General features: G+C 38.8%; 1 protein-coding gene across 2 annotated transcripts; it reads left to right on the top strand.

Moving 5' to 3' along the window:
- Nucleotides 1-26,695: 26,695 nt before the first annotated feature.
- KCNN2 (potassium calcium-activated channel subfamily N member 2) lies at nt 26,696-95,005 on the top strand. Of its 2 annotated transcripts, none has more exons than XM_088524602.1 (8): nt 26,696-27,801; nt 28,158-28,253; nt 45,101-45,519; nt 70,849-70,990; nt 84,462-84,572; nt 87,332-87,449; nt 92,397-92,485; nt 94,380-95,005. In XM_088524602.1, exons 1-8 carry the CDS (start codon nt 26,707-26,709, stop codon nt 94,665-94,667), a joined length of 2,358 nt encoding a protein of 785 aa, XP_088380728.1. In that variant the 5' UTR covers nt 26,696-26,706; the 3' UTR covers nt 94,668-95,005. The 2 variants fall into 2 exon arrangements, with proteins under 2 accessions (XP_088380728.1, XP_088380735.1); XM_088524609.1 differs by having other exon boundaries at nt 87,332-87,459; nt 92,416-92,485.
- Nucleotides 95,006-144,179: the final 49,174 nt, after the last annotated feature.

The following is a 144,179-nucleotide window of genomic DNA, read 5'->3' as shown; positions in this document are numbered from 1 at the left end:
TCTTAAATCTCTGCAGGTATTTCTTCAGTCACTAGAAGAAATAGCCCAAGGGGAAGTACCTGAAGAAATAGCCCAAGGGGAAGTACTTGGTGGAAGTATATGAAGAAAAGCTGAAAGAAGTAGTTGTTCTCATATCAGTTTCGATAAATTAGGAAGTGATTTCGGGGTCTACAAGCTTAAATTTGACTACATATGCAATAACAACAAAAAAGAATTCAGTGCTTGGAATAATCCTTTTGTTGTTGTTGTTGAACAAAACATTAGCAGCTTACTTTTTTGATGTAAAGAAAATACAAAAAAAAAAACACTTTAAGACAGAACAGAAATAAAGAGGGGTTTGAGTAAGACTCACTGTCAGCCAAGCTCTTGCCAAATCTAGCTGTTAACTTCTCTCCCAAGGTGGCTCATCTGCTTTGAGAAATGTTTTTGTTGAGGGGACTGTGGCGGGAGGTGATTTTTTGCAACAGTAGTAAAGATGAAGCAAGTAGTTCTCATGCAGCAAAGCTGTAAATTTTAATTGTTTTTATATGGAATTCCTTTCATAAGATATGAAGATATATTAGATTTTTAATTTTTACTGCTGACTGATGCATGCAGATAACTAACTAAAATATCCCACTGATTGAAATGAAAATATGATAGGAAAAAAAAAGAAAAAAGTAATAAGAAACAAAGCAAAGAGGAATTCTTCCTGACAAAGAGGAAGAATTTTCAAGGGATGTGGGAAATAAGTGAAGAAAACAACTTTGGGCAGGGAGATATCAATTCTTTAACTATTCAAATGAGACATCAGTATACAGAAGCCCCAACTGTGAGCAAAATTAATGCTTCACAGCCGTACAAATCTTAAATATGCATAGAAGGATAACAACATGATAACTTAAAAGTAGTTTAGTTACCATGGATTGAAATGTTGCCAGAGACTGTTGGATCAACAACAATGTAAAAATTAGATATTGTGCATCCTGTAGTGATAATGAATCTATTAAAAGTAGTACATATTTCTGTGTGCCAATATGCTTGTAGACTATGCAGCTCGCACTAGAGTTGCAGTGGGCTTTGAACGCTGGTCTGTTCAAGGTTTGGTTCTGAATTACTGGCAAGCATTTGCCCAGAGTCTCGATCTGTATCACAAACTTTATAAAGCAACTATCACCTAGACAATACCCTAGGGGCAGGATTTACAGGTCAAGAGTGACTGCTGATTTGCAAACAGCTTTTTTCTTTTCTTGTACAGAACAACTTATGTGATGGAGATTTGCTTAGAACATGTTTTTTTTTTGTCTCCTTCCTTGGTTCTAGTGAGGAAAACTTGAGAGAAAATTCTGCAATGGGGCAAGATTAAACTGAGCTCTTCTAGAAATTCAATACATAAAGACTACAATAAATACAATAATACAATTGTCTTTATGTAAGACAATACATAAAGAAATGCATTTACTTCTGATTGTCACTTATGGAGAGGACATTTCTGGAGTAGCAGTGTCTGAAAACCTGCGATGAAAACAAACCATGAATCTTGGAGCCTCACAAGGCTTTGACAAGACTGGTTGGATTTTAGCAGGTCACAATATAACCAAAGTGTTTCTCTAATTCTCTTTACTTTTACCTTTAAATATTTATCATAAACAAGCCTTATGCATCTTATATCTATCCTTTCTGGATGTGGAAGATGCTTAAATAAAGTACTGCAGCAGTTTCTCTTCCAGAACTGGTAATTTCTATTTAGTTGGAGATATAAAATGGCAATTGTGCTATTAGTATCACCTCATCATCTAGATTTAGTGACCATAAAGTTTCATGTCTCCTTGACAAGCGAAGTGAATTTCAGATGCACAGGAAGGATTATGTTACAGTTTGTTTTTTGAGGGTCTGATGTGGGTTACCTTAGGCCTGTCTGGCATCTCCATGCTGAAGGCTGATTTTGAATGTTTAAATTTAGCTTCTATTACATTTTTCTGAAGAAGTGAGTGTGAGGATGTGGTGATGATAGGGCAGTAACTAGAGAATTTTCTGTACCTATGATTACTATGAAATTGAGAGTAGATTATGAGTTTGAGACTTGAAATAAGTTTATGGGGGTGGACGCTGTTCTTCCCTGGCCTTCAGTCAAAGTATGGATCATTTTTTGCAATTAGAAGTAAAGCCTGCTCTCCGCAGTGTTATGTTATTTCCTGAAGAAAAAAAAAAAAAAAAGTTTTACTGGAGATGGTTCTGTGGTGATTTAAAAGAGATAGCAGGGAGAGGGGAGAATTTAAATATGTTTTTTCATCAAGTGATATATTATCTATACCTGATTTAAAGCTTTTATGCAGCAATAGCAAGAAAGGATGAATAGACAACTTTGTTTGCTATGGATGTCAGTCCAACTTTATTAGCAGAACTATAATTGAAAGAAAACAAAACTTGTCACTCTAAATTAGCAACATAAGAAAAAATCTGTTGCTGTTCTGGTACCTTTGACTCAAGGGATTTTTGCCATCAGCCTGCAGGAGACAAAAGCTGACACTTGGCATTGCATAGTGTAGTGTGTTGTGCTCCAAGAGACACCCTAATTAAATGGAGCTCATGTTAGCACCACATGACACCAGCATAGCACCAGAGTCTCAAAAAAATGAGTTAGGAGAATTCTTTCTCTTTGTATACTGACAGATGGAACTTCATATTGTGTCACTACAGTCAAACTGCTGATGAAAAAAAAAATAATGACTGGAACACTTCAAAAGAAAACTTTACGAATAGCAAAACAGTTCTGGATTTGGTGTGGGAATCTGCCCTCCAGCAATGTGTCATGGAGACAAACATAAGATAGGCATGGAAACATAGGCTTTCAGCTGTGGTGCTGGAGAGTTCAGGGAAAAACAGCAGCACTGACAGTGGTAAGAATCATATGAACTGTGCAGGTGATGTCTGCTAAAAGAAAGTAATGATCTAAGATGGTGAGCCATTGCATATGTTGTGCCAAGAATATGTCGTGACTTTTGTAAAGCCAGGTGAGAGAATAGGAGTTGAATGCTCATTCTTGCAGATGGCATAAGAGATAATATGACTAGGAGGAACCTTTTAAGATTAGTTCATCCCCAATCACAGGGACTCTATCCGAAAGTTTCCTCACAACAGGAGTTCTAGCTTGCTTTTAAAAAGTAAATGCTAGGAAGGAGATGTTATAACCTTTTCTAGGTAATCAATTCTTGTCTTTAACCAACTGTGGTGCTTAGAGCAGCATACTCCATTAGTAAGGCTGTTTACTCATGTGGGTTACTTAATGTGCCTTAACTTTTGACACTCCTATTAGCACACAATAGTCTTCCCTTTTGTAAAATAATGAATTGTAAAGTCTCTTTGGTTTGTGGTTAATTCCATCCCCAGTTCCTTTCCTGCAAAGATGTTCCGTGGATGCCCTTTGTGTTGAATTTCCATTGTTTAATATGTGCACAGATGATCTCCTTGATTTGTCAAGATCATTTTAAATGCTGCCTGTCTGCCAAAGTGAGTGCAGTCTTTTCCACTTCATGTGCATACATCATCTTAATGAGTGCACTGTTTACCCAAAGACTGGATCATTAATGTGGAACCCTGTTTGAAATATATTTACTGTTTGGCGGTGAGCTGTTATAAGCTGCTCTGAGTATGGCTTTCCTTAATCACTTTTGTATCTTTATATCTCATTTTAGTTTCCTCCGAGACTGTTTTTCTCAAGCACACTTACAGCAAGGTCATCAGAGACCGACAACAACTTTCCTAAAGTAAGACATATTGCACATCCTGTCTCTTCTCCATCTACAATGGTTATTACTCCGTCATAGAAGGAAATTAGTTTGATGTGACATTATTTGTCTCAAAAAATCCTTGTTGACAGTTATTTATTTCATGTCACACCTGCACTGGTCTTAGCAGAGCTAAATTATAGCAGCTGAGACAGAGAGCATGCATTTTATGGGAATTTTGGGTCAGTTTTATTACTATCATCTACTTCTCTTTCCTCAATATTCATATTCAACATCTCTTTCACGTGGGTGATAAATAGAAGCTGAAAGTTCTAAGAATGGCTTCTAGGCACCAATGCTACTTAAGTTTCCCAGAGTACACCTTAGTATCTAAGATGTATTTACCTCACTATTATGCACATGTGTGTTCCTCCTTAACCTTGTGTGTCTTGCTGCATATGGGAAGGGATTCAAAAACTAAGAAGCATGCATTATGTTTATATAGAGCCCTAAGTTTTTATGGTCTCAGAAAATTGCATGTCTGGTCCCAGACTTGAAGAAATACATGGAGCATTGAGTGAGAGTCCAGCAGAAAAAACTGAAATCAATAAGAAGTTTAAAACATTTTATCTGTGAGATTGTCTAGAGAAGATTGAAGAAACATGAGAAGTCTTCAGATACATAAAAAGTAGCTACAAGGAAGTAGCCACAAAGTTTACTTTCCCAGTACTCTGAAACCATAAAAGTAATGGGCTAAAACTGCAGCAGGAATCATGTATATTGTTTATGTTGTGTATTAGGAACACCCTTCCAACAGTAAGAATTCTTTAATATTGGGGAAAATTGTCTTGGAAGGCAGTGGATTTTTTCTCACTTCTAATTTTAAGGTTAAATAAACTTGTCAGGAATTCTAGAAGGAAAATGGTTAAGGAAATTGGCTGGATGGCCTCTTGAGGCCTATTGCATCCCTGTTTTCTGTGATACAAAGCCAAAGCTGGCTAAATTATTCTTTGTCACTCTGCTAGTTTTATGTGAGGCTACAGAGATTTATCATGTAAAACTCAATTATATGTGCTCCACAAAAAAGCTGTAAGGAACTGATATACTGATATATTAGTGAGAAGAATCTTCTGGGAAATGGGAAGGGTTTATTTATTTCAGGAATATCTCTCATTCTTAGGTAAAGATTGATCCCAATCTTAATGGAATCTCTGCCTTTCCATGTTCTCAGTTGGAGATTTTGTGCTCCACAAATGGGCCTAACTTGTCAGTGTTTACTGGAGTTTCTTAGTTTCCCTTTTGCTTTTCTGTCCTTTTGTATTTGCAAATTCACCAACCAGTTTCAAGTGCTTTGACACAGGAGTTTTGAACCCCATGTAGATTAAACTGGACTCCCTGGAGATACCAGAGTTTACTTGTGTACCCTTGATTCAGTCTGGGGTCTGATAGAGGGTTTATGTCTGCCTTTGTCCTCACAGAGTTGAGGTGTGATACAATTCTGCACCTAATCTCAGAATGTGCAGAAAGAGTGGTCTGTGAGCTGTGAGAAAGACCTAAATATAATTTCAGGTTCATTGCCAAAGAAGTCTTCAGTGTTCCTGAGAAAAAGGAGTGCTTCCTCTTAAGATCTTTTTAGTAGTAAAAAACACACATCATAAAACCTTCTGGTCCTTCTGTATGATGCTAAACTAATTGCAGAACGAACCTGTTCATATGAAAGGATTGCTGTTTTTTTTTGCTTCTCACTGGACACAGACCGATTTTGCTGAATGGAAAGTGAATGACCATTGCAGAGCCACCATGTTGTCTATTTGGAAATATTTATTCTTTTCACTTGGTTATCATATTAACTTCCAAACCATTTCATTTTCCTTTGTAGAGAAGGACACCAAAGAGCCACTGAGGGGCAAGAGTGTTCTATTTTCATCGCTTCAAAATGATTTAGGGGAATGATAGACCACAGTTGCAAATTACCTCTTTAAACATTTATCTATCTTGGGGCAGCATGGATGATGCTCAGCTTAATCTATTTACAATCGATTTTGTTTTTAGAGGCAAACATTTAGTCAAATCTTGCCTTAGTCATGCAATGCTCAGGACTCAATAGCTTGAATCAGTGAGAACTATGAATACTTATTATATCAAGATGTTATGAGTTATGCCTGCAGATGTTTAGTCTTTCTAAAAGTTTATCTCATAATGTGATCAGTCACATAGGTATGACAGGAAGGATTTCAACCACAGTATCTGTCTAGCATGTCTAGGTATCTGTTATTCCAGTGTCCATAATGCAGATGTGGAAGAGGAGTGGACTGCCTGCATACCAGAGTAGTGCTTTCCAATGTGGTAAGCCTCAGTATTACACTGGAAACAAGTCTTCCAAACCATGAGACCTGAGCAACGTAACTGCACTGCTTTCACTGCCTGCAAACTTACCATGTTACTGGAACATGCATTAGGAGCTGGCCCACAGCTGGAAAGATCTTGGGCTGTGGTAAGGTAGCCAAAAGAAAAATGGAAATTACAGTACATTTAAAACATAATGTAAAAACACTTCAGTTTTTGTAAATCTTGGGGAAACACAGTTGAAAAGAAAAGAACATTTCTATGTGAATGCCAAGTGAGCACACGTGGCAAATATCTCATTTTTTCTAGCTTCATCCTAGACAAGTGCTTGACTAAGAGGTGCTAGGAGTGGAGGGTAGTGATGAGCAATCCCAGGCTAAGGAAATACATGAAAGCATAAGGGAAAAATGACAGTAACTGTTCTGAATAAATGTGATTTTTCCCTTTGAGTTTTAGTATGCTTTTCTGAAAAGGAAAAAAAGAAGAAGAAAATGCATAAAATTGTGCCTTCCTTATTACACAGTCAACACTCATGTCTCACATGTTATCAAATTAACCTTTGAAGATGGGAGTATTTGATATGGCTTTAATGCCTTTCTATAGAGCAGGTTGGAAATTCAAAAGGTATAAAGAGAGACATACAAAATTTCTCTTACTCAATCAAAGATCTATACAATAGAAGAGAAATTTCATCTCATCAATGCCGGTTCTAATGTTTAACAAAACTTAATTTGCTGAATCAGTTTGTAGACTCCAGAAGTTTCTGGTGTAACAACTGTTACCCAAACATCTTCGGTGCATTTCTAGCCTTTCTTATGCAACTGTTATTGCCAGCATCACCGAGGTTTCTTGCAGAGAACTACATAAAGACAAGATCCAGCTAATGCTCTAGCTTTTTACATACATCTGTCTGTTTGTTTATTTAAGTAAATAGTTTCTGTGGCTTCCATATGGTTATATTTACAAATATCTGCTTGTGACTACACAGTAAGTCACAGTAAGTCATGAAAACTATACAGAAAAGGAAACTGAAAACATACACTATTCCTAATTGGTTTGGTAGTAACGATTAGGTTAAAATCCTGTATTGAAGGAAAGAAGTCAGTGATTTTTACAGATGATAATATATTGTTTGTGTACAATCAGCTACTGTTAGTAGTTGTTAATATGTATATTGGAGATGAGACTCTTCATTTATTGTAAACTTTAAATGCATTTAATGTAATTACCTTTAAAAGAAGAAGAAAATAGATTAAAAATATATATATTCTTGTCCAGTGGATCTTGCTTTCTTTATACATAGTGGCCCTGCTGCAGCAGGAAATCCTGTAGATACCATTTGCTCCAAGACAAGCCTAGTATGTGGTGATGGGCTGTCACTCTTGTGGTTTGAATCACCTTAATCAGAGGAGGCATTAGTCCAAGTCTTGGGAAAATGCATATTTAAGACTATTCTGGTTGGCCTTATAAAGAAAGGGGGGGGTGGACAGGGAGAGAGGAAAAGAGAAGCTCCTAACTCAGAAAGACAATCCCAGACCATGAATTGGGAGTGAATGGAAGAGCCTCCTTGATTAAAGAAACTTGGGAGAGAGCTGAATTGTTAGGACATTGATCATGTTAATGTCATCAGATTTGCAGTGTTCACCTTGAGGCCAAGCCGAAATACAGGAACAAGGGTGTGGAAGCTACCTAAGCTAGCTGTATAAGCAATTTGTACTTCCTAGCTCAAGGTAATGTGCTTTGAACAATTTAGCTTATTCAGTTTCTGTCTATATCCTTAACAACTCTGCAACTCATATAGAAGGGCGGAAGGTAGTTACTCAATGCAGTTAGAAGGATGAATATAGGCAAATACACATAATTCTTTACCATTCAGCTCTGTGGAGATATTACATCATCAAAGACAGAATCATTGATGCTGTTTGTCATCTCATTTGAATTCAGCAAGTATATTCTTACAAACCCTAAAGCTTTTGCTGATAAGTTATGAGTAAGAGAATTCAAATGAACCACTGATATTTTATCTTTTATTTGTTATTAAGGATTAGTCACATGGGAGATAAAGGTAGATTCTGACAGAGAAGATGCTTCTGGACTTATACAGGATAAATACCAATATATCTAACTGAATGCTGTACACAGTCAGTAGGCTGGACAGTTGTGCTCGTTTCCTCCTTCATTAGATACTTTTTTCAATACCATGGCAGAAGTGAGAGAAAGAAATAGTAAAATACTAGTTTGAGAGATCTTCCACAAAATAGGAGATGAGTTTTTGCCTTCTTTTTTTTTTTTTTTTTTTTTTTTATGGAATGTATGTCTGTGTTCAAGAGTGATTTCAGGCTTAGAATCCGAATTGCGGAGATATTGCAGATGTGATACTTACTAATATGAGAGATGGGCCACAAATGAGGTACCTTTGTATGCTTGTGTTTTCCTACTAGCTAGGTCTTGCGGATCCTCTTGGAAATCTGTCTTTCTCTTGCACAGGGAGCCTAGGTGGCTGGATTCTACTGTCCTCAAGCTAGATTTTTGCAATGCTCAGCACTGTGATGGCAAGTTGTTTTATGATAAAATATGCTAAATGTAGCAGTTACAGAGAAGGTACAGCAGCTAATATTACTATAAATAGATGTCTGACTCAGCAGCCATTGAAATTAATATTTTTCGTTTACTCCAGTAGGCACTTGATCCTGCTGAATATTTGATTTTTGAGGTGAGGAATTTGACATGTATTCTTCAGAAAACAGAAGGCTAAATGGTAGACTTAAACATAATTCTGATAGGGAATTTTAATAAGAGAAAGGTATTACAACTGCAATTTCACTGCAACAACATGTCCCTTACATGGGACAAGGGAAGTAAAACAAGAGTTTTATAAGCCTGCATAGATTTTGGAAACCCTGCTTTTAGAGTGTTCAAACATGTAAAGGGCCTAATATTTGAGACTAGATTCTCAGCACTTTCAGAATTTCAGGCCTTTTTAAAGAGGCAAGCCAGAAAATAAGGCAGCCAAATTTTAAAGCAATTTCTGAAAAAAAGAAAAAAGATGCAGAAAGATTGGGTTCTTTAGGTAAAGCTTCTGTATAGATGAATGCTACATATGTCAAGATGTAGACTAATGAATTGAGCAATGAACATAAGGTACGGTTATACATATATAATGGATCAGAAAACATACTGTCAATGCAGTTCTTGTGGTGAAGAGATCTAGGATTATCTAGTTCTCTCATGCTTCAGTAACTTCCCGTTTCTCCCTCCAAATTAAAATCAAAGCTTTTGTACAGAATTTATCTGCAAAGTACAAATATTATGTAGAATAATACTGAAGTAGAAAGCTGTCATTTCAGCAATATTGAGTGCTGCAAAAGCTATAACTAAAACTAAAATAGATCCGTTTTTTTTTTTTTTTGGTCTTTGGCTTAGCCACGGGAGGGAGTAGAATAAAACAAAGGGAGTATGAACCAATGTCCTATATATTTATAGACTGGATATAAATAATCCAACTGCAAATGCTGGTGAAGCTCACTTTCTTCATATTTTCCTTGTTTGCCTTAGACTTGCATGGCTACAAGTTAGGTACAATTATTTTTGTGTAGATTGCTACTGCTGTCTCTGTTAGATGAAAGGAGAAATTAATATATAAAGTGGATTTGGCTTATCTTTCATTAACCAAATATCTCCACTACAGAGGTGCTTCTCTTTTAGTATGATCAGCGTTTCTCAGCACTGTTTCATTTTTTGCTCTTTCTCTTTCAATAATCCCACTCTTATCTTTCCCGTTCATATAATTGAAATCAGTACTGTGGACTAAAGCTTCCTCTCAAATCCACTTTACTGAGGAAATGAAGGAGTGCCATGGAAAAGGAAAAAAAATCCTAAAATCTGAAATTTCCTTCCTCCTCCTTGCCCCCCTTTCCTCCCCTCCTGCCAATTACAAACAAATGTTGGGGTAAGAGTCTTTTTGGAAAGATGAAGGAAAATGTTGCATGACAAGTATTGACGAGCTATCAATGGAAAACTGACTCAAGGACCATATTTCCATTTTTTAAAAATTCAGTCAGACTGCAATTGCGTATAGATTAGTAAGTATAAAACCCAAGCTATTGCTGCCATATGCACATAGGACAGCAGAGAAACTATCCCTTTTAAAAAAGGCCTGTATAGTTTCCACTTTAAAATCTTCTTGCTCTGTTAATTCAGGTATGTGAATAATCTTCCTCTAAAGTCAGAGTCAAAAAAAGCTCTTTTCCAGGATTAATTTAAGTCTCCTGAAGAGTTTGTTGTCTCTTCGTCCCCTGACTGAACTTGATTGCTGTGATTGTGCAGCTACATTTCCACCTTTGAACAGGTACTCCTGCTATGGAATTCACACTCTTACTCTCCAAATTGGCAAAATTAAGGTACATTGCATTTTATTGCAAAGTTTACTCATATTCAGCTACTATTTTCCTTTATTTCATTTACTTCCACTGGCCTTTGTGGAAGAGCATATAACATTACCAGTGCTGCTATGCATCATCTTAGGACTTACAAACATATTCTTACAGCTCATATGCTAAGGGAAGAAAATTAAATATCCTATTAGAAATGGGGAGTTTGATAAAGTAAGTCTCATGCAGTACCAAAAAACAAAATGATTTAATATATTTCAGTGCCGTGATCTTGCTACATAATAGTCTATTTTAGACCTTAAGAAAAATCATACGGTACAACGGAGAAAAAAAAAGTAATGATTTACTGCAAATAGAACTTGATTTCAGGGTCATAGTTAAACGTCTTTTTAGAATCCAAGTAAAATGTATCAAATGATTCTCACTTGTTAAAATACTTGCGTTGATTTCTTCAAGGAAATCCATCACACTTTTAAATATGGCCCCTCCTCAAAGGGAAGAAAAAAAAGATGTTCATTATTCCCCAAAATTATGATCATCCATGTGTGTGTTCCTTCTTATTTTACTGTAGTTTTTACTCATTTTCACAGTTCAGAGATCAGGTTTACTGATCCATAGTATCACAAATCTTTCCCAAATCTTGGCCATTTTCCAGTTTTCTGATGTTGATGCAGTTTTAAATAAGAGGTTATATATTCTGGAACTAGCAATTTGTCTGGTTCACCTTGCATCACAAAATGCCTGGGTAAATCCTGATTTATTTGTTTTATTTGCCCTGTCTTTATTTGTTTGTCCTTTATTCTTCTTTACTGATAAATCAATATGAGATAAGTATTCGAAAAGTCAGTTTGGATCCCTTCTTTATTGTGGAATTTTAAGAAAATACAAGGTTGGGATTTGAGGCTTCAAATCTTCCATCACATCTACTACTTGATCATGCAGATGCTCTTTCTTCTAGCAGTTTTGTCCTTGAGGGACTTCATTTTGGGGATACCTAGGACTTAAATCTCGCATATGTTAAGCAGTTAAGTACCCAGTTTATGTCAGTGTCTGCTCAAAACAAAGCAATTGATTCTGAATATTCCTTGAATATCTCTCACCATCCCGAGCCCACTCCAGTAGGCATCTTTGTAGCTCACTAACTGTATCATTGCTCTTCTTCACTCGCTCTTCAAAATAGAGGTGCTTCTACCTGTTCCCTCAGGTTCACTTGTTAAATAAGGTTTTTAGCCTGTGCTTTGGCGTGGCTGTAAGACCATGCTCTGGGTATCGTCAATAGGATAAAATCTTAATTCTGCCTCTCCTCCCTCTGAGCTGAATTCTGTAATTCCTAGAATATAGGTAAGGTTTTCCGAATCACTCTTGCTGGTAGACTGAATATTTAAAGAGCCACTGCAAAGCTTTACAGACGAATGGCTGAAGGAATCACTAGGGACTTGGGCATCTGTATTTCAGCCTCTATTCTTAATGAGTGCTTAAGAGCCCCAGTTCAAAAAACCCTCTAGGTGACTGACTAGAACTTTCAGCTAAAAGATGCACATTGAAACTCCTCAAGAAAAGGAATATGCTAAACCTAATTGTTCTGCATCTTGGAAGTGTGTGTTGACTCAGCAAACCTGGCATAGGCCTTGCTGTGTCCTCCCTTTCCCATCCCAACTATGTATGGAGAGGAGTGGGAATACTTCTTGTGTCCAGGCAGAGGTGCAAAGTTGTCTACGTCCTGTTAACTGGCTGGTGGCATTTACTTCTATAAAATGCTGTAGTTCCTCCAAATGCAGTTGTCTGCTGGCTAGATGAGGTCCCCATGTAGTGTTGTTGTTACTGTAATTTCCCAGATAGATGACTAACGCTACCCATGTATTCTAGTTGTAACCCCCTAGCTGAAGGTTAGATATTACATTAAGTGGCTAGATGATAGCCAAAAACTGTTACAGTGCTGAGCAGTAACACATTTAATTCTATTGCTGATGTGGGATAGAGTTTTTAAACCTAGTTCTTGCCTCAGAGGTTAAGTCATGCTCCATGGAGCTGAGCAAGTAGTTAACAATGAGAAATTTCCCTGGATAAACATTTTAAAGGCAAAACATTTATGTTCCAGTTTAATAGAATTTACTGCATAAATGTACTCAGCTTAGAGATAATTAATGTAAATCATGATTAAGAAATCTTTCTACTACTGGCAGATAGCAGATCATTAATTTATTCTATGCAAGCTAGTAGGCAGCTATTAAAAACAGACAAATCTTGAAACGAGAGAGGGTGTTGTGGGATTGGACAGGGATGTGCCTGGAGTGCTATCAGGGATGGCTACTTGAGTAAACAGGCCAGGTGGGGGAATTGCTCTTTATGTGAGAGAGCAACTGGAATGTGGAATTGGTCTTTGCCCAGGGTGGGTGAAACAATGAGTGGAGAGCTTAGGGGTAACAGTTAAAGGACAGGCTAACATGGAGGACACATTTGCAGGTGTTTACTGTAGGCCATCTGGTCAGGAAGAGGAAGGCCATGAGGCCACCTACAGACAGCTGGAAGTAGCTTCACAATCTGCATCTCATGGAGACTTTAACCACCCTGGTATCTGCAGGAAAGACAACACAGCTAGGCAAGGACAGTCCTGGAGGTTCCTGGAGAGCACTGGTAACTTTTTGACACAGGTGGTGGAGGAGCCAGTGAGGAGAGGTGCACTGCTGAACCTAGTACTAACAAATAAGGAAGGGGTGGCTGGAGATGTGGAGGTTGAGATAGCCTTGGCTGCAGTGATCATGAGATGGTGGAGCTCAGGATCCAGTGAGGGGAAAGCAGGGCAATAAGATGGATTGCAACCCTGGACTTCAGGAAGGCAAAGTTTGGTCTCTTCAGGAGGAATCCCATGGACTAGATGCCCTAGAAGGAAGGTGCATCAAGAGAGCTGGTTAGTATTCAAGCATCACTTCCTCCAAGCTCAAGACTGGTGCATCCCTATGAGTAAAAAGTCAGACAAAGAGGGCAGGAGACTGCATGGATGAGCAAGGAGCTCCTGGCAAAACTCAGAAAAAGGAAGTAGGTAGAATGTGGAAAAGAGGACAGGCTCCTTGGGACAGGCTTCTGAGCACCCTCTCAGCGAGTTTGCTGACAATACAAAGCTGGGAGGAGTGCCCAACAGGCCAGAAGGCTGTACTGCCATTCAGAGGGCTGGACAGGCTGGAGAGTTGGGCAGAGAGGAGCCTTATAAAGTTCAACAAGGACAAGTGCAGAGCCCTGCATTTAGGGAGCAATAACCTCATATGCCAGTACAGCCTGCTGGTGACCTGCTAGAGAGCCACTCTATGTAAAAGGATCTGGGTGTCCTGGCAGAAACCAAGTTCACCATGAGGCAGCAGTGTGTCCTCATGGCCAAGAAGGCCAATGGGATCCTGGCCTGCACCAGGAGGAGCGTTACCAGCGGGTCAAAGGAGGGGATCCTGCCCCTCTGCTCAGCCCTGGTGAGGCCACATCTGGAGTATTGGGTGCAGTTCTGGGCTCCCCAGAACAAGAGGGACGTGGAGCTTGTAGAGAAGCTCCAGTGTAGAACTACAGAGATGACCAGAAGACTGGAGCATCTGTCCTATAAGGAGAGGCTGAGGGAGCTGGGCCTGTTCAGTCTAAAGAAGAGAAGGCCAAGAGGAGATAGTATCAATGTGTAAAAATACCTCAGGGGAGAATGTCAGGGAGGGCAATGAGGGGAGAATCACAGGAATTTCTGCTTGAATTTGAGGAAAACTTCTTCACTGTGAGGGTGACGCAGCCTTGGAACAGGCTGCCTGGAGAGATTGTGGAGTCTCCTTCTCTGGAGATCTTCCAAACCCACCTGGATGCCGCCCTGTGCCACATGCTGTAGGTAACCCAGCTTGTGATGATGATTTCCAAACGTTTCTTCCAACCTCAGTCATTCTGTAATTCTGTGGGATATATAACATGTATTTTTTCTACCCTAAATGAGCACCTTTTCAAACTAATTTCTAATCCTGGGTAAATGCAGATCCAAAGATAGGACTGTGAGGTATTGTCGAGGCCCTAATCTGGAATCTTTTTTAGCAATTTCTTCCCCTGCCAGTGGAGCTTAGTGCTTCACTGATCATTTACCATTCCATAAGTGCCAGGTCTCTAACATGTCTTTAATTCAGCTCAGACACACACCTAGTGTTAAACTGACTTACTGAAAGAAGCTGTTAGGAGACCAGCAATCTGGGGACCAAAAATGACCCCCAGATAGGTTCCTTGAGAGAGGCAAAGAGACGGTAGATATTCAGAGGATTTTGTAACAGAAGTTACAGTGATACACTTCTTGCCCATGAAGAATACCTAGTTTATTGTAAAAAGGAGAAGTTTACAACTATGATAGACTGGAAATGGCACTGCTGAAAATATGTCTGTATACAGAAGCTGGGGAAAAGAGAACTTAACAGTCAATTTCTGTTTGCTGTAGTTTTTAATTTACTTGTATTTATGCAGAGTCAAATGATGAATTTACAATTCACCAGTGACTTTATTCTTTCATTGTGCTTTCATTAGATAAAATGAGAGGGATTCTCTTTGGTGAAATAGATAGAAGGAGAAAACTGCCTAGCATGGACAATTTTTGGAATTGCATAAAATCACTATCAAATACTTTCGAAGTGCCTAATAGGCTACACTGTGCCAGACAGCTATATAAACCTAAATGACAGGGATGCTTTCTGTGAAAAGTATATATAGCCTTTTATCTTTTTTCGGTCAGCTTGCATGCTTCATTCCTGAAAAGAGTATTCCTTCATATATAACTAAGAGCATGCTCAAGCATGTGTTCATGCAATAAAAACATATTTATGCAGAAATTTAAGAGGGGTGCAGTAGTTGTTTAAAAATAAGAACATTGTGCACAGTTCTTAACTTGCAGATGTAAATCTCTTGGGTCTCTTGGGCTTCTCCTGAAAAGCTCTTGTTTACCATGTCTCATTTGTGTCCAGCCTCATAATGTTATTGAGAAAATGCTTTCCAATTCTCCTGAAGCTCTGACTTCAGGCATTTATTGAGTCTTTTCATGTATTCCCCTCCTTCCTGAATTATCATAATTCCAGTAATCTATTTTTGATGTAATGCTTATATTCATGTAATACTTTTGCTTACTTTAATATAACAAGAGAATAAACACCATCAAAAATAGCAGTTCAAAATCAAAACTGCTGATCAAAGCTACTGAGATTTTCTTACTCAAAATCTTTGTTAGTATTGTAGTAATGCTCTTAGTTTTCAGAGCTGCTGAGCACCCAAACATTCAATTGTCAGTTTGATAGAATAAATATACTAGGCAGTTCCAAAAAAAATTGGCTTATGGCCTGTAAGAGTTTGATACAACTCAGAGAGTTCCTAAGCCACATTTTTCACAGATATAACAGAAAAGCATCTTTCCCCATGATGGCACTGGTCTGTTATGCATACATTAAGACAAAATGAACATTCAAAAGCCTCCTGAAAAGTAGCCTAGGTTAATCTTCGCACATGCCTTAACAGGATAAACTATGTTACTCTGAGCTGTTAACTGCTTATTATGAGTTCTTTGCTTGGACATTCTAGATAAGCTTGGCTTTAAAAAAATGATTACAGAGAAAAGCTGTGAATCCTGAAGAAATTACTCGTTTAATATAGCAATAAATGAATATTTTTTTAATCTCTCACAAACTGACCTGAGATGGAAATATTACCTGTGACTGCAGCTAGCTCAGTGGAAAGTTTCAGGATGTGGTTAAAGCCAAAAATGCATAACTAATAGGATGAATAATAACAAGGGGATAGTTTTATACATTTTTAATTGAAGACAATGGCATAGCCTCTTTGAAGTGCTGCACTGGACATTTCATTTTAAGAAGGGTATTATGGCACTAAAGGAAGCTGTGAAGGGAATAATTTGCATCAGAAAACATAGAAATTACTTGTGAAAAAGATACTAACTTCTCGGGTTTTTAGACTAGACTTCTAAATATTTGCATCTCACAGTGTTATTAGAATAGTCATTTAAATAAAAGGGACTAAAAAATAAAAAAACATGTTCCCCAAAAATATGAAGAGAACCTGTGTCTTCTCTCTACTGCCAGAAAAGTTAGTGGCAAAAAAATGAAATTTTAGAAATTAGAACACTGAAAGTTTATAATGGAGCTCTGTTTCATAAAATGAGAACCTTTGCAAATTATTGCCTTTATAAGCCTGAGAGGTTAAAAGGAGACTCATATAAAAGGAGAGTGATATCTATCAGTTTAGATTTATAGCTGGCATTTCAAATAAGAAACTTTACAAGGGAGATCAAACCTTCTATCTCATATCCACTGCTGTCAAAAACATGAGGGAGTGGAGCTAAGCTGGGCTGGCGTGTCCTTGCTGCTGGGTGAGGGTAGGAGAAAGGTCTTCACGGAGCCTCCACCGTGGCGGAGCTTTGCTCCTTGTAGCTCCACATTGGCTCATCTTTCTGTGCTGACCAACAGGCTGTTGTTATCCTGGGCACGTAAAGTGTCCGCATTATCCTGCCATCACTGTCTAAATGCCAAGGGGGACAGGTTGTGCCCGCAGCTGCCCAGTGCTTGCAGAAATGCTGCTTGAAGGCTGGATACCAGGGACTTTGCGGATATGGATCAAGCCTGTGGAAGGACAAGCTTGCGGTAGGATTGTTCTCTGCAAGAGGATGTGTCTTGCATCAGCAAGGCAACTTTTGTTATTCAGGACTTACGCCAAAAATTATATTCATGTTCTACATGAATAGATTTTTTTCCAATTTCTCGTTGTCATTTAATAAGTGATATTCTTGCTTTTTAAGAAATTTAGTGCTGGTGGCACATCAAGTTCAGACAATTGCTTTTATATGCATGTTGTATTTCTGGTCAAAACATCATCTCTCATTCTTGTAATTATACTTTTCAGTTCCCCTGTCTCCAACTTTTTTAAATGTCTGCTGTCACATCTATTTTGGAATTGCAGCTTTTCTTAATCCCTCATTATCATTCTTTCCACCTCACATAGTTCAACTCTATAGTTCCAGTATTCTTTCACAGTGACTGCTGTCTTGTTTTCCTTTCCAGCTCCACTGTCATGTATTACTTTTGTATTGCAGGTCAGAGACTCCTGAGCATACTGATCCACATGAGTGGCTTTTATCCACTTACAAAGAAATTGTTTATAAGTATATGAGGGAGCATTTTCAGAAAAGGTCAGGCTGTGCCTCAGGACAAGCATGTGTGTCCCTTGCACACCCCCATGCAGTATAAAAAATGCCTATTCATTTTTAGTGTGTTGGTAACTCTAAATCTCAGTCTGCTTGAAGTTCTGCATCAGTTCAGGTGCAAGTGCAGTCACAAATGTCTTGGCAGAGCTTGTGCCTACCATACAGCAACCACCTTTCTGCAAACGTTAGCCATTGCATTTCACTGGAAAACAACACTGAATTGTTAAGCCTTTTTATTACTGGTTCACATATTTCACTTGCTGTAGATTTATGATCCTAACCTAGATTCTGCATCTGCCACTGTCTTTTAAGGATGGTTTTTGAAAGCAAATATTCAAGCCGTGTCTACAAATTACATGTTCTCATCTGCAAAGAGATACTTGTGTAAAAAGACATGAACGGTTTTCCTGCAAGAAATACATTTGGTCTGTGTAAATAATTGCCTGTAGAAATGAAAGCTTTACATTCGAAATAGAGTGAAGCAAAGTTGGAAGGAGTAAAAATGTGTGAATAACTTATTTTTTGTCAGGAGAATTAGGAGGTTTAGGTTCAGATTCAACCAGATTTAAGAGTTCATTTTAATCTATCATTAAACTGGAAGCCCTCGACCTATAATGGTATTTAATATTTATAAAGTTTTTAGCTGTCATAATAAAAGCAAAACATGTGAGCAAATAACTTAATAGTAGGTGGCATTACTGTGTCCCTTACTCACTAGTTATATGAGGAACTGTGAAGCCCGAGTCTCTGCCCTGCTCTGCCAGGGGCCATCGAGCCCAGCAGCACATCATAAAATCACAAGATGTTCTGAGCAGAGACGATCTTGCACCCTTTCCATATTGCTGTGCCAGGTACTCCCTGGTCATAGCTCCCGGCGTAGAGAGGCGTGACTGTGCTTGGGGACTTTTTGTTTAACGCTGAATGTAACAGCCTCAGGTGGAGGAACTGCAACACTCCGGCAATAATCCCTCGTGTGCCTCCTGTAGCCTGGGAAGTGTCTCAACTGGGATCACTGAATAATGGCTGATTATTTGAAAAATGAGTGCTGGGATTTATTTATTTATTTATTCCAACACAGTCTGACATAATTTATCTCTGTCATGGAACAGCTTGGGAACAGCCTGTGATTTTGTGAAAAATGTAGTCTGTCATGAAAAAAGTAAAAACAACAACAAAAAAGACACCCAACATGGCCGTTCATCTTTGGGGAAACTGTGGAATTTGAAAATGTAACTATTTCTTCTAATTTGCACTGCAAACATATTTGGCAATGTTACTTTTAGTGCTTCTTATAGCTCTGTCCAAGCTTTATGAAATTGCCACAAGATACAGTTTTACAGCCTTGCCTGCTTTAGTTTTTGTAATACCACTGATTAGTCTACGAGGCCAGAAGTGTACCTGAAGTGCAGTTTCTGCAAAGTCATACCGTTTAATCGTAAAAACAGCTGTCCTATCCATATTTATGGCTATGAAAAAATAAAGCAGAACCAAATTTCTAACTTTTGTGCAATGGTCTTCTGGATATAGAAGATAAGAAAAATCGGCCACATATGTGATATTTCATTTTTGCACTGTGGAATACTGATCTGGGAATTCTGTTCGGTAAATTTCTGGTAGATCAGAAAAAAAAAATAGTCTAGGCTTTTTTTATATATATAAATAAACCATTTACTTTACTAAATTCACTTTTTTTTTTTTTCATTAGTGCCACACTTTATATACATTTACTTTTTTATGGTGCCACACTATACATACATCATTTATAAACACTATAAATAAAATTATTTATGTATTTTATTTCAAATAGCATTTTTCCCTTTTGCGCATTATGCAAAACATTATTTTAAAGCACAATAGTAGAAAAGCTTGATAAAGGTGAAAAAGTACTTGCCAAGGCTCAATGGAGCTGGGCACTGTTCATGGAGAGGGGTCTGTGACTGGCTCTCCTCTTCTTAGAATCACAGAATCACAGAATGCTGAAGGTTGGAAGGGACCTCATCCTGTTGGAGTTCCTATTCGAGTTCCTGTTCAAGTCCTACTCTGAAGAGTGCAGCAGGTTTTTGACTAGGTTTGTGTTATACCATGTGTACTCTCACTCTTTCTGACCCAGCAAATTTGTCACATATTTCATGGTTACATAACTGTAAGGGGTGGGATTGGCTGCCCTTCCTCCAGCGACATTGCAGCTTGATTTTTAGGTCCTGCTCTCTGAGATGCAGTAGGTGCCTAAGCTGCTCCAAGTGGGAAGGAAGGAAAACCACATTTGCTTCCCTATTGCGTTTAGGTGGAGCAGAAATACCCACATGTTTGTAGCCACACATCTTGCATTTGAAGAGAAGAACACAGTTGTGGATTGCTTTTAAAACAAAATGCTTAGGCACCTACGCTGTCAGGAGGCAATTCAAGGCTGTGAAAGCTGAAGAGTCATTGGTTAAGTGTTGGTGTTGAGCAAACAACTCTATCCTTGGTCCGTATTCGTGATTAGCTCAAGCTTTGCACGTGGCTTCTGTAACCCCTCTAGTTTATGGGCTTGAGTTCTGCAGTCGAGGTCAGGTGCCCAGAAGCAAGGTGTGCAGAGGCAAGTGCAGGCGTTGCCATCTTCCTCCGCCTGCGAGTGCTGGCCCTAACTGCTTGCGAATGCCACCATGAATAACTGTGCATCACTGAGTGGCAAATGACATTTCGACAACTTGTCGCTCTCAGCATTCGCTAACATCTGTATTACAGTTTCCAAGGTTGTACAGGGAGCTATCTTATCTATTTATCCCATTTTTCTGTGATAACAATCATGAAGGGGAGAATGGTTCCCACTATGCGGGTGGGTGGCCTTCCTAATCAGAGGATATATATAGTTTTATATATATATATATATATATATATATATATATATATTTATATATATATAAATATATAAATCTAATATATATATATATAAAAATCTATATATATAAATCTATAAATATATATATAAATCTAATATATATATATAAATATATAAATCTAATATATATATTATAATATATATATAAATCTAAGTCTCTGTGAGACAGACAAACTAGTTTTATTCAGACCAACTTGTATGTCACGGATACATTTTTAATATCAAGAAAATTAGTCTGAGAAGGAACTTCTAGGCCATTCTTTACACCAAAGACTTCATAATTAAAGTCAGAAAACCTTTTCCATTTTAAACTTGATTTTGTCCTTCCAAAGATGACAAAATGCTGTCAGAAGTGAGGAAAACATGCTTTCCACGTATTTCTTGTTTCTGCATCAGACTTCTCTAAAGTAGTACCTCTAGCAGAGTATGGATTTTGAATGTGTGAAGATGTAGGCAGAATTAAAAAAAAGTGGTAGTTCTTTCTTTTGAGGAATGGTCTGGTCCTCCAACATTTTTAAAAGCAGTCTGCAGTGTTATATGTATTTTAAAATGTCACTTTGTAAGTACAAGAGCTACCAGTCTGTTGTATTGTGTTTCAGAGACGATTTTTACCCAGCTGGAATGTGGGAGATTTAGCTCTATGGCTGTGTTTCCTGAGCAGGTTAAGATTTTATGGGCTATGTGGCAAATGTTAATCCTCTTCTCTTTAAACGTAGCTTTTGCAATTAAAAGCATCTAGTCTTTTTCTCAAAAGAACAGTTAATTTTTGGTTGAGTCATATGGAAGCATAGACTATAAAGGAGAAAAGTAGGAAGAATTATACTTCAGGGAACACAAATTTCCATAAAATCTTTTGGCATGTACAGTTCCTCCTCCTGGTCTCTCAAATGCAATTAAAACCTACAGGAATATGTACTTATTTCAGAAGGGGCTGGATGAAATTTATAGTCATCATCTGGTGGATGGTATAGCAGGAAAGATGGACAGCTTGGTCCCATTTCTTCTGTATCCTTTCTTACACAGAAGCTACCAAGAGATCAGCTACAGCCTTCGGAGACTTCCCTCTCTTCCTTAACATAACTGTAAGTCTAGCCAAATCACTTGAGGGGAAATTTCCCCCCGTATTTGTCTTACTTGCCCACTTTATATCTGTTAGTAACTTAAAAAAAGGAAAGTCATCTCAAATAGTTATTGGATTGCCATCCCAAAGTATAGATGTCTTTAATACTGGCCTACCTTGACAACAGTTCAAGAGCAGCATAATTCTTCCCTGCCTTGCGTCATTTTAGCTGGAGGTGCTATCACTCATCATAAAATAAATGTCCTATTACCTCTTTAATAGGGAGGAGCGTGAAGAAGCTCCTGTCTTGGGCAGGACAGCTGAAAGAGGTAAGGTGGAGGACAGCATAAAGGAGGAGGTGATACAGACCTGCCTAGCTGGAAGGGAGAAGTGAGATAATCTTCTCTCATTCCCTGAGTCAGCCATCTGCAAAATTAAAAATCCAGCCACACAAATACAATTAAGTCTGTATCAGGTAGACTGTGGTTCTGCAGATGGCACAAAAGTGGACATGGACTTTCTTCCTGTTCTATTTATTCTGCAACTGTATTAATTTTGCAAACTCGTGGGAGATACAATTTCTACAAAGGGAACCACAACATATAATGTCATTTGTGTATAATATGAATGCATTTACAAGGCTGTAGGTATGATTTGGTCACAAGGTCACAATAACAAGCTGTTGGAGTCTTGTAACTTGAGATTTGACCCGCTAGATTTGACTCTCTAGAAGTCTTGGAGTCTCTCAGGGCATTAAAACTGCAGGAAGAAATAAAACAGCAACCAAAGAATCATCTTAGTCTTCCCATGCATTTTGAATTGTGATGGCTACTGACTGTAGATACAAAAAACTCTTATACCTAGATATAAGATAGATATAGTGAATTTAAGATTCCAAATCAGCTATACACACCATTTGTCTTCCGATAAAAGCAAAAGTCTCTTCCTCATGTCTTACAGCTTAATAAGGTATCATGCTGTTAAGTGTGCTAGTATGAATTTTCCAACCCAAATGAAGAACAAATCCTCAATAACTATGTTTTAAGGTAAATGAAAGTACTGATGATAGCGTATCAATGGAAAAAAAGTATTTGTTTTCCACGTATGGACAAATGACACCTTATTACTTGGAATCAATTCCTATGTGACTCAGACATATGATATGTTTTGTGGAGATGACGAGTTCTGATAAGATATTCAACTTGTATACTGCCAACTTTAGCTGATAAAGCACTATATTTAAATGTAAACACTGTCTCACTGCACTTATATGGTCAAAATTCTTTAAATAGTGCATTTTGTAATGTGAAAAATAGGGACACACACTTGATAACCCTCACCCCAAGTCCCTCCCTGCTTTGGCATAGTCTGCAATAGAAATACTAAATGATATTATGACATCAGTGATTGCCCTGTGTTAAAGTTCAAAAAAAACCAACCCCAAACTGTCAGATAATAATAATAAAAGGTTAGTTAAATTAAAAATAATGTAGTAGGCACCTCCTGAGCACTTTCAGAGGCTATACAGAATAGTATTAAAGCTGATGCAATTAGCTAGATAAGAAAATCCAATGCACCAAATACTATCCAGAAAGGGTGGATAATTGAATTAAGGGAAGAAATGTTTTTCCCATCTGATTTGCAAATTCCCATCCAGTATTTTAAATTTGCTTAATAGTAATAAAGTATTATTAGCAGAAAAACAAAACAAAAACTTCTAAAAGGGCCTATTTCCTGGAGGAAAGGCGTGCAGCATTTCTGAATCTTGTTATTATTTCCTAGGCTGCATCCCCACTTTTGAAAAATTTTCATTAGGATGTTAAAGCTGCCCATCCAGGGCCTTGTCTTGTGCTTATTCCCAACGTCCCCTTTCACATGTGCTGGTTTAGATCTAGAACGAGCCTGCATTTTCACTGGTGATACACTGGGAGCAGAGGAATGTGCAGAGCAGTGGAAGAGATGGAAATCCAAAGCAGAAATTGTAAAGCATGCCGCCTCCTCTTCCTTCTCCTCCTCACACAACCTTGTGCTCCCTGCATGGAGTGGTTATTTGGTGTTTCCTCTCCTTTCCACCACAAAGGAGACAGGGTTTCATAAGCCCTGGAAGCGAGCGCAGGGCCAGCGGGGCTGGGTTTCCTGCTGGAGCACATAAATAAGTGACAGGAGTTGCCGGGGTGGCTGTCAGGGCCATCTGGTGGGTGAAGCCCTACCAGATGGTCCGCGAAAGGTGGCGTGCACATGTGGCTCGCACCGCTGCTGTCATCTCGCAGTGCTGGCAGCCGCTCTGCAGACGTTTTGGTGGCGTTCCTACTGCTGCGTGGATGCCCCGAGCAGCCCTCTGATACCACATTGCTGCCTGCGTTAGCGCCGGTCTCCTTACGTGGCTCTGCTTTCACCGAGGGCCTTCCTCCCGTGTATGTGCTCTGCTGTGCACCTGCCAGCTCTTCTTTCCATGTGGTCAAGACTGCTCTTCCTTCAGTGTTTTCCCAGGCCTTGTGCAGGACATGCCTTCTATGCAGGCCAAAAGGCTGTTATAGAATTTCCTGTTCTATCTTTTTTTCTATTTCATTTCCTTTTTCTAATTCTATTTTTTCATATTTATTTGAACACTTTTGCAAGCACAAAAGCCTCAGTGACAGGAGCCTGGCATGTTATAAGGACAACAGGATAAAAGCCAAAATATCTTTCTGATAGCCTTTACTGTATCCTGTAGGTGTAGTACCTTCTTTGGATGTTTTTATGCAAGATTCAAAAATAACTAGCCATTAACTGTCACTTCACATTTCATAGTGGGCTTTTTTGCTCTCGGAAATCTAATTTTTCCCATGTCTGTTGAGCTTCCTGTCCACTTCTGGTACATTTTTGCTTTACAGTATCTATCTTGTTCTTGCAATTAGTTGGTTTGGGAAAAAAAAAAAAAAAGAGGAAAAATAAAGGGAAAAAAAAAGTTTTTTTCCAACCATCTCCCATAAAAATCGTTATCAATGAGACCTGCAGTGATTGTCTCTCACACACTTTTTTTTTTTTTTTTTTTACAAATGAGCATATACATATGTGTAAGAACACATATGCAAAGCAGCAGCAGGATCTATGATGATCAGTTACAGTATTTTCAACCAGTGCATAATGAAAAGGTACTAAAAATAAAATGCTCACGAACTCAAAGAGATCATATTTGTTGTGTAGGGGTTCCCTGTTCCCATCACAGTCAGTCTTAGCAGTTCTAAGCTGCTCATGCTAATTTTGATGTATGTGGCGATATAAAAGAATACAGAAATTCAACTGACATCCACACTTCTGAAATGAAATACACTTTAAAAGTGAGCTATAACAATATTTTTAAAAGATGCCTGTTAGATTACCTGGCAAAGTGCTTATTCATTACTGTCACAGAGAGGAAGGTTTGCCTCTACCTGTGGAGAAGGAAAATGTCACCAGTTCCTACTTGAGACCTTGAAACTGTGGTAAGATTTCAGAAGCGGAACTGAAATAAAACTCTGTTTTAACATGATGTGTGATTAGTATGACCTCTTGTGTTAAACACAGGAACATTCCTTTGTTTTTTGGCATAATGAAACTATCAAGCAAGTAATGAAATATCCAGAAGCTAGTAGCAGCAAAGTCCTTGCCCAGTTCTACAATCCAGCAATAGGTATGTCAAAATAGGAATTTGTAGCTGTTATTTGTGAATTAGAAAAAGAAACACAATCATTTCCCCATTTAAACACAACAGCCATCTACTAAGAATTTTAGAAGTTTTTTTTTTCACAATTCTAACAAAAATCTTACACAATCAGAATGAATGAAATTCCATGACATATCCTTGTTGACTTCCGAATAAAATATTCAGATTTACAAATCTGTTGAAGTCTTTCATGCTAAACTGGAGCCTGAGGACTTTATCTTCTGTTAAAAAGAACACTTAAAAGACAGTATATTTAAGAAAACATTAGGGACATGTCATGTACAGAGAAGAAAGGATGGAAGCTAAGCATATCTAAATCTTTAATCACTTCACAAAGCATATATTTTGACAGGACATTTGTGCAGAACTTTTATTTACACCACGCTGGAAACATTTTCTGATTCATGTGTTTGAAATCACATGCAAAAAAGGACCACTGAGACAGAATAGAACAGTGCTTTTTTAGAAACAGGCAGTGGAAGATGTGAAGCTATGTTAAATGGCTTCATTACTGAAAGCTTCCTCTTTTTTTGGTCTTAGATGCTTGAGAGAACTGTGAGTGCTTTTTCAAAATGGACTATATGGTGTAAATGTACTTAAAGATTTTGGTTGGTGGTGGCTTTCAGAAGAACCCACCTGCATATTTGAACCATAGTGTTGACTGCATTAGCGGCGGCTGCTTGATAGTGCACTTGCAATTTATGCTTGCTTTAAAGGGCATGTTTTGGCTCAGAATTAAGTAGTAGAAAATTTATAGCATATTTTAAAACTTAGCGATAAAACTTCACCCAAATGACTTAAAATTCAATCCATAAGAGCGTGCAGAGGAGAAAGGGATGTAGTGTGAGATGCAGAAATTGAACAGGTGCAAGCTTTTGCCCCAAGAAGGCTTTGTGAGTTTTGTGCTTAACGTGACAGAGACATTGGCCATGTAACGAGATCTTCAAAAGTGCAATTTTACAGTTGCAAACCTGGCTACTTGCAAAGACAGCAATTCCTGAGTGAGTATAACAAAACAAACAGTAAAACAAAACAAAACAAATCAAGAAGCGGGAGTCCCCGGCGGGCGGGCGGCGGGCGGGCGCGGCCCCGGTGAGGCAGCTCTTACCTCCTCCAGCCGGCGGCGGGCCGGGCCGCTGAGGGCGCGGCCGTGTCTTGCAGGGCGGCGCTGGACAGCTCCGGAGCGGCGGCGCGGGAGGGCGCACGTCCCGCAGGCGGCGCAGATGTGAGCGGGGCCGGCCGCGGCGGCGGGGCCGGGGCCGGGGCAGGGGCGGCGCGGCCCGGGGCAGAAGGAGCCCGGGGCCCCGCGCGGCGGCGGCGGCGGCGGCGGCGGCGGGGGGATCCCCGCGGGCGGGGGGCGGAGGGGGCGGGGAGCCCTTGGCCCCGCCCCGCTCACGTCGCGGCCGGTGCCCCCCCCCCCGCAGGTGACGTGATGCCCGTTGTTTTGGTGCGCGCGGCCAATGGGAGGCGGCGCCTGGATTCTACGGGAGCCGGGATGGGCCCGCGGTGGCGGCGGCGGGACTCTCCGCTGCGCACCATAACGCATTGCGCAGCGCGCGGCGCCGCCCGGCCCTCCTGCGGCTTTAACGGCGCGGGCATGGAGGCAGCGCGGCAGTTGGCGCCGGGCTTCTGCGCCGAGCAGCAGCGCCCGCCGCCGCAGTGCCCGCCGCCGCACGGCCACGACAAGCAGAGCCTCCCGCAGCAGCAGCAGCAGCAGCAGAGCCCATGTCTCCAGTGCAACAACTGCGCCTACTACGGGGCCGCGGCGGCGGCGGATAACCTGCCCCTGCTGCTCCGCGCCTCCTCGCCCCTCTCGGCCGCCTTCCGCGCGCACTCGTCGCCGCTCTCCTCGGCCGCCTCGTCCCGGCAGGGCAGCCAGCTGAACGTCAGCGAGCTGACCCCCTCCAGCCATGCCGGCTCGGGCAGGCAGCCCCACCAGTACGCCCAGTACCACCAGTGCCATAGCCTGCAGCAGCAGCAGGCAGCCAGCCCCAGCAGCAGTGTCAGCAGCGGCAGCGCTCATCACCACCACCACCACCACCACCACCATCATCACCACCTCCACCAGCAGCAGCAGCGCCGCGAGAGCAACCCCTTCACCGAAATAGCCATGAGCAGCTGCAGGTACAACGGCGGCGTCATGCGGCCGCTCAGCAACCTGAGCGCGTCCCGCAGGAACCTGCACGAGCTGGACTCCGAGGCGCAGCCGCTGCAGCCGCCGCTCGCCAGTCCCAGCGCCGCCGGCGCCGCGCCGGAGATCGTCGTGTCCAAGCCCGAGCACAACAACTCCAACAACCTGGCGCTCTATGGCCCCGCCGGACCCGGACCGGGCCCCGGTGCCGCCAACAACGGCGGCAGCGGCAAGTCCAGCAAGAAGAAGAACCAGAACATCGGCTACAAGCTGGGCCACCGCCGCGCGCTCTTCGAGAAGCGCAAGCGCCTCAGCGACTACGCGCTCATCTTCGGCATGTTCGGCATCGTGGTCATGGTCATCGAGACCGAGCTGTCCTGGGGTGCCTACACAAAGGTACCGCCCGCTGCGAGAGGACACCCCGGCCCGGCACAGCCCTGAGGCGAGCGGACCCTCCTGCCCCGCAGCCGTTAGGCGGGGGGACCCCGTTCCCGCCGCGGCGCCGGCGGCCGCGAGGCGGGAGGACCCCGTTCCCGCCCGGCGCCGGCGGCCGCGAGGCGGGGAGAGCCGCTTCTTGCCCAGCGCCGGCAGCCGTTAGACAAGCCGCCCTGCCCCGTGCGCGGCAGCCGTTAGGGGAGGTGACCCCCGCCCCGTGCGGGGCAGCCCTTGCTCACGGTGACCCCCGGTGCGTCGCGCTGTCGCATTTAGGTGCGTGTGGGTCCCTGAGCGCCACCCGTGTCTTCCCGTTGCAGGAGTCGCTGTATTCCCTGGCTCTGAAATGCCTTATTAGCCTCTCTACGATCATCCTGCTTGGCCTCATCATCGTGTACCACGCCAGGGAAATCCAGGTAAGGCTTCTCTTTGCAAATTAACTGTGGGCTGTCACAGCAGCAGCGGTCACCAAGTTGTTTTTTCGAAAGGTATTGCTGCGGTAAGTACTTTGCACTTCCTGTAGGTCCAGAAAGCAAAAACACTCACTTAGCGTTTGTTTCCCAGTGTTCAGTGAACATACTTCAGTGCTGGAGAGAAATACTATAGGCTACATGACATACACGTGCCAGGAAACTTTGCTTGCTGGAGACTGTTATCTGCAATTGTGCTGTAGGATCAATTCTTCCCGAGGTTGTAACATGCTTTCTTTGAAACATACCTTTTGTCTTCTGTGTAGAACAGCGCTCTTTTATTTCCCAGTAACTAAATTTAAGATTGTGCATTTCCTTTGGATGGCAGGCTTAATTGTCAGGGAAAAGGCTTCTCAAACTTCTAGGTACGTAATCTTCATTGTGCTATCTGAGAAACTAGTGTACACTAAGGAATATAAAGAGATCAGGAATGTTTGTGTTGGACTTGTCTTACTTAATGCAACAGAAATTGAAGCCACCAGGGAATGTGACGGAGCAAAACTTTCAAGACAGGTAGGACTAAAGGTAGGAAGAGCGTAATGATCAAAGCCATAAAAAAAGTCTAACAGATGTTGTGCCATCTTCTACTTTACTGAGCTCTGATCATTTTAGATCAAGAGATGAAAATTGTGGATTTCAGTTAAATTGAAACATAGAACAGTTTTCAAAGTTCTGAAGTGAAAAATATGTGTAGATATATTGATGCTTTTGCTAATTGGAGAGACCTTGGAGAGACTAGCTGGAATGGCAGTTTTCAAGAGCAAAGAAGGCTTTTTTTGGTTGTGCCAATTAAGAAAAAAAAATAAGAATTGTATAGTTCCTTTCTTTAAAATGGCTATTGTAGTAGTTCTTATGTGAAAGAGTACCCTAGTCTTTTACACAAACTAATATTAAAGGAAGTATTGTGTTACTGAATGAACTGTTTGCAAAAAAATGCAGTCTTTATGCATGCTAAACTTCTGTTTCTGGCACAAAAATCATTTTCTTAGTGTCAAAGATGGACAAGTGCTTGACCTTACTGTATTCGGTAAATAAAAGTTACTATAAGAAAATATCACTAGAGACTTTTGGAATGCTAATGAAAAGGTTTCTGTGTTTATGGAAAAATAAATGAATTAGCTACCACATTGTGAGAGCCTTCCAGTTTGGTGTACCTTGAGTTGCTCGTAGGACAAAGCTGAAAAAACTGTGTAAGGTTTTTAAAAACTGTGTAAGGATTTTTTTTCTTTTTGCATTTTCCAGAGTTTTTTTTTTTTTTTTTCCCCTGAGAGATACTGTGCACTGCAACGATTGTGGTAGGGCCTGGACTAACTTGCGGCTCCAAGGGAGATGAAGGAAATGAGATTGTACCACAGCTAGCTGTTAGGTATCTGATAACTTTTTCACTTAGGCGTGGTGTGTTTCCACACATTGACTTCTTAGAACATAACATGAAAACATGCAGAGCAACATTTAAATGTGTCAGTGGTGATAAATTTATGCTACAGTTGATATCTGAAAACAACAGATACATTTAAAATACTTAATGGCTTAGAAATGTAAAATGTACAGAACCTACCTTTTTTTAAAAAAAAAAAAAGTTTATAAACCCATAATGCCATATAAACCCAATTATAAACCAAAGCTTGTTTTTTAAACAAGCTTAAAGCTGCTCATTTTCTGAATAGGTTCTTTTAAGGTGAGTTTTTCTAGGCTTTAATTCGGACAAATACCCTCTAAGTGCAGTCTTAGCGTCTTCCATGAATGAGATCTGTGGAATCGTGTGCACAGATGGTTGGTTGTGTCCTGCAGGACTGTTTGTACCAGCTATTTGTTAATGCTGTTCAAATTTCATTATTTCTTTCCATTTTTCTCTGAAAAGTACTTAGGCTCTGTCAGTAAGTATAGAATAAATTAGCAGGAATTCACTGGAAGAACACTCTCTTGTGTTTGTGTGTGTTGAAGAGCAGAACATCAACACACTATGCTTGCAGTGCATCTGCCAAACCTACTAAAAGAAAGTCAGTTTCTTCTGTGAAACATGAATCAAAATATGCTGGTGAATAAGGTGAAAGTTTAGCAGTTACTGCCACTTCCAGATTTAATATTTAGAACTATCTGACAACCTGAAATATCTACCGAATGAAATGGGCTTCTTTTTTTTTTTTTTTTTTTTTTCAGTAGTCTGTTCCCTTGATTTCTTAGTAGGAAAGCTGAAGAGTCACACTGCAAGCAAACCTATTTAGTGCCCAGTGGCAGAGAAGGTGACTGTAATCAGTCCGTTTAAATGACCTTGCCAGTGCGTTGTGCTTTGGCAGCAAATAGTTAAACTGGGCCAGAAGTTTGCCTGTCGCAGACCTGCCTAAGGTCCTGCTTTGGAGACGAGATTTTGTAAGACTTGCAGAGCTTCTTCTCAAGAGCATTGCGTGGCTGTGAAACAAACGCTTTCACGGTGTTTATTTCCTTTATTGCCGTGCTTTGGTTAGGCCGTAGTTGGTAAGCAGTGGAGGAGGCGGGTTCACCTTGTCCCCCAGGTGCGCGGGGCTTTCCCGCCGCCTCCCCGTTCAGCACCGCAGACAGCTCCGCGCGCCGGCCGCCCCGCCGGGCTCCCGCACCGGCCCCCGCCGCCCCCGGCTCCCTGGCTCCCCGGCGCGCAGCCGGGATGCGCTCCCGCCGCCATCCCGCACCCAGCCTTTCGCACAGTAACACGTCATCATCATCACTAATTCTTGGTCCTGCAACAAGCCTGAACACTGTTTGACAGATCAAAGTCTCCACAGTGGTGTTACTGTCACACTTAGACCAGAATCCTTGCCTAGTTCTGTGAAAAATTTGAAATGTGAAAATATTTTCTTCAAATAGGCTTTCAGTGATTGCAGTTGATTCATTTAACTCCATGAGTAAAGCACAAACTGTTATTCTATTTGTTAATGTGCGTTAATGTTAAGATTGCAATAAAAATGAATGAAACTAAGTGGTTTTAAATTAGAATTCTTAGCTTACAATATCATTTACATAAAAGAGGGAAGAAAAAAACACAAGCAATACTTCTTTCACCTCCACCTCAAAAAAAAAATCAAGTAAACAACAATAATTATGTTGGAGTTGAGTATGGTGACAAGCCCGAGTTTGTGCATTCAGTTCATTGTTGTTACGCTTGTGATAGTGTTAAAAACACCACACTTTGAACAGTATTCATTATTCTTTCTCTTTTCTCTTTTTTGATTTGATTCTTTTAAGAAAGGGTCCTTTGTTTGAAAGGCCACTAGGAAAAATGTAACTCATTATTATCCCAGCCTGAAATAGGTATTTCTCTATTACTACAGTTGAGAAATACTCATTTGAGCAGGTGGAGGAAGGAAGACTATCTAAGAAGATAGCTTCATCCAATTATGATAATAATGTACAATGTTTAAATTACACACTTCATGCATAAACCGTTTGTTATTTCATAATATTTTACCTAATTAAAGCAGTACTATACAATATGATTAAAATTGTTATAGACAATTGATTGTTCCATTCTACCTTTCTCTAATGGAATTTGCTGTTAATAATCAGGTGGAAGTTAAGAAACTTCTGGATAAGCATTCATATGGTAAAGCTACAGTTTTACTACTTCTACTGGGACGGTAGACCTTGTGCGCGCTCTCTCTCTCTCTCCCTCTCTTGCTTTCTCTCTCCCTCTCTCTCTCTCATACTGCTGGAGATCACACAGAATCCCAGAATGGCTGAGGTTGGAAGGGACCTCTAGAGATCATCTAGCCCAACCCCCCTGCTCCAGCAGATGGAAATGCGTTTTAAATTGACATTCTGAATTTTTACTGATACTTTTTTTTTTATGTTACTCAGAACAAAGAATTAACCCTCAGATTTCTCATGTGATCCCCTTAATCCTTTTTCTAGGGTGTTCTGTCACAGCCCGGTATTTATTCAGATGATTGCAACTGGGTAGGACCGTGCCCACTGGGAAATCTGTGCTTTGATGCTGGAATACTTGGCTTATCTGTTCTGTAAATAAACATTGCTCTTCTCTTGCCCTTTGTAAATAATGGTAACCTGTGTTCCCCTGAATTGAATCTGAACCTCTTCTCTCTCTTCTTATTTTTTTTTTCCCACTGACACAGGTGTTCTTAGTCATGCAGAAAAATGAAAAATGTAGATATTTGGCAGAAATTAATAGAAATCTTCAGTTCCTTGTATGTGTACTGAAATTTTAAAATACTTATAAATTGGTCTGTCTGTGCTCAGGCAGAACTCTAATGGAAAGTCATGCAAACTTCTAAGATAAGGTTAAGCCTTTGCTCTCACAGCAAAGTTCATTTTTAGAATTCAATCCATCACTTTCCAGGACTCCAGGGAAAAGTACCTTCAGTGCCTACTGTTCTGAAGTGATGGAAAATCATGTGGTGCTGATTTGGACTTTCAGTCTCCATTTGCTTTATGGAATATTATCACTGATGTGAGCCCAAACACCTTGCTGAAGATTAAAGAATCTTTTCTCCTTTTCCCTGTCTCCTGAAAAATGAAGAAAAGGAGCAGGCAATACTAAAAAACAGTGGTGGATATTAATAAATACACTTCATGATTTACTGGTTAAATTAATTTCACAATGCTTGATTATAAGAAAAATTATTTATGGAACTTTAGTCATCTTATTGACATCAATAAAGGTTCTTCAGTACAAATCCTTCGCTTACTAACAAGTAAGAAGTTAAACTCTTATGGTTTCTTATCATAAGCAATGATGAGTATTCTGCTGGCCAATTATTTATGTGTTTATATCTGAGTAATCCTTTTGCTTTCACCATGATGATACATGTTTACGTCATTGTCAGTCATGATAGAAGTCTGTTGACTTTGCGCGAAAAGAAATGGAATCTAGCTTGCTTTTACTTAGGTTCGTTGAATCATCAGGACTAACAAACACAGACATTAAATCTCAATGGTGCTGTGAAAACAAATGAGGTAGATTAAAAGTTAGTATAGAAAGCAAGTCTGTTAAGTGACAGCTGAAATAAAATAATAAACTTTCAGTAGTAATTTTATTCTAATATAAACCTTATGGAGAATTACTGAAATTTTTCTGTGTATTGAAACAAACCTTGGATTAGATGATAGCAGAGTTTGCCATGTGGCAGTTTGGTCCAGGATGTGGTGGCTTCACATATAAGTAATATAGAAAGACTGTATCCTGACAAATTAACACTTTAGACTATTCATGTGCTATTTTCTTTTAGTTCCATTCAATGCATTTTTGAATAGATTATTTCTGTACAACCTATTGACCTAGGAAAAGTTACAGATGCCATGTGTCTCTGAACATAGAAGAGATGTTAGAGAGATGAACATATAAGGCATAGAAGGCAGCAAAGGGATCCCTTAGCAAATGGAAGAATCTGAGGCCTTTTTATTTAAATGAAAAGCAGAAGATGCTTAATTCCAACAGACCCATTTGGACACATTGAGAGGTTGTTTCTCATGGTCAGACTGCTGAATGATTCACTTGACAGTAGCTAGTATTGGCTATTCAAATGCACTGTTGTTCTCAGTGCTCTTTAATGTTGCTGTTCAAAGTTCTTCAAGTCATAGTAATACATAATAAAGTGTGTAAAGGAATGTTACATAGACTGGTAAGAGAACATTTGTAACTAGAGACCAGATCCATGAATTTGGAAATCAACAGAGAAGCTATGGTGTACTAGTTCAGAGGCATTTTGCATGCACATCTTAATCTAAAAGCATTGTATACCTTAGGTCTTTCACTACTGAAATTTATCTCATTTACTTTCCTGTATCTCTGGTTTACATAAATTTAAGTGAAAGGAGTACCAAGCTTTACATAGGTAGATAAACATTCTTAAGATTCTTTTTATATGTAACACAACAAATACACAGAATTTTAGCCTTTGATTTTGTTTTGAAACATATTTATGATCCATTTTGAATAGAGATCAACACAGCAGCAGCTGCTGTGTAGAAATTTGGAGTGTCTGTGAAGCAATGTGGAAGTTTTTGTACAAGTTCAACTGGCTTTTTTCATCCTTGATTTTTATCAAAAAAATCTCTGTCACATTCCCTCACTAAAGGATATATTACTGCTTTGAGCCTGTGTAGCTCCTTTTAAGACATAAATTACCCTGAAGAGAGGAGGCTGTAATTGATCTTTTAACTGGCTTTCAGGTAAGCTAAATACATTGGTCATTGTAGAACATTTATTTTATTAACTGAAAATCAACTGTAATGCAAGCAGAAAGACAAGTAATTTTGTGTGGAAACTCTGCTCTGTTGAAAGGGAAAAAGTTATGACAACACGAAGAAAAAGTGTTTAATTTTTTTTTTTAATGTATAAGCTATATTGCACTGAAAAGGTGAATGGAAACCTTCCACTTAAAAAAAAGTGATATGTAAAATATCTAGCAATTTTATTTCTAAGGGCCATGTATCTTTTACTGACGCAAAAAAAACCCCAGAATTTAGTCCAGTTTAATCTTGAAAGGTGCATTAAGTAATTTCTTATACTTGTCACAGTCTGAGAAGAGATTGTCATGGCAGCATATTCTACAGCCATAGACAGAACACTTTCTCTAAAGTAAGCAGTAAAAATAAGCATTTTTCTCTTTAAACTGATATATCTAAACTTAGAGTTTTGCAACCAAAAACGTTCACTTTATGTCATACATCTATACTTTATAGAATACTGTGTAAATATAATGACTAGAAATCACATATTTGTACCATATTGGTTCATTAAATATCTTTTCTTGAACTGTCACAGCAACTGCTGTCATTCACCTGTGTGATAATAGTCCTTAAAAATTAGTTTTGTACTGACATTTAGAAAAAAAAAAAAAAGGAATGAAGGCTGAATTCTAAAGTGGAATATACGCATCTTTTAGGATACTCCTGTATTGCACTAATTTAGTGGGGTGTGCAGGACCTTATAGAAATAGTCCCTTTTGGAGAAGTAGTAAACCCTTTCATGATATATAAGATATATGAGCTCCATATTAAAACAAAGCAAACAAAAATCCTCAGAATGTTTAGACCTTAAATACTTAGCGTATTTAGATTAAAATAGACTTAAATGGTATTTATATCTTAATATTGCTACCCTTGCTTTTTAAGGCGTATTTCATTGTATTTTGCTTTTTTTTTTCTCTAAATGAGCATATTTATTTAAAGAACATCTACTCTGTCACAATGTTGACTTTGATTCCTGTTAATACTGTAGGATTATTCTAATGAAAAGAGTGGAATTAGGTTCTGTGTTACATTCTTGGCCAACAGAATTGTTTATTGATTTCTAATTGAACATGTATGCCAAAGTTATTAGGCAATAGGTGCTGTGAGAGTCATAAACAGGAAATTAAAAGGCTGTACACATGTACACTTGTAACTCAAAATATAATCTGTCCTGGAAAAGTTTTTTTTTTTTTTTTTTTTTTGTAATAGGTACCTACTGCTAAGACCCTACTAGTAGGACCAGGATGCTTGATCCTGAGTCTGAGTATTCAGAAGTGGATATCGGAATATTTTTGCTTGTAAAAGAGCAAACTGGAATACGTATTTTGCTTGTAAGAGAGCATCCTGGAAATAAAAATGATTGAGAAATAGATTTACATAGCCACATATTCATACATTGCAGTGACATCTATAGATGGTATAGATAGGTATATAGAGCTTCCTGAGCTTTCTTGCCTGTAGTGTGCTAAGTATGGTTGCTTGCAGTATATGATGCGTAGCAGTGTGTCTTCCATAAAATTATACATCAGTTAGGTGCTTTGATGGGTAGATCTAAGTCAGTCTGTAGAAAAGTAAAAGCATATATAACAAGCTCTTATATTGCATTTATCATTGTCACTGGAAATTAACTGGAAGCATCACATTTTTTTTTCTGCCAGTTAAGAGATGGTTTTACAAAGGGAAGACTGAAACTAAGAGTTCAAGTGCTTTGGAAATGATGTGGGATTGGCTTCAGCTCTGCATTTGAAGCTGAAGCTTGCCTAACTCATAGTCTTATGATGAGACCAGTGACTTCTCATGTAAATAAAATGCTGTCAACCAGCTCGGCCTATAATTTTCAAGAATAGGGTGCTGTGGATGATGTTGCCGGATGGTGAGTGCTGTGCTCTGCAATATCCTAATCAGGTACTGTTGTGGATCTTTATGAAGTATTTTGTTTCTGTAACAATTGTTTTTTGCAGCTTTCCACTGCAACATTTGTTAAGTAACATTACTACAGGTGTATCCAGTCTTTTCCATACCCTGACCTATGACAGTAAGGTCTTTCAGTAGAATAATATGTTGTGAACTTCCGCTTAAATCTCTTAAAAAACACAGAATTTCACCCTAGTCTGTGAGCATTATTTCTTGCTTTGAGACAAATCACTGTGCTTCTAAGAATAAGATCTTTTGCAGCCAGGGAATGAGGCATGTCTTAAGTAAAATCAACAAAAATATTGCATAGTAGCTTTGATTCAGCCTGTAACTTTGCACCCGTAAGTCCTGCATGCAAAGAACTTTGTTTACCACCTTGGAATGTTCATATGTGCCTAGATACAATATAGTAAGTTGTTTCCCTGCTGAAACAAATAGCAAATATGATTTATAATAGCTGTCAGTGATGATTCACTGATACCATGCAGGTTATTACTGAAGTTTTAATCAAAAGTATTATCAATGAATTTCTACATACCATTAACTGCTATTTTTTTTACATGAGCCATGCACATTTGAAATGTCTTTTGACAAAACATGACTTGAGAGAATAATTCTTGTTTGTGAAAAAGTTAAAATTTGAAGGATTTTTAGAGCACTCTAATTCAAAGAATCTTCATGATATTTTAGGGGTTTGTTCCATCAAGCTCCCTCACATCAAATTTTGTTACTAATAAAACTTCTTTTCAAAGAGATTCAAAAATTCTTGACTGGATATGGATATATTAAAAGCTAAGAGGCTTGTTACCTATTCCTTCTTTCTCCAGGGAGCTGCTTGCTTGTGTAACTTGTGTAGTTTAGCTACTAGAGCCAGTTGTGGCTGCATCTATTCCTTTGATTGTAGGATATTGCCCAAGTATTGTTCTTAGACAGTGCATAGGAATGAGCTGATTTAGGAGAAGTTTTTGTCCGTCCAATCTGAAAAGATATTCCATGACTTCTACTACAAGATATGATCTGATTGGCGTTCTGGGGTAAGGAGGATTCACAGTGAGCTCTCTGGTTTTGTTCTCTTTCAGTTTTGGGTTGTATGGTACAGAACAGTCATTTCCATTCTGTTGTGATTTCTGCAATGCAGTGACTTAAAATAGTTACATCCTTACACAGTAGCATAGATCTGTGCTTTCTGTGCTTGACCAGAAGTATTCCCAGTTCAGTTTCCAAATATTTTTAAGATAGTCTAATAGCAAGATGTGAAAAAAGTTTTTTTTTTTTTTTTTTTTTTTTTTTTTTTAAGATGATTACCTATGGCTAGTCTACATTCCAGATCTGTTTGTGAGACAGGAGGATGTTTGATTATCCATCTTCATTTGCAGCCATGTATGAATAGACATTTGTCTGCCTCCCAGCAACAGAACAGGGTGCAACAAAGCCAGATGAGAAATCTAGCAGTGTGGTTGGCAGTTGGCAGGACATTCTTTTCTCCTGCCATTTGGCACTTACAAGGAAAATTAAAAAACATGAATAGTTCTCTGGATCTGGCCTCTCATCACAGATGTCAGTTAGCTCACCCAAAATTAATAGTTATTATGTTTCACTTGTGAATTCTGTGGATGTGTTGTGGTTAGTGTAGTGATGTTCACTGCTGGACATGAGGCTTTTGCTGACCTGAACTGCCCCATTTGACATGCTTGTGAAAGCAAAACTTTCTAAAACATTTTTGAAAGCAATTTTTATCTTTAAGTCATGGAATATGGTGGAGCTGACAGCACCCAGTGCAAATATTTTGTTCATTTGGTTTGCAGGCTTAAAAAAAAAAGAAAAAAGTATCTTTGAGGGTAGACAGAGCATCTTTTACTTGAAAGAATTCCTGCAAACCAAACAGGTTTGATGATGCTGTAAATTCAGATAGTAAGAGGGCAGCCTCAAGAAGAGTGTATGCCAGGGGAGGTGTTTGATGGAAAATGCTTTTGTTTTTATTTTTTTATGCATGAAAATACTCTGGTGAACCCAGACAAGTTAAGCTACTTGTGCTTCAGCTGTACCTGGTTGTCATCAAGTGAAGCTCTTCACCTCTAAGAAACGTATCACTTGTATCCATGCTTATTCAAGCTGATACTGAAAGTTACCTCTTCTGAAGATATTTTAACTTAATCTGTGAAAAAGTATGAGGACTCTTTTATCCACTATATGGTTTAGCCAGAAGCCCACCTTAGGCCTCAAGGAGATAACAGATACTAAATGGTTGCTTTGTTGCCTTTCCAGCATTGCCTGACAGCATGTGTTACAGAGGCAGTGCTTACGGGACTGCTGCAACACAGTCAGGGTCAAAGCATGATGTTGTTTATATAGATTTTTAAATATGAAAATATGCCTAACTCTAGTTCTCTGGCTGCCCAAGACATTTACTTTATTTAAATAGTGCTGCTTTAGGATGGTGCTCATATGCTTAGGTTTTGCAGTTCTGTAATTAGACTTATTTTAAATATAATCTTAAATTAAGTTCTAGATTTAAGTGTGTTTGTAAGATGATAGACACATCGCAGGGACTTAATAATTCATATGGTACTGATGTGTATCACCCATTACCAGTTAAATAAATCCATTAAAAAAAAGAAAACATGCAAATTGCCCCAAATAAGTCATACATAAGCACTAAAGGAAGATCTTGGAAGAAAGTTTCTCATGTATGTGCTGTGTTGATATCATTATTAGTCTCTTTTTCTTTAGCAAAAATTCATAGATCTAGAGTAATAGGGGTATTCCTTTGGCAAATAAAATGAATTCATTTTATCTAGTTTTAGATTCAGCGTTATGTCCTTTAACTTGTGCTTCACCTATGCCTTCGCAAAAAATATTGCCAATTCCTTCAGTACACATATATATATTTTAAACTGGTTCCAGTTTTCCCAGTAGTAATGAAGCTGATCTTCCCTGAAGAGAGTGAGGCTTCTCTTATGTTGGGAACAGTAGCAGATGGCAGCTGTTCTGGGAGATGGCAGTTTTCATGCAGCGATCTGTAGAACAAATTACTTTTAGTAATGAATGAAAAAAGCAAATCAAATGAAAAAGTGTGAAGAGAGTATTTAAAAATAACACGCAAAAATATTGACTAGTAAATGATTCTTAACAACTTTTGTTTCTACAAGATTATAGAATCAAAGTTATTTTATGTCTGAGATACTTGCAAGGGGGAAGAAGTATGACAAAGAACACTAGTTTTATTACAGAGTCCATGCTAAATCTCAGTTTTGTAAAATAGTGCTGTTATTGTGGGAAGATGCATCCTTCAGGCACAAAGTTTTGGAATTCTGCTTCAGTGAAAATGAAATTCACCTCTAGCTCTGGAATCTGATCAATGCTCCTGTAACAGTATTGCCAAGGTTAGCCTAACAGTTACAGAAGACCACCAAAAAGCCTAGCAAATGTTTTTAAAGAGATACTTTGCTTTGAAACAATTTTCTTTGTTTAAATTTGTTCAGTGTGGTCATTTGATGTTTATATTTGTGAAAGAGCAAATTCAGTATTTGTTTGCAGCTTTTGCTTTCAAGGTTAGTAAAACTGACATAGTTAATGTCCTTCTATATCTCTTGTCTTAGTGATGGAAATGAGCAAGAACAGGCCAGGAAGGAGTAGGGAGTTGTGTGGAGTGGCAGTAAGTGAGAGTTGGGTTTTGCACAAGTTGTATTTATGCAGCATGATTGTTGAAATGGTTCCTAAAAGTTTGCTCCAGGCAAGTAACCTGATCTGTCTTTATTCACCTTTGAACAGATAATTTTAAAGCTACATATAATTTTCAGTTCACCTCTGTAAGTTGTGTGGAGTGATTACTCTGGATTGCTCTGAGTCGTCAGTACCTTTGCTAGTAAACATGCTTTTTTAACATAGACTACTTTTTTCTTTCTTTTTTATTTTGTTCTTATGTTTTAAATTACAGAACAAAATATAGCGTAAAACAAGAACAATACTTTTTTAGTTCACTGGTCCCATTTCCTCCTGTTCTGCATTTTTGTGCAAAAGAAAAAAGCAGGACACCTACCCAAACCAACCGCTCTTGCAATATTATTCTTTCTGCACTTATGCAAGATACCATATTCAGAGCTGTAAGTCATGCTCCTTCTTCATCAGCTTGTGGGACAATTTTGACTGTCAAATCCAAGCACAAGGGCTTTTGGGAACTGTTTATCCTGAAGGCAAACTTTCCAAATGTTGTAATTTAAAGAACTTACTCTCATTGTGTTTATAACTGTTAAATGAAGAATATTATTAAAATGAAAAAAAATGCCTGTAGCAGATACTGAGTTTGAAATAGCTCTTTATTCAGTATGTTTACTTCAGTGTCTCAAATGAATATGGTGACCCTGAGCAGTGGATTTTTATTTCTAGAACTCTGATTTGGTTCAAAGGTTCATAAAAGTTTGTATAACTAAATTTCTCCCAAAGTTATAAATATGAAGAGACTCAAGTGATGATTGTTCCAGCAAGAGTCTGAACTAAGTTAAATTAAGAATTTGCCATATGGAATACCTTTTTCAATAATGAAGATGTAAATCTTTTTTGTTTCGGACTGTATTGCATTTTTGGTAGAAGGCAGTCCTTTCTATTAACAACAAGCTTATTATCAAATTCTTTGGATCATGTTATAAATTTATAAGCTTTTGAGGATTTCTTAGTACATTATATAATTATGTTTTCCTCAGGGGTTTCTTCTTCTGCACTGTGGAAGAAATATGGATATCTAAAAACATCCTTTTTTTTGTTTTGGAGTCCTTGCATTTCACTTCTTGACACCATGTCCTGCATAAAGTGTTACTGAATAGAAAGGATTATAGTTTTAGGAGAATCTTACACTTTGTGTCCCTGAAGCACAAACATAGGGGGAGAACTACAGGCATGGATTATCTACATGTCCCAGCAACTGCTGAGTGCCATCCTTCAGCATTGTAAGCTCTGAAGGTTTTAGCTATTTCATAGTTAGTCTGAGACGAATGATAAAGCTGAAAATGTGGTCTGTAGCATTTAAAAATACTGAGCAGTGCTTCTTTTATATTTCTGTGTCAACATATCCTCACAGTCTCACAGCAAATTAGTGATATTGTTTACACTTTTTTTTTCTTTTTTTTTTTTTGACCTCTATTATAAAGGCATTCTTAAAAACTGGTTAGTTTACTTTGCTCTGCACTCCCCAGTGTCCTCTGATAGTCTGATGTGAATTTGTTTTGATACATAAATCATTTACAAAATTAACTTCCCTACTCCTGTTTCAAAGAACTTCAGGGAGTCTGTGATCTAAATTGTCACTGTGTGCAATTTATCTACTCTGAATTTGTTTCTCTTTTTTCATGTAGTGTGTTGTGAATTTAGCACTGTGTTATGTAAATATACACCCACCTCTTTAAACATCTATGATATGACATTTATACAGTGTGGCAATAGAAACATCAGACTTATTTGTTGTTTAAGGTTGATGCTTGTCTAACTTTTATATGTTGCTCCACATGTTGGGAATGCATTATTTAATTTCAATGAAAATAACTTTTCTTAATTTGCCTTGGACAGTGCAGATTTAGTAAAAGTATGCAATAATCCTCTATTAAAAGAAGCTCTGAAAAATGCTGACATTAAACAGTAAATTATTAGTGTAACACTGAGCTTTAATATGAGAAATTTGAAAGCTGTAAACAGGCATAACGTATTTGACCTTGAATGGAGTTTGGCCTCCTGTGTAGACCATAGGATTGAGTTTTGTAGCAAAAAGCTTGTTCTTTCTTTTTTGCTAGCATCATTCAGCCTTGCAGTGGGAAGTAGTAACTTGAACATGATTATTATAACAGAGGGTATATGTATATCTGTATATACAGCAGCAGCAGCAAAAGGTATATGTGTGTGCTTTATATTTTGCTATTTAGTTGTTGTCTCCTCTGATTTTCCTTTCCTGCTCTCTGAATAGTAAATATACATAGCCAAACAAGCAAGCATTCACAAATATCACAATATTTTCAAATTTAAAAATGAACAATCACATATTTTAGGTTGCATAATTCCAGGTGTACAAAATGTACATGAATTCCTTAATTCTTATGTATTTTCAGAACATTCTATTTTAATTGTTATTCACAGCCTAATTTGTAAAACCATATTTGTTCCAGAATGCTTGGTATTCACATATTTCACTGTTTGATTATGGAGACACAGAACTGTTTGGAAATTAACTCTTAAATGTGATTTGAAATGTTAATATTTTTAGGAAATAGAAATGTTTGTACTGGATCTGTGGTCCTGTGCAGCTTTTGATGGTTTCTACCTTCCATTAAGGAGTTTTCACCTCCTAAATCTCATATATGACAGCTGAAGGTGTTACCACTTCCAAATATTATTTTTCTTAAAAACAATTGGCATCACTGAGATCAAGGGAAGTTGATAGGGATTTTCCATATCTGCAGACATCACACATTCCACTTAACATTACCAAGAAACTTATTTCTCTGTAGCATATTAAGATTTTTTTCTGCTGACAAGTGAATATGTTCTCAAGTATATATTGCATAATGACATCTTAAAGTTAAAACATGCAAGGTGATTAAATAATATTTTCTTCTATGAAAATTGTAAGATCAAATTTTAATGTCTAACTTAACATTCTTCTCTTCTCATTTTTTAAAAACTGAATCAGTACTTAAAGCATCATTTTTCTTCAATTGCCTTTCTGCATGTAGTATTCTTATGGAAATCTATGAGGGTGATAGGTAAAAAACAAAAAAAAGACAGAAGTGTTGCTTTTTCAGTAGTTGTGCAGCTTCAAAAGATACTATAAAACACTGTTGGCTTAATGTATATTTGGAATATATCTGGTAACTGAAATGTTCGGCTGTGTTTTCGACATACTGTTTTCTTCAGAAAGCTGCATAGCATTTGTGGGATTTGATATTAGGTATCTCTTCTCCACTTAAGCTGTTTACTATTCATCTGTATCATAAGTGCTCTAATACCTGGGTCTCTTTATAGCTCTTTGATTGTTTTCATGATTTGACTGTCAGCATTTACAGGCTATTCATAAGAATCAGATGCACTTGAGCCTCATTGTGTGTGTTTCTTTTTCTTATTTCAAAACCATTTGTGTTTCTGTAATACTATTGCATTGGAGGTAAGAACTACACCTGGGGTAGATATAAAGCACAATGGAGTTAAAAATGGGTCCACAAATGCTAGAATTTTGCCTTGGTTTTGTTTTGTATTGTGGTTAACCTTTCTTTCTTTTAGGCTAATAGGGCCAGCTGAACTAGAAAAACCATTAGCTTATGGTCATTGCTTTCTTAACAACAGACTGGAGCATATTTCTGAGAAACAAACTTAATATATTGGCAGGAAGTTGTAGAGTGTGTTTTCTGTCTCTAAAGCACATATACAAAGGGTTCAGACTTTTGTTTATAAACTTTAAAAAGATGAAGAGGCAAAAAGAGCAATGCAAATGAGGATTTTTTTGGCTCTTTATATGCTGTATAGCATATTGGAAATACTTTCCTAACCTTGAGGAGGACACTCTTTGGATATTTCTCCTTCTCAGTCCTTCAATTGCTATTGGATTTTGAGTAATCTACTACTGTGTACTGAACAGCTACATGTAAATTCAGATCACAGCTCTAATACTGGGTCAGTCCCCTCTCACTCCTGAGTTTGTGTGCTCTTTGAATTATGGTTTTTTTTTTTTTTCTTTCTTCCCTGGCATTATCTTATTTCCTGCTTCTTGCACACCCCTGCTCCCTACTAGGGACTAATATTATTTATTTAGTAAGGATTCTGGAAAAATATTTACTAAACAGTGTGAAACGTTTGGTTACTTTTGATCTTGGATGGTAAGCTGAAGCCCCTTGATCATGCAAGGACTTACATGTGTACTTAATTTTCAGCAAATAATAGGCTTCACCTGGCTGTCTGGAAATATCCTGGTGTTTGTAGGCTGCTACTTTTTACTTTTTGAAAGTGTGGCTGAGCATTTAAACATGCTCAGCCTATCTATATAGCAGCTAGTTCAGGTATTGCTAGCAGTACAATTGCAGTTGAACTAATTTTCAACAATTTAGATAATTTTTTGAATGGTTTTGTAGCCAGCATTGATCTATATTAGTACCTAAAGTTACAGTTTGGAGGAAAGATTGGATATTTCTACTGAAGCTATAATCTTGTCCTAGCTGGAGCAGGGGTATGCTTAAAATAAAACTAAGCGTTGTGCCTTAAAAAATAGTTTTAAGTTTGTAATGTAAATTTCCATCCTGAAAACAGTTTCTTTTTTTCCCCCTCAATTTTATTAACTCTGAATAATTAATTGATCTTGAAGGGAAAAGGCTTAATTGGTAGAAAGTCTTTTTTATATATATATAAGAAATACACAGGAATAAATATCTTAGTAAATAATATGTGAAAATTCAGTTTTGTATGCAGTTTTTAAAAAATAGATGAAGAAAATCTTTTTGGCTTGTCCAAAATTATATTTCACTTCATAGTGGCTTGTGGAGTCCTTTGCTTAAATGGCATATATCTTTTATTTTTAGTGGCTATTAGCAGCTCTGAAAGCAAGACTTTTTTTTCTTTTAATGGAATTTTAACAAGTTTTGTTAATGACATACTAAAGTTAACTTTATATTTTATTATTTCAGTTGTTCATGGTGGACAATGGAGCAGATGACTGGAGAATAGCCATGACTTATGAGCGTATTTTCTTTATCTGCTTGGAAATACTGGTGTGTGCTATACATCCCATACCTGGGAACTATACATTCACATGGACAGCCCGGCTCGCCTTTTCTTACGCTCCATCCACAACAACAGCTGATGTGGATATTATTTTATCTATACCAATGTTCTTAAGACTATATCTCATTGCCAGAGTTATGCTGTTGCATAGCAAACTTTTCACTGATGCCTCATCTAGAAGCATTGGAGCATTAAATAAGATAAACTTCAATACACGTTTTGTTATGAAGACTTTAATGACAATATGTCCAGGAACTGTACTGTTGGTTTTTAGTATCTCATTATGGATAATTGCTGCATGGACTGTCCGAGCTTGTGAAAGGTAAGGTTTTTCTGTTTGGTTGGTTCCTTTTCCTTCTATTTGTCTCTCTTATTTTCTGTTTTGGTTTTATCTTCAGGAGGACCCAAATGTTTACTGGAAAGGTGTTTGCAGGCCCTTGATGTGTGAAATGTTAGGTGCATTGCCCTGATTGTCAGGAGTGCTTTGTCTTTTAATCTGAAGAACTTTTGTAGAAAACATTGTACCACAATGTTTACTGTAGCATTGCAATTTGATTTTGATGTTTTGATCAAACTTATATACATATTTGCTATAATAGGGACAAATGCTATAAAATGTCTTTAACGGTACTTGTTGATGTTCTACATTAATATCAGCTTTCATTTGTGTTGTTTGTGAGCCAAAGACCTTCTTCAACATGTTTAGGAGATTCAGCTGTTGGTTGTTATCATTTTCTTTTTCCATTTCTTTTCCTTGCGCTTTTTAGAAAAAGTTCAGAGGAGTTATTTGTGACTGTTAGTTGATTTAGGCCAGCACTTAGAATTCAAGCCAACTATTATGGTCAGGTTACTTCTTGAAGTTATCAGTTGCCTTACCTCTCTAGTTGTTACAAATTAAAATAGTTGACCTTATAAACTGATTAAGGATATCATCTTGACCTTGCTACTTTTAATTTCCCCCAAGTTGTGAAATATGGTTTATTATAGTAAATGTCTTGTATCAGTGTAGTTGCCTTGTGCAGTTCCATTATGGCAAGGCCGTTTGATTTCTAAACATACCACATTAACATATTTCACTTTCAAAATACTGCCTGCCCATTGTTGGGGCAGGCGGAACATTTCAGATGTTAAATTACTCTAATAGTGCTAAAGCTGTTCTCTTTGTCTCATATTTTTGACTGCTGTTCTCACCAGTTTTCTTTCAACAACATGGAGCTGTGTAGGAATTTCCCAAGTTGTCACTTTTTAAGTAGTTCTGTGGTAGTTCAGCATCCACTGTCATCACTACACATCCTTGGGAGGAAGCTTAGTTGTGCAGTCAGGTACACTGAACTGTGAATTATGATCAGGACTGACCTTTGCTGAACTACTGGCAGATACTGCACATTTCAAATTGCAATAGCTGCTCTTGAAGTGACTGTAAGGTTTGGGATGACAAGCTGGATAACCACTGACTTTTAAAAACAAAATTAAACTAAAAATAAGTTAAAAACAGACTTGAGTGCTGGATTAATGTATCCCAAGTATAATTACCTTCTTCAGTGGAGTTCAGTCGAAGATCATGCACCTTAACATTTAACAGATGAATTTTGCATTTCAAAAACACTAAAAGGAGTAGTTGCTCTCTTTGAGAGTTAATTGGACACCCAGTTTTATGCATATTTTGCCTCAGCTTTTCCCTAGAGGGAATATATAAATATTCTGCTGAGTGGAAGATTTTGGTTCTAGCTCCTATTTACTAATTAGTCTACTGAAAACTTTTACCCCGCAAAGAAGTACATGTAACATTCCTCTTCACACACATATGCACAAAACCCCATGCCCTTGTGCAATTCAAGGCTTTTGTCATTCTGCACTTTGAAGTGCTCTAAATAAATACCCCATTTTATATTGGGATAGATAGATATAATGGCCATTTTTTCACGGAAAAGGCCTTGATTCTGAGCTGTGTAGGACAGAGTGCTCAGTCTCTTGGGATCTTAAGGGATTTGTTTTGCTCTAGTTCACAGAAATTAAATATATTTCTTTCATTTGTGCTTAAAGTGATTTTATTTTTAATTTTAAATAGAGGAAATGTTTATTTGATGGAATAGGCCATTTTATATACACAAAATAATTTTTTAAAAAGTTACCTTTAGAAAGAGTTCTACCTAACAGTATACATACATGAAATCCTAAGGTATTTTGCTACATTTGGCAGAAATTAGGATTTAGTCAGCAGCTTGGAGACTTTTTTGATGAGTAGGAATTTACATGAATGAAACTTAATGGTCTTAAATCCAAGCAGTTTTTATAATCATTCTAGCACCAAGCTCATTAAGAAGAATCATATAGAGGTCTTACACAGGGCTTTGCATTAGTGTTTTTTAGTATTAGTGCTTGTTATTAAAACAGTTTGCTAGCTATCCGAATTAGAAGGAAATGATGGAGATAAGATTTAATAGATTAAAATATTATAATTATGGAACGGGGAAACTGTGGATTCTCAGCAAAGGCCATTGCTGATCTTTACAGTTGCTGCTCAGGCTGCTGAGACAGCCTGACTTTGAAAACTGTTGGGCTATTTGAAGTCAGGAGGTGTTCCACTAAAATCACCCTGCTGTTGTGTGAATGGAAAGAGCTTTGGAAGTGTAGTCTTTGTAGAGAACAAAGTGATGCAAAGAAGCATCGTTATGCATTTCTCCTCAGCAAGCTGTGCAGAAACAGGCTATGTTGGCAGAGCAGGTCACTCCCGTGTTGTGCTGAATGCAGCCTTGCTGAATGTACACTGAACTAAGGCAGGACATGCGTCTTTCTCAGTGCCTTAATGGCTTTATTGTTAGCTCCCAGAAAGCTAATTATAGCGCGTGACACTTTATGTTGGTGAGCAGGGTATTTTCCAGGACTGCAGTTTAAGGTCATCTGTGAGAGTAGACTGGTGCGGACACTGGCAGCCAGCGTACGCAGAGTACAGGCAGGTTGTTAAGGCTTGACAGCCGCTTGGCCAAGGGAGCTTGCAAGGAAAAGGTGGAGAAAGCACTGAAGGGTTTCTGTATACACAGTGCCAGAACCTCTTGGTTTTTTAATATTGTGGCTTTTATGTCTATTTTGAGGGAAGATTACATAGGTTTGAATAGCAGCCTTTTAACTGCCAGACTCAGTATATTGCTGTCAATCATATATGGGCTTCATATTGAAAGTAAATTTTTTATTAGGCCTAACTCAATAGAAGTTTGCCTTCGTAACATCTCTGAGGGACATGATTAAGAACAGGTGTGAATATGTTTCTTCTGTGCATGAATCATGAGCCTTCTAAGTGGATTCCTTATTGTGGTCTCTCATAATGATCTTGTTGCTGAAATAGCTCTGTGCATGGCAATTTATAGGTTTTTAGCAGATAAAATAGAAACTACTTCCAAAAAAAGTTCACACAATGTGCATAGTATTATGTCATTTAAAAGCCTGACAGACTTGTCTCAGCAGTGAGGAGTAGTATGCCTTCCCAGATTGTATAGGGGAGAGGTGTTTTCTTCCTTTTTCTAAGCAAAGGAAAAAAAACCTAGCATTCTGGATGCAAACATGGGCCTCATACACGGGGTATCAGGTCAACATGAGCCACATTTGCCCACACTATGCTGTAGTGTGTCCAGAACAGCTCACATCACATGCCTGGATTTACTGTGGATTTACAGAAGCAGAACTGAGAACAGAGCTGGATTTTTTGCTTCCCCAGAGATCACATTTTTGGCACCAGTTTTAGTTCTGTTTGTACTTCTGTCTAGCTTTTGGCAGTGAAGTCTGTTCAGATTGAGCAGTTTGTTTAGTCAGCGTTTTTTGTCCATTCAGTTTCTGCCCTGTATTTTTCCTTAATTTAAAGAACAAACAAACAAAAAAACAACCTCTGTGTGTGAAGGTGAAATCCTTCAATGCTCAGTGTTCGCTTGTGTTTTCTACAAATAAATTTATCGTAACTTTTAGAAATATAATGCCATCTCAAAGCTTTCAATAAGCAGCTCACAGATGACAGCTGCTAGGCAAATGCTAAGGATTCATTTGATAAAAGCAGATGGATGCAGCAAGATTCTCAGTTGTAACTCATGCAGGAAAAAAAAAAAAAAAAAAAAAAAAAACCTTTCCCTAGCTATCTAATTTCCTCATGTTAATGTGTTTGGCTTCTTTGATTGACTTGAGGATCTTGTCTGAAATTGTTAAACTGCATGAAAATTCCCACAGTGAAAAGTGTCTTCAGTCTCTGCAATGCCAGTTTGGAGATTTATAGTAGCGGTTTTAGAAAGCCAAGTTTAGATATTTAATTTTAAGCCTATTTTAGCCCACAAATCTTCCTTTTCTAGCTGTTACAGACAAAATAATGTTTGTGTATGGACAATACTGCACACTTCTCACCATTCTTTAATTTTGCTTGGTGTGACTGAAACCAAAATCTCCTACTTGCAGTCAGATTTCTCCAGTGGTTGTAAAGGTTGTAACTGCCAAATGTCCAACACCACAGTGATCAAATATGCCCTAATGTCGCCTTGGCTTGAACCTGTGCTACAAATGATCAAACACCTCTTTGCTTTCCAGTTTCCTTACAGTTCTTGATTTTGCAAAGTCAATGTAGATTAACTGTAAATATTATGTCATTCTTTTATAATATGTATACCACAAAACAATTAATAAATAAAGTCAGATGTAACTGTTTGAATTTATCCTTTTTGACTGAAAATTTACCAATAGACATCTGGTATTTTATGAAATAATAAAAGCAGCAAGGGAGTCCATTGCAGAAGTATGTCGGTATATATAAGATATATCGACAGACTGAAGAGGTTAGTGGATCCACATAAAAAAATTGGCTTCCATGGTAGATCCTGAAGCAGCAATAGTCAAATGGTATATTCTCCTACAGCTGCTTGAGGACAGAGAAGAGTTTATGTAGATTTAATAGAGAACACAGGGGAACACCTTTCCTAAGGCTTATAGATTTTGATTGTCATTCTTTTGGATTCACATATTCCTTCAGCACACTGCTAGTAGTAAGATTTGTTAAGGATTTGAGGAATAAAAGCCGGAATGCTTTTGCACTTTGCATTATATTCTTCAGGGTTTCTTTTTGGATTTACAGATTTAGCCTTTTAACTGTGGAAAGTGAAAATAACTGGAGCAGTAAGTCAGTGGGCATAGTCATCCTTTAACTGAAATGAATCAATACAAGATAGTTCAGCATTTCTGTAGTCTAAAAATAACAGACCAAGCTTAGAGGAGGGCAGTGTGAAAGGTAAAGGGAAAAACAAAACAAAACAAAAACACAGTGGCAAGCCAAACAAACCACAAGCCCCCATGATGTAGGCAGCAGTTATATGAGATTAGAAAGAAGTAGAAAATTTTATACGTACTTCCAAGGCCTCATGGTAACAGTAAGGTAAAAAATGTTTGTTTTTTTTTTCACTAACCACAGAAGGCTGGAACAGAATAAAAATACCTATAAAAGTAGTATTTGTCTGCTCTTGAGGACAAAATGTATTTTTTTATTATTATGGAATGTGTAAAACACTGAATAGAGGCTGTCCTTTCTTCTGTTTCCTTTCTTGTGTTTGGCAAAAATGGTGGTCATGTTCCCACTCCACATCTTTTTCAGAGAGCAATTTATGGACATCTCTCCATCATCACTCCATCACTGGGCCAGGCATGCATGCTCTGGCCCTTACATTCAAATTTTAAATGCAATAGTTCATCTTTTTAACCATTTTTAATACCTGTTTTAACCAGCAGCTGAACTAATTCAGGATATTTTTCTTCAAAAAGAGTCAAAACAATTCACAAAATTACTTTGAAAGCAGTCCATGGAAAATATAATCACTCTGAAGCAAAAGCCAGTTTATTATCAACTCAGAATTTATAGCTCCAGTAAGCTAATATATTTGGAAAATACAAACTGAATTTATTTATTTATTTATAGATATTATAACAATTCAGCCATTAAAAAGTCATATCTATAAGGTAATTTACAGTGGATAACTTCTGTGGGAGGAACTGCACAATTGAAAGAGACCAATGATCGTATGGAGGGAAACATCAGAAGGTGCTGTTCAAATATCTTTACATGTTCTTTGATTTCCTTTTCTGTGTTCTCCACCTTCCCTTCTTTTATTTGTTGTTTTGTGTTGCTTTGGTGATTTTTTTTTGTATGTTTGGATTGGGATTTTCACCTTGAAAAGTTCAAAATCAGTTATAGGTTTTGTTAAAGTTTGTATACCTGTTCTTGAGACTGCATTTGAATAGCAAATTTGTAACTCATAGTGCATGCAGAGACATCACACTAGCAATTTATGCCTGTAGTGACCTAAACAGCTGTGGAAAGATACTATATGAAAAGTCCCCATACTCTTCATCTGTGTGGATAGAGTAGCTCTGCAGACAGGTCTGTACCACAGACAGGGCCTGTCGTGTTGTATTTTTACAAATTACTTCACTTGGGAATGTAATACCAATACTGTCTTGTTTACACTCAGCTCTAATTGCCTTTTATTAAGACTCTTCATTTAAAAGATACCCAATCCCATTTACTTCAATACAACTCTAGTATCAACCCTTAGCAAATTCTAAATCCCTTTGGAAACATTTGATATTTAACTCTGTAGCAAAGTTTCAGAGAAATTACAAAGAGCAGAATTTGTGTTAGACTGTGAAATATTATTGAGAAAGCTGTGGTTGTATCAAGAGAGAGGTTAGAAAGGGCATTTTTCTTCCCCTGCTGACAGTGGTAAAGGGCAGAGCTCTGCCTGCATGGCTTTAAGAAATCACTGGGTTTAAGAAATTAGTTAATTCTGGAGGAAATAGGTTCTGCCAAATGAGAATGAGGGGTGCAGCAGGTACTGGGGTGAAGTCCCTTGACCTGACACCCACTGGTCAGCCTATGAGAGAGGCTGCTGCAAGCAGGCAGGTCTCCCTGCAAGTCAGCCAGAATCCTACAATGACAGAATGGTTAAGGTTGGCAGGGACCTCTAGAGATCAACTAGTCCAACCCCCCTGCTCCAGCAGGGACACCCAGAGCACGTGGCACAGGGTGGCATCCAGGCAGGTTTGGAAGATCTCCAGAGAAGGAGACTACACAGCCTCTCTGGGCAGCCTGTTCCAGGGCTCTGTCACCCTCACAGGAAAGAAGCTCTTCCTCACATGGAGGGGGAACTTCCTGTGTTTCAACTTGCACCCATTACCCCTCGTCCTGTCACTGGCCACCCCGAGAAGAGCCTGGCCCCGTCCTCCCTACATTCTCCCCTCAGGTACTTGAACGTCTTGATCAGATCCCCTCTCAGTCTTGTCCTCTCTAGACTAAGTAGGCCCAGCTCCCTTAGTCTTTCCTCATACATATGATACATGCTCCAGTCCCTTCATCATCTTAGTTGTTCTGTTTGTATTACTACAATCTAATTAGTATCCACTATGGAAGCATTCTCCAAAATGCTAGCAATTTCTGTGCCATCAGCTTCCAAGGCATTTTCCTTAGTATTTATTTTTTTAATATGGTGGGCGGGTCAAAGGAGAACAAAGTAGTAGAAGAAAGTGTATTTTTCCCTGTAGATTCATTGCCAGTGATGAAGCTGTTTAGCATTTTGGTCCAAAACACAGAAATTGCCATATCCTCTTCCTAGTACTTCTCTGAAGCTTTAGTTGTATTTCTTTATTGAAATCCAGAAATCTTTTGAACATTGCTTATATTGAGTTATTTTTGATGTTTATAAAATACCATATGCTTCAACAAGTGTAACATGTTTTACATATTTGTATTTATCTGAGTAAAAGGAATGTATTATGATTTTTAAAAGGTGTTTTTTGTTTTGTTTTGTATCCCCATTTCTCTTCCATTGCCAGCAGGACTTGTATATGTTCTCAGAATCTCAGGATTCACAGATACCCAGTGCTTACTAACACTGAATTTAGAGTTAGGGCTATGTAAAATATTTTTTCTTTAATATTTTATCAAATGCTTATACAAATAACATATACAAATGTTTTATGAGTCACCTACACATACCTTTTAGATTCCAAAAACAGTGATGTTAAACTAGATGTAGGCTGATCAGTCAAAATCATTCCTGAGTTAGAAAATGGAACATGAAACTACTTGAATTTTTTTCTCTGTCAAACACAGGAGTTATCATAGTGATATGTAATATTTGTTTGTAAGCCTTGTTCTGTGTTAAATGAAATCCATTGGCAAAATTTTGATGGGCCTCCACAAGAGAAATTCACTGAATCCAGGTATGTTAATGAAAAACGGAAGCTACTTGTGCAATGTAAATCATCGGGGATACCTACCAATTTAAGTTGCAGCTTTTGGGGCGGAGGCTGTATTTTTGTGCACTGCTCAGCACAGTGATACCTGTGAATAACTTCCATTATGCTATTGGAGCACTAATAAGCATAGTAAATTTTAATCAGGAAGAAAGAGAGGTAAGTGCTGCTGAAAGCTACTTCTGGTATTTAGATGCAGACAGATGCCTGCATATACTATACAGGAGTTTAATACAAACTGTTGAGGTTCAACTTATGGCAGCTCTGCTGCCGGCTTGTGCCGCACACGCTGCCCTGGCAGGAGAGATCCTGGGCTGATCGACTCCTGTTCCTCTTGGAGCTTTGTGGTCTGCCATGCCAAAGGCTGAGTCAAGAGTCTCAGTAGTCCTCGTTCACCTACAAATGGGAAGCTGTGTTCATGTCAGCAGACTGGGCGCTCCTTGCAAACTGTGTCCAGCTCGGTGCCACAGGCATGTGTCAGGTTGAGCTGTAGCAGACTAACCACATGGGTATGATATAGCGATTTCTTGGAGTCTTAGCGTCTTGGATTACCATCTTCCTGAGGTGGATAAGAGTAGAAACAGAAATAAAATAAAGCCCAGTCATGGGACTCCAGCAAGGCTTGGGATCTGATGGATGAAAAAATGAGTGTATTCAATGTGTAATCTTGCAATGAGATTGAGACAAGCCTTAGATATAAACTTAGGTATCAGCTGTAGGGAATCAAATTTTAATTGTCCAAAATATGCTTTGTATTGTGAGGAAGTTGAAATTACTGGCATTGGCATAAATGAAAACCCATGTTATAATCACCTGGTGTGTGTGTAGGCCTGAGACATAGGAAGGAATAAAAAGTAGAGTATCTGGCAATTACTGTGAAATAACATTTATTGAAGGCACTAAATATTTACAATTTGACTTGCAAGACTATTTACAAAGCAAATATCAGTAGCATATGCTGTCTTTGAAGCAGTACAATATACATGAAGATGACATGATACAATGACTAAAGGTAAAAAAGTGAGACAGAAGATAATGAATTAATGTTAATATAGTTTCCCCTTATGACCACCTAAAAGTGAAAAGAAATGATTCTTTTTATATAAATTGGGTGAAATTTATATGAATAAGTATTGTGGATGTCCCAAGACTGAAAGATTATACCCCAGTTTGTGAAGTGTAATAAATGTATTGTTCAAACTGGATGTATTTTGTTATGATGGCATAATAAAGCAGGTAGTGATCATGTTAGGAAATATTCCTAATAACCCTAAATTTGAGGATAAATTTATAGATATGACTGTAGTCATGGTCACATAACATGTCGTCTTACCTGACAAGTTGCATTGAAAATATTTTGAGTTGTATGTGGCTTTGGAGTACAAAGCAAGGTTATGAAGACCTATATTTTCTGTATGGGCCAAACACACAAATGTATTCTTTCAAAGATGAGGATTTTATATAAGGAGATTAGGATTTAGTTTGCTCTAAATTAAATTTGCTAAATTTTGTTTGTGCAGTCCAGTGATTAACTAATAATATTAAGTACACCTTTAATTTCCTTACCTGTAGTGCTCTGCTCTGACCTTCTTTGGGTCAGAGTGTTTGGTCAGGACTGAAGGTTTTTCCTTCAGTCGCGTTAAAAGGAAACTTATGGGTAGGGTATGCAGGACTGAGAAGCATAAAGCAGTCCTACACTTGGTAACACCCAGGAGGTATAGCTAGGATTTTGTACTGTTCGTATGAGCTTTGGCATGCTCAGCACCCCAATAAGACCCCCGAGAGGCTTTGCTGAGCTGGTGGGGAAGGGTGGCCTTGGTGGCTGCCAGGTGGAAGGCAGGTAGCCTCAGTGCTGCTGTGGTGCCGTACAGCATCTCCACACTGGTGGCTGGGCAGTGCCTCACCAGCCCCAGGTGGACAAGCCATCCTGACTAGCTGTTTTTTCCTCTACGTGTTATACTTTTCCAGGCTGGTGCTTTTTTCTCTCGAGTCCTTGAGCTAGTAGCCACTCCATTGCAAAAGTCTTGCCTCTGTCTGTAATTTCAACCCTTTTTTTTTTTTTTTTTTTTTTGTCTCTACAGACTTTCTCACAGTTCTTTTTGGGAGCTGGGGCCAAAGTGGTGATTTAGGCTATACTGAGGAGGGGGGAAGTCCACAGCAGGAGCTGCAGAGAGAGAGCTGCAATAAAAAGGAGATAATTTTCTCTCTCTTCAAACCCTTAATGCTTATAAAGCACTAAGAGTTTTTCAGTTGAATAATCTTAAGTGACAGTGAAAGTGCTTTAATTTTTAAATTGCCTATTGGGAGACTATGCCTTGTTAAACTTGATGAAATTAGTGAAAAACTCTTACAAAACATGTTTAATTTAAGCAAAAGAAATTCCAAAATGGCAGGTTCTAACAGCTGTTTGATTTTAATGAAGTACCTTTTTATAGCCAATGTGTTGTTGTTGGTATTGCTGTTGGGATTTTGATGATCCTGTGTTGCCAGGTCCTCTGAAAAACAAGAATCTGCGTGTAAGTGAAACTCATCCTTGTCTGATTCATTTTACCTCAATGATGTCTCCAATACATTTTTAGGCAAATTACTCTTTAGTTTATGTAGAGTGTTATTTGTTTAAACTCACAAAAGTATTTGTGCTAACATTTTTAATCAAATAGGTGATTGCATTTTTAATTGCTGTTATCATAGGAAGAGAGGGGGTATATTTATAGTTCCTTCTATTTAGAGGAAAATTTAGTGATTGTGACCCCAGGCAGTGTCAGCTTATGCATATCCATTTTCAAACATGTTCTTAATTGTAGAGTATTAAACATATGCATCTTGCTGTTTGAGCAGAGTAGCTACACATCCATTTTTAATTCATGCTCATATCTCTGATTGAGTGCTTCATTTCTTCGCATAAATAGCAGAACAGCAAAGCTGTAAAGTTTCAAAGTAATGTGCTTTAGATAGTCACACAACACAGCAAACACCCAAGAAGTGCTGTGACTTTAAAAATTTAAAAAGCTTTTAAAAATTTGTGGGTGTTAGCTGTGTGAGTCCAACCTGTGACCTCATAAATTAAGGCAGCCTGAGCCATGAAAATGCAGGGTACGGAATGGATCTGATGTAATACATGATTGTGCTCAGTCATCTTGGAATTAATAATTCTACAGTGTGGAAGTGTCATGTTTGAATAAGACTCTCGCTGATGCTGGACTGTTTTCTTTAAAAGCCATGATCTTTTTCACAAATGTGGGTACTATTATCTCAAAAAAAAAAAAAAGTCTTTGTTTACAAAAAGCACTCTAAATTAGTAGTCCATTTATGTCCTTAACTTGCCATTTCATGCTGTCAGGATGTTATTGAAACTAAACAAAACAACAGAGAGTCAAATGAGATTATTTCCTTTGTTGACTGTGCAAGTGCTAAACAAAAGGATTTGATCTCACTGAAAGCAATTTTTCTCTTAGCTGTGTTTCAGAAAACACAGCCACTGTTCCAATACCTTGAGTTAATGGTGATCTTGTATGTTATCCTGTATTTTGAAGAATGCAGTAGATAACAGCCTGAAAATATTTCCATAATCCAAAATGGTAGAGATTCCACGTTATCTGAAATTGAACAGGGAGATTTCAGATCAAATATACATGCCCAAGTGTCTTTTTCTTTTGACTTTGTTTTTCATAAAATCATCATCTCCTAAGAAAATCATCATATACCTTCAGACTTATGAACTTCTGAAATTATATTCCTTCCTGTTTAAACTTCGGTGTAAAAGTGGAGTCCTTTGCAGTAGATCTTTCCAAGGCATTCAAAACCAAATGATAGATTACATTTAGTTAATTTAGCGTTAAAGAGCCTTGTCAGCTCTCAGTAATACTTACAACATTAAGTTTCCTCCTTTTCAAACCATACCAATGTTTAACAAAAGCTGTGCTTGATTATTTTTGATAATACTGCATTTAGAGTGGCAACTTGTTCTAATAGTTGCATCATCTTGCAAGCAGATCACATCAGCTGCCTTCCCTGTTCTTTCTGTGCTGGTAGGTAGATGACCTGCTGACACAATCAGAGCACCGTGGCAGGACACTGTTGTCCTTAAGTGATTGCATTTCTCATGGTAACGAATTTGATTTTTCTTGATTTTGCAAAATGAGGTTTGGCACAGACAATCAGTCCAAAAGCATGGTGGCCTGATGTTCAGTGTCCATGGGAGACAAGACACTGCAATCTGCACCACAAATAGAACAGCAGACCAGTTAATTTCCATTTTTTTTTCCAAAGGAAAATAAACATTCAAATTCAAAGAGTTTTAGTGTGATTTTGATAAGATCAGCCGTAATACTTGGCTATCATTCAAGTGGCAGGGTCTAATTCAGATAGTAAAGAATATTGAAGTTAAGGTTGTAGTAGTATACCAACAAAAGTATGTTGAATCACAGAATCCCAGAATGGCTGGGATTGGAGGGGACTTTTGGAGATCATTTAGGCCAACCCCCCTGCTCAAGCAGGGACACCTGCAGCCTGTGGCAAATGTATAGAAATCATTTATAAATTCATATATATATATATATATATATATATACACATATAAAAGTAAAGGGTCAGTGGAAAATGTAGCTATTTAAATATATAGATGATGTTCTGTTTGTTAAAAGCACGGGGTGGAGACCGTACCTTATAGATCTGTTGAGAGCTTAGACAAAGTCACTTAAGCTCTGTGTGTTTGTTCCATGCAGGTAATAAATATAGATATAGATATATCTATAAATAGATAGATCTTTGCTTTTTGGCATCGTATCTTTATATGGAATCACAAAGCATTTTGAACTTACCAGCAAGAAGTGCTATGAAAGTATGAATACAGTGGTAAAGCTTTCATGTCAGTTAAAATCACCATACAGGTAGAGAGATGCAATCTAGTGGTATATATTCTGAGCAGGATATATATTCTGTATATATTCTGTGCCTTACAGGAAACCTGTGGGAAGTCATGCTCCAAGATTTTTTTTCCATCCATTTTGCTTAGTTTATAGCTATTGAGCCATTTGAAGGGCTATTTTCCTGCTCCTATTTTGCTAAGACATGCCAGTATTTGGGGTCCAGTGAAGAATTACATTGTTAAGCAAGTTCTGGATGTCTGATGTAAAAAACAGAGATTCTCGGGTTTAGAGCTAACTTGCATTATGGAGAACATTTAATTAATTGTTTTGTTGTAACTTTGAACATTCACAAGTTTGGCAAACTAGATTTCGAAATACAGAGTTTTAACCTCAGAATTTGAAGACCACCAGAATAAGCATGAGCTCTTATAAATATGGTTAATGTCATGCATATAATCTATCACAAAAGCTATAAAAAGTCAAAACCTAGATTTTTGTTTCAGAAAAATGAGCCAGAAAAAATATGTATAGAGTATTTGTTTTGCTACTTTTCCTTCCTGGTGCTGAGCTGTCCTCAAGGACAGGACTAAATGTGTGTGTATCTTTGTGAAGGATAAAAAGTAGTATAAAGTGATGGAATTAGACTGCATTATAATACTTGAGCCCAAATAGTATGAATTATGATTGCTTATTGCAGCTTATTTACTGCTTGGACAGCCAAAAATGACTATTAGAATCTCAGTTAGCCTCTTGAGAGCTGTATAGAGGATGTACAGTTCCTCTGTGCAGTCTGGACATGTACAGGGGCTAGGAAGTGAGAATTCAGTCTCTAGCCTTTAGGACAATTCTGTGGAATGTACAAGAACTAGTTTTATTTTTCTCAGAGACTCAGGATGACACCAAATGTAAGTGAATTTCAACAAAGCTGGCAAGAATCCTTGAGCCTGCATTGTAGCTAAGGAAGCTAGATCTGTCTGGAAAAAAAAGGTCAGAATGGAATAAAGTGCATGGGTGTAAATAATTAACATTGTGCAAAATTCTGCACAATGGATAATTACTAAAAGTTTTCTGAAATTGAAAGAATCATTCATGTAACTGTAACAATAGCTGTTGCTTGTAGTCCTAACTCTAGTTTTTGAGAGTGAGAAAGGGGCATTCTCACCGGCTCTGCTATTTCTCATGTGTGTTTTTTGATTAATGTGAGTTTTTGATTAGAATATTGAGAAACAGTGAGACTGATTTCTTTTCCTCTGCTGCTGATTTCCATTCCTGTAGTGAAGGAACAATTTTAACATTTTTGTTTGATCTTGTACTTACAATGAGACCAGTGGCGCACAAGTATGTGAGTGACCTGTGAGAGAGAGGCCGTTCCATTAGTTATTTGAACAATGGATACAAAGAATATACTGAGATTTTATTTTGAAACTTTGGGTATTTTATGGCTGTCATTATTTTTTTCCTCTTTGAGATAGTTCATCTATGATTGCTTAGTGTTACTGTAAGGAAAAAGAAATCTAAGGCAAATAATCTCGATGAAGAATTTAACTAATCTGAAGCTTTGAGTGATAGGCAGTTGTCAGGTCTTGTGACAGGTGTCCAAGAAGACCTCTTGGAACTTACTGCTCCCTTATTGATTAGCCATCCTGCTAGGAAGGAGATCTCTGGGACATGGCAAGTTTTGAAAATGCATGTTTCTTGTCCTGAAACAAATTTTCTGATTTCCAAAGCCATTTCCATGCTGGGTTGTGCCTGTATGCTGCATGAGATCCACCATGCCCCTGATTTCCTTCCAGGCTTTCTGTTTGCCCATGAGGTTGGCAGCACCAGCTGAGCTTTTGCTCTCCTGTGGATTGCGATGTGTTGTGTGGGCTTATACCAAGCAATAGGCCTACCCTGGTTATTCCTGCTTGCTTATTTCACCTTCTCGTCTCATAGCTTAAAAGTGTTCATGCCTCTTGGGCTCTCCGTGTGCAGTGGATTTTAATGATGAGGCTTGGCGTGCTGTTGCCCTGCCATGCATTATCGTTTTGAAAGTAATTCCTTCCACAGATACAGGTTTATATCGTTCTTTTTTTCTGCTTTAAATCAAATACAAATTGCCAAGAGATTACTAGATCTGTCATCACTGCCTATAGGCAAAACTTCTTAATCCCTGACACTTAATATTTACCTTATGCTATGAAACATCAAGATTAATATCTTTATACATTATACATTTTTATCTGGAGATATATATATATATATTCATATATACATGTATATAAAAAACCTGGGCTGTTCTTGTTATACCTATCAGACAGTTCAATTTTGAATCCTCCTACAATCTAGTTCTCCAGTGATACCTAGTGTCAAGAAATACTTTACATTTAATAATAGTACTTGCTTTATCCATGTTTAACTTGTTTCTTTCCTTTTTCATTGAATCAAATGCAGTGTGTATGAGTTCTGCTACCAAACGATATACAGTTTTGTGAAAAAGATCGTATTAACAGCCTGGATCAAAGACAAAAATGACTAGAATCTTTGAAATCTTGATGTTGTTTCTATTGCTATATAACTTTTTCGTTACCAAAGTAGTTTATCTTTAAACAATGCTTTCTTCTCCTGTTCTCCAGGATTACTAATTGTGAGAGAAGTTGGATAGCTGAGTATGCAATAATATACAGTCTCTATACTGTAACAGAGTTGTGGCTCGAGGCAGAAGACATGAAAAAATACACATCTTTTTTTCGTGACTTGTTCTTTTGTTTTAATAACTGCACTGTGTCATCTTCATTCACTGTAGAATTCAGCCTATAGAAAATGTACTTTACGATGTTATCATTCACAGGCAGATTCTTCTTTTCTTCCATGTTTCTCTAAAAATTTCTTTTATGAAATTGCTTGTGGGAGATAAACCAAATCTTAGTCCTAGGCAAATGTTTAACCAGAGTATTGTTTATTCTGAGCCTATGTTTAGCAACAGTGTTAGTGACTCCAACCTACACTTTTCTGAGGGACTGAAACCCAGATTTTTCCATTATTATGGTTTTGTGGGTTCAGTTCAGGAGAGAGTTTAGAACTGGTAAACCCAAGTATCTCACTCTCTTCAGAGTATCTCACAGTTACATGATTAATCCCCTGGAAGCCAGACCCTCAGTGCTGGTATTTCCTACTGAATATTATCAAGTAATATTAACTTTTGTCATCTACAATTACATAATATTTACATATTGTTTTACCACTGCTTTCTATAAGAGTTTGTAATCTTACAGAGTGTCTATATATTAAAATTTCTGAACAAAATCTTGTAACTGACATACGATTTCCACAGAAGTTCCTGTTAAAAGGACTGAGTTGATGTAATAGCTTCATGTCTAGTAAACTCTATCATTATATTGCAATCATTCTAGGCTACATGCCAAATTGAGTATGTTTATAACTATCGTTAGTAAGGGGTTTTTAATGAACAAACTACAATGTTCTTTCAAAACAAACACAGTTATAGCTGTTGCATTAAAGCAGTAAGCAGAAATGGGCAGATGAACTGGGAATATGAAAAAGAAATTAATGACACACGCTGCTTGGGTGGAGATTGTAACTTCTATATACCAACGACGGAGCTTAAGAAAAAGAGGTTGAGACTATACTTTCTAAGATGAGGATTGCTAAAGCTTTAGGAAAATACTCAGTAATACAGCCAAGAAGAAAAAAATCTGATGATAATTCTTGGTTCTTTTTAATATTATTCAGGGCGTCATCTGTAACCAACACTGAAGGAATAACGTGTATGAGGGTGAAAAGAGAAGGTAGCTCCTAATAGGTTGTGGTCAGTACAGCGGTACTGGCCTCAATGGGAGAAATCTTGCTGCTCATACAGGGGCATGGCTGCATCTCTTCAGCTAGTATTTCTTGGCTCCATATCCCTGTGCTGCAGCCTCATATTTGTAGGACAGGTGATTGCAGAAACAGTTACAAAGGAGCAGAAACAAGGTCTACCAAAATAAGCACTTGTTTCTCAAAATGGTCATGGCAGGTTTTTAGAAGAACAGGCAGATGGTAGCCTAGTAGAGCATAGTCTGGTCTCTAAGGGGTAATACTGACAGGGTGTTGTCTAAGACATAGAGTATGGCTTTCCAGGATCTTTACTATTATTCTTTGTAATATTGGATCACAACAAACATACTGGAAATAAACATATATATAACGGCTAAGTTTAAGTTCCCAGATCACAGAATCACAGAATGGTTGAGGTTGGAAGGGATAATGTTTCGTATCATTTTACACTTCTAAATGTTGGTGAGAAGTATGTTTTTATTTTTTCTTTTCAGTTTAATTAGGTATTTTGTTAGAAAGTTTCTTGACATATGAAACTACATTCAGTAATGAAGTTTTTTTGGCTTCCAAGCTATGAGGTAAAAACAAAGTAAGAATTCTGAAGTGTGTTTGTGGAAACATTTTAAAGGATGATCAGCTGAAATTATATTAAAAAAAAGAGAACAGAAATCCTGGTCCCACTGAAGCCAAAATGAATGTTTTGTTGACCTCTATAGACGTAAGATTTGATTTCTGGTATGACACCGCAGGAGCAAAATAGCTTGAAATTCCTGGAAAGAACATAAAGAGGATGAGAATATGATTACCTTGGAGGGTAAGCCAGAAAAATAGGTGTTTTAGGGGCATTTTGTCAGGGGAAAGTGGCTGACACACCACTCAAGAAGGCCAGAAAAATCCTCTTTGAACAAAACAATTTTAAAGACCTTAGAATTTTCGTATAATCTAAGGCCTTTGGAAACTACGGCACTGTTCATATAAATTGGGAAAATATGAGGAAAACTGTGTTTTTCCTTGATGTGAGTCTTGTACATTCATGGCAAAGGGGTGCTGGAAAAGCACCTCCTGTTCTTGCTTCTGTCCTCTGTTTCAAAAGAAATCTGGCCATACTTCTTACCCATCACAGACAAAAGTTCTTTTGGAGACGTAGTATAGATAAATACACTGGGATATAGTATAGATAAATACACTGGGATATAGTATAGATGAATTACAGACATATTGATTTTGGAATACATAAAGAATATTGAGGATGGATTTTACTGGGTGGAACCTTTTGGTGTGATTTATCTGTGGGTAACTTGTTAGAATAAATATTATCTGCGGGCAACTTGTTAGAATAAATATTATCTGCTTATGCAAAATTAATGCACAGGTCAACAGTGGCATGTAACCTAGAATTTGCTTCACTAAAAATCAAATTTGAAATAATTCCTATATGATTTTCTTTGAGAAATGAGTTCTTCTTCTTGCTAATCAAATAATGCATGGGCTCTTAGGATAAATTAAAAAGTTCTAATAAAACCTTGAGAAACAGTTCATGTATATCTGAAATATACACAGGTAGAAAAGATCTGTGAAATTTCAGAAAATCGGAAATATCGGTAGTAAGAAGTGGGTCTTTTAAAAGGTTTGAAAAAAAGATTACTTTTTAGGATGTTGTAGTTGTGTCAGGTATTGCGCATTTGGGCATCAGTTGCTGGAAGAAGCTTGTGAAAAAATCCTTAAATTTTGTCATTGGCTTTAATATAACACAGCTACAATTGACTAGTAAAATGGACACAGCTACAGTTGATTAGTAAAATCCATGGTCTGATGGAAATCATAGAATCATTAAGGTTGGAAGGGACTTCCAGAGATCATCTGGTCCATCTGAAGGTCCTCCTGCACATGCAGGGTCACCTAGAGCAACCTGTTCCAATATGTGCATTTCATTTTTGCATGTGTCCAGGAATAGATGAACAACTAACGCATGTCTTTGCTGTTCAAAGAGAATTTTAAGATAGAGAATAAACTTTTTCAGACAATATGTGCTTATTAGCTAAAAAAATTACGTGTTTGGATTGCCCCAAAAGCAATGATTGTTTTAATATTTCATTTTAATTTGATTTTTTTTAAGAAGTTCACTTTTATGTCATTTTTAAGCCAGGGAAGTACATATAATGGGAACATAACATTCTAAACTGATTTAAAAGAAGATAAATGTGTCAAACTTAATCTAGTTATAATTGTTTATTCAAATCCACAGTAGGAAGAAAATAATAATAATAGTTCCTGTGATTGCAATTCCTGTAAAATTTCATTCTTAACAATCATCTTAACAATAATAGAAATCAGAAATAGGAAATTTCAGTCTCAGCTACTGCTGGTATAGTTAAGCCTTACAAAATATCATAGGAAGATCATAACTTGTTACGAGTTATCATAGCTCCATTTCATTCTAGGAAATATTTTGTCCAGTCTCAGATGTGTTTTATTCTGTGCTTTTATTTACTGGGGAGAAAAAAAATAGAGAGAAAAAAAAATAGTCTCACTGCATTAGAGAATAAAGATTTGGTGTATTTCTTGAAATTACTTTCAGGGATAAGTTGATAAACATGATTAGTCTGCCTCTTTCCAGAGGGACCCCTTAGGATCACAAATAATTTGTATTCTTCCAGAAAAGAAAATTAAATGGAATCTTAGTGGATTGCAGTCTCTGACAATATTAGAAGGTTCCCAATCATGCTACGTGTAAAATTGATCCAGCAAAGTCTGTATTCCAGGCAAATGAAAATGTGTTTGATAATAACAGAACGGAGATGGTGCAAGTCCTCTGGAGAGGAATGTGTATAATATACATTTCGGGCAATGCTAGAACCTTCCATATCAACATCCAGGATTTTGCCCAGTCCTCAGATGAACTGCAGCCATTTTTTGCTATATCCTAATTATGCTTGTGGCCAAGTGTCATTTCCGAGCTGATGGGAATCTCCATCTCCCAAGATTACACACAGGTTTACTGATTTAGTGGAATATTATCTCTCTACATCTTCAAGATCTCAAGCAGTTGAGGCTGAATAGAAGTTTGGAACACTATGGCAAAGTAATAGCAATCAGTCTTTATTCCAGTATTAGCAATAGAGCAGTAAAGCAGGTTCCCCTTTGCCCAGGCATCATGAGATAAGTCTTTGAAAGCACCTAGAAGTTTTAATTCTTTTCTGTCCTCTTCCTTGTGTTTAAACTGCAATTTATATTCAAGCATAATGATGCTTCTTTAAAACATGCCATCTTACCCTTCAATTTCTGTGTTTATTTCTCTCTACCTCCTTTGTCATTCTTTCTGATTATTCTTTCTATGCATTTTAGTTAACATAAGTGCTAGTTATATAACTGTATTTGACATTCCTCTGTTGGACTTACTAATTTTCCATTACTCCACAAATAATAAAGAGAAAAATAACTAACATTTTAACCCCTGCAGAAGCACTTTAAGATGTTGACTTTCACCCTCTTTCTTGGGTTGGGTTTAGAATTATTGCGGTTGTGAATTGATGTAAAATCCAGAGATTTGGCTTAGGCAGCTTGCACTTCATGAAGCCTATTTCTGTGACAAGAACATTTTGTCTGCTGCTTGTAAGTATTTGGGGGATGCCAGGAGATGTGTTAGAAAAAAGCGTGACATCCACTTTTCAACCACCGTCTTGGTGACCCTCAACCCTCAGAGGTAGTCAAAATTTCTTATATTGACTTTATTAGCTTCACAGTGAGGGCCTTTGATTTTTTTTTCTTTCTTTTTAAATAGGAGAAAGTGAGAAGGAATAAAAGGACTTGTCTGTGATTGTCACTATATTTAAAGAAAAAATTCTGCGAGTGTCTACTGTATTACTAAGAGTAAAAAGGCACTTAGTAACAGAAAAGCCTCATGCTACGAGTGAACTCTAATAGCTAGTTAGCTCAACTGGACTCTAAACTGACAAGAATCTTATCTAGTGGGCCGAATCTATTTCCTCATATTATTAAAGTTGAACAAGAGCACTATACATTGGCGTTGTATTGCTACCTGGAAATTTCTGTGTAATTACTATACAAGCAGTTTGTTTTCTTTGCTACAGAAAGAGTGATCTTTTCAACTTATTTTTCAGTTCTTTCCTTGAGTTGTCCTGGCAAGGAAAACTTAAGAGTGCAGAGTTATCAGAGGTTATCAAGGAGGCAAAATAAGCTTCACTGAAGCTTCTAAGTGTGAATAAATGCATCAGTGGTTAAGTTAATGTTAAATTTTATTTCTTTTTATTCATCACTTTCCAAGATAAGTGTGAATTAGATGTCAAGATTAAATCAATGGGTTATAACTGTGTACAACTAAAAAGTGGCTGTTGTATCAGTTGATGGGAACATTATCAAATATGAACATAATTCTGAAGAAAAACAACACTGAAAATCACACAGAGAGTGAATCCAGAATCAAAGGACTGCTTTTTAGTGAGGAATCTGGACTATTGCCTTGGCAACCCAAGTTACTGCAATACTGTCAGTTGAAGAATATATTTATGTCTTCTCAAGAGGAATGGTAAAACTCCCACACAGTTTGGCTTGAGGAGGAATCGAGTCATTCTATTTCTGCACACATCTAATCATTCAGATTTTGGGGGGCTTAAATTAGAGTAGCCTGAGGACTGATACATGCTGCTTTCTGAGAAATGAACAGTGGCTTTTCACAGGAGGAGGATTGTCTGGAGAGTAGCATGCGATAGCTCTAGTGCTACCTGCCTACCAGCACATTCCTTACTAGAGAAGAAAAGAAAAGGTGATAAATAGGACTTATGCCTGTTTGGCTTCAGCCAGGGATTTTCCTAGCTCGGAGGAACACACTGATATTTTAAATGGCCCTTTATTCTAAGGCTGTTTGAGGCTGGCCATGATCCAGAAAATCAGGCTGCTCATAGCTGCAGTTTTAAATATTAGCTCTTATCTTCTATTCTGAGTGGTTCACTGTACTTCTAGTGCTAGCTTTTCTTGGCTGAAAATAGTGGGCTTTAAGTAGTTGAATAAATGTTTTTTTTTCCAATTAGTCTACCTTTTTTTTAAAAAAAAAAAAAAGGCACCTTGTCAAAAATTAAAATCTAAAGCTAAAAGTTAATGTCAAAAATTACAGCTTTGGAATCCATCTGGAAGTGACTTTGTGCCGAATTTATTTTTTGAATAAAAGAGTTTTCTCTTTTTTTTTCCTAAAGCTTTCGATTTGTTTTTCATAGGGCCTGTGACAATTAACTGCATATTCTTATCAAGTTTGAAACTCCCAACTGTAGAGTAGTGTTTCTATTAATTGATCACTGCTTAATGACTTTGAACTATCTCTGTTCAGAGATTATCTCTGTTGAAGATGAAAAATATCTTGTTGAACTGAAAAATACAGTGGTAAGAGTGACTTTTTTTTTTCCCTCAAGCCTTCTGGTGGCTTGAGTGCAACACATTAGATTGATGGAAGGGCTTGGGGAAGTTTAATTGCTGCATTATGCATATTACTTTTCCCTGGAAAAATGAGAGTCTTGGGGTTGTGATATGTGTAAAATCAAGTTGGAGATGCAGCGAGAAAATTTTCCCTCCTCCCTAAAACAAAGCTGTTTAAATGTCTCATGCTTATTTTCAGTAGTTTTTTCCCAGGACTGTACAATTATGATACTACAATTTCTACTTCCACTTCATGCTTTCCTCTTTTGATATGGATGTAATGATTCTTTATTGGATGCTAAACACAGCACAGCCAAAATCAAAACTTGTAAGTTCTGCTGTTGCCTCCACTCAAGTCAGAAGAAAAACTCTGTTGCCTTTTCTAGTTCATGCTTGAATCCCCAGTGTTCATATTAGATAAATACAAATGAAGCTCCTGAAGATCTATTCAAACACTCCTGTAATGTTATGGAAATCAGCATTTAAGCATGTACTAGAATTATTAACCACAGAAATTCAAAAATTCTGAGTCATACTACCGTAAAAAAAGTCAAAGTAACACTCAGTCATGTAAATCTTTCTTAGAAAGTATGAGATTATCAGGATAAAGCCACCCATTTAGGTTGCCTTTGTTTTTCTAACAGATTTTTCATGAGAAGAGTTGGTTACCTCCATGCAGTTGTGGTAAAAAAGCTTTAATGAAAGATGAAATTATGTTTAATTGCCATACTTAAGGAGTTGAGCCCACGGTGAGGATACAAACTATCCTTTGCAGTTTGGTCACAATAAAATCATAGCTATTGTTGATGATTTAGAAATTAAGTGTGCCTATCATTTGTTTGCTGACCTACAATCTTAAAGTCATAACCAGATGAAATATTCAAAGTAGAGCTGAGCTAATAAGATAAAAACATTTGAAAAGGTCCTTGAAGTGCACTACTAAATATGGATGCAGATGGCTTTAATGAATATTTCATCTAAGGGACCTTACTAATTAAGATCTACATCGCCAATGAAACCTAAAAAATACAGTGTTGATAGTTACACTTTTTCAGTGTAACCCTAGGTCACCTTTGTTATATGATCTATATATGGATTGGGACTGTGTTTTCTGGAATGAATAAAAGGGAATCCATAAATACTCTATTATTTTTACACTGCATTACTCAAGGTTCTGAGTGAGGTTTTAGTATTCTTTATCTGAAATAGGTATTTATTTCAGGAGCCCAGTAATTTGTATTTGAATGCCTGGTTTTTGGTCATATCAACATTTCTGAAGTTAGGTGCATGTCGGTCTGAAATTTCGTCAGGATGTAACAATTCAGACATTAACGTAGGGAGAAAAAAAAGCATCACTTTACTGCTTCCTCTTTTCATCTTTGTAGGTAAATTATTTTCTGTCTGAAATACAGAAATGCCAGTTTCAGAAGGAAAACATGAGCATCATATGAATGTCTTTAAATAATTAATGCAAGCATTTATTTGTATTTAATCGAGTTGCCAGCTTTAAAGTATCAATTGTGGTTCTAGTTCACATATGTGAAGTTTATCCAAAGTGTGTGCGTTACTTACATGATAATCTGAAGAGATTTGTATGACACATGGGTTTTCTTCTGGCCGCCTGAATGGGATGAATACAACTCTCTCTGTGCATCTATATATTTCCACTCTTTAATTGGCAAGTTAATTAAATGAAGTCTGAACCCCGTAACATTTAGTGCAGCATGAAAAAACAAACAAAAAAGCACAGGGCCAAAACAGTGCCAGATCTCGTTGTGATTGTGACTCTGTGGTAATGTGTTAAATCGAGCTGCTGTTGTTTTTGTTCCTACTCTTGTTGCTGTTGTGGCTATAGCTATCTGTGCCGTTGTCATCCTCAGGAGCTGCAACTGCAGACTGTTACGGTGTTGTAAAAGAGCAAAATATTCAGAAGTTTGGGTTGCAAACAGTGAAACTGTTTGGGTTGCAACAGCTTGGATGACCGATATAGTCTCTGTCCGTCAAAGAGTTTGTAGGTCCTTGTAACCACCAGGGCATAGGTGAAACTTCAAAGAACAGAGTGAAGATATTAAGCAGACACATGCAAGGAATATCCTGCAAGTGAGAGAACAGGGGATTTCCTGAGCCTGGTTCTGTGCTGTGTTCATTCCTGCTCCATCATTGAGAAGGAGGTCTGGAAGGGAAGAAAACCGAAGCAATTATTTTGGTGGCGGAAAGTGGGTTTCTTATGGATTTGTGAGCTAATTCTCCCATAGTACCCCGTGACCCACTGTGAGACACTGACTTTTGGATTAGCTAAAATGAAACGCTCAAGGACCCAACCACACAGATAACTAACCTGAGGCTTCACAGCAGCTGCAGAGGTGCCTGCAGTCTTGAGACAGCCTCTGTTGCAGAGCTGCTCTGCATCTGGAAAGCAAAACTGCATCTATATTAATCTATTATGCCTTTCTTCCTCCAGAGAAAGTGGTAACAGCAGGTTTTAGCCCTAAAACTTGTCCTAATGGCTCCTTAGTTGCTCAGGTCAATATGGAATATGAAGACCAGATTATTCATTTGACCTTGTTTTCTTTAAAGGAGATGATGAGCATACTCCATTCGAATATAAAACTAAGATACCAAATGGCACATCAGAAAATTACATTTAATAGCTGACGTTAAGACAAAAGGAAGATTTTCTTATTTTTTAAGGACAAAATCTTGTGGTGATGAGGAACACAACAACATATTTTATATTCTAAGTTCTATTTATCTTGAACATGCTAGAGGGGAGCAGGGATCATAGGTTTTTTTAATTCAGCATTCACATGATAGTGTTGTTAGATTTCTGATTAGGCCAAGGAGATGGGAGATCTGCTCTGTTCTGCTTGTCCAGATATGCAAGTTCCATGTATGCCTGAGACAGCAGCATCTCTAATAGGCTGGTGGCTTATGCAACTGCAGAGGATCAACAGGACCACTAAGAGATTTTATTAAAAAGCAACGTTTCTGCTATTTTAATAACAGCAGAATACTTAATATAAAATGTCATCAGTATCTCTGCTACTGTGCTGTTGCTGTAAGTTCTGTTTTTTTACTGCTAGTGTCACTGCATTTGAGTTTTATGTTATCTCATATAGTTGCTTTTAAAAAGAAATAATGGTAGAATACAAGAAGATTTGGACCACCATTCAGTGATAACCCTTTGTGTCAGCACAAAAATTTACTACAAGTTTTTGTGATAAAGAAGTTTTCTTTTTTTTTTTTTCCTTTTTTTTTTTTTCCAGGTATCATGATCAACAGGATGTTACTAGCAACTTTCTTGGAGCAATGTGGTTGATTTCAATAACTTTTCTATCCATTGGATACGGTGACATGGTACCTAATACATACTGTGGGAAAGGAGTCTGTTTACTCACTGGAATTATGGTGAGTGTTCCTGAATTTATTTACCGGATATGAGATTAGGTTTGCTGGAAGTAGCCCCAAAAGTCTTGGCTATCGTAACAGAAAGGTTGCAGAGTGCGTAGGCTTAACTCTCACTGCTCCCACAGTCCCTTATTCCGTCTTATGGAATGGAGGGCTTTTGTCCTCTAGAGTTAAAAGGAAGAGCCATGTAATGAAATACAATAAAGCAAATTCCACCCTGATGTAATTCGCAGCTTCAAAATCTCTATAGTGTCTTTCATTAAATGTTACAATGTCACATTTTCTTGATTGTCTTTGGACTCATGTGATTGCACCACTGATAATAATGAACCTTCTGATCTGATGTTTGCTTCTGAATTTTAAGTTACTTACAGGCACAGAACAGTGGTCTTGGCAAGTGTACTCAAGCTTTTTTGCTTGGGCATAGTTTTCTACATTATTTCTTGTAAGTCTAACAACATTAACAGTCCATAGGTTTCCATTGCTCTAAGTTTTTTTATGTAGTGCTGTTTCCTTGCGAAATTTTGCTGACCATTGATAAAATGCGGCAACTGTTATTCTGTACATATTCAGTACATGTTTATGGCTAATTTAGTTTTTGTGTGTTGCACCATTTGGCAAAAGAAGCAGTTCGCAAGGGAGTAGGACTACAAATTGCTATGTCATGGAAACTTCTGCAAATCCACAGTAACTTAGTAGCAGTAAAGCTCTTTAGCCTGCCATTTCCCTCTGTAAAAAGCTCCTGTGTAAATTTCCCTGTGAGTGAGAAAAATAGAATGGTCATCATAATATATTACATCTGATAGTAATAAGTATATTTGTTTCTGCTTTCTTATCTATTGATTGTAATGCAGCTCAAAGATCTATCTTCTGTTAAACAGATATATAGAAATTTTGGCCGAAAAAATAGTGGCAGAAAATTTCTTCTTTTTGACAGGTGCTGTGGTAATTTTGTTACTTATTAAAATAAGTATACTGTGTGCAAAGAGTAAAATGGATTAATGCATTCCTTTGTTGTTGAAAGTTTCTTTTCAAATGCTTTCTTATTTTCTGAATTTTTAACATCTTGACAAACATCAAGTCCTTGACCTTTATGGAGAAGGATTGTTAGTATGTCTTGGTGGTGGCAGCACCTGCATGTCTCTTTAAATACAGAGTTTTAATTTAGTGGGAAAACACAGGCTGAAGAGGAATGACTCAGACAGCGTTTCTAAAGGCTGTTGACTAAGCTCAAATCTGCCATCTTCTGGGGTACTTGCCTTTGTTCCTCGATCTCAGAAGGAGATTGTTGCTAAAGAGGATTAATAGTGCTGTAAGTTCATTAGGAAAAGAGCCCAAGTAGCACATATTGCCACTGGGATGTGCAGAAAGGGGACACAATTCTGTTATAATACTTTTTGTCTTCCCAGAAACCATTTAGAAGTAAAAAGCAAGCAAATGCTTCAGGATACAGTTATCAGATCATTATCTCTTCTCATTACCGTTTCTGACTAGGCTTTTCTTAACAAAACCAGCCGAATTCTGGGTTAATTTGAACTGTGAATATACACTCAAGACAAATTGTTCAGCCCACTTGGCATTTTCTGTATGGGAAAAAAAAGGTACAGTAACAGAAATCTTAGGAGTTCCTGCTGAAGTGCAATGAGAATATAAGTATTGATACAAATCATCCATGGATTTAACTTTGCTACCAGCTTTATGTTGATGTAAATGACATTAGCACTCAGATGGGTATGAGAGGTTTGATGGCTGTGGGTAGCCTATTTGATTTTATTATAATGAGAACAAGGCAAAAAGGAAATCACATAAATGTTCTCTTTAATTTTTTTCAAGTGTTATTCTGCACACTGGTGAATGAACCACACAGAAGGTGAAATTATAAGCCATATTTGTCTTATGAATGTCATATTTACTTATGAGAGCACCATTTGGCTTATCTGAAAACTGTTTACAGCAGTTATTTCCACTATTTTGGAGAAAAGCTTAAAGTGCTGAAGTGCTAGTTAATATACTGGTTAATACTACATCTGCATATATAGCTTTTCTTTTTCACCACTGAAACAAGATCCCTTTGAAAATTTGGTATGTAAAATGTAAAGATGGTTCTCCCCTCTCTTATCCCCCCCCACTCTGATTTAAACTTTCTGCAGATACCTTGGAAGCACTACGCTGAGTGCTTAGAAGTATGTATATGGTCAGAACCACGAGATAATGAATTTGGGATAAATGCCTACAAAGACAAGAAACGGGTTAGGTAGTTAGAGAGTCATGTTAAAACAGTATGGAAAGTCTTGACCATTAGTTGCATTTTAAAGGAAGTCAGTAATATGACCTTGGGAAACTGTCATATTTGACAGAAAAATTAAGGAGCAAAGAGACAAATCCAAATGTTTTGGTAAAAGTTCTGAAAGATATTCGATATAAAATGGTGAGTATAGTAATGAAGTTTAGGCTAAAAGATCTGTTCAAGACCAAAAAGCTCATACGCTTTAGATATAATTCTTTAAAAATAGCTACTCTTTTGATAACTAATTCATGTTTATGTGGAAAACATAAGATCCTAAAAGAACAGATTTACAAATTTGCTTTTGCAGAGGAAGGATTGATAAGCTAATTAAAAGACACACCAGAAAACCTGTGAGGTGAAAATAACAAGTAAAATAAAATTGTTTGTATGGGTTTTGGAGAAAAATGAAATCTCTTAGCATCGTTGTTAGACTTATGTGACCAGTACCCCAGGAAGGCTCCTTCTGTGTCCTGACTGTGTTCACAGGAGAGCACAGGTGCATCCTGACTCTCTTCCCACCTCTGTCTCAGGAATTGTTTTCCGTGGAGTGGAAATAGAACTGCGCAGGTGGAACCTTGCATTGGACTCCAGCCAGGGAATTTGACTTTATGCAGTCTGCTGACAGCACCAAGTTGTGCTAGATGTTAAAACTGATAGCTATTGCTCTCTTGAGACATTGGTTCAAGCTACATGTTTTAAATTCTGCAAATACATACTCCTAGAAAACAAGATGAACTTTAAATACAGTCTGATGATGCTAAAAGAAAAAAAAAAGCACTTGAGAATCTTTGAGTAAGACAATAAAGAAAGAACTCTAATTAATATATAAAACTCTAATTAATATATCAGAACAGTTTAACCAAGCAAAATAAAATCATGAGTCATTTGGCTTTTGTATAAAGAGGGGAAATACCAAAAGAATAGGTTTTACCATATTGAACAACTTTATTTCTTATCTTGCAGAGCACATAAACATGTGAATCACTAATAAAGGTTTTAAAACAGGGCAATACATGTGGTGCATACACAGCATCAGTGGTACCACATAGCAGCTCCGCAGATGCTTTTTATAGACTGGCAGGAGAAACTAAACCGGCCTAAATCACCTGTGTTTTTCTTTGATGGAACTTCACTTGGCAGCAATAGGAGACTGTGGACCAGGTAGGCCATAAATGCAGTAGTGAATGTGCCTGCTACCTTCTCTATACATCAGGCACTCAGAGAGTGATGGATGAATGGAGGTATGAGTGCCATCTTCTGTATCAGAACAGGGAATGGAAGAGATGGGGAGATACGCACAGTCTTTACTGCACCGTGTGACATATCTGATTTTTGTCCATCCACAAAACATGCAGTGGTCGTCAATGCACACCCCAACAGCCCTCACAGCTATGGTCAGCTATGGGTACAGCACTTTGCTGCACCACTTCCAACATCAATGGCGCTACTTACATATGGACAATGTTTTCACCTGAAGGACATTTTATAGCAGCAGGATGTCAGAGAGTTTTGCCAAATTTTCCTTGCTTTATGAGGAGTATGCAAGTATAAAGACAGCAAAAACAGTTAGTAGAAAGCTAGTAAACAACAGTAGAAACTAGTAGAAGTACAATTTAAAAAAAAAAAAAGAAACATGAGTAGCTATGGGAAGATGCATTATAATTGACTATGGAATGGGAAGAATGAGAATGAATAAATAATGTAAAATATATGAAGAATATGGAGGATATTGAATACCTCCTTGCCTAGTATGAGAACAGGAAATCTGATTGGCTCCATCATTAGCCATTATATTGGGAATAAATAAGTCTTTCTGTCATTCTATGCAATTCATGTTGCTAAGTACTAAGTTACTAAGTAAATCTATATTTAAGGATATTTTTTACAGATCTTTATGAGATTTTTGCAGTTATACAAGATAAAATAATAGCAATACATTCTCATGGTTTCAAATACATGACTTTCTGCAAGGTTTGAGAAGGGCCATTTTGCCTCCTGAGGAGCAATGCTAGAAGCAAGCAGCAGACTTGACAGAACTTTTAGATCAAAACTATTTTTCTACAATAAAAGGAGTGAGTTGCAACTGTTATAACTGTTCAATCACCGGCTGCATGGTGTGGCTAGCTAAAGCTTGAATTAAGATAGTTTTAGATCAAATAAAGATCCTATGGGATTTTCCTGTTGGCCTCATTGTTTCTGAAACTGCAGCTAAAATGCTACTCTTGTTAAATTGAACACCAGAGAGCTGATTAAGCAAACACAGGGGTGGGTAAGCAGGAGATAAGGTGTTTCTTTTTGAAAATTTTTACATAACATTTTTTAACTCCTGGATCTGAATCCCATTTGAGTTAAAGAGTAATCCCATTCCAGTTAAAGAGTAATTCTTTAACTGCAGAGTTAACATTGCCTGCAGATCCTGGGAAGATTCCCAAGTAAAAGGAAAGGAAGGTAAACATCATATTTAGTGGAGATGTTTGAAAAATATTTTATTTTTTAGAACTTTCCATGGATAATGTACCATAAATTATTTTGCATAACTGGCTAGGTTATTGTGGGATTCTTATGAAACTTTTCTTTACATTGCTTAATTCTGTAATTAGGTGGACAAACATGGAATTTTTTATGAAACACAGAAAAATATTTGGAGTTATGCTCAAAGAGCTAAAAAGATATTATTAAGACTAATACACTACCTTGTGAGTATCGTCGAACTGTAAAGTGACTCAGTTTCCTGAATAGCAGTCAGAGGATAGTAGGTTGTATTGCCATTTGAAGGTTTACCTAGAATATTCTTCACATTTATCAAGAACTTGTAATATTTTTATCATTTCTTGTATCTAGTGGTAAAAGGTCAGAGCAATGAGGTGCACAGCTGTGTCAAAGAGAAATCTACTGCAAGAATTTAAAAATCGTAGAACATAGCTTGGTTTTTACTTCCCTGAGAGTACAGGAAAATGTGAAAGGCCTTTCCTGTAGTTTGGTGGCATTTCAGGTCCATTTCTTGGCTATATACTAGAATATAATTCATCTGATTGTGAGAATTCAGTAATAAATTAAGTGAACTCAGAGTTCAGAACAGTTTGCGTTTGTTCCTCCTAACATAATACAATGCAAACGGATGATGTGTCAAGGAGAACCATACAGTGGAGAAGACAGTTAATGATGCTTGAATTGTTAGGGTTGTAGTAGTGCAACTTGGGCTGGTCAGATTTTTTTTTTTTTTCAGATCCCTTATTATTGTTCCGGTATACCAGTTTGCCAAAATGGAAACTTTTCTCGGGAACATAGTTATTTCTGAGTTGTTATGACTATGTCTTGTTGGAATGAAATCTTCAGCTGAAGTAAAGAAAAATAAAGAAGAACATAAAGTTTATAATATGAAGATGAATAACTCCTGAGAGAAAAAGGGAGTGTGTAAATGATCCTTGGGGTAGTTAGGTTAATAAACTGGGCTATGAAGGAATGCCAGAGCAGTCTTCGGTCTCCATTTGAATAAACTAAATATTCTGGAAGCATCCAGGTAACCATCTTTCAGAACTGGAAAAAAGAAAGCAAAAAAGACTTTCACTGAGAAGGCTTTAATTTCATCCCCATAGAATAGGGAAGTTTTTGAAATGTCAGAGGACATAGAAACTGCTTCACTCTTAGATCTAATTAGGAATTATGGTTGCATATCAGCAAGTTCAAAGGCAGTTTGCTGTTCATTCAGTTATTGACTGAATGAACAGCAATTCTCCCAAGATATTGTTGTTTACATAAATATGGCTGGAGCAGAATGTTATTGTGGGAAAGCTGTTGCCTTGTTTTGAAAATATGTAATTTGATTTGGTTTCATCAATACTTTTGGATTTTAATAGAGCAATTGTCTGAGAGCTTTTCTAGCTTTCTCATGAAAGCTTTCTATTTATAGTCTGGGGGTTGCATGATTTTCTGTGAAACACTAGATACAAGCATCACTGGTAGCCTCATCCTGAATTATTAAACTAATGTTTCCCATAAGCTTTGTAGGCTATTCAGACTGCTAGTTAAAGGAAATCAGGTTTCACCTTCTTGTTCCGCAAAGAAGTTTTGCATGCCAGGCAGCACAATTTTATCATGACTGTCATGATCTCCAGTGGACCTTTCAGCTGTTAAGATGATTGAAGTCTTCCCATGAGCCATGGGATGCGCTCATTTCTTGGGCTTGTCCAAGATGTATAGTTTAACCTAGTAGAAGAGAATTTGGTTTTCACAAGCCATTACTTCCAGTGCTGTCCCAGGAGCTTCCTCAGTACTCCTCTTGCTAAACTAAAGAAAAAGAGTTTATTCCATGGCTATCACTCACCTTCCAGTACACCTAACTGCTCATCTGCCCTATTGCAGATAGAAGCTGAAATTTTGCAAACAATGTCTCACTGTGATACAGACCTACAAACTCCATTAAAGATATTAGTAGCTAGGAAAAATATTTAATATATGGAAGTATAAATAATGCAAAATTATTTTAGGTCTTGTTTTTGGCTGAGATAGTATAGTTGTCTTATTACTCCTCTGTTTCATTGTTGCAAGATTATATCTCTCTCCCAGTAAACTACAACAAACGCAAAACCAAGTTTATATGATAACATTTCTATACCCTCTTTTTTTCATGGGTGGGTTTCTCCATCCTCAACTTCTGCATTGCTTGTTTTGGAGAGGTATTTTTTCTTTTTCTTTTTTCTTCAAACTAGATCTTTTTATTTTTTTTTCCTCCCTGGCTAGTCCAGTAAGTCCACCTTCTAGAAAGTCAAATAAGCAGAGTATCTGTGTAAACTCTTACAGGCTTTTTATTTTATGCAGAGCAGCAGGAGGAATGCTGTGCCTTTTCTGGTGCAGAGCTAGATTTCCCACCAGAGCCATATGTCTGCAAAGCGGACCTTCTTTCTCCCTCAGTGGATCCCAAGAGATAAGAGCAAGAAATGTGGCAGCTGCCTTCTTTCAGCTACAGACAAGTATAGAAGGACATTTCTGTGACAAGTTCAGCACCAAAGACTGCACTTCACCTCCAGTCCAGCTAAACCAAAGCTGCCAGTGAACTTTCAGCAGAGAGACGGATATGCTGTATTGCTTCCTTTCTCACCAGTAGCACCCTCCAGGCATATACATATGACCTCTAGGCAGTTAAAGTAGTTGCAGAAATTGCCCAATTCATTGCTGTCATGTAAATGCATTTTGGAACCTTACCAAAGAAGGAAACAAGTGGAAATGCCAGAGGCATTTACATAAAGATGTGTAAGGTGTCTTGAATTCCAAGCTTTTAAGCTGCTGACCAAATGGTGCTTTCAGTGCAGCTTCTCAGACAGTGGTGACTATTCTTTGCCTTTGCTTTTAAAAATGACAACAAAAAAGCATTCCAAAACATAACCGTTAGGAGAAGACTTCCCAGTATCTCTCTTTGGTTGTCACTAAAAGTGGGCCCTTGCTGGATGCTAGACGCAAGCACTCGACATTGTCAAAGTCAGAACAGCGCAGTCTTGTGCTCCCCATGTACTGTGTCAGTATGAACACTTGCATACCACAGGAAGAGCCTGAGCACTTGCAAACCACAGGAAAGCAGGATATCTGTACTTCATAGTTTCATGCTCATCAGATACGATTTCAGTCACTGGGCAAGACCAGCCCTCTAGAGCAGCTATTGCACTTGAGCATTACTGCGTCTGCTGAAATATAACGTGATCTAAATTCTCTGTGATAGCTTTAAATTAGTTAGTTAGCTCAAGACTGGCAGTGTTGATGATGACAGCAGAAAGCTCAGGGTAGGCCACATCGGCAAAGAGCAGGATAGTGGGCTGATAGAGTATGTAATGTGTGTTGTGATAGGTATCTCAGCAGAGCACAATGGAAGTTGAAGGAGAAGGATGAAGCTAGGTCTAGTGTTGTGAGGTGTAGAGGATAGACCTACCGTCTTCATACATGATTTATTTTTCTGTAGAACTTGTGAGCTCTGTCAGATCCCATTGAGTCAGGTGTCGTATAAAGGCTGGAAAAATATGTGGTTCTAATTCCCAAATGACTTATCATCCCCATGTGTGGAACCAGCTTACCATGTAAAGAAAGAGAAGACCAAGGAGGTCTTACAATGCAGTATTAGAACAGTGATCCGGACACACAAAAAATAGTATCACCAAAGTATCATCATGGATTTGGCTAAATTTTATAGTAAGTTTTATAGTAAGTAACTAGTATACTAAAAAAGGGGAGATTTGAAAGAAAACAATGAATTATATTTTTATGTGTTTTCTAAGTCAAGAGATACTGTGAAGAGCTTTGTATGAAAGTTTTAAAAGTGGGAAATGAATGCTGGCATCATGAGTTTACTAGAGCCAGGGAACTGCTGCATCCCTACTAGTGGAATGGAAGAACCCAAGGGCATAAAATAACCAAAATGAGGGCAAATGTTCTATATTTGATGCCACAGAGAAGGAAGTGAAGGAAGTAGAGGGACACAAGGCAAAGTAAAATAGTAAAAAATGACAAGCAAAGAAATTAACTGTTGCAGTAACCCCTTGATTATGGATATCAAAGATTATGGATATCAGATCAAGGGAGGCGATCCTGCCCCTCTGTGCAGCTCTGGTGAGGCCGCACCTGGAGTACTGGGGATATCAGTACAAGAGCGATGGGGAACTTTTGGAGAGGGTTCAGCGTAGGGCCATGAAGATGATTAAGGGCCTGGAGCATCTATCGTATGAAGAAAGACTAAGCGAGCTGGGCCTGTTTAGCCTGCAGAAGAGAAGATTGAGAGGGGAGTTTATGAACACAAATACCTGAGGGGTGATTGTAGGGAGGATGGGGCCAAAATGTTCTCTGTGGTGGCCAGTGACAGGACAAGGGCTAATGGGTACAAGTTGAAACACAGGAAGTTCGACCTCCCTGTGAAGAAGAACTTCTTTTCTGTGAGGCTGACAGAGCCCTGGAACAGGCTGCCCGGAGAGGCTGTGGAGTCTCCTTCTCTGGAGATCTTCCAAACCCACCTGGACACCACCCTGTGCCACGTGCTCTGGGTGTCCCTGCTGGAGCAGGGTGGGTTGGACTAGATGATCTCTAGAGGTCTCTTCCAACCTCAGCCACTCTGTGATTCTGTGTGATTCTATAATATGAAGGAGGTATGTTGTTTTGTCTAAGCAGATGAAAGGATGTTTGTAACTATTCAGGAATAAATGGCAAGATGAAGTGTTTTAGCTGTGTGGACAGATAGGAAAAGATGGAGTTTATGGAGCAAAGTGAATAGTAACACTAAGTAATAGTTTTAAAATTTGGGATGGGATGTTCATTTTAGCATTTTTTTCAGTTCCTAAATTCAAAGTATAACTTAAAATGCAGTTAATTTCATCTTTCTTTCCTTGCTGCTTTGAAATAATGTAGGTGTGGTATCAGAAAGCCTACACCTATTGCCAAATTCTGTTTTTTTCTCTCCTCAACTTGCCTGTGTTCATTTTTCTAAGAAACATCTGTCATTATACAGACTTGTGTACCTGAAAAAAATGTTTAACAATACCTAAAAGAATTTGTGATAATCAAACTCCCACAAAATTTTGTTTTCTATGTATTTGTGTCATCTGCTTTCGATGGTTGCTCACCTACCGATAGTTTTCGCAGGCTATGGCTTACTTGAATGAGCACTTGAACCTAAGTCATCATTTCTTGTTAGCTATAGGAGCAGAATTTTTAAGACTGGAGCTTTGAAGATTGTTCTTAAGTTGTTTGGAGGCATATCAAAATGTTTTCATATAGGCTAGCAGCTAAGTGGATCAATGGTCAAGGAACACTCCGTAGAGTATAAATGGCTGTAGACCTTTTGCTTCAAGGACAGATGCTCACGAATGCAAGCTTTGTATCATATCATCAGAGATTTGATGCCACTGTGCAGTAAAATCCAATTTTGTATTTGTTGGTCTTCCTGAATGAAAGGCAATGTCATATGTTTGTTTTCAGACTTTTTACCTAGGTCTGATGCAAGCCACTTAATATGAAGCAACAAACACATTGCATCAAATACAACGCATGGGCATTTAGGTTTACATACTTCAGTTTCAGCACACTGCAAATCAAAGCTAGGCACTGCTTAGCTTACAGATGGCATGTTGGTCTGGAGCATTTCTGAGAGGCCTGTTTTCAACAGCCTGCTCTGTTGGGGCTTTTCCTGTTTTAGTAGGTAGTTCTGCTTGGCCTGTGCATAGCTTTCTGGAGAGCAGAGGAATCCAGATCAGCTTTTGCACTTGGTAGTTGCTGACAAATCCTTGACCATACAATACTTAAAGGGGAGCAGAGGCTGGATGGTTAATTCTTTTACTAGCTTCTAGCTTTAATCAGAGCAGTCGGGCAGTATGGGCAAACTGTGACTTTGGCTTGCATAGGATGCTTACGTGCTGTATGTTGGATGCTGTGTGTTACAATAGCTTGTGTCCAGGTTTTTAATATTCAGGTGTGTCTGAAGTAGCACAGTTTGTAAATGGTTAATGCTTTGTGGGAAAGCTTTTCTGCACTGGAAAAATGAGAAATTTGCACTTTAGAAAAATTGCAAAAGATGAATCATCTCTCTTTCAATTTTGCCTCAGATCATTCAAAATCTGAACAGTGACTATAAGTGAATGATTTTTTGGGAGGGAAAGGGGTTATTTTGGCTCATCTATTCTGATGTATGCATCTGTGAACACATTTACTAATGAGGACAAACTGCTGCTTTTTCCTTCTTGTAAATCTGCAACCTACCTTGGCCTTTTATTTTTGCTGACCCTTGAATAGACAGTTCAATGGGGTGGAGAGCTTGCATGATTTTCACCTGTATAGTTGTAGCTAATGTTTCAGAGGCCTAATGATGAACATTACGCATAACCTTTTTTTTTTTTCTCTCCAGCTTTGATATACTGGAAGTCCCAAGCGCCCTCAAAGACATGTTCTTTACCAACATAAAATACACAATTTTAAATAATACTATAATAGAAGTGACAGAGGCTTGACTGAAAAGTACAGATTCCAAGTGTTAATACCAGCCTCAATACTTGAAAATTTGTCCTTCCATTTTCCCTTTGCTCTTAATGATATATAATTCCCCTCAAAGTTGAGCAGGAACTTCAATCAGTGATTTTGTTTGTTATTTAATTGAACACAAGATAAATACTATTAGATTGGATATTATAAGATACAGTAATTTAAAAGAAGATCTTATTCTCAAAAAAAAAAGACTTTCTTGGAGTTGAAGCATGGGCTTTTACTTCGCCCAAGTTTTTTTAATAGGAAGCCAAAGGCTTCTGCTTTTTTTAGTGTTGGTAAAGAAAATACTTGCCTGTGTGAACACGAACTCATTGAATTCATGCTTCTTTTAATGTGAACAGGGATGTGCCAAAATGTAGTGAGTATGATGTTACCATTTTTAAAATAACTGTACTGCTCGTGTTTCATGGCTGCAATTCAGGATAATTCTCACCTTATTATTTTTAAGGATGCTGAGCTCTTTGGGAGAAAACAAGTAAAAGTGCAGAGCAGTAACATAAAATATTAATTAGAATCAAGTACATTAAGGAGTATTTCAATGTGTTATTCTGTGAGCTGTTAGTTTTTTAATGAATAATTTGCTCCTCTTCAAGGTATTGCAGAAAGATAGACAAGCAGCCAGAGTTTTACTGCTGTTTTTCACAGAAATGTTAAAAGAGCCTGTTTTTGTATCCTGAGATCATGTCATATCCCATAATGCCGAGAGCAAGAGTAATCTGAGTGGAAAATAAATTGTAATTTGGAGATATGGAAGCTCACAGGCCATACAAACCGCAGCTGCATTAGCTATTTTCTTCATTAACATTTAGGGAGATATGGGGAAACAAAGAACCTATTGTATCTCCTTTTTGCCCTCATCTCACGATTACAGAGTGAGCTGCTAACTACCTTACCTACATGGGCAACTACAGCAAAATTATAAGGACTTATTTGAGAACTTCCTGAGGGCTATTGGAGGATAAACTCTGACAGATCAGAACTAACGGAAGACGACAGGTCCATGTGAGGGAGCAGATGAATTTATTGACACAAACTACCAGCAGATTGAAATTGGAGACTAATTAACTGGAGGCTTTCACAAATTCCTTTAGGTTCATTAGGAATGAAGAGGGCAAGTGCTGCATTTTTTGAGAGCACTATGCGAATAAAGACTTAAAATTAGCTGGTTTGTTTTGGCATCTGTGTGTGTTCAGTAGTGGAATTTGCACCTCCAAGATAGGTTCAACAATGTTCTATATTTTCTGGAGATTGTAAAGCAGGTATAGAGGAGGAACAGGGTGAGAGTAAGTAAATTTATGAGAGAAATCTAGAAAGGGTGGAAGAAAGCTGTGTGACTTAAAATGTAGTAAACTTCAAGCAGAAATGTTTTTTCCTCTAGAACAGCAACTGATACCAATGCACTAAACAGCTAGATTTAGGCGAATCTGGAAGTTAAACACAGCTGTCATATATTTCATTTGGTTTTATATGTAATTTCTTAAATCATCTGTGAAGGATGGTTTAACAACAACAACAACAAAAAGTAGAATTCAGGAGCAGTGTCAGAATAAATGGTACCAGGAGCTGCATGTAGTACACTGTTTGTAGTTACCATACTCGTTTTAGTTTCCTGATGAAGGTACAGTCGTTTCATAGGAACTGGCATCTGCTGGCTTTAGCCTATTATGACCATGCATATAAATACTGAATTTATGACAAGATTATCTTTAGACCTTAAAGAAAATCCTAAGAATGTGCGTGCTAAGTACTAATCTAATCTAATTTCTTCCTTAGCAATTGCTATACAGAGTAGTCAGTTGTTAAGAACAGGATATTCTGCCTTTATTTACTTACTGAAATTCTGAATTTTAAAATTGTTCTGATTGCCTCCTTTGTTTATGCGGTAGAAATGGGATGTGTTTGAATTTTCAACCTATGCAGAAAAAAAAAAAACCCAGAACTTTTAAATGATGCTGCTTATTAATAATTCTGATGCCTTGACAGCTGACTAGCCTAAATTGCTGACTCTTCCTATTACTCTGAACTGAAAAAGTTGTATCATGTGCACTTGCTTTACCAGAGATGATGAATCAACTGAAGTCTGCCTTATTTCTACAGCAAAGGAAAAAGATCCATTAAAAGCTCTGCAAAATGCAGTAGTAACATCTTGAGGGTTTGTTTTATTGTTTTCAGGGTGCTGGGTGCACTGCACTGGTGGTAGCTGTGGTTGCAAGGAAGTTAGAACTTACCAAAGCTGAAAAACATGTGCATAATTTCATGATGGACACCCAGCTAACTAAAAGAGTAAGTCATGCTTTGTATTTATGACTGGAAAGGAAATGTTTGTTAAATCTATTTCTGCATTTGTTTTAAGTGATCTTGTGCTCCATTCTCTTATTGAACATGCTCATACATGTGATTTTTCAAGGTACCATATGCAGGAAGTGAATGCCCTGGGCTCTCTGAAGTCAAGGGCAGCAGCAGGTTCCCCACAGGTTTTGAAGGTCTGCTTATTCTTTTATAGAGGATTTTTGCTGCTGGAAGACAAAGCATGTAACCAACAGTTAAATCTATGAAACTAGATACCAGTATATTAAACGGATAAACTCTCATACAGTCAAAAGAATACAAGAATACATAGAACTCATGAGGCTAAAATAGATGAAATGACTGATATATTTGAGAATTTCAAGCTACGAAGGGCTGTGAAAATAGATATGCCTTCTTACACGAAATAACCAATTTCAAGTATTTATAGCTTGTGAGTGAGGTAGTCTTAGCAATTGCTTTGTGTACTGAACAAATGGTTTACACAGCTGCACACAGTAATGCAGCACCCTGAAAGATGTTTTGTAGATGATAAAAATATTTGAAAGAGATATTAATAAGAACAAAAACTTTAGAAATCTTTAAAATTTATAAAAATTGTTTTAAACTTTTCCTTAAAAGATATAGCCTAAATTCTTGTTCACAAATATGATCTGAAAGAAAATGAAAGAACACAGCGAAGGAGCAGTAGACATCCTGTATCCTCGAGAAACAGGTCAGTGTTGAGGAAACATGAGAATGAGTGGGATGACTTGATTAATCTTCGTAATTGAGGGAGAAACAGTACTGGGAGGAAAGTCTTCACACTCATGACGGGACCTCACTGGCAGCTTGTCCTTACTGATGGTGGAGAGCCCTGGGGCAGAAAGAGGGCTTTGCCGCGGGTGCGGGAGGTCAGCTGCGTCAGCAGAGCTCCCCGCGGTGCCGCGTGGCGCTGCCCCAGCTCCTCTGCTCAAACACCCAGGAAACGGCTGCGCTGGGGCACATGCTCCTCTTGGGCACCTCACAGCCTTGCCAGCCTCCACGTCTCTGAGTTGTGCCTCCCTCCTGGGAAAAGCATGCATCTGCCCTAAGCAGACAGAGTGGAGACACCCTAAGGGGAGCAGGAAGGCATAAAGGGTGGGATTTGTGTAAACTGCCTTTAAGGGTCTAGTTGAGCTGCTGCTTAGCCCTCATTATAATCAGTTAAGGTCCTGCTGTTACTAGGTCTTGGACAGCAGTTTGTCCCTTCCTAACAGAGATGTAGTCTCTTGGAAATACATAGTAGTGGTGCCGAAAATGAGGTGAATCTTATCTGAGTCAGTTCATGTGATTAAGAGTAGAAATCTACTGTAAATTTAGGCATTTGGCCAAATTAATCACACCACAGGAAACTAATATGTAAAGAGTATAGAGAAACAGGTATCTAAAATAATCTCACTCACAGGTGGTGATTTAGTGGCACATTTCAAGTGCAGCAAACTGCTTTCTTGCTTGTCCATAATGAGATAAGAAGTTGCCATTCAAGGAGCTGACAAGAAAACTTCCCAAATGTGACCTGACAGCTGAGCTGAAGATTACTTGCAGGTGGAAAAAAAGGTTTTGTGAAGACGGGCCAGATTTTGAGAGTCTGGTGCTCATTATGTCTTTTAAAGTGTACTCCATTCAGCTATCCTTCATGTATAAAGGTAAATATCAGTTCAGTAGAGCATCCAAGCAGTCCCTTTGTAGCTTCAGTACAAAGCAAATGAAAAGCAAACCAGCCGTTTAATTTGGAGATGCCCAGTACAAGTCAATTCCACAGATACTGCGGAGGTTTCCTCGCAGCCTGAGGCAGCTTCCACTGAAGTCAGGGCCAAAGTTCTCCAGGGCTTTTACAGGTGCAAGGAGGGAGCTCCTGCCCAGCGGGAGCAACTGCCCAGCATTCCCACAGGGCCCAAACTGATCCATCTGCGGAGCTCTGATGCTGTAGGGGCAGGCATGATAGAAAGCCAGAGGGAGAAAAAATAGAGATGAATAGTAAGGACTTTTGCCTTTATAAGTAACCTAGTAACTGTGTCATTAATCAACAGTACATTTAAATTGTCCATTGTTTTCAACTACTCCTTAGAATATTGGAGGACCTAAGAAGGAACTGTGGGTACTTTTAACTTTTTATAGACCTACTAAAAATAATCAAAGAACTCATGAAATAGAACATTAGATACATTAATTAAGAAGGTATTTTTCATCTCCTGTGTGAATGGAAAGAAAAAAAAAAAAACAGAATAATGAAACACATGCAGAAAAATAAAATCTGTCTAAACAGCTCTGGAAAGTTAAGACTGTCAAATTGCTAAAAGAAATAGGAGGTAATAATCATGCAACAAGAAGAGAGGAACTTTATGGTCATAGAAAATACCTCTAGCCAATTACCATACAGATAATGCATTAATATTCCTTCACTGTAACTTATATTGCTGTAAACACCACATGATCCTAACTCCTTTCAAGAGGGGCAAGTAATTCCCAGGTGCAAATAAAGCTGGTATCACTTTTAATAAAGCCCAGTATCACTCTTACAAGCAGCAGAGAAATTACTCATCAGTCTCCCAGGTCAGACCATGTTTTTTGGCCTCATTGCTGCAGCTTCCTCATATACCCATTTTCCCACAGGCAGAGTATTAAGGTACCTTACCAAGAGTTGCACTAGAATGGATTAGAAAGAAGATGTTATGCTATTTTTGTCATCCTGATATTTTTCTTTTATTAAACAGGTGAAAAATGCAGCAGCCAATGTACTCAGGGAAACATGGTTAATTTATAAAAACACAAAGCTTGTTAAAAAGATAGACCATGCAAAAGTAAGGAAGCATCAACGCAAATTCCTGCAAGCTATTCATCAGTAAGTACTATTTTGCTTTGATTTCTTGTCCAGGCATTTTCGTCCTCCCTTTCTCTCTCCCTGCTGAGAACTTGAGTTTGTATTTGCTCCTTCTTTCAGAGTAAGACAAAAATGAGGTCTTATTGTACAGTCTGTTTAGAAAAGAAAGTGTGCTGTCTGTGTATGCCCAACACAGGGTAAATCAAACTTGTTCACATTTTTTTTCACAGGTGTTCATACTGTTTTGTGAATTAGCTGAGCAGTTTTCTGTGTGTGTGTTTTGCTACTCAGGTTATCTTTTGTTATTTCTATTTGTCCTCTAGGTAAAAAGCTACAAAACACAATAAATAATAGGGAGCAAAAAATGGTTTCATTTGTATCAAATGTTTTAATAATTGCACATTAGAACAATGTGATAGAGCAGCTGTTATGAATAGCTATATTGTGTTTAATGAGAAACAAATACAATCATGTTCTCATCTTGCTTTGTGCAGCTCAAGAGCAATTAGCTGCTTCTGTCCTCCATATTTTCTTAGTGGATAAATCTGAAGTAGAGAGGTCGGCTCTCGCTCCTGGCAGCAGGTGCAGAGATTGGGAGTAGGTTCCAGTAGCCATTCAGTGGCTGCTGGACACTGCCGGCATAACACAGCCCAGTTCCTCTCTGCTGCATGCCTAGAGCGATTGGAAACAAGCCTAAGAATTGTGCCCAACAGTAGGATTAGGCTGATTTATGGCATACCAGTCTGTAAGTACTTAACTAAAATTTGTAATATGTATTTGTCACCACTAGAGTTGTGCAATGATTTACTTACCATTTCTTGGCTTATATGGGGAAAAAAAAAAAAAAAAAAGGCCTTTTCCCCTCAGGAACCACAGATTCAACATAAAGTATGGCCAGGATCCTCACCACTGTTTGTGTGCTCTGTTTGACATACCCATCCAGCCTGTGGCACCCATTTGTACAGCCTACAAAACATATTTTCATGACATATTGTAGAAGAGCAGCTAAACTAACTAACATTCCGTTTGAACTGATTTTTCTTTTGTTTGTTTAACTTCTAAGAGCAGTGTGTGTGAGGAGGGCTGCATAACACGGACCCACCTACGTTCATGCAGACTCTCCTGTGTGGCATCATTTTGCATGAAAGAGAGGAAAAGGAAGGCCAAGTTATCATATTTCTTATTAAACTGAGGGTAGTAGTCACCATTTCTCTGTCTCATAGCATCATTTTAAGGAACTGGTTGCTAAGATTCAAAGGATGAAATATTCTACAAACCTTAATTACTGTTTCATATTTAACGAACTTGTTAAATTAACTGCTACTGTGTTCTTGTTGAAATAGTTGAGGAAAACAACAAGGCCACAAAAGCTGAGGCATTTTTTAGGTAGGAAAACAACCTGCCTTGGCCCAATTCTGACATGTTTTTCAGTTTAAATGACTGAGGGGAGAAGAGAAAGAGTAGTGGTTTGGGGATAGAGGGTGGCATGTCCTGCACATCCTTTGCAAGCCTTGAATCCCTGATTGCAAGGATTATGCCTTAAATTTTTAACCTTATTATTCTGTGTGTGAATGTATGGGTGTGTGTGTACATATGTACATAAGTATGCACAAAGAGGAATCTGAAATAAAAAGCACAGCAGGCTCGATCTGCAGCTTTGCATTACCATTACCCAGAAGAGCCTCACAGGCTGTTAAGTGTTGTTGTGCACCTGCCTTAAAAAGTCATTAATCAGGTGGTGAGGGAGGGCGGGGTGAAGAAGGTGGCAGCAGTCGTTTTTTTTCCTAGCTGTACCAGCCAAACTTTGAACAGCTCTATTAATAATGCATTTCCCTCTGCATTTAGCACTTTGCTTCCCATTCCAAAAACTGTTTTATTTAAGACAAAAAAAAAAAAAAAGATAGCTTTTTTAGTATGCTGCGGAATTAGCCATGGATGGAAACACACTGCTCTAGTGGTCTGCTTTCTTCCAGAGCAGCTGGGTGAAATTTGTTTGCTCTCCCTCTGCACCTTTGCACGTTCTCAAGGGACCAAGCAACTCACCGCAGCACATGGCTCTCTTCCCGCTTTCTGGATTCCCAGGTTTTTATTGGCCCGTCTGCCGCTCTTCCTCAACCGTTGGTCTGGAGACAGGGATGAAGAGAGTGAAGTTCAGAGTCAGCTTTATACAAGATACCGTAGCTGGGCACAGTAACAGTCTCAAATTCTCAGTCCATGTGGTCTGAGGATGTTGCCTGTGACTGTGCAACCTTCTGCTGCTCTGAGTCTTTTCCTACTCAAGCACAATAAACAAGGTGAAGGTGATCAGCACTCTGAACAATAATACTACATTTTTATGTACTGTGTGAGTAAGAACATCTACAGCTGATAGCTTTTGGGAAGGTTTTGATGCACTGCAAGTCCCCTTGTTGTAAATGCAACCCGATTAGACTCCACGTGAGGCAGTGACTGCATAGAAGCAACAGAAAGTCCCTAGGACATCCCACGTGCAGAATCGAGCCCACTGTGCTCAGTTGGTTGTTTTAGTATATTTTACAGTTTGTTTTCTTTTGTTTTGTCTTTTTATTTCAACAAAATGAAAATAGAGCTCGGAAGTAAGTTGTATGAGCTGTTCCTTTCTAAATTTGCAGAATTTACCACTGTCTGCATGCAAAAAATAGAGTCTTTATTTGTGAACTTCTATGGTCTGATTGCTGCCATGGAAACGCGATCCAGAATCATGATCTTTTGCTGTGATAAGTGAAGTTCATAACATCAGGATGTTTCATATTTTGTCTTAATGAGCTTGAGAAAAAAGTCGGCTACTTTTCTTGTAATCTGGCTGCTGCAGCTAAAGGCTTGCCATTACCTGGAGATACGTTTTTAGAGTCTGTTCAGGTTTTGGGCTGGTTACCATTAGGTACTGTCAAACTGTCAGCAGATACCGCTTTTGATAACAGATTGCTCAAAATTTTAGAAGACAGCATGCAAGCTGGCAAAAAGATGATTCTGAGACTCTTAAGCAGAAAGTATATATCCTGCAAAATGTTTTAGAGATGCTCCATGCTTTTTCCTTTAAAACAGCTCCAGCGCATAGCTCCTGAAAGCACCATTTCTACAAACCACATACACAGGGTGCTCTGGAGGCAGCCTCCAGGGGAAGGAAAAATGTGGATGACGTTCAGTAGCAAGCTGCTGGAATGTCAACGTCAGGTAGAAATCAGTTGTTCACATTAACAGAGTCATTTCTACACATTCACTGTTCACAACTTACTTTTGTCATGGAAGTTAGCCTAGATGTAAAGGCAAATATTTGGTGACTAAAGATCTGAATACAAGTGTCCTGAGTTTGGAGCATCTCCCAGAAGGCTTTTATTTATTTAGATAGATAGACAACTAGAAATGTATATATTTACATCTACATATATATGTATACAAAACAAACAAAAAACACAACAAAAGCTTAATGCACTTTTGAAGCTACCAGCCTTCATCTGCTTCTCAAGATTTAAGTGGTAATTTGTATTCATTTTCTCCAATTTAGTATAAAAATATAAGCATCAGTGAATAGGACTCCTGTGATTTAAAATAATTTATAGCTATCATGGAAATGTCAATTGATTGAACATTAACAGATTAATTGGCTTTCAGAAGCCTAAGGATATAATCCTGATCCTTCTGAAAGCTTTAGCCAGTTGTTATTAATTTAAATGGGGTCAGAATTTAATCCCCCATTTATTCCAAATGCAGAGAAGGCAAAAGGATTTTCCATATGTGGGCAGAGGCTGAAGTGAAGAAGGAGAGTGTTCTAGCTGCCACGACCGCACGACACAAGCAGGTAGAGGCAAGGAGCTCTCTTGTGTACCACCACCACTAGTTGCAGTTCTTGTTTTACAAGAACAGTTGTATATGCTTTTGTGAAGTCACATTTGCTTTGTAAGACAGCAACCCACATGCCATAAAATGCTGCCATTATTTTCATTTGAAAGCTAACTACCTGGTGGCCCCTTGACATATTAGAAGAGTACATGGCATCCATGTGTTATAAATTCATATGTTGTTTTTGAAAAATGCTATCTATTGCTCAGAACATCCACTAGAAAAGTCACTGATAGTCTAATCTCTGTTGGAAAATGTTCAACAAACTACTAATTCACTTGAGAGATAAAATGCTTCTTTTTGAAAATTACATATATAAACCAAATCCAATAGAAGTTAATATGAAAAGCATGGAGTTTAATTCAGAGAACATGAAGAGAAGCTTGTGCATGTATCTTTCAAAGAACGTGCACAACAATGAACTTAGGTAAACATCAAAGATAAAATATGCACTCAATTATTACATATTTTTTTAAATAGGGCATCGAAAGGGTATGTCTAACGTAAATTTAAAATATAATCATATTGAGATTTAGAAGCTATGTACAGAATGTTAAGGAAATCAAATGTATTGGCAAGTACCTTGGTTATTTAGCTGCTGGTCAGATGAAAGTTCTGTTTAAAGTAGTGGGAAACTCACTTATCACTGTATTTCCATCAGGTTCAAACACCTGCTAACCCAATCCATTTCCGACTGAACAGGGCTAATACCTGTATCTAGTCATGTAGGCATGGGAAGATTCAATCACTGCAAAATTAATGACAAAAATCCTCTGTTCCATGTTTCTTCCTATATCTACTTGTCACGATACTGAGGCTTTGAGGAATGTTTTGGCTTTCTTTCATGTAGCCTGGATAAATTGTTACCTCCCTTTTTGAATTCAACTTTAACCATGGCAAACAGTAGTCTCAAGGACATCACATTTCTTGCTCTTTCTTTTTTGCCGTGTGGAAGAAGCATGCTTCTCATTGTACCAGACACATGACCAATTCTGACTTTACACAAAGTACTCGGGCATTGTCCATGCGGTTCTTTGTCCTTGTAAGTTTTATGCATGCTTTTTAGAATGACAACTCCAGAGCTACCCACACAATCTGACTTAAAGTTCCACTTTTTAGGTTAAGAAGCGTAAAAATGGAACAAAGGAAACTGAATGATCAAGCCAACACTTTGGTGGACCTGGCAAAGGTTAGTAGACACTTAACTGTTGTTTTGCAATAACATTCATCCTGTCAAAGTGAAGATAGCGTAAAAGTGAAAGTTTTATGTATTGCACATGTAAATACTGTTAACTTTTCTCTTGCTACAACTATCAATATATATCTCTTCTGGGTTAATATTTCTTGTATGAAACATTGTGTTTACAACACACTGGTAAAGGTTCAAATGCGTTTTTTATTGAATATTTGAAAAAAAAATCTTACCTGTATGGGCTGATCCCAAGAGCTGCTGAAGCAGCTGCAGTGTCAGTAAGTGCTGGGGCTGAACGGTGGTGGGGCAGCAGTTGTGAACAGCCCTGCCACGAGGGACTCTCCTTTCCAGTTAGAACTGCTGCGCTGTGCGGCACGACTCTTCCAGACACACAGACCAAAGTCACGGTTTCTCCACTTCCCCACTAGCTCTTCTGTAAAGAAGTGACTGACTTTATATGACTAAATCTCTATTCTTACCATGTTTTTGTAATGAATAATAACTGGACACTTTCCTGATAAAGACTTATCTTTTGAAAGCCATTTGAGATGAAAGTGCTATTTCAGCACAAACTACTTGCTTGTTGTTGTACTTTAAACATAAAATGGTAATGAGACAGGCAACAGAGCGCTCTTTGGGCTTCACATGAGAGTACCAATACTTAACAGCTACTTTGTACGGACTTTATGTGATGTATCAGAAGCATTTGTATACTTTTCCTAATGGTTCCTCATACACCTGTCTTCAGACATCCCCAAAGCACAATCTCAAATGCATCATCAAGGCAAAGAACAGACACAGTTGTGGGATGTTTTGCTGTAGAAAACCCCCTACCTTAGCCTCAGTTGCTGAAAATACATTTCACTCTGCTTGTTCTGGCAACTGATAAGGACTTTCTGATACTATTTCATGTAGACTAATTTGCCTTCAAGGATTATGGTAGCATCTTGAATCAGGGGAGAGGGAAATGGATTATAGACACTCATCTCATACTTCAGTTCCCTGCACTTCAGGTAGTCAGTCATTCAATTAATTTTTCATTCCCATATAATGAATTATAAACTTAAGCCAGTGTGTCTGGCATTACATTCAGTTATTTTAACCTCAGCTGAAGTCCAGTTTGAAGTCCTAGGCTACAATAGGGAGAAATTCAGTCATTTTTAGCCACATCAACAGCAAGAAAAACAAATAGAAACAAAAGAATATAAAGTGGCAGACTCCATGAAATAATAACATTTTATATTAGATTTGTACTGATCTTTATCACATTTTAAGCTTTGCCTGCCTACTTTACATTAACAAACACTGCTTTTTCGGAGGGTGGATAGATGAGGGAAGCAGAGAAATGGACGCTTGAGGCTTTACTTCTTGCTCCACACTTCAAAAGAGTCCACCCCATTACTCTGATTTTACAACCAGTTCAGTGGAGCATGCGCGGCCTAAGGAGAAAACAAGGAAAACTGTTTTGCTTAAAAATATCAAGTCATTTAAAAAATTAGAGAAAGTACAGGAGAGTCAAGAGCATATCACTGCGCTTTCCAACTTCTCGTCTCCTCACAATGTATACAATTAATTCTGTTCACAGATCTTATGATAGTGCATTTCTAAATACCTGAAGTTCTGAAAAGGTTTATCTAATTCATTAAGAGCTTGACATTTGAAATACTACTGAAAATATCAGTGTTATATTTATGTTCAAAAATTTTGCACCAATAGAAAGTTTTGTTTTAAATCTACAAGTAAAATTATTTCATAAAACTAGGTCTTTTTCTGATATTCATATCTGGTTTTGCAAGGTGTAAAATCACCTAGGAACCATTGTAAGGCTGCTCCGAACCTTGCAATGTTGCAAGAGCTCTCTAAACCTTTGCTTCCATCCTTCTGCTTTCAGACTCAAAACATCATGTACGACATGATTTCTGACTTAAATGAAAGAAGCGAAGACTTTGAGAAGAGAATTGTCACTCTGGAAACTAAACTGGAAACTTTAATTGGTAGCATTCAAGCTCTCCCGGGACTGATTAGCCAGACAATCAGCCAACAACAGAGGGATTTCCTCGAGGCTCAGATACAAAATTACGATAAGCATGTTGCCTACAGTGCTGAGCGATCACGGTCTTTGTCAAGAAGAAGGAGATCCTCCTCCACAGCACCACCAACTTCATCAGAGAGTAGCTAGAAGAGAATAAGTTAACCACAAATAAAGACTTTTTTGCCATCATATGGTCAATATTTTAGCTTTTATTGTAAAGCCCTATGGTTCTAATCAGCGTTATCTGGGTTCTGATGTCAGAATCCTGGAAACCTGAACACAATGTTTTAGGCCAAAATGAGTGAAAACTCTTTTTTTTTTCTTCTTTTTTTTTCCCCTCTTCCTCCTCTCAGATGCACAGTGAATGCACCTATTATTGCTATATTAGATTGTTCCTCCTGTAATTTCACTAACTTTTTATTCATGCACTTCAAACAAACTTTACTACTACAGTATATAATATAATAAAAAGGTTAATTTCTGCATTTACTTGCTTGGTTGCTTGAACTTTAACAGTTAAAAATAATGTGATCAAAAGCAGTAATACTAAACCTTTAAGAAACAAAATTCAAGCTTAATTATCCCTCAGTATGAAAGCTCATTCTTTAAACTTTGCCTGCAATGGAGGGGGAAAAAAATCAATATTCTTCTAACAGTGTGCTGTGTATGTATAGTCATTTTAAAAGGTCACTGACGACTTCAGTTACTGAAGTGATTAGTTAAAAATATAATTTATCCTAGAAAATCATTTATGAAGTATGCCATGAGTTTTTAAATATGTTCTTAAGGCTTTTGTTTAGCTTTTATGTTTAATAATGCATTTGTACACACAGTGCACACACACATATAAATTATTTATGCAGTGCCCACGACATAGACTTTTTAAGCTGTGTGCAAAAGGCATGGACAAATTCCCATTAGCTTATTCAGTTATTAGTCTCCTAATCATACCTGGTAAGTATATCCAGAAAGAAGAATCAATTCTAAACTGGTAGTCACCCATTAAAACTCTGGGCTTTGAAGTCTTAGGTTGGTCCTTTTTCCACGCCTGTCTTTGTGTTCGAAGTTTCTGAAGACACAGAGGTTCAGCACTCGCGAATGTGTTACAGCAACACAGGGTTCTGCTCGCATTCTGCATGGGCAACCCCCACGGCCTCTGCTTTGCAACCAGGTGTTGACATGCACGTAATAACACCTTCAAAAATGTTGGAGAGAAACAAGAGTTTCTCCAACTTGTTGGAGTACTCTGCTCTCATGCACAAATTACAGTCTGCTGCTTTCCTCAGAAGCACGTGGATATGGTACACACTTATGAAATGCTTCCAGATGACTTTTCTCTTGGTTTCTATTCCAGCACAGCAAGCCTAGGTAAGTGTAAACACACAGCGCACACAACTTGCACTCATAATTTCTATTTATAAATAGTAAATAATCTTACCTTATAAAATATATTTGCTCTTTTATCAGTAGCATATCAGCCCCCATTAATTTAACAGGTGTTACCGGTACAGCTAAGTGTAGCCGGTGAGCAGGCATACCTGCTGCCCAGGGTTACTAGGCCTGGCCAGACACAGTGAATATACCTGGTGAGGGAAGCGAGGGTCGCTGTGTGGAAAGGTGACCAGTTCTGGTCAGTCACAGGAGCCAAGGAGTGGAGTAACGCACAAAGCTGGGCACCACAGACAGGCTCTTCTCAGTACCCAAAATTCCCCAAGCCAAGCGCACAACCTTTCATAATCTGAAGCAGTACGCATTTTAGGGCTACCTAATAAAAAGGGCTCATATTGGTGGATATGAGTCAGGTCCGGAGGCATTGTTTGGTTATAAAAATCTCAAGAGATTCTCCAAACCTTTTCATCCTTTGGACAGATGATGCTTTATGGCACTTTTTTTCCTTCCAGATGAGCAGCAGAGCTGCATGCATTGAATGCTACTTCTTTACAGACTGTACTGTTTTGTGACAAGCAATAATAAGCTTTTTTTTTTCCTAAAAGTTCATCATCTTTGAGTTACCAAAGGCAAAGGATGGGTGATACTATATAGTGCCACTGGTGTGCCAGTTCCGTTCAGTCACAGTAAGTCCTAAAGTAGATGTGATTTAGGAAGGTATGAAGTTACCAGCTTTACACAGTTAGCAGTATTGATTAGTAATATTGGGACTGAATAGTTAAGCATCAGGATCTTTCTCTTGAAGGTCATTTTGTCCATTTTTCCTGTACAATTTAGAAGGCTTTTGCAGTCATTGAATGTGAAATACTCTTTTTGTAGTTTAAATCACTGCTTTTTTTTTTCTTTTGTCAGCTTGAACTAGCTCTTTTCTTGCTTATAACATGATTTTATATTTGTAGGACCCTTTTTGGTATTATATTCTCCCCTAGATTGGGCAACTCTGTTTTGAAAGAGCTTCACTTCTTCCGTATGGAAACTCTTGTCAATCCCTCAGAGTCACGGCTGAGTTTTAAGTGTCGAACCGGTGCTGTGGAAGAGTAGCTGTCACCATAACCTTCCCAACCTCTGTTACCCAATAGGACACAAGAGCCTGAACCCACTAAATTTTTGCAAGCAGTATTGGCACTAGTCACATCAACAGGATGTTGCAGCGGTCTGACAAACTCTTTGGTATTTCTGCAAATGATGACACCATAGAATAGTCCAGTTTTTCTGATTTACACTATAACTCACTACAAATTTTATTTGAATTTTTGACACACAATTCGTTCCTTCAAATACCTGACTTACTTATAGAAAAGTACTACATGTAAATTTCTTACTCCTAATACGAAATTAATTTTCATTTTTCCCTCTTTGAATCTTGTACGATGAATGCCGTTACTAATTTTTTTTACGTTTATTTCTGAAACATAAACTCCTTCACAAGGTCCATATATCAGCCCACTAAACCAAGAAAGCAACACAATGGCAGATCTCTGAAACTGCTTCTGTAGCTTAGATTTTTCTTTGAATGATTGTGTACAGATAACAAGGAATCTGTCACAGGAAGCACATGGTATACTTATGGTATTACAAGTAGAAAGGCCTCGTGTTCTTTCATTTAGTATGGAAAATTCAGCTTTAATTTGCTGCTGAATCTATTTGTTTCACTGAATTCCACATACTGATTCCACGTAACCAGTTACCTTGGAGTCTTACTGCTAATCCTTGCATTTTTCATGACTCTTACCAAAGATCTGTTGCTGGTAAGGATTAGCACAGCAGGCATATTTACTGTGTTGAAGGCAAAGTGTGTTGGTTTAAATAGTGTCTGTTATTTTTAACAGTCTTTGAAGGATTTAAATAGTACGTTCACAGCATAACATACTTGTGGAAAGGTATGGAAATCTTAGTTCTGTAAATCAGTCTCTGTCCTAAGGCTGCAGGTGTCTCCAGAGAGACCTGTGGGACTCAGATTTTGGTTACCTCCTGCAACTCTGCAGCACTGGCTCTGATGTGGAAGAGCCAGAGCTCCCCTACCTGCAAGTTAAGCATCCAGTGCAGAAGCTCTGAGCACCTTCTGGAAGCCCCGTCCTTCCTTGCCGTTCAACACCTTCAGTGCGTTCCTTTTTTCAGAAGAAAAATTTGCTAATCAGTAAGTCTGTTCCTCCATTTACCAAAATTTTATTGCATGTATCATTTTTGCCTTTTTCAAAATGGAGAAAAGCAAAAGCAAGCAGCTCCCTTGGCCTCCTTCCTTCCCCAGCCCCTAAGAAGAATTAAGTAAGGAGGATTAGCCAGACAAAGAGGAAAAGGGAGGAAGGGTGCACACCACAACGTCCAGCCTGCAGGAACCCAGTCCCTAGCAGCACGTCTGCACAGGCAGGTTTCAGATGTGGTCGCAAATTTCCTCCACCAACCCTTCTGACTCCCTAATACAAGCCAGCTGTGGGCCAAGAAGGGCACTGCGTATTAGTACAGCCCTGAGGTGGAGCTCACCCACATTCAAAGCCAACATGTGTGTGTGCTGTACTTTAAGTGTACTTAGTAATAAAATGAGCCTACATTTGTCAACCAGGGCTTACGAGGATTCGATATGTGGGAGACCAAAGAAGGATATGACAGGGGAACTTCTTTGCAGTCAGCTGGGCACTGCTAGGGCTCCGGCCCACCTGGGCTACCCATCAGCTGCACACACATCCACACAGGTCCAGAGCCACTGCAGCGAGTTAACGGCACTGTGCAAAGAGGAGCCCTTCTCTGGGCAACTGCAAGAGGCCATGGGTTGAGGAGAGCTCTGTTAATTTATGTAACTGTCCTCAGGACAGGCGGCGAAGCTCTGCACCAAGCCTAGTGCAGACACTTGACTGGCAGCCAAGAATTTGCTTGCAGCCAGGCAGTTCAGCATATGGATGGAGCAGGTGCAGTATAGTCTGGCCAGGACATGTAGATATGCTCTAAGAAAGCTAAAATGGAGTCGGCTGCCAGAATTAGCATGAGCACATTGCCCTGCGTTAGGTTTTACTGCTGTGATACAGTTCAACTTCCATTAAATGAAAAATTCTCAGGATTTTACACAAACAAGTTTCTCTTGTGGAAACCTACAAGCTTCTCCATGTAATAGAGGAGATGATAAAATGCAAAAACTGTAAGCTGCAACTGTGAACCTGTTGCAGTCTAGCACAGCAAGTAACCAACTGCATGTAGAGCCAAGGCACAGAACGCTTTATGTTGACTTTCCTTGCACTGAGATTCACTTAAGGCCATCAGCTCAAATCTAGATTATTTTCAATTATACATGAAGAAAACAACAAGCTTTTAGCTCAAGTCAGAGGTTCTACTTTAAAATGATGCTTATGCTGACCTCTCACTGTCTTCCAAACCTGCATTTCTAAATATTCTAAGATGAGTCTAAAGGGCAGCTGCATGTTCTCTTACAGCAGAGCAAAACTGGTCTCCAGGCAGAAAAGCATCTCTGGTCCAGACAAATCATCAGTCACACGGTACAAGGAACAAAAAACAAGAGAAAATGCTGAACAGGTGAATTGGCCTGTTACAAACTTCAAAGCCAAGAAGAGATTTAATCGAAGCTTCACTTCAGGTCTGAGATCATGGTATCAGTGCAAAGGAAGAGACAGCACAATTGTGTTCCCTGACAAGGAGCAGAGGGAAGCACTGTTTGTGTTTAACAGCATCCATCACCTCACACAGGGGAAGTTGTCAAATGATTATAGAAATACGAAAACTGCTCATGGCACATCGCACAAAAATGTACCGAGTTTTTAAAGAAAAGAAGACTCCAAAATTCCATAGTCGGAGGCAGAAAAAAACATGAAAGAATTTGTGATAAATTAGCATCTGAAAAGCCAGGGAGCCAGCCTCCGGGAAAACTGCAAGAAATGAGGTTACAAATGAAACAAACAAAACAAAATAAAAAGTCTGCCTTCAGCCTGAGCACCTTCAGACAGAATTACCCTTTACAATAAGCTTTGCAGCATGCTGTGCAGCAAACGCAGCCAGCACAGCACAAAGCGAGGTAGCGCTCTGTCACCCTAAAAGAACCAAGAGGAGCCAAGTGTCTGCTGGAGAAGTTTAAAAGGTCCATGGAGATAAATCTGTCTGGCCCATGACCATCACATGTAGGTATGATGATAAGGAACCTGTCTTCAGAATCCTCCCTAAATTTACTCTGGACTTTCAAACCTTATGGCACGTAGGGTAACGCAACAGTATGGCTCAAAGCCCCAGAAAGGACAGGGCAAAGGCACTGCTGGGCAGAAGACACCATCTTGAAGGCCAGCCACCACAAGAGGCAGGAGCTGCAGCGGGGTGAGCGCACCACGCTCCCAGGCGGCGCGCGCCTCGGCCACGGCGTGGCCACACGCAGGCTTTCCCTGCGACGTCTCTCCACGGAGCAGGCCCCTCGCTGCGTCCTCTGGGAGCAAAAGCAGCGCTGCTCTGCCAGCAGCTCATCTGGCTCACAGAAAACGAAACTAAACAAAAACAGCTTAAGCCCAGTGTCAAGACAAGCATTGATTTTCGTCTGATGCTCCTTAGCACTTACTGATATCTTTGCTCGCTGGAGCTCAGGCTCTGCCTCACGCTGACGGAGGTGAGACGGGAGCTGAGGGATTCACTCCCCAGCACAAGGTCAAGCTGGTCCCAGGCAAAAACGTGCCAGGAAACCATCCAGCTTCATTAGCTTCCCCTGCGACGGAGCTTTCAGTTTGTCTGACTAATAACCAAAACTCAAACTGACGGTGGTATCGGTGATTTCAGCAGTTTTTGAGGCTCTTCCTGCTGCTGGGCTCAGGATCCCTTGACAGTGTATTGAATTTAGGTAGCTCAGCCAGCATGTGAGTCCATTTCCACAGCAGGACCAAGAAATGCCTGTGCACTACGAAGTCATCTGCTCAGCAAGTGCCCAGCACCTTCCGGTGCTGAGCACATCCCAAATCGGCTGCATGGAGAAGCAGCTTTCCCACAAATGTCAAGCTTCCCTGCAAGATAACACAGGAGCAGCTGGAAGGGTTTCTGCTCTTTTAGACTTTTTAGTTGCTATCTATACACAGAGGAAGCTACTCAGGTATCAAAAGTGCAATGGTAGGAAGTTAGGCCATACTTTTTTAGCTATCGAGTGCAGGAAAAGAAACTTAAAAATTGTACATAAGAAATAGATTGCTTTTCCAGTGCTACAAGATTTGGGTTATATTTCTTGCCATGCTGCCCTGGTAAATATACTAAAAGTATATTTAGTGATTCTGCTATATTTATTTTTGGTTTGAAGAAATTACTGTAATAACAGCAGCATGAAATAAGTGCACTTTCAGAACTGCAGATATTCTCAGCAGAATGGAAACAGAGGAGAGATGGGCAAGTGGCGGGTAGGAACTTATTTTCCAAGTAGGTTTCACAACAAATTTCACAGAGGTAGAAATAGGGCAGAGTTAGAGCCCCATCTGCCATAGCCTGGGGCCTGTTTGCACGTGGTCAGTGGTAGGTCTGACTTGTCCTGTGGGGGCCAGGCCCAGCTCAGCATCGAAGAAGGGCTGCAGCAGGGGCCCTGCCATGGGGACATGCTGGCGGGTCTGCTGTCTGGTGGCACGGGAGTCTGTTCAGATTTCATCAGCCTGAGCATCTGGCAGGGCAGTCAGCTCCAAGAATCTCCAGCTGTAGATATATAATATTTAAAGATGACTAGGCATTAAACTACAGACAGCTAGACTGTTACCATTAAAAATATTTGCTTTTAACTGTTTTAACATTTGCCTTCTTTTTTCTTTGCATTAAAAAGATTAAGAAGGAAGAAGTATGAAGCACAGTATTGCTTTTATTCAGAAAGAACAGCTTGTTTCCATGACATTTATACATTAAGCTTTTTCTAAATGACAAGCAGATTGGTAAAGTCTCTTCCCTCCACAAGCTGTCTTCACCCTCCCTACTTTGATCTTTGCTTGGCAAGTCTAAGAAAGACATTGTTAGATATAGAGGCCTTTTACAGACTTCTAGGTTGGTGAAGGAAACAGCAGATATTTGGGTACAGAGAGGCCAGAAATGAGCAGGTGGTGTTTTCTGCACAGTCCAGGTTAATAAGCTCCCTCTGCCTGGCTCTCGCTGTCAATGCTCCCTCCACACAGTTAAGAGTCGCCCGCCTTGCACCGGTACTCAAGTTGTCTGATGGTTACGTGAACACTTCTGTCTCAGCCCAAGAGCACGATGCAGAAGCTGGGTGAGGACAATATTTGCTTCTAGGAGTTTTGACCATTGCCAATGTTTATTTCTTTCCATTTCCATCGCAGAACAGCAGAAGAACAGCAAGAATGGGAACCCAAAAATCATCAAGCCAAAATGATGATTTGTCCTGGGTCAAAACCCAAGACTATCCCAGTGTATACATGCTCCACATCCTGCTCTGTGGAGCAGATAGTAAAACTCAGCTCAGAGATTAAGGAAAGCCATCTGAACTTTATTCTTTTCTTGCCAAAAGAGGATGCATTGCTTGTGGAATCACAGAATGAAATGACAACATTTTCTGGTCACAAAAGGGATATAGTGACAGCCATGACAGAACTGTGTAGGGAAGGAAAAAGTGGGATGATGATAATATTTAGGTACAAGACAAATGGACAAAGGATCACAGAAAGGGATGTGGCAATGTTTGCCTTGGGAAGAGTCACCCAAGGAGCAATCATCCACTGCTCACTAATTCATTTAAACAGAGACAGGAGTTATCCCAAAGTAAAATACCCACACACATTACTGCTCCTGATTGCAAGACGACTGCCACAACATGTTGATGGCAAGTAAGTTCATATTTTCATTGCACACTGTGGTAGCTTGTACTATTTCTGGTAATTAAGTCTCCCATGAAAGAAGAGTCATGCAGTACAATTTATCTATTCAAATTAATCTCCAGGAAATACCAATCTGTTCCCTGAGACTTCTATTGTTAACATACTTGAAGATCAGTTCATCTGCCAAAACATAAATTCAAACCCCCTTCTTTTTCCTGAGAAAAAGCAGCTAAAGTTACCCCAAAGCTTGCTAGCAAGGATGCTGGTAGGAGAGGAGAATTTTTCATTTCTGGAAGAGGATTTGGTTGAGCTATGCCGTGTTCTACATGTGCTCAGATGGCCAGAAGAGATACGTAAGGGCAACAACTAGCACACGTGCTTTTCCTCCTGCTCTCTTCCAGCATAGAATGCTGTTCCTGGGCCACAGGAAGGTTTTGCTCCAATCCCTATAGGTAATAAGAAGAGATGAACACACATTTCCTGACTGCCTCTCATGCCCTTTTGGACAGGAGGGAGCACCAGTGCTTCTTCCACTTCTATGAAGCCAGAGACGATCTGAACACTTGCATCAGGCAATGACACTCATATGCAGCAGACATCCATGAGACACTCTCACAGTAAGGAAATTAATCAAAGGGGATGTGCCTTACTATTATATTTTTATTGCTTTAGGAAAACAGAATTATTAGCTTAAAAGGTCACGGAGATTACTGCTTAGAAACCTCCTGAGAAGTGCTGACCTTACCAGTAGTTTGTATTTTTAGTGCATGTTTTGTTTAATATGTTGCACAGAGCAAGCAAGAAGAAATCGCATAAAGTTGTTTCTTTCTTCACTATCGCTGTCACACGGGCAAAACTAGCAAGCTGATAGACCGAATACAATTTGGGTGACGGTTATAGAAACGCTTAGTCCGATCAAGTTTAAAATTGCTTCAATGTAAAAATATACAGAATAATTAATTATAACTACTAATTGGTCGGAGTTCAAGAACACTAACTACCACTTCAATGCTCGTTTCTCACTAGAGGTTGTGAGTCTCTATTGTCCTATTGAGTGATGAATTAGAAGACAAGGATTATTTTTCTTCAGCTCTCATTTAAGAGACATCCAAAGTAACAGTCAAGAGCTTAACTGTAACAGATGGAGTGGGACGATGAGCCCAGGTAGACAGAAGTGGTCCTTGCTAAGGGACTCAGCCCTCTCCCCCCATCATTTTACTCAAATTTTTGCATTTTTTTCCTAAATCTTTTTCCTATATCTCTCCCAAACAAGCTGACCCACTAGAAAGAAATCTTTGTTTGATGAGTTAAGTTTCTCTCTTATTCAAGGAGAGGCTTTAGGTACCTAAACCAGGTCTAAGAACTGCACTAAGCAGCTTCATCTTTGGAAGAGCTATGAAAAAAAGTCCAAGTAGAGTGTCACTTAAACTCTTCCAGGGCCCCAGCTCTAAAATATCATAAAGGCTATTTTTAAAATCCCAATTTCCCCCTCAATTCAAGTGGCCTTAATATCTCTCTTAATTCCCAGTGCACTGTTGGCATAGTATAGGATTTTTTGTAGTAGATATTCACAGAAACAGAAGTGCCATGACAGTACTTGGCTATAAAGTAAATGAATGAAAACATCAGTGCTACGACAACAGCATGTTTCTCTTAAAACATTACAACAAGTTAATAATTTACAAAATACTCCAAGTACTTTATTTTACAAGAGGTGCAACCACTTCAGAGGTAATTTGTAACATGTGGCCAGTGGGGCATTAACCAGTAACTTAGAAGAAAGCACATGAGAATTTCCTGCTGAAATATTTATGCAGCTTCACTGTTTTCGACTATACCAGACTGTACACAAAGTAGATGGATGAGTTGCTGTGTTATATTTCTCCTTTTCTTTGTTCAGATTTGCATGATTTGCATATTGCTTGAATTACTGGCAAATGCTGTGGTTTGAAGAAAGAATTCCATGCAGAGTGCTTCTCATTACCTATCTATCCACCTAGTGTTACATATATATATATTTATATATATGTTTAAGCGGGGATACCTCTTTCAAGGCACACACCAAAAAGTGCTCCTGATTCACTGTTGACAACCTGCACACTTCTCATACTTCCAACTTTCTTAATTAAACACAGAATCACAGAATGGTTGAGGTTGGAAGGGACCTCTAGAGATCTAGTCCAATCCCCCTGCTCAAGAAGGGACATGCAGAGCAATGTTTCTTTTAAGTGGTGCCACGCACATGGAAGTCTAGCATGGATACCACTTGTCCATCAGCTGCTCTGAATTTATGATTTTGTTTCTGAACACCTCACTCCTAGGGCAACTTACAGTCAGGCCTGTGGACCTAACTTTGGCCAGTCCAAACCACCAGTTTGGTGGTTCTGTAGGCCACAAAGACAGAAGCAAACCCATACAGAAGAAAAAATCCCCAAAGTGTCAACAATAGGGAATGGCATGAGAGATAGGATTATCGAAAGACTAAAAGCATTGGTTAAAAACAACAAAAAAATGCCATGGAAGCATTTTGGAAAACAAAGTTGCCAGGCAAAGTTAGTCTAGAACAACAGCAGCCTTTTAAATAGATTCCAGGAGGCTGTAAGTAAAACCCCTAAAGGTTTAACATGCTCAGAAAGGGTACACACACACTGCTTGACACCCCTAGGTAAAATACTGAAACCAATGTTAGGCCCATGTGGCTACCAATGTTTACCATATTGTAAGCAAAGACCATGCAGCCATTCCCTTGCACCTGTGGAGACAAAAAAGATTAAAAATAACAGAAAAAAAAACTACATCAGAATACCCCACAGATGCAGAGCAATGCATCCAAACTTAGAATACTTTTCCAAATAAATCAGTCATAATTTAAAAACAGAAAAAAAAAAAACCACACACACACATACTCCACCAATGCCAGCAACAAAACCCTAAACTTTAACCAGGATTCAATTTTTTAAAGCACCTATCCCATCACTGTAAGATTAAGATGCCTCCATTGCTATATATATTCATCTTCCTGGCCACCACTAACATCACAAGAAGCTTCTTGTCCCATAAGGGTGAAGAATTTTTACCAAAACTGTGTGTGATCTGTAGCATAAGTAAGCTATTTCTACAAGACAAGGGATTCTTCTGTTTCATGTTCCAAGGTTGGCAATGAGGTCGTGCCCGGGCCGAGGCAGCAGGGGCCCTGCTGCAGGGGTACCCAGCTCCGGTACTTCCCTGTCCTTGCTGCTGCAAGGCTTCCCAAGCTGAGGGACAGTCTGAACAACCGCCCTCGTCCTGCCACTCTCTGCACTCTCCAAAATTGCTCTGTGCCATCAGCCCCATCCTTGGGCTGCAGACAGGAAACCCCAGGGAGAAGTGCCCATCGCAGCTGTCTGCAAAGCGACATTACGGAATTGTGCGTTCCCTCACTGCTTTCAAAGAAATAATAGTTGATTCTTGGACACTTCTCACTCTGTAAATCTGATGCTTTTACATAGACCAGACAGGTTAAGCCAGTCCAGGCATGGATTCATTCACTCATTTGGTCTTCATGACCTGTTACATGTTCGAAAGAAAGCTTTTTCCAAGTGTCTGCTCCTCAAGCTGCAGGAGAGGAAGCCACTACTACTGCACCTTCCAGCAAAAAACAAAAAGGGGCATGAGGGAAAAGGCGAAGCCACCCAGAGCCTACCCTCAGCCTCCCCAGAGCTATGGTGCAGAGGCACTGCCACATTTCTGCTGTGGTCGTGGGGAGCTGCACAGCGTCCAGCTGCACAGTGCTGGAGGTGGTGGAAATGATTAGCTGTTAACATGTGATTTTGTACTTTACGGGAACAAAGGCCAAAAAAAAAAACCAGCAGCCTTTCAAAGGTTTCATGGTAAAACACGAGTGGGTGTATGCTGCTAAATGCACAGGAGTGGAATATTCCTGGAGATCCTGGCCCAAGCCCTGCTCTGCAGGACACACAAGGCAAGCATTTTAACTTGTGGTATGAATATACCTGCCCCAGCACATTTCAGCCCCATACGCTAATAACACAAATGAATCCTCAATCATTTTTTCCATGAAACATCCTGACCTCAAGGAAACACTTGATTTCCATAAAAACACACTTGGCCAACTACACTGTACAGAGTGCATGCACCCTCCTACGCCATGGTAGCTCTGACAGACCCAGGCCAGAGCAAAAATGCCTTGTTTCAAGCAGGCCAAGTTAGAAAGGCAGGGCCCTACAGACTCCTAACATAAGAGAAAATCCATACCACAAACTGGCCACTTTATTTTGCTTGCTCCAGGCTACAGGACAGTCATGCCACTCAGCAATGGGCAGTTGAGAGTTGTTCCCCTCTCAGAGAGGGAAAAAACTACATAGCCGCTAATATGGGTGAGTTTTGTTAGTGAGGAGCTAACAGCTCAGGGCACAGAGATGCATAGCATTATTTTTCTTATCCGTGACAACAGTTAGCACCTTTCTCTGCCAGTTAAGCTGTTGCACAAAACCTCAGAGCCTTTCAGTTGTATAACATGTCTTTTTACAGTAAATGCCGCTCAGAGTGTTTTCTTTCACCCCCTTTAAGGTATAATTTTCTTCATCGTATGGAGGTGTTTATACATTATTCATTTGTTTTCCTTCGGTTCAGTAACAGCAAAGAATTTCCATGGCTTTTCTTCGAGGTTCACGAAATCACTACATCTGTTTGCACAGATCTGCTCATTTTTGCAGTTACCTTATTCACTGTGCTTTAACCTATTGGACATCTACTGAAGCACTAAATAAAAAGGTAATACAGCAAGAGCAACAGACTCCAGAAAAGAGTAGGTGTGATCACCAGATACAACCCCCTGTCACATCATTTAGGACATAAGGCACCCTCTTTATTTTGTTTCATTTGGCTGCCCAGATGGTTCACAAACGACTACGGTATCTCCCAGGAGGTTTGTGAGCAGTGAAAGGCATCCAGCTTCAGACTTCATATTGTATGCACTGCTTGTGTTCAACTATTGTGCTTTTCTGCCCTTGAAAGTTTTCAGCCCTAGCTAAACACCCTCTGGACCAAACCATCACTGAAGTTTGAAGAGAAAGAGCTTGCTTTCCAACAAAGTACACCCCTTGGGCAGCTATTGGCAGCTCTCTGCTGGGCATACAGAACCGGGGACCATATTCAAACAACGTAATGTTTCAGATGCGTTGCCTGCAAATCCTAGACACCTACATTTGGTGGTCAAGGTCACAAAGGATGAATAAGAAAATTTTCAAACTTCCATTAGATCAAAGCCTTTGACAAGGCTTTCCATAGTTAAGGGAACCTCTTTGACCTTAACGAGTGATTCTGCAAAGAATGTAACCCCTTTTAGTCAGGCTTTGCATTTTTGCATTGCTATTTATGGATCTTCCTTTTTACTTTTCATCTTACATTGCTTCAGGGCTTGAGGTTGGCCTACAAACCCAGTGGAATTTTCTTGGACTTGGAATCTGGCAATTAACTTGAAAGGATGCTATATACTATTAACATTTAAGAACTGCTGTCTATGTAAAATTGCAATAAAAGGCTATGAATACAGACATCTCATTTTCAAGAATTAAGACAAAAATGCATTTCTAAGATTTGGCTGCTCATCTAGTTTTTAGCATTTTCTTTTTTCCCTTAATTCCTGTCAACTTGTAAAATTTTCTCTCTCTGTTTTGAAAACTCTTGCTGAAATACTCCAGTCCTCACAATCTTGCACAATTGCTGTTGGTTTCCCCTCAGGAAAGGGAGTCAGAGGCCAAACAAGTTGCAGTTCCCCAGGGAGTCCAATGGATTCCAAAACAAAACCTCTTCTAGCAAAAAGCAAAGCTAGAGAGAGAAGGAGGAGGATTTGATGCTAATTAAGGACAGTGTTGCCAGGTAAAAAAGGTTAGTGCTGGGAAAGCCTTTCAAGATTTCATAATTTTCATCATCCTCACATGCCACCTTTCTGAGGCAGGCAGAGGAACAGGGGGACCAGAGAGGTTGTGGAGTCTCCTTCTCTGGAGATCTTCAAAACCTGCCTGGATGCCACCCTGTGTCCCCTGCTCTAGGTGTCCATGCTGGAGCAGGAGCATTGAACTAAATGATCTCTAGAGGTCCCTTCCAATCCTAAGCATTCTGTTATTCTATGATTCTGTGAAAGGAAAAGATGAGCAAAGCTGAGGGGAAGTTCATCCATCTCAAAATCCAATGGTTTCTACACCGGAAGGTAGGCATCAAACTCCTGAAAATGTAATGTTCTCTGCAGAACCCACCACAACACCTGCCATTAAACAAGTGTAGCTAAATCCTAGAATATTTTTCCCCTAGAATCCTAACATATTCTTCATGTGTTAGATGACTAGCCAGAAGATAGTCAATCCACACAGAACAGGAGTCCACAGTGTCACACAGATCTCATACTCTCTCCAGCTTAAAATATAATTCTCAGGATGGAGTGATCTGATGGTTTAAATAATGAAGCATGCTTATGTTTGCTCACATATATACTAATCTACATTCAAATTTCTGTGCACAATTACCACCAATGCTTTTATTTCTCCTTGCAATGCACTGTTAACTATCAACCCTACTTTTCAATGTTCCTGTGCTCACTGTTATGGTAGGACACCCCAATCCTTCCCAATTCTCAAAGGCCTTAAGATATGAAGGCAAGGTATTAAAAGGAAATAAGTTGTGCAGTTCTCTTCAGCCTTATAACTAAAAGACAAAGAATGTTCATACCCTTCTCCCTCATCTCCACTATGTGAGATATCCCAAACTTGTTCTTTCGGGGGACAAAAAAACCCATCACTACAGTAGTAACTCCCAAAACAATTAAAACTAAATCAACTTATATTCGTCATTAGGATATACCCCATTGCACATATCAAACTGGTAACAGCTTATAGGTATTCCTACTAATTCTCAGCTTTTTGCACACATTTCCTTGTCAGATATACCTGAGGTCTATAGAAGGCTCTAACCATGCACATTACTCCTAGGCTTGTGGGTGCACATTGCGTTCATACATGCAAGAGGAGAGGGGAAACACAAAATAAAACAAAATGAAACAAACAAAACAAAACAAAAAACCCACAGATATCAAGATTTCTCTCTAGAAAAATAAGTAGCATTAGTGCTTAATTAAAGTAGTTGTGATGGGGAATAAAAATCTTGCAAATATTATTTAGGCACATTAGCTGCCAATTCTCCTTGCTAGGACAGTTTTGCCTCAACAGTTTTCACTAGGAGAACCAGTTCATTAAATCTGAACATCTGTCTAGCTTCTATTTGCCACACAAACAAACAGCTTTGACAGAACAATATTATGAGAAAAAAAAATACAGAGAAAAGAGATGCCAATAAATAAACCAAATGTTTGATAATGTACAAGGTACACCTTGATTTCCTGAACACAGACAACAAAATTTAATGTTTTCAGAAGGGTTTATCATTATCCTACACACACTATTACATGGTCACAGACTTCTGTGTGAGCAAGTTTGTGGAGAAAAATTGCTTTATTCTTCTTGGCCTTAAAAGCGTCCACATACCATTTCTGAATTCATATGCCACTACATAAATAACCAGCTTACTTTTTCAGTTTGGAGAATGCATTAACTTATACCAAATTTCCTGATGCTTTGCATAATACAACGCCTGGATACTAGTTTGCACCCCACACAATAGCATACCATCCCACATTTGGAAAATTCTGGCTGTTCAAACTGGTTATTTATGTCTTCTGTGAATAAATGAAACAGCAGGCCTGCAATGTAAACAAATGACATAATCTATTCAATCAGCCACAAATATAACCTTTTTGGCTGTATCCTTCAGCTCAAGTGCTTGTATCAGATTCATCTATTTCCACTGCAGCACCTACTAAGTCACTTGAAGAAAAAAGATAATTATAAGACACCATTCTCATAAATAGCTGGAATTTTAATTGAGATCCCCTTATACAACACACAGAGGGTTTTTGTTTGTTTCTGAGAGTTGGGGGAGTTGTTTTTTTGCTTTGCTTTGTTTTGTCTTTGAAAAGCCTACAGATTTAGTAAACAAAGCAGGAAGTAAGAGGGAGTGTAACGCACAAACTCCTATTCTGGAGACTCGCCCTTCCCAGAATGAGCCCAGGACAACCAGCAACGCAAGGGGAACGGTCACTTAGCACTGTGGCACATAAAGAAGACACGCCTGCTCCTACAAGCTCTTGTGAGTGGAAGGTTTTTGTTTGCTAACAAAATTAGTAGCAAAAAAAGAAAAAAGATCAATTCTCCTTCCAGTCAGACAAGTCATTCCTGGACGTAAATGCCTGGCAAGACAGTAACAGAAAACAAAAAGAAAAAAATACAGCCTTTATCAATAAGATGAAATTGGACATGAAAATAAGTGGTGCTGCTTTAATTACAATATGCTCTGACAAATAGATTCCCTCTTAAATGTATGTTTGAAAGTCAAGAAGATATAAACAGATCAAGTGGGGTTGCTGCAGAAACACTTTTATTGAAATAACTTACAGCCAACAATGAAATACGCAGTTCGTATTAGGTTTTATTTTGCAATATGATATCTAAAAGCATAGACAGTGACCCTCTACCTCTTCTCATGTGAAGCATTGCCTTCGCAGCTGGAGAATAAGATGCAACACCAGCTATAACTGAGAGTTAATGTGGAGACCTGCTGGTGGTAAGCACAAAAGGGAACAAATGCTCTTGTTTCTCTTGTGGTCCCTGGTCTCCTGAAACATCAATATCAAATGCAACCTCAGCCAGTGCCACCTAAATCTAAGGTCACCTGGCCTGCACCCTTCAGCATCTGACACCAATTCAGAGTATGTTATCCTAGTTTTCTTTCAAATTTTGTATATTCAAACAAGAGCTTCCTTTACATTTCAGGAAACCCCATTTAATGCAAAAAGCAGTGTAATTTTTATTCTTTAAGAGCCTGCTTCAGAATAGATCTGGATCAAAGGCTTTACATGAAGATCAGTCTTCTCTGTGCTTCTCATATGGGACAAGGAGTGAACTAGCAGCCTAGTGTTTTGTGAGTGGGGAGGGAGGGAAGAAGGAGGCAAAACCAGAGCAACTTCACCTTAACTTCTTCACTTCTGAAACTCTCCCTCAAGTAGTGTGGGCCAGAGATCATGCATTTCTTAAGAAGATGCAAAAGGGCAGTTCTAAAATAAATAATTTTTGTTGATAACTAGTCAAAGTCCAAATTTGTTTAGATGATATTTCTGGCCATGAATACACAGGGATAATAATTAATTTCCAATAACAGCAGAATTAAGTTCATTTATGGACAATGCTCTAGAAGAAACTAAAACTACTTTTCCAGGACTGCTAAGTAGCAGAGGCCTGCTGTGCAGAGGTTGGTTAGCTTTACAAACAGCCAGAGCAAACATCTGGAGTAGGGAACACACACGGGGCCCAGTACAAGGGTGGCACTTAAAGCACAAAAGTACATAGAGTCATAGAATCACAGAATCAGAGAATCCTTAAGGTTGGAAGGGACCTCTAGAGATCATCTAGTCCAACCCCCCTGCACACGCAGGGACGCCTAGAGCAGGGGGCACAGAACTGCATCCAGGCGAATTTTCAAGATCTCCAGAGAAGGAGACTCCACAACTTCTCTGGGCAGCCTGTTCCAGTGCTCTGTCACCCTCACTGGAGGAAATGAATTCTATTCCTCACATGAGGAAGGATGTTCAAGTACTCTGCAGTCTTACCTTGCTCCTGCACAGGCTGGGCCTGAACAGAGGGAGTTGGGCTCCCCAGTACAAAATGGACGTGGAGCTTCTAGAGAGGGTCCAGCATAGAGCCACGAAGATGATTAAGGGACTGGAGCATCTATCATATGAGGAAAGGCTAAGCAAGCTGGGCCTATTTAGCCTGTTTAGTCTGGAGAAGAGAAGTCTGAGAGGAGACTTGATCAACATGTTCAAGTACCTGAGGAGTAATTGTAGGGAGGATGGGGCCAAAATCTTCTCTGTGGTGGCCAGTGACAGCACAAGGGGTAATGGGTGCAAGTTGAAACACAGGAAGTTCCATCTCCATGTGAGGAAGAACTTCTTTCCTGTGAGGGTGACAGAGCCCTGGAACAGGCTGCCCAGAGAGGCTGTGGAGTCTCCTTCTCTGGAGATCTTCCAAACCCGCCCAGATGCCACCCTGTGCCACATGCTCTAGGTGTCCCTGCTTCCTTCTAACCTCAACCATTCTGTGATTATGTGATTCTATGACCTAGGATTTGGTTTAGGTTTATTGTGCTCTCAAGACCTCCACCAACTCTACGCTGAATGTGACGCACTCAAGAACAGTGAATACTGCAGCAAAATAATATGTTCTAATACAGCACAACTGATATAAAAGAGATAACACAAATGCTTTGCAATCATTTCTCCCCTCCTCCCCACCAAATAAAAATATCTCTCTCCTGTGTCAACACAAGAACTGAACAAACTGGATTTATTTTGATGTTCTACATCCAAAATTCTTCAATAAGTTTGGAAAGCACCTGTGAAAATCTCCTCTTTATGATTGGGGACATTGAAAGTCATTATGACTTATTTTTCTGACCCATCCAGAGGAGCATCTGGAAGGCACCCAGCTGCTGAAAAGGCAGGGTGTGACACAGGGAGCTGATGACACTCAGTAACAGAACATAGATGATGACACTGTGACCAGCTTCTGAACCGTCTGAAATCCCTGACAGAGAATCATACTAGCTGAGTATTACTTTAGCTTGCTCTTATTTTACCTGCTTGGAAATGTTGGGTATAATAAAAAATATTAAAAAGAAAAGAGGAAAACTTATCATCTTAAACTCTTACCTGAAGTGTCTATGTCTATTAAGCTTATCTGACTAAAGAGTTAACATCTAAATAAATACACAGGGGCAGGGTGGCTTAGGGAAAGTGGGGGATTTGTGTACATTGCAGTGTGCAAAAACTTTCAGTGCTATTGACAGCAACCCCTAGGGAAGCAAGCCATCATTAAAATATTGTAGCACCTAAGGACTTCTTTTTAACTTCACAAATACATAAACTTACAGCAAACATTCATTTCTGCCAAAAGACTAAAAGCCCAGAGTTAACATAAACTAATTAATAAAGGCAAGAAAGGAAACACCACTGCCCATTCACAAACTGATTCCTTGTGACCACAGGGCTATCCTTGGGCAGCTGGCACGGTGTCATCTGCAGTAGCCTCCTAGCCTGGAAAACTGAGCCCTCCGTGAGTTCCAAGTACGTCTTTAAACTTAATACGAACATATCCATTTGAGCAAGTGAAAACTGTAATTAGGTTGCTATAAATACCATCGATCCCAGTGTCATAAGAGGGAAATTCAATTAACTCAGATTGGTCCCAAAAATCATATTCGGGAAATGAGATATTGATGAAACACCACATACTTTTTTAAATTAGACATTCTGTCGGTAGCTCCAAGGGAAAGCTCAGCAGCAGACCAGCAACCAGGAGCTGCAGCAGCTGCTGCTAAGGGCTTGTTGCAGCCACCATGAAACCTGAGCCACAGCGGAGGGAAGACTGTGAAACAGAATAGCCCGCAAAGAGCAGCTGTGTCTAAGGAGTTCAGCTTCAGCACCGCTAAACTGTGCTCTACACAGCGAGCTTGTTCTACCCTCAGGAAGGAATTTTCTAGATATCAGACTGAGAAATCTCTAAAACCTTGCTGGATCAGAAAGTTCATTTGTTTCTTTCGGTCCGTACTAAGACTGGTTCACCAGACTTTCAGGGACTGATAGTGACCCTCTCACAAGCAAGTGACTGAAGCAGCCACCTCACTGACTATTACCAGAACAACAAGTGACCTTATGTATACATATATTTATATACAATACATATCTATGAAGGATTTGCTTATAGTGCAAGCTAGACGATCTTGCATTCCATTTGTCTCCTACAGATGGGAGAGTGAAGGACTCTCTTAAAATGTTGCTCCTTGCAATGAATCCAGAAACCCAAAAATCTACGAATATTAACAGGTTCACACTTGCCTTTTTTCCCCTGCTATGGATGTCTCCACTAGACTTTTGTTCTAAAATTCCAAATACAAACACTTTACAGAAATTTCCAGATACACAAATAATACAGACAGGATCCTTTGGGATGTAGACCCTAATACTAGCTTTTGAAAGAGAGCAGAAAGTAATCCACTTATACAAAAAACAGTACAGGATCTAAACCAAGGAGTAAAAGAGAGCAGAAAAGGACTCCTTGACACAATCTCTGTAGAGATGCAATGCATCCAGACTCTAGGAACAGCTGTTCGAACACAGAAAACACTTTCAGAAGACACTTTCTGCATTGTATGTACTTCATTTACTATAGCTTCCCTGTTCTGTATGTACTGTCAGATGTAGCACAAGAAGAAATGCATATTCAGTTGAAATAAAACAAAACACACACTAAGCCCATTTAGAGCCCAAAGAGTAGGTATTTCCACAGATACCACAAAGCATGTGGGTATATGAGGGCCGTGTAATTTCTGTAGCATCTGCAATGAGGGAGATTAGTTTTTGGTTGGTAGAACAAACGGCAGTCCTGGGCCCACCTCATTTAGAGCATTAAAGCAGCACAGCACTCACTGGGGGTGAAATACACAGGCTCCTGAGCTCTAATACTAGTCCTTCCTCTAGCCTTTTCCAGTTCTGGATACAAACAGTGCTTTGTTGCTCAAGGAATGGAGCAGAGTAAGGAGGTGAGGGTGCCTCATGCCCTCCCAGCACGCATCCCGATCTCCTCAGCCCTCTCACATGGGTGCCAGCACGGAATGGCACTGAGTCTGCAATGGCTCTTCAGAGAAGAGGATTTCTTGCTGTCTGAAGCCCTGATTTACCGTCTCATTCCTTGTCATTTACCGCAACACAGGAGGCAGGATGAGGGTTGGTTTACTGACATTAGGGCTGCGCCTGCTCCTGGATAGGCGATTAGGAAGTCGGCATTTGGGCAGGCTGTCACAATCCTGCCTTGGTTTGTCACAGCACCCAAGACTAAGAAAATCAGCATCCAATAAAACTAGATAGCACATTTGCAAAGGGAAAAAAGGAGGAATATTTTTCCCTTATCACTACAAATCATATCTAGTTTCATTCTCACAAATAAGGGATTTGACAGTGTAATATGCTGTCAAAATCTGACCTTTCTACTTTACTGTCTTTTGGTACTATATCAGGTTAAGAGGGGAGAGGAGGAGAGAGGAAAGTCAAACACAGGAGCTTATCTTGGAAATTGTCATATTAAAGCCTCTAAAAAAGCCCTTGCCTTGCCTTCAAAACATAAGTGATATTTTCCCCATTTATAACACTTCCCATTCGAACACTTCACAGTATTTTACACTCTGCTCTCCCAACATCACACTTACCTACCACGTGGGCACGTCAATCTGATGTGGTAACACACATTTACCGTGATAGCATAGCAGTGGGGTCCAGCTTTGGCCTTAGAAGGAGACGTTTCCCTCCAAGGCTGAAAACTGCCACAGATCCTTAGTGTATCCCGCAAAGCCTCCATCCCCAGCTCTGCTGCTGCCCCGCATCCCTGCCTGCCCTCGCTGCACTACAAGAAGTGCTTGGAGGCAGCAAGGGAGGGCAGGATTCAGGGGAGGAGAGGTACACTGCTGCCTCTTTCAGTTTTTGTAACTCCAGAACTGAATCAGCAGGAGGGGAAGCAAGGAATCAGAGCTCAGTTGCAGTACCCCACAAAATGCAAGGCAGTTGAGCTAAGAGCTTTTTATTTCTCCCATTTCCTGTGGTTGCAGTTCCCTGCTGAAAGGGTTAGGTCACAAGAACATCATTTCGCAATAGATGCCTGTTCTCAGTGGCATTTGAGTATCTGAGACAAACAAACATTATTAGCATGCCTGATACAGTTGGTATGTGCAGAATGCCTTCTGCCTCCATCATCTGTAGTGGAATAGCTTGGAAGAGGAGGATATTCAGGAATCCACAAAATGTAGTATTAACCTGAGGTTGGAGCTGTGGAAATTAGAAAATGTAATGACAAAAGGATCTCAAAAATCATGGACTTAGGGAGGACCCCGAGTGAGAAGCAGAGACACTGCAAACCTTTTCCCCTTCTCCTCAGGGCTTAGCTGCCTGTGTTGAAGGTCAGGTCTGTCATGACATAGCCTGGGTCAGGCTGAAGGGAGGACAGCTACGTGGTGGGAAAGTGCTGTGGACACTTCATCGAGTGCCTCGGCCTCCCCCAGCTTGAGGGCTGCATTTAAGCTCAGGCCCTTCCCCAGCCTGAGGTGCCCTGCAGGTGCTCTGTTCTCAGCACGTATCGTGCTGACCTGCACCCATTGATGTGGCCTCCCAGTCTAACCTTAGACCCACCTCTGTGTTGGACCCACTCTCTGCCCTCCTTAACTCAGGGCTGTGGGCTGGACTCTTGGGGCTCACCCTTGGCTCCTGGCTCTCCAGTTACTCCCTATCTTAATTTAGAACAGTAGCATGGCAGCATCGCAAACCTATCTAGAGAATGCACTAAGCTACCACTCCCAATTGCTTCTGTGCTTTTTTTTTCTTTTATTTTTCTGCATCAGGAGGAGCGTTGCCAGCAGGTCGAGGGAGGGGATCCTGCCCCTCTGCACAGCTCTGGTGAGGCCGCACTTAGGGTACTGGGTGCAGTTCTGGGCTTCCCAGTACAAGAGGGACATGGAGCTTCTAGAGGGGGTCCAGCATAGAGCAACAAAGATGATTAAGGGGCTGGAGCATCTAACGTATGAGGAAAGGCTAAGCAAGCTGGGACTGTTTAGTCTGGAGAAGAGAAGATTGAGGGGAGAATTAATCAACATGTTCAAGTACCTGAGGGGTGATTGTAGGGAGGATGGGGCCAGGCTCTTCTCCATGGTGGCCGGTGACAGGACAAGGGGTAATGGATGTAAGTTGAAAGACAAGAAGTTCCATCTCCATGTGAAGAAGAACTTCTTTCCTGTGAGGCTGGAAAGAAGGATGCCCTGAGATGCTGTGCAGTCTCCATCTGGAGATCTTACAAACACACCTGGATGCCACCCTGTGCCCTGTACTCTAGGTGTCCCTGCTGGAACAGGGGGGTTGGGCTAGATAATCTCTAGAGGTCCTTTCTTACCTCAGCCATTCTGTGACTCTGTGCTTTCTCTCAGGAATACCCTACCAAAAAAGCTTGCGGCAGCTGCTCTCCTGCCCACCCCTGCCCACTTTCCTTTGCAGCGTTAACATACCACCAGCTTGGCAGGGGCGGGAAGCAGGGCAGCATGGAGAGAGTGGATTCTCTCCATGTCTATTTCTGGCTCAGTGGGAGCAGTGTGAGGAAATCCAGGCAGCATGGCCAATTTTTTTTCTCGGCCTTCCCATAAAGCCACGTGCCAATCAGCCTGCGCAGAATCCCACAAGCTCTCAATTACAGAAATCAGGATGAATTCTCAAATTATATCCACTTCAGGGCAGGGACATTCTCTGTCACGTATTTGTTCGGCTCTGATGCGCTGGAGCCGCAGGCACCAAATCAACTAATAATTCCAGCCCTGTTCTCAGAACGTGTTAGAAATCTCTGAAGACACCAGCTGAGAACTGGTTGCAATCAATCCAGTGAATTAAGTTCCTATTAGGGGACTTTAATTTCTTTAACTCATAAGGACTGCTTACACAGGAGAGTTGCTCTAATCCAGGGCACTTTCAAAGTGCCATTGATTTTGATCAACTCAAGTGGATTGCACACTTGCTAACTTTCCCATTTCCTCTCACATAGCACAATAGTAAAAGCTTAGAAGCTTAGCATTTTTTGTGATCCTTAGGAACAATTTTCAGTGAACGGGAAGAAGAAAAAACACTCAACTCTCTCCTCCCACCCAACAGTTGTATTTAAATACTGGAATTATTTCTTTAAACAATTTCCACAAAAAGCTTTACACATTCATAATGTTACATTGCAAGGGCAAATGTGGGAGTTTCTTGAGCCAGTTGCCATGCATCTTTGTAGCATGTGAGCCGTGTAGCAAAAGGGTTGTAGCAGAAGGCAAAAAAAGCATGAAGTTTCTTGTTTTTTAAAAATACAACACCATATTTCATAATTACACAACATTCTGCAAGTTAGGGGCATATAAGTGCTACTGGTCCTAGCAACCTCCTCTTTCAAATTCAGTATTTTTCTACTCAGTATTTTTCTAATTCAGTATTTTTCTAATTTGCATTAAAGCAGCACAGCACTCACTGGGGGTGAAATACACAAGCTCCTGAGCTCTAATACTAGTCCTTCCTCTAGCCTTTTCCAGTCCTGGATACAAACAGTGCTTTGTTGCTCAAGGAGTGGAGCAGAGTACCGAGGTGAGGGTGCCTCATGCCCTCCCAGCACGCATCCCGATCTCCTCAGCCCTCTCACATGGGTGCCAGCACGGAATGGCACTGAGTCTGCAATGGCTCTTCAGAGAAGAGGATTTCTTGCTGTCTGAGGCCCTGATTTACCGTCTCATTCCTTGTCATTTACCGCAACACAGGAGGCAGGACGAGGTTTGGTTTACTGACATTAGGGCTGCACCTGCTCCTGGATAGGAGATTAGGAAGTCGGCATTTGGGCAGGCTGTCACAATCCTGCCTTGGTTTGTCACAGCACCCAAGACTAAGAAAATCAGCATCCAATAAAACTAGGTAGCACATTTGCAAAGGGAAAAAAGGAGGAATATTTTTCCCTTATCACTGCAAATCATATCTAGTTTCATTCTCACAAATAAGGGATTTGACAGTGTAATATGCTGTCAAAATCTGACCTTTCTACTTTGCTGTCTACTTTGCTATCTACTTTACTGTCAAATTTCTAATTTGTATTTTAAAAATGCAGTATTTTTCTAATTTGCCTCAGAAGCAGAAGTTTTTACAACTCCAAAATGAATTTTAAAGGAGTTTGCAGGTGTTCATATAAAAGCATTGAGTTGCCCACACACACTACTTACATTTGCTTTCCAAAGAAAACAGTTTAAGATGTTACAGGCATGCAATCACCAGGGTTATTCTAGTCTAACAATGCATACACTACAATCCTCTTGTTATTTCGTGCTCAGCAACTTAGCTAACATTCTGGCCCAGATTCTGCTTTCAATTACAGCTGAAAAAAAGTGACAGAAATCCATCTCGCAGCAGAAGCAGACCCTAAGACCTGTTGCTGCTAGTCCTTACTCAGACGTCACACATTGCTATTAAAGAGGGTTCTTAGCATGATAGTTCACCCTCTCTAGTCTACCCTATCACATCCATCCTTATTTAACAAAACCATTTCATTCCCACTCATACTTGACTGTGTCCCAGCTGGCCTTCACACACAGAATCTTACTTTAAAAAGGTCCCATAATGCTGTGCAAAAGAGAAGGGAACATATTTCTATGTCTTTTTGCCCTTTCCCAAATACTCTTCGCTGTGAGTGAGAGTGTGTGTATATTTTCATAGAAGTCTGCCTTTTGCATATCTCTCTGTTGCATCCCTTGGCTTTCTTTGCCTGGGAAACCACACTGCAAAGAAACCAGTTTAACTCATTAGCATCCTTCTACACATGTGTAGGATATAGGCTATAGCCTATAGCTGACAAACGAATACTCTCTACTCTGGGAAAGGACCAAGAAAAAAAAATGCATTTAAAGTTCTTATTTTTGTTTTGTTTATTTTCATTATTTTATTTTTATAGATTTTCCACCTTTTGCTTTCCTTCACCAAAATTCAGTTTTCATTGACAGTCCCTGTTTAGGCTCATGTGGTGAAAGTTCAGCTCATTACATGTGGCACAATGCCAGCTCTAGATATAAGACTTCGAGGACTTTGGCAGGTAAAGCAACACATGGATGAAACTTGCTGTGTCTTGATATACTTGGCCTCCTATAGCTAATGCATTGTATGGGTCCTCATACACTTGGGTTGCTTCCTAGCTAAAAGGTTATTCCCTTATTAGTTTTAGTAGGACAGACAGAAAACAACGTTTCCCATGGTCATTTGTGTACTTTGTACTCATTCTTAAATTGGTGTAATCTTTCTCAGATCAAAAGATCATGTTTTCAGTTTGCTTATTTACAGAGCTCAAATCCATCTTTTTCCTGGATCAAAAATAAGGCCTATGAATGCATATGATCAGCTATAGATTTAAGCATGCTTGAGATAAATTTACTCCAGAAAGGCTACATAAAACATCTAAAAGTGCCTTTCTTCGTCACTGCCCTCAGCTTTTCTACAGGCTGTTTTGACCACAGGCTGGATATCACTTTCTTTTTTTTCAGATTATTGAGTATAATCTAGTGAGCAAGACTGAAAACCCCAGGGGTTTTCAAGTTATCACTGTAATTGCAAAGCAGGTAGATTTTGGTATTGATCCTGTCCTAAAGCTCTGAAGATACAAAATGATATTTCTCTATGGATCTCTAGTCATCACATGGACTTTTCAAGACCGCATGTTTCAGCATCAGGCAAATTCATAAAGAGATAAGGTAACATTAGATCTTAAAAAAACAGCATTGTCAGCAAATTCTCATCTTCGTTAATATTGTTGTACATGGTTATTACACACTCAAAACTTTTTTCAAAACTTTGTTGCAAAGTAAGTTCAATTGAGTGGTCACCGAATTTATTACATCTAACTGTTGCCTTTTCCCACTAATTGGGATACAGCATGAGATAACTGGAACAAACAGTATTACAATTGCTCTCTTTTTTTTTTTTTTTTTTTTTTGGGAACATAAAAAGATAGCAGGATTGCATACAACATGAAAGGTCTGAAGGAAGTAAGGATTTACAAGAGGCTCTTCTACTCCTCCCACCCCATACTTTAAAGAAATAAACGGATTAGAGCAAAGGACTTTTTGCCTGAGTGCCAAACAGTATGTTTGCAGAGAAGAACCATTGCTCAGGACAACAGTGGGGCAATTATTTCAGGAGTCTTCAACTTCCCTGGTCTATACAGAGTCTCAGAATCATTCAGAATCAGAATCTCTGAATCAGATACCATTTTCCTGGTCAGACTTTCCAGGAGAAACATGCCAAAAACATGTCTCATGGTACATCTTGGAAGCATGGAATAAGCTTCTACCTGCAAAGTAGAAGAACATTTCTTCTCTAGCAAATCTGTTCCTTGAAGACACAACCTTTAACTTTTGAATCTGTCAGCACCCAACTTCTTCAGGAGAAAAGCAAAATATTCAAAAACACTTTTCTCTGCATTGCTAGTAATCTACACATTTTCTATGAGTTGTTTGAGCTCCTCACTACTCTTACCCTCTGCATCACCAGAAATTTCCAGCAGAAGCTACTAGTGCCTTTGTAGAACTGTATTCCCAAGGAGACAGGAAATAAGAAAAGGGAAGGACAATTAACTGACATGGTTGGACACCAAGAATAGAAGGCTGTTCTTATTTTTCAAGAGATGAAAATGCCTGCAACAGCCACTTACTCGGGCAGTGCTTATCTACTCGTCTCCACTCCACTTGTCTCTCTCTGCATTTCCAGCAGATACTAATACATTTTTCCTGCTCTTAACATTTATCGTTGGAGAAGGGAACATTTGATTATAAAACTGTGGGTAGAAATGAATAACATAATGCAGTTCTGAAGGTGCCAGAAGTCTGAAGTACATCAGTAGGACTCCACATTCTTCTTCTGATTTAGTTATGCTACTAGGGTATTTCATGTCCGCTTCTCAGGATTACTAAAAGGAAAATGAGGAGGAAAAGTTTTAAGAAGGAAGACTGACTGTGACTCAGATGAAGGAAAAATAAGTTTTACCTGAAACTACCTAAACTACCTTTACCTGAAAGTAGTCAAGATTTCCCTTGACTACTAACAAATTTTTTTTGTGATGCATGGATCTGCAGTCCTCCACAAAAGTTGCAAGCAAGGCACTTGGAGGCACTTGAATAGTTCTCTCTGTGCATTATGCAAGTAGAGCAGACAGTGCTTTGGTATAGTTTGAGTACCTTACCTATAAAAACTTTCAACAAAAACAATTTTGTCCATAACTGTGATAGTAAGGATCTACTTCTGCTCCTCCTTCTCACTAACAAATAAAGCTGGTCTCATTTCTGTTTCTATTTCTTCCAATTACCCTGACGTGACCCAGCAGATCTGCCTCTGCACTTCAGCACCATTATAGCAGTGCAAGATGGAAGCAGCTTATGCACACTGAACGTGACGGAAAAACAAACTCATGCTTGAAAATCAGTGTGGGAGTGCAAAGACTTAAGGTTTGTGCAGCCTACTTAGTCACTTTCAGTCTTCTGCTTTGTGTGGCAAAGTCCAAGTTCATGCCTCAGAGAGATAATTTGTCCTTGGCACTTAGCTATAGCAATCTCCATGCAGGGTTTCATCAGGTCACCAAGAAAGAGTCCTCTGCGTGTAGGTGCTTATCATACCTTTCTATAAACAACTCCTTGGAATGAACTCTAGAGTACCCTCTGAGGAGATCACCACTGGATTTTCCCATTTTAAACTAAAAATCTTTTCCCTATCCAGTCTTCTAATATATTAAACGAGATTCAGGTTACACTTTTATTTGTGAATGAAAAAACAAAAGGTGATGAGTGAAACAAATTACTTGTACTTTATTCTGAGCTGAAACATTTTGACTTGTTTAGTAACCTTCCAGATACTAGAGCAGACATTTTGCCTGGATCCCGACACTCTTACTTTCAAAAATACATCCTCGTTTCTGAGGAGCTTGCTTGCATACCTTCAGAATTAAATTTTGAAATATAAATGCAAGAGCCCTAGACAAGAACCCCTTATTCCAGGTATATCCTGCCCCACTCCTTCAGAGGCATGAACATTAATATCCTTTTTGGGGTTTGGGCTTCTCCAGTGCTAGAAGGCTACTTACATTATGAGCATGGCTTTGCATCCCATTCTGAGCTGGGTTTTTGCATGGATGACTACATAAAATGCGTGAAAAGCTCAAATAAAGGCAATTTCTTACACTCTTGGGATGCAGTTATCATTTATACAAACACTACACGTGATATATTAGATTGAAGGTTTCCTGCATGACATCATTCTGAATCATCCTTTTAGACTAATGGATCACGAAAAGTTTGAAGTCTCGCACTTAATTCAGAGAAGGAGAAGAAAAAAAAAAAAAGCCCATGGGGTTATAAATAAAAAAGTCAGACAATCTAGCTAAATGAACTAGCGGCAGTTTGTTTTCCAGCCACAGGAAAGAAAAAAGTCTCTCCCTTGCCATAAACAGAGGCTACAGTCTCATGAGAACACTTCTTTGTTATCTCTTTCAAGAGATAGAGATCTCTTTCAAGGCAAGGCAAACTATGCCTGTAAATATCAGGTGTGACAAAAGGTATTTAAACATGATTGTAGTAGCACCAATCCATGACAAAACAAGGTGGGTAAGCATGTGCTTCTGCCAACACAGTGCCTCCAGTCTCAGGCTCCTGGTGCTGGTCCAGAAGTTGTCACTGCTATGTGATGTGTGGCAATGCTCTGATATGAACTAACTTTGAGCGGTCACATTCTCACAGAAAGGTATAAGCACGCTTCATGCTAATTTTACATTGGTGAAAGGAAGATGGACAAGATGGCATCTTGCCTGTTCTCTTTACCACATCCTTTAGATGATTTTACAGAATTGAGATCACATGCCATGCAAGATGCAGATCGGATCAGTATCTCTGAGTGACTCAGTGCTGCACTGATCTAGTTTTACGATTGTGAAAGCAGCAGCTGAAAACAGCCAAGAGGTCTGCAGGACAGCATACCTTCCATGCCTGACCAAATTCTGCTCTACATGTAGCATATGAAAAGTTACTAGGAAGTAAACAATTCCATCCTCTTGGTCAAGAATTTCTTTACAGCTTTTTGTTTTGTAACTATACCAATTATTTGCATAAGTGTTAACACAAGACTGCATTACTTATACACAATCATACAACATCGGCTCCATGTCCTTAAAATCAGCCAGATAGTCAGTGCACCAAGAGACTCAAATGCTTTCCCATATACCCTCAGCATTTAAGTATCCAAATTGAAGGCCAGCTCTGCTATGCTACAGCCTTGAATCAGACTGCTGGGGAAAGAGCTAGGCTGCGAGGAAGAGCCAAGAGAGACTTCAGCAAGCCCTTCGCCAGGGGCTGGTGTGGGGGCCACCGGCCGCCTGGCTCTCCCCAGGCACCTTTCCTGGTGCTGCTCTGCTCTCAGGGCCTGCAGGTCCACACTCCTGACAGGGAGGCCCTGCCTGCCTCCACCTTCTTCCTTCCCGTCACCCTCAGTTCCTGGCTCTGCTGCTGCTCTCCAGCAATAGCATATATCTGTTAATAGCATATATCTGTTAATCTTCTGTTCTGTCCCAGAGTGAACCAGTGCTGCTGGGTTTGTTTCAGATATTTTCAGCTTTTAGATCATGTCCTTCCCTTGCCATTTTTAATCTATTCCTATAGCCCTAGGGAGATTGCCATCTTCATTATAAAGTTCCCTGTAAATTAAAATTTCGTGCTACTTACAACACTAGTAGTAGACTTTGACAAGTTTTTTCTTTTTTTTTTCCTCTTCCCTCTATTTAGGGACATAAAGTAACAAAACAGACTCACATGAAAACTTTTCCTTATTGGGCATTGAAAATCATCTAGAGAAAAGCAAAACCACATGCTTCCCAGTTCATTTTGTTCCTAAGTGGGTACTGGATTTCTCCTGGATTTTTCTTGCACCACACTGAACAATTATAAAAGTTTTCCAAGTCTTCTCAGATGACAGCTTACCTTTGGATGTTATGATCCTTAGCACATCTTAAATATAGATAATGAAGAAGGAAGACAGTGGTCAGGAAATTCTGAAATGGCTGTGTTTCACTAATCTGCAACTTGGCAATGTTCAAACTCCACTGCATCTTTCTGCATGAGGTAGGTCTCTCTGGTTATAAATGAATATTTAGTGCATCTGGTCATTTCTCACAATATGTACACTTTTTTTTTTTTCCTAGTGTTTTGTCATCATCTGTTAAGTAATTACCACTCAATTTGCTCAACCAAACCACCTCTACCATTGACCTTGTCCTCTACAGTACTTGGTAGCCTCAAGACTAGTTACTACGTGAAGGAAGAGCCAAGGGCTGAAGAAAGGGATACTAATATTTTCATATCATGCAAGAGCTGAGACTGTACTCCAGCACAACAGTTACCAACACTATGTTGCATAAATCTTAGTAATTTGTGATCCTAGAGGTCTTAGTAATTTGTGAACGCTCAGTCATACTTTCTAAACTTAATCTTGATTACCTAGAACAGTTTGTGCCCTTTGTCAAGATATTTCACTTAATCTTCTTTACTAAAACCTGCTGTACATTTTCAGCACTCCAAGGTGGCTATATTGTAGATATTACTAATTCCTACATATATACATAAGATTTTTTTCAGAATCATTATGAAATGTATCACATTAGGTACTTGTACAGAGTAGTTTAAGTACCTTCTCCAAAGAGATTTAGCACAGCAGCTATTATAGCTCTGACTCGCCCACTGTTTTTTAAAGCAGAATAGCATATAATTCAGTTATGCAAGGATTTTCCTTGTACATTTCTACAAGTCGGCATTTATTTTGTGTCCATTTGGGAAGTTATTAAAAGTATTGAACATCTATAGAGTGCATTATCTTACAAGGAATGCATACAGTACATACTGTATGATAGCATATGTATGTAGTGTATGCATTCCTCATAAGATATAAGCCACCTGGGGTGAAGAGAGTTACTCTCCCCATCAGTGTATTTGGGAAATATATTTGGGAAGGACAGTGGCCACATGAATGATATAGCATAACTTTCCAGATCAGAAAACATTCTTCCATTCTTTTCTTTTCTTTGAACTGTTACACAATATTATTTTAGTCCATGTGGGAGTTGAAGTTTTTCAGGCTCACTGTAAAGACACGCAGTAAGGTTCCTTCAGTAGCAGTGAAGACTAGGACATAGACTTTGAGGGCTGGAATTGCATAGTTCATCCATGCTTATAGCTCAGCAGTTATGCAGTGATTTTAGGAAGATATGAGAAAATTTCATCTTGACATTTGTCAGTAACAGTATGGCAAACATCAAAAATGTGTCAGTACCCAAGATAAAAGTACAAGTCTTTTCCCATTTACATCAGCAAAGCCAAGGAAACTTCTGTTTTTTGAATCAGGTTTTAGGCATCCCCTACATTTTAAGCAAGTACTTTTAAAATAAATGATAGTTAAGAGGATTTTAAAAAATCACATTCATAGAAAGTACTATCAAAGCTGTCAGACAATTAACCTCAGTCAGATATTTTATACTCTATGTAACAGGTATTAAAACTGTTTGTGACTACTTTATGTTACTATTTTCAAAATGCTCTCAATAAATAAACCCAAAAAAGTCCAGCCTTTTTGGAGAAAATAGCTGTATGACAATTTAAGCTAAAAAAAAATTCCTACCAACTCTAAGAAGGCAACACATTGTACTAGTGGAACACTGGAGCAAAAATAACGAAGCCGCACTATTTAATGCTAATTTACAAAAGCAATACTTGCGTGACTGGCACTTTACTTGCTTCAGTAATTCCAAGAGATCTCCCATAAAGTAGCCCAGGGAACTACTTCCCTGTTAGACTTATTCCAATTTGAAGGGGAAAGGACTTTTTTCAACAACTGCCCTGCACCGTGTGTGTGCAAGGTGAGCTCCAGGCATAGATGGCACACCCGGAACTAAGTTTTCAAATCATCATAGATTGCAGACCGAGGAATAACACACAGCATAATCCAACAGCATTTTAGAGCTATTCAACTCCCTCCTTGCCTCATTACCAATAAGAGCTAGATGCCAAAGCACATAGTCTCAACACGCACAAGAAAAACCCACATACAAAATACTGTCTTCCTTGCTCTTCAGATCAGATGAGATGTAAAAGATGCCACAGACTCCTGACACGGAATTAAGCAGGCTACAGAAGTGTAAATTATAAAACAAAGCTAAACGCAGCATTCTGTATGGTGCAAGGTACTCCTATACATACCAAATAACTGACCTAGTTTTCTAGACCATAGCTCCTTTCTTACTCCCTTCACCTCCTCTTTTGTAGCATCTTCTCCTCTACGCTTCAAGGTCCACAACTGTCATTTGTGTCATCCCTGGTGCAAGCTGGCTTTCAGATCACGAATCAAGGTCCTGAAGGCTGCTCCTTTATGCTCTTTCTGAGGAGTCATGCCTTCACATTGGACACTTGCCCAAAGTGACTCATATTGGCCATAAGTTGCAGTCTGCTGAGGATGACACTTCCTCGTGTTGTAGCTGACTGCAAGTCACTTTCTCCTTTGCTGACTTTCTCCTCTGACCCATGCAACAACTACTGATCTCCCTCACATTGCCTAGATGAATTGATTCAAATTTTACTTCACTTGAAATTTACTGTTTTTGAAAGGTTTATGTACTCAAAAATGTATGTTTTTTCCCCCAACCTGCTCTATCATCTGGTCAAGCTGATTAATTTGAGGCTGTTTTTTCATAGTCACTGCCTACTTTACACATGCATGTCTGCAACCCACACCAACCCACTCCACCTCTTCAGGTTCAGCAAAGGTCTCACATGTCTCAGCAAAGATCTGTCTTGCAATTCAAAGTGCTCATGAGCATCTCTGAAGATCTGCAGAGATCTTAATTAATTTTGTTTAAATAAAGAGAAGATTAAACTCAAAGGAAATACACCAAAATTACTGAGAACTCTTCGTGTTGTAGAAACTGGATCATCCTAGAGTCCTTTTAAAAAAAAATAGCATTTTTTCCTCCCTTTGTAAAGACTACTGAAAATTCTAGAGACAGGAAATCAGTGAAAAAAACATTCAGATAGCTATTTCATTTTTGTTAAATTAGTCAGCTCAAATACTTGCAACAGCTGAGCAGATAGAAAACTGTGAACATAGGCAAATTGGAGTAATTAAGAAAAAAATATACTATCCACAAACAAACAAATTTTAGGAACCTAAAGGGATAGAGTTGCAAAGAATTATAAAGAAAAGTTGGTCTAAGAAGTGAAAAACAGTTGTCAGACTAGAATTAATATGCCTGGTTTAGGTAACAAGAGAAGAAAGTCAGACATATTGCCAAAAAAGCACTTTCCTTCCACTGTCCTCCAGAAAGTCCTACTGTACCGTAATTGAGAAGCACCCCCAAAGATTTCAGTCCTGCACTGTCATTCTCGTGGCAGCTGCTACAATGAAGCACACAGGACTCGGCATTCAGGGAGACGCAACAGAGAAAACACACAGGACTGGGCTTTGCCTCAACTGTCCCACAGGTGAGACACATCCCCACGCCTGAGGCATCCACTCCTGTCTGCTTTTTCCATAGCCTCTTTAATTTGCACAGACTGCTCCTCCTCTTAAACACAGCTGCTAAAAACATCTTTCATCCACTAGCTCAAGATGAGGAATCTGTAGAAAACACACACAAACCCCTCAAAGAACTCAGGAAATACTCTGTTATTCTTAATAATTCTGAAAGGTGGCTTAGGCTTAGCTGTCTTTTACCTGTAAAGGATTGTATGCAAAAAAATAACATGCTTCTGTGTATCTTTTGGAGAAGTGTTGGGGGAGTTCCTTGTTTACTCTGATTCTTTAGACAGTGAAAGATAGGATTACAGGAGCGCAAAGAAATGGAATGAACATCCAGAATCATGTAGCTGTATAACAGGAATGTGGGATTCTGTGTTTGGGGTTTTTAAATCAAATTGTACAAAGTCCTACTTATATACTATTACCACAATTAAAAAAAAAAAAAAAGTAACAACAACAACAGAATGACCTCAAACTGGCAGGGTAACAAACTGAGTGACCTCAAAAGTCTTGCTTCTCCAGTTGCTGAGATTTTTTATCTTTTTTTCAGGGACCTATATCTTGGTGTGACCAACGCACAGGCTATGAAACAAGTTGGAAAATATCCAAGAGCCTTAGAAAAACTTTGAGTTAAAACAAACCTGCTACTACACAACCAGTATCCTGATGGTGTTTTGATGTGCTTCCATTCAACAGCAAATTCAAGAAATCCTTAATACAGAAAGGCCCTCCAAGGAAAACCTACAGATCATGACCTTTCACTTTCTAAGTTTCAAGACAAAATGGCCAAATCTTTAACTATTTTACTAAAAAGTAAAGTCCTGAAGCAAACAAGTACATATGAAACTTTAGTTATGTATGATGAAGAGAGAATAATTATCTTATTAAAAATAAATCCCCAATGCCATGCTCTCTGCAGTTTTAATGGCAAAACCCATAGCATGATCTTTATCCTCAGAGTCAGCTAGCAAATCCATGCAGCCAAGGCAAGGCCGATCTCCCACCCTGTTGAGCTACCAGCATGAGTTGCCTACCAAGCCTCGCTGCATTGAGAGCCCCTCAGCATTCTGCTTCTTAGGCATTTTCTACTCAAGAACATTGTTCAATAACTGCACCACTCCCTTACTAAAAAACACAGCATCAATTAGCAGTATTTTGCCAATCTACCATTGGCACTCATCTTTATACTTAATAGCACTTTGCAGCATAGCTCTTCATCTTCTTTTCCTTCAAGACTGTATCATACCTATAGCTATTTTTTGGAAAGCAGAACCCCAAATCTTGCATCCACTACACTTCGGAACAATTTCCAGTACACATCCACAGTTACTGCCATCTTATTTGTTATCTAAAGCATGAACTCCACAGGCCTCCACATTGCTCCCCCTCCTACCTCGTTAAGAGCCTCGTTAGCTCAGCAGGCTGCTCCAGCTGGTGCAGAAACTGGCTGCAGCACTGCCTGGTGATATGTGGCACGTGGACAGCAAGGCCCACGCTTTCAATCTCAGTGCTTCAGAATCATCAGTCTTTCCTGTATCCAGAGGATTCAGTATTGTTTAGGTGGGAACACCTAAACACCATTCAGTATTGTTTAGGTGGGAACAAGTAAACCACCTACTTCAACTCAGATTATAGGAGATTAACTGATGTAAAGCATAAGTCTTCTGAATGAAACAGTCTTCTGAATGCTAGAAAGAATATTACAAGCTTTCTGTAGTTTAAAGACATCAGTTTGACTTAACTTGTTCAGAAGACCAAGTGAATATCCACACAAGAATTAAAAGATTAAGTAAGGCAATTTAACACTAATTTCCATGACCAATATTTACTTGGGAAAATAGACCTTGAAAAGCAACAGTTGAAACTTGAGCAGAGCAAGTCAGGGTTCCTAATTGATTCACATCACTAGTATCAGCACAGAAACAGGATGAAAACTCATCTCCCCACTGCCACGTACACATACTTTGGTTCCTGAGGTTTCTGCTAGAAGCCTAAATACCATATAAAAACATCTAAAGATCTTAGTTCTCAACTGGTTATGATAATAAACTAGATAAAGATCAACTAAACTAAGTATTTGGAGAATTAAATCAGATTCAAATTCAGGAAACTTCATCTTTAAAAACTTTTTTTTTTTCATGGCTAGTAGAAAGGACTGAAGGACTAGTTAAGCATTTATATCATTCTATATTTATTAGTTCTTATTTTTCACATCATACATTAGAAGGGAGCAAGGAACCAGTATACCGAGGCACTCCAGACATAAGATTCAGGGAAGTGTGGATTGAAATAAATGAAGGTAAAGGAAGTATTTCTTTTAAAGAGCCCTTCTTAATGAGAAACAAGGTCACTTTAAAGCCAAAGTTTTTTTTTTTTCTCTTCTTTAAGAGGTCAGACAGACCTTTCAAAACAAGGTTTCAGGAGAGTGTACGGGAACCTCAAGAAGCCTCAATTACTAGATGTTCTCTAAATAGATTTCATCCCGTAAGCAGACATACAAGAGTCTCTTGTCCTTAGGACATAAAACCAACCTTTTCTGTCCTTACCAGCACATATTATTTTGATAATCCTATAAATAGGAGCTAATTGCCGGAATAAAGCAAATAGTTTTTATTTTGTTGGCTATGAGGTCAGAGAAATACATTTTCCAAAGTCAGTACTTAAGTTTGTATTTAGCTAGGAACCAATAACCTTCCATTCATAAATAAATAAATATTTATCCTTTTTATTTATGAAAATAAAAGGAACCTATCTTTCTACTGCTATTCTGGTATTATGAATTTAAATCAAGCTCTTATGTGTCAAAATTTTTCTGCCTAGGATACAAACAATAATTGAGTGTATCAAAAGAGCACTGCTATAAAGCTAGTTTATAATCAGAATAAATGTCTTTCAGCCTCCTGAGAAAATGACCGAAGGCTTCTTCAAGGTCTCAGAAATACCTAGCTCCAGCACTGGACAAACAATGTGAATCCTGTGCAAGTTATTCATTCTTAACCAGGTGATTGTTGTATTGAGTAGTTTCATCAACCACAGCAAGTAGAATTTAGGAGTTGTTTTAAATAGCCACAAACCCAGTCAAGTTTCTGGAGCTCAAATTTGCAGCCTTTCACTGAAAAAGGGAAAAATATCTGGTCATACTCTTACTTCAGTAAATACTTTTTTTTTAATTTCCATAAGAAAGGAAAAATGTTTCCAGTTTTGAATATAACAGAGACACATACATTAAAAAAGCAGAAAAAAAAGAAAGTGTACAAAGTCAGTTTTTGTTCCAAATGTCTGGGCCATGATACAACTGAGATGAACAATTTTCTTTCTCCTCCTATAAACTTTTTTTGCACTGGGGTGGGAGTTTTTTTCTTTTGCCATTCACTCAAACAGAAGTGTCTTTATACTTTGAGGGGATTATAAATATTCTCTTTTTTTTTTGAAAAGGAGCAGCTGCAGACTAGCATTTGTATATTTGTATTTGCCCCCAGTTTTGTTTCTCAGATCTGTGAAAGAGGATGGGCGAGAGCAACAAAGCAAGCACATTCTCAGCACTGCTTTATGTTCACACGTAGATATGCCTTGGCCCTTCCAGTATCTTCTGGTTGAGAGAGATTACCATTATACATAGGTGCTTGCCTGTCTTTCCATTTATCAAGGAATATGCTTTCCAATAAGCAAATGGTTGCAAGAAATCTATGTTTTACAAACAGAATTTCTTGGCAGCTTATGCATCAAAGCATAGTAGAGCAGGTGATATATGGATTCATCAAATATAGTACTGCAGGTGATATACTGGCTGGATGGCAGAGCTCAGAGAGTCATAATAAATGGGGCTGAGTCCAGTGGGAGACCTGTGGCCAGTGGTGTCCCCCAGGGGTCAGTACTGGACCCAATGCTCTTCAACTCGTTCATCGATGACTTGGATGAGGGCACGGAGTGCACCCTCAGCAAGTTTGCAGATGACACCAAACTGGGAGGAATGGCTGACACTCCTGAGGGCTGTGCTGCCATTCAGAGAGACCTGGACAGGATGGAGGGTTGGGCAGAGAGGAACCTCGTGAGGTTCAACAAGGACGAGTGCAGGATCCTGCACCTGGGGAGGAATAACCCCAGGCACCAGGACAGAGTAGGGGTTGACCTACTGGAAAGCAGCTCCACAGAGAGGGATTTGGGAGTCCTGGTTGACAACAAGTTAACCATGAGACAGCAATGTGCCCTCGTGGCCAAACAGGCCCATGGGATCCTGGCCTGCATCAGGAGGAGCGTTGCCAGCAGGTGGAGGGAGGGGATCCTGCCCCTCTGCTCAGCTCTGGTGAGGCCGCACCTGGAGTATGGGGTGCAGTTCTGGGCTACCCAGTGCAAGAGGGATATGGAGCTTCTAGAGAGGGTCCAGCGTAGCAACAAAGACAATTAAGGGACTAGAGAATCAATTGTATGAGGAAAGACTAAGCAAGCTGGGCCTGTTTAGTCTGTTTAGCCTGGAGAAGAGAAGACTGATCAACATGTCCAGTTACCTCAGGGGTGACTGTAGGGAGGATGGGGCCAAACTCTTCTCGGTGGCCAGTGATGGGACAAGGAGTGATGGGTACAAATTGAAACACAGGAACTTCCATCTCCATGTGAGGAAGAACTTCTTTCCTGTGATGGTGACAAAGCCCTAGAACAGGCTGCCTGAAGAGGTTGTGGAGTCTCCTTCTCTGGAGATCTTCCAAACCCGCCAGAGCACCGAGACCATGTGTTCCATGCTGTAGGTGTCCCTGTTTGTGCATGGGGGTTGGATTAGATGATCTCTAGAGGTCCCTTCCACCTCAGCCATTCTGTGATATATATTCTTTCAGTGTTGTTATAGACAAATAAAGTACACAAATGTCCATGAAGAATATGCCAAAAATTTTATAAGGGAAACAGCTAAAAAACAGTCACTGATCGGTGGCAAGTAAATTCCAAGAGTGTGTCCTGCACATGCGGAAACTGGCATAAAGCTACACATTTTGTACTCAATTAATTTCTAATATGAATTTGGAAGACTCTTCCAAATAACTCACTGTTATTTTAAAAATTCTTTGATTAATCCTATTCCTGATACTCAGCAAATTTAAAAAGCAATACTGCCAATGATAGCCATGAAGTTATATTCAATTTTAAAGAAAATGAATGACTGTACTCAAGTGCTATATACATAATAAAAGCTTTAAATAAAGCCTATTTAAAATATATATATTTAATGGAGAAAAATCACTACTATCCCTCACTTATCTCTTGGGAAGGAAAAAGAAGAACTAAAACATCAACCAGTTATTCAGAGTCATCCTTTTCAAAGATTTCTTTTTATATTATTCAAAAATATAATTTCATCTTAGCTGTGCATTTGGTGGGAAGAAGTCCTTTAATATATGCTTGTACCCTGCCAAATCATAGCTGGTAGCAGATAGATATGCTTCACTCTGCTACTGCCTTGCAGGTGATACTGCACAGCGTGAGTGTGTTGCATTCTCCTGGTGAATGGGAAATGAGAAAAAGGCTACAGACTGTGTAATATTGTCCTTGATGATGTTACAGAATACCTTCCATTAGACAGCCAGCATGTACAGGACATTTTGCCCTGGTTTTGTTTTAATTGTTCCCAAGGGAGAGAGACTTCAAGGTATTTTAACCCTGAATATATTTGAAAGATTATACTTCTGACATGGGGACACATCCCACTGTTCTTCACAGAGCTACCAGTCATTTGCTTTCAAAAACTGTCAGTTGAGGGATGCTATGAAGGCAGGGCTTTCAAACATGGAAATTTTCCTTGAGAGAGCTATGGTTCACAGTGTTAACTTGCTCATTGAAGTTTAACTTGAATTTTGGTTATCTATCTTAAGTGCCACTGCACTCTTTTTCACCTCAAGGACAGTTAATTATTCTGTGTGTAGGGACTGTAGGTTATCTTTCTTTCATCTCTTTTTCCATTTCTTTCTTCCTCTCCCAGGCCAAAGATCCCAATGACTCCTGTCTGCTGCAAAACGAGACCATTTTTCTTTCTTCAGTCCCTTTTCTCTTTGAGGTGGCTTCCCAAAATCTACGCCTACCTATGTAGGGCACATTTGAACCCACTGCTACATGGAGCCTGGATTCCCTGGCTACTTAAGCAAGTACTACTTAAGCAAAGGTTATGCTGCAAGGGCTAGGAGTAGTCAGATTCACCGAGACAGCAGCAGCTGAAGCAAGGCAGAGCTATGCTGAAAAGGCAGTTCATATGTGGACTTTGCATTGTGCAGAGCACCAAAAAAAATGCAAGTAATTTTATTAAACCAAATGCAGAAGTTTGATAAAATATAAACCATTTTGTTCTCCTTAGAAATGAAATGGAGGAGATCTTTTTGCCTATACCTGTTGCACTGATGTAATAGTCTGGATCTTAGAGTAAGTGAGATAAGCCTGTGAAGTGCTCTGGATATCTATAGAACATCAGTCAGCATTGGGTGATAATTCACCTTTTGGCCACTTTGACAACTTAGCCTCCTTCTCAGGAGAGGTCTGTGGAAGGGGCTTCTGGGGTCTAATTCCTTTTGGTCTCAAAAATGTTATGATGCAGAAGGGACATATCTGACAATACGAGCAGCAACATAAACCTCTTTATATGATTAGGGAAGAATGTCTGGGCTTGCTTTGTGTCCTCCTCCTGCCAGAGGACTCTGGTACATTTCCATTGCTATTTCAGGATGATGTCCTTTTTTTTTTTTTTTTTTTTTTTTAAGTGCTCAGATACCGTTGTAACTCCTGCTCTTTAAGCTTGCAGAGAGATACATAGAGGGTTAGATTGCCAGTATGAATTGTCTTATAATTTATAGCTTGATTGCATCCAATCTGGTCACAGATTAGTGGCTTGTGAATTTTGTTGTAAATCTTCGTAACTTCAATACAAATAATTGAACCCAAGCATTTCTTCAACCTTTTCTAAATGTGGTTAGTGAGAAAATGAATGGTAAGGAAATGAACAACACTCCAGAATTTTCTCAGGGATCAAATAGGAATTGTATTTCAACTTACCCAGGAATAACAACATATATAGATAATATATATCTACAGGATACAGTCATCTTTTTAAATAAACCTGAATCATAAAGAACAGCACCTTAAAGGTTGTTAATATGTTTGTTCATTATTACTTCAAAGGAATCATTCAGTCGAGCCAGTGCTGAGTCAAAGGCTAACTATTAACTGCAACAATAAGATAATATTCAAGCAGGTTATACGGATTGTAACAATTATAACAAATACATGGATTATAACAATTACATTTCTACCAAAGACAGAATATGATAATGGTGAATTCACATTTATCAGTAAATTCTAGGCATTATCCAAGAAATTGGTCCAAGGTTTAGTTTGTCATGAAATTCTTCATGTTTTATAAGTAAAAGGTCGGAACTTCAATAATTCTCCATGCCCATTTTCTGTTTTGGCTCTAAAACGTCACCGAAAAGGCTTTTGTGCACTTGAGTTGAAAGCTCAAAATATATTAAACCATACAAAAACTCTGCTACAATCCTGTTACATACTGTTGGTTGAATAAAGCTCAAATGTTCTTAAAATATGTAAAAATAATTTTAGTGGAACATTTGAACCTTATAGAACATACCTATGCACTCTGCAAGTAGTTCCTACCCACTTCTTTATTAAGCAATCCCAGATCGCACCACAGCATTATGTAGGAGTTTATGTGGAGGATATTGCACTTGGCACAGTAAAACACATATGCAGAAAGAATCTCTGCTTGAAACAATTTTTAAAAAGCATTTTCTTCTCACTATTCTAATGGGCAAAGTTGCCAATTATGCCCTACATCTATTCAGCTGGGAATTACATAGGTTGACAGAATGGAGATGAAAATAGAACAGTATAGAGGAATTATTAGAATTATGATTACAACTAGAATTACACGGTATTAGCTCAGCTGAAACAGAGAAAAGAGTACAACACAAACACGGGGCAATTCCTGATATTCTTTTTTACCTTGTATGAGCAAAACATCACCAAAGAATATGTCAGAACTTCAAAGCTAAGCAAAATACAATTCTGGAAAATGTATTGTGCAAAGGTAGGTGTGATACACACAGAGAGGCAGAAGGGATACTCTAATACTGTAGGCCACTTCCATCTCTAGAGCCTAAGGTTCTTTACTGTAATCCATTTCTATTCAGCAGCAAATTCAAAGTCCTGTTATTATACATAGACACAGACAGGCTGCTAGGCTTCCATGGACTCTTTCCAAAAGAAAGATATCAACACTGTAGTGAAATTATAAATGCTTAAATATGACTCACTCCACTACTAAAAGATGACATTAGGAGGGTTGGACTAGACAATCTCTAGAGGTTCCATCCAACCTCAACCATCCTGAGAATCTGAGATTCTGAGAAAAGGGGTTCTATGTGGTATATACTCATAAGTCATACAACTAACTTGTTGCTTTAAGAAACCTCAGGATTGCAGAGGCATAGTCTGAAGTATTAAGACTGTACCCAAATGCAAAGAAACAGCCTTTTCTCAGGACATCCATATTCTCTGGGAAGTAAGATGAAAAAGGGTGAGTATTCTCAGGGTGAAACCAGGTATTTCAATTTATGGTTGCCAGATGACAAACATCTTTAAATCGGCATTCAGAAATTAAAATTGCCCTTGTTTTTTTGCTGAAACAAGAGTCATATAACTACTAACCAATAAGACTGTGTATATTAGTCATAATTCTTTATTTCTGCAATGGAAGCCACATGAAAACTGAACACAAAGTAATAGACTGCTATTTCCCAGTGTGTATTTTATAGATGGAGATATGAAAGCAAAGAATGATAAGATTTTTAGACCCGTCGGAACACCCACCTGCAGAGAGACTCAATGGGCAGGTCACAGTTTCTGATGGTCCAAGTGTAGTCCTGTGGTGGTATCTACAGACTTTATACGTCAGGTTTGGAGGGAAAAGGCCTGAGAAAATAAAAAATCATTCAAATTATAGGAAACAATAATAATGCAAAGTGGTTTAAATAAACCCCTAAAAATCTCACGCCATTATGCCTATATAAATATTTGTGATGTATTCTTTGCATTTAGCAATTGCTGAAAATTCTCCTTGCCAATTAGGTATATATACTTTTCATACCATGTATAATGTGAAAACACAATGAATAAGGAAAAGGCAAGAAAGGGATGTTTCATGTTACAACTGTATAGTAGAAAAGTCAAGAGAATCATAAACTTTTTTTCTTTGCAGATTCCATAATTAATTTAGTTAGCTCTTCAAACCTCATTTTTTAATTTAACTATGTGGATGGGTGAAAAGGTACATCACACAGACTGTCAATTTTACCACGGCCTTTATCAACATCAGATGTCATTTGGCAATTTCATTAACATTAATAAGAACAATCAGTTTGGAAATACCCTAATAGAAAGACAATTAGCATACTGAGACACATTTATTATCATAAGTGAATGCAATATTTATTAGTATTAGCAAATGTAGTATTTATTTTACAAGAAAGGGAATTACAATAAGCATGAAGTCATTACATTGCATAAAAATAGAAATGGGCTTAACATGACAGATCTGGCATTTAACAACCTGAATATTAGTGATGTCTAGCTGGCAGATTTTGGTTTGGCTGTTTTTAAAGGGGCCTTTAGCAAGGCTTTTGCACTATTCTGGATTCAAAGAACTGTCCTGATTTCACAGTTTCAAGATGATTTGATAACTAAGTGTAACTAAGAACAGACATTGTTATTATCCTTTTAAAGTTTTAGTCCAGGCTGGATCTACTCTTAATAGTGTCATTGAGACATGCCTCAAGTTGAAAAGGCTGCCCTCTTCTGTGAAATGTTTGGGATTTTTTTTAGCTTCCAAAAGATTTGCAACTGTTTACGTAGGGTTTCAACTGATTAAACGAATTTGCAGGAAGGGACAAACCTGTATATCCCAGGGAAAGTTTTGTTTCAGCATGTGTGTGCTCACATTTGTAAAGCACTATGATACACTTATCGATATATCCACATTTGAAAATCCACTTCCACGTATATTACTGGCTATACAAGAAATATCAAAGGGAATATGATATTTGTTATGGTGGTCTAGTTAACTGATAGCAAATAGGGCTGTTCAGTAAGGAGGACATGGTGTGGGGATTTTGCTTCCCTAGATGTGCAGGGGACCAACTACAGCAGCTTCTGTGGCTGTCATTACTTTGCCCCAGTTTGCTCATTTAGGAAGCTACAGTTTTGCAATGCTACTTTTGAGATCTGTTGATGAAATTATTATAGAAGAAAAAAACTTTATATCACTCTGCTAACAGTACCGTTCTTGCTGCTCTGGAAATTTTCACTGTTAGTATTTACTCAGAACCAACTCCTAGTACTCTTATTAGGATAAGGTCATTTAAGACAAAGAGAACAGAACAGGGTTTTTCCCTAATTAAATATTTACCACTAACATCTGCGACTGTGGTGTAGCTCCTGTTGTGTCTCTTCTTAAAGCCTATTTCAGATAAATCATATCTTCACTTCGGATCCTTAAAATGGAGAAATTCTTCTGCGGTGGAATTTTAAAATTCATATACAACTGAAAGCAAATTTTTTTAATGGCTCCTTTAAATACACCAGATTTATGTTCAGGAGTATAAAGAGAATATTGTCTTTCATGGAAACCCGTCACTTGTTCTTCATTGGTCTTCTTGAAATAGAGATATATCCTGATAATATATTAAACTGAAAATAAGTAGGTCTTGTTTCTTGGGTAGGTATGAATGTTTATGATCAATATAAAGTGAATGATACACACATGAAGCACATAATTATATACAGCAAAACACATAATTACTCACAGAAATTTGGAAAGAGAGAAGAGTTTGATAATGTATATCTTCTATTCTCTAAAATGCACACAAAATAATTTAGGATGCTACTTGTACTGCTTCAAGTAAAAAACATGAAATTAAATACATTTATCTATATTTTAACTCTAGTAGGCACTTTAACTCTAGTAGGCTGCAGCTTTTGATGCGAAAGCTCCTATTTGAGAAGCAGAAGATGATCTCATATTAACATTTAGCAGGAGCTTTTCAAATCAGGTATTCTACAGAGTAATGGCATTTGCCTTTTTTTAAAGGGTTATTAGCACTAATTTATTTAATACTTTGGGCTTGTTTGTGTGCCATCATTAAAAACAAAGTGGAGCTGTAAGATAAACAACTTTCTCATGCCTGAGTGAGTTCTCAGTTTTAATTGTGAAAGAAACTCTGTTAATAACTAGACCATTCATCTTTAGTAGAATATTTTAAAGCCCAGGGCATTAGAGCAAAAGAATTATCATAAATTTTATCAGAACACAAAAAAATGTTTTTTTCTTTTTTAGCAAAAATTAACATTGATCAACCAGAAAAGGACAGCATAATCTTGATATGAATCCAAACTACAGTATTGAGCATCAAAAAAATCACTGATTATTCTGTGTATAAGCCCATATTTCATGGGCAATGAGGACTGGGTGTAAGAAATGAGCCTCCTCTTTTCTGGGAGTACAGAATGCTGAGTGTCCACGGAAACCAAACAATTTCTCTAAGAAAGGATTTTGTTTTGTAAATGATTTTCTAAAACCACCATCATTCTGTGGCATTCAATTCAAAGAGGATTCTTGGGAGAAGGTTAATTTCTAACATTGTTTCTTGTAATTTAAATACCATTTTGTCAGAAATAATAATGAACATGTTCAGAAACTGTCAGTGGATGTATGCTGCACTAAATAAAAAATGTCAGACCTGTCCATAAACTCTCTACTGGTTACACACGAAAGAAGACCTATTCCCTACTGTTACACCAAATTGTTATGCATTATTGTCCTTCAGCTGATTGTGGCTAAAAGCTATTACAAACCATTTAGAAAGTAAGATTCACACAGTCAGTGGGGTAATTACATTTGGTAGGAAAAGATCCCTTGCAAACAAAGAGCAAATAAGGAGCTAAGATGGGCAGAAATTCTATTATTTAGCTTGCAGTGAGTTTGTGGGCGAGAGAACTTACAGGCAGTTGTCAGCTTTATGAAAAGCACTTGAGAACCCCTGTGATTTTTCAGTTTTTATTTCATTTCAGATTTTGATCATGACTAATTCCTTGACAGAGCTACTTTCCTAATTCCCAAAGTACAGTTTGTGTTGGTAAGGTAGTTCATGATTAACCTCTTGTTTTTAAAATATTACTCAAATCTACCACAGGCAAAAAACTTTCAAGGCATTTTTCATGCAAAATATACCATTGCATTCTGTACTTATGATTCCCTGAGAAAATGTGCCCTAAATTAATGTAAGCGGGGGAGAAAAAGAGGAAAAAGTGCACCAGATAGTCTTTGGGGCATGGAAGATTTTCAGTGAACTGAGTTTTTCAAGTTTTCATTTGTATAGCAACACACATTCCTTATTTTGTTACTTTTAAGAAAAGCAGGTACAGGTTAATTTTCATCGTTGTACCTTTAACTGCACATAGCTGCACCCTCCTGAGTTTACTACAGTAGAAAAAGCGGATTTACTTTTTTTCCCCTCCTCGATAATTTGCCCTCTGATTCCCTTTTCACTGAGGAAGGTTTAATAAATAAATAAATAAATAAAAGAAGTCAACAATATTTCAGGTTAGTATGGTAAAGGTTTTTGCAATATTTATGAACCCTGACACCAATAATCACATTCTATGATCATGGCTGACACCTGATCTTGTTGGCAGCAATGTAGAAGTCAAATTTCATTAGGACGCAGATTAAGCTTGTAACATTTCCAGTCTTTGAGAAAGCAACCACACCAGTGAGCAATCTAATCTATGGATATTATCACCACCTAACAGGGCAGGTCTGTGCTGTAATTTGTTCCTTAATTAGACCTGAGCACACAGTTGTGATGCTCCTCATTGTGCCACAGGACAGGCAGCAAATATAAACATTACTTCAGCATAAAAGTGTTTGAATTTTATCAGGAGCATTTTTATACACAAAAGAAATATTTTCCAGACCACACTTCACTGGATATAATGATATTACCAAACATTTCAATTCAGAAATGCTAAGGCCCTGTGGTGAAGTCAGCAGCAGGCAGTCATTCTCTTGCTTGGGCTCCACTGAGTTATCACAAAATGGTGACACCAAACAGAAGCAATGTCACTGTGCACAGAACAAGGGCTCAGCTTCAATGGGAAGCTTTAGCTTTTTCTTTCTTTTTTTTTTTAAAAAAAAAAGACAAAAGAAGTATATACTGACTCCAAACAGACTGGGGAAAAGTGAGTCTGAAAGTTGAGATTTAAGTGTCTCATTCTCAATAAGTAGAATGCGTCCAAGTTTGTCATCTGCGGTATGTTACTGAGACACTGACCTAATGGACACATCCAGGTTGTACATCATCATGAGCAGCAACAGCTTTGCCGCTGATGAATGAAATAAATCTGCAGGCTGTTTCAGTGCCCACAGCATTTTGGCCCTCAGGGGGGACTCGGCTAGTTCAAAGGAACAACACGAGGACTTGAGGACAAGCTTTCACAGAGGACCTGAGCCAATCTCACAGTGTGCTGCCACCACCAAGGGCTGTCTGGCTTTCCCCTGCCCTTACCTGCCAGCCATGCAACCCTGCTGCTGATTAGCTTGGCAGCACGAGCATTTCTGAATGTGCTGAGGCAATTTTAGGCTGCACCACAGGGCTGGGAATGTGGTAGAGTGGAGAAGAAGCTGAATCTCAGCCTGGGGAGTGTGACACACACATTTTGTAGATCAGCTAACCTGCACGGCGTAACCTCAACCTAAGTCTTCATTTAGGCATGTCTTACATTACTCTCATGTCACAGAGGTCTCAAATTCCACCAAAGACAGGAGTACAGACCCCAAATCAATTGTATGTAAATAGCGATGACAAAAGGAAATATATGTCCAAGTGTTTCTGGATAATTTCTTTACCCCCACCCCATCCCAACATACTCTAAGGAAGAACATAGTGGTAAATGAACTTTTCAGGTAGCTGAGCAGAACGGCACATTTATTTTTTTCTCTAAGCTTATACTATGATCATTGCACACAGATTATAATTTGTAATAGCAATGGTCTAAAACTGAACAATTGTTTACTGGGTAGCTAAAAATTAACATAGATTTATCAGTAATGTTTTACGGTAGTTAACTGTGCTTATAGTTGGAGTAAAATTCTAAATTTAAAAAAAAAAAAAAAAAACGGAATTAATTCCTGTAATCAGTGGCTTTGAGCCCTACAGTTCCTTGGAAAGGAGTGAGCAGTAAATGGCAGGTCATGGCTAAATGCCTCCCTGTCTTGCAGGTTTTCCTCTCTCCCCCTAATAAATGTTACCACAGAGAACCGTAATGTGCCTTTTTGCCTTTTTGTTCCATAGGGAAGTTTCTCATAAAAGATAAGAGTAAGGAATACACAGAGATCCCCAATTTTGCAAAGTTTATGCTTGTGGAAAAGAGTTTTCCTCTTTGTCCCAAGAACTTCCATCTTTAAGCTGGGATTCTCAGAGTATCTCTGGACAAGAAAATTCCACACATACCTGGGATGACCATAGCTTTTTTTGTTATTTTTGTTTGTTTGTTTGTTTGTTTGTTCCCCTTTTTCAGTACCAGTCTATAACCTGAAACAGCAAACTACCATCTACTTCCACCCTTGCTTTTTATTAAAGCAACAATAGCTCATAATGAACATAGAAATGAGCAATATCTAGACAATTCAGAACAATCCTTTTCTTAGGCATTTCCAGATGGAAGTCTTGCCAATCCTGCTTTTATTCTTTTGGCTTCTGGAAACAGTTCAGACTTCAAAATTACTCCCAGAATCAATCAATGACTGAGAATTTTCTTCGGCTCAGAAACTGCCACTAACTAATACACAGCACACTTACATATTTAAAATACTACAACCTTTCACGAACAAGTCACACTTCGTAAGTCTTCTATCTTTTCCTTTTTAAGTGTTACTGAGACAGAGATGCCTTCAGATGTACCAGGATTAGAATGAGGGAGAGAGATAGGGGGAAAGCTGATATACATATGTATATATAAAAAAGAAGAAAACAACAGTATCCAGTGCCAGAAACTGCAGTTCTGAGCAAGGATAGCATATGGCATGCATGAATT

This window comes from Tinamus guttatus, unplaced genomic scaffold, assembly GCF_059628265.1.
Source record: "Tinamus guttatus ecotype Peru unplaced genomic scaffold, ASM5962826v1 Tinamus_guttatus_pri_ptg000022l, whole genome shotgun sequence".
NCBI classification, from domain to species: Eukaryota; Metazoa; Chordata; class Aves; order Tinamiformes; family Tinamidae; genus Tinamus; species Tinamus guttatus.
The sequence above is the reverse complement of the archived record's forward strand: the minus strand, read 5'-3'. Positions and strand labels throughout refer to the sequence as shown.

What these genes read in the sequence shown, in the direction of transcription:
- KCNN2 (XM_088524602.1), top strand. Translation starts at nt 26,707, where the DNA reads ATGCCCGTTGTTTTGGTGCGCGCGGCCAATGGGAGGCGGCGCCTGGAT. An exon ending in ACTGTCCGAGCTTGTGAAAG is followed by an intron (nt 45,520 to 70,848) that starts GTAAGGTTTTTC and finishes TTTTTTTTCCAG; the next exon opens with GTATCATGATCAACAGGATG. An exon ending in ACACCCAGCTAACTAAAAGA is followed by an intron (nt 84,573 to 87,331) that starts GTAAGTCATGCT and finishes TTTATTAAACAG; the next exon opens with GTGAAAAATGCAGCAGCCAA.